Raw genomic sequence first — 141,879 nt, 5'->3', positions numbered from 1 at the left:
GCACACTGATGAGCACATTGGAGGCAAAAAGGGGGTTCAGTATTCTGCACATCCACACTAACAGTTGAACTGGGGCAGTCAGGAATCAACATTTTCTCCCGAGCAACAGGTGATATCCAACTTTTATTTGCAGCCTATACACTATTTTTACAAGAGTGGATAACATGTATTTTGGAATTCCTTGAGAAGAGTGCAAGTAAATTTGATTTCCTCATATAACTGAAGTTGCACTGCCGCTTAATTTTTCCTTTCTGTTATTTCAGTCCTTTTAGCCAATATCTTGTTTACATTAGTAGTGGCTCTGTTTAAAGTTCATATCACAGTGAGCCATCGCAATGTGGCAACTGGCTAGCTTGCACCAGACCGTAAACTTGAAACTAAAACAGCAAAATGAAATTCAGTCACCATTAATCTAATCAATTATGCCTGTGATTTTTTCCTTGAAGCATGTCTGGATGTCTACAGTCAAAAAGGGCTTGTATTGTGCCCGATCAAAATGGGAAAATATGTCCAGACAAGTGGTGTTGCAACAATAACAGAGATAGTTTTTTGTGTCACAAATACGTAAACTTGTTCTTTAAGTATATTATCAGCACAAAACAATCAGTTGAGTGAAACTGATGGAAACATATTCATTGTGTTTCCATTTCTGAAATGTATGCCTCACAGAACAAGTAAAAAGCAAAAGCTAATATTTGTTTGGTCCATAAATGCAGGAGTTCCAACGGAATTAAAAAAAGAAAAGGAAAAGAATAACACTGCACTGTGCTGTGTACAGCAATAGAGATGGACACAGTAAACCACACACACAAGAGCCAGAAGTGTTTTTCAGCTGACAGTCACTTCATCATCATTCACAGGGCGGGCCTTTGTCTCTTTTGTTTTAGTGACCATGTTAAATTAGCTCTAAACAGATGGGTGCTGTCTTGTTGCCAAGCTGTCTCTGTGTAAGCTATGTGCTTCTGCCAAGGTAAACCAGACAGGGTTTATTCATGTACTTATCTTCATCTGTGTTGTTTATGTGTGCGCCTAATTACAGCCGAGATGTATGCACAAATCTGCCTTTCCTCTTGGGCTGCTTCTTATGTGTACAGATGAATAAATGTGTGTGAGTGCTCTGGTATGCAGATAGTACAGTAGTTTTCTTTCCAGTTCTTTTCTTTTTTGGGGGTTCAAAGTAGATGGGTGGACAGCCAGAGGGTTGTCAAGGCCATGAAGTACAGTCCACTGGGAATCATTTTGTGTGTCCCAAGGTACTTGTGTTTTTTTCAGCAGGAAAAAGCGTTGCTGGCATGCTGTTTCCATAGTTTGAATTTCCACATTTAACATGCATGTGTGTATGTTCTTTGTCACATGCACAGTTTGTGTATGCATCCACCAAACCTGATCTTGGATGATGTCACACGCAGCTGCTGTGTGGATGACAGACAGTTTCCGCACCACAACATGGGGCCCTATGGTTCGCCTGTCAGGCAGACTGACAGGTGAATGACACCAATGAGAGCCAGCCGTCCCTCCCCCTAGGAGCCAGGCACTGAGTGACAGCCTGTAAACAGCCAAAAAGAGTGTCTCTGAACCTGAAAGTAATCTATTTAGCTAACTCTCTTTGGCTTTTTCTGCTCCGTGCTTCACTCTTTCTCCTTCCCCTTGGCCTCCCCATCCTCTCCCTTTCTCTTTGGCTCCTTTTCATCTTTTCACCCTCTTTTCAAGTCACTCTTTTTCTTTCTGTCTCCGTGGGTATTTTTCGTTTCCACTGAAGGCCTCTGTCTTTTTTTAACAGTCTCCCCTCCTCCCCCCCTTTCTCCCTTTCACTCTGTCTGTCATAGCTCTGTGCTGCTTTCTATCACTGTTTCACCAACTCTTAAGGAGCAGCTTGACTGCCTCTCAGTCAAAATTTGGATGAAAAGTGTTTTAAACTGACTCAAAATGGGCAAAGGGTTGTGTGAGAAGGACTTGTGTGTATGTAAGGAAGAAAGACAGCAGTACAAACAAGCCACAGAGGTGGTATTGCTCATGTCACACTGTTGAAGCTGGGCATAAATTTCTCTCCTCTTCTCTTCTCTTCTCTTCTCTTCTCTTCTCTTCTCTTCTCTTCTCTTCTCTTCTCTTCTCTTCTCCAACGTGAAGCTGATCCAACCAAATTTGGACTTTCTGGCACATCACATCTGATGTTTTCATTTCTTAAAAACATTACATGGGTGAAATACTTTGATGCTCAATTGGCTTTAAGAAATACTCCAGTGTGCATCTCCACCCTTAGCCTCTGGACCTCCACCCTCGATTCCATGCCGCTCTCTCCCAGCAGATCCACGGTAAGCCCACCCAAGTGCCTTTCAGCCTGGCACTCTGCCCGAGGCCCACACTCCCATCTGACCCATGAGCACAGGACCCATTACCCTGGCCCCCTCTGACCCATCACTCTGACTTTCACTCTGTCTGTCATAGCTCTGTGCTGCTTTCTATCACTGTTTCACCAACTCTTAAGGAGCAGCTTGACTGCCTCTCAGTCAAAATTTGGATGAAAAGTGTTTTAAACTGACTCAAAATGGGCAAAGGGTTGTGTGAGAAGGACTTGTGTGTATGTAAGGAAGAAAGACAGCAGTACAAACAAGCCACAGAGGTGGTATTGCTCATGTCACACTGTTGAAGCTGGGCATAAATTTCTCTCCTCTTCTCTTCTCTTCTCTTCTCTTCTCTTCTCTTCTCTTCTCTTCTCTTCTCTTCTCTTCTCTTCTCTTCTCTTCTCTTCTCCAACGTGAAGCTGATCCAACCAAATTTGGACTTTCTGGCACATCACATCTGATGTTTTCATTTCTTAAAAACATTACATGGGTGAAATACTTTGATGCTCAATTGGCTTTAAGAAATACTCCAGTGTGCATCTCCACCCTTAGCCTCTGGACCTCCACCCTCGATTCCATGCCGCTCTCTCCCAGCAGATCCACGGTAAGCCCACCCAAGTGCCTTTCAGCCTGGCACTCTGCCCGAGGCCCACACTCCCATCTGACCCATGAGCACAGGACCCATTACCCTGGCCCCCTCTGACCCATCACCTCTTGACCCACTGTCCCACGCTCCCTCTGGCTTTTTTATTTGCCACCTCAGCGAAGCACCACCACCCCGACTGGCATTCAGCATTGCAAGTGTATGAAAAATCTTATGTTTTGTACATGTATGTATCAAATTTTGGGTATGAGTGCATTAGTACAGAAGGGGGTTCAGGCTGTACGTAACAACACTTGAAAACCTGCTTCCTGCTTTCACCTAACTTCTATCTTCTTGTTGCCTACTGTTCTTCAATTCCCCTCCCAACCTCTTTATCGTAATATGTTTCTGTCTCATTTGTCCATCACATCCATTCAATCCATCTTCATCTGTGTGGCATCGCACTCGCTTAGTCAGTCAATCTCTTTGCCTTGCGAGTGTTGATGTTGTCTCCAAGTAAATCTCTCGCTGTCTGTTTCTGTCTCCTTCTTTGTTGTTTGTCTCTGTGTGTCTTCCTTTTGCCTTGTGAGAAACTCTTAAGGGTCTTTGTTGTGAGCTCAAATCACCTCCATGGTGACCAGCACTGACTGACAGCTCTTAAAGAGGTCTCCTCATTGCAGGGGCCAGGAGAGACATGGAGGAATGTATGCGTGTGTGTGTGTGTGTGTGTGAGAGAGAGAGAGAAATAGAGAGGGTCTATTAGTTTGTGGGTGCATTTTACATCTGAGCATGTACAAATCTACATGTGTGAGTGGTTTCCGCTCACCAGTGTCCATCCTCTTGTGGGTTCATTTTTCTTGTCGAAGGGTTTGTGTGATGTTTATCTCAGTGACATACACAAATAAACCGGGGCAGAGTCAATCTAAGCCCTGCAATCAGTGCTAAGCTGACTATGGTTCTGTTACTCTGTTTGTTTATCCTCCATGTTTCCTTTGAACCCCCCACCCCAAACACACTCAGATTTTCAGTATGGGAACTTATATAGCCCAGGAAAAAGAAGGAACCACATGGGAGAGTGAAAAGAGACAGAAAAAAGCTGATTAATGTTAAGGGGAAAAAATGTATCAAAACACCCCAAATTTCATCTGATAACCAGTGATAGGGTTCATCCAAATTTATGTCACCATATAGCTTTAGTGACTGAGGTTATTTCAGTCCTGCTCAGCTCCAAGAGAAAACCCTGCAGGCACTATCTGATGGAGTCAAACAGAGGGAAGCTTTTATGTGAGCATTTTGTTGCAATTATTTCAGTCCTCGAAATACTCAAAATGGCAAAAGACTATGCACCGCACTTCATGCACTTTATCTTGGCAGGGCTTTTTCTGCAAAGGGCCTCATTACTCTCTGTCAGCCATTAAAGGCGAATATCTTAGCAGCGATTTTAATCAAAACGATAACATCAACTGCTTTGTGGAATGGAAAACAGAATTGTTGAAATGAAAGGCTAAGCTAAAACTACCTTAGTGATAACAAGAGGCGGAACAAGACATGGTCAAAAAGGCTGACCTTTAGATTGACAGGAGCCCTGTGGTTTGACAGACAAACGTATTGGATCTGTGGGAGCCTAAAGAATGTCAATTTTAGTTTAAACGTCATTTTCCACGTCTTCATGTTTTGGTAATATCCTTAAAGATAGAAATATGTGTCCATAAATCCCTTATTAACCCAAGCCAAACACCAGCACCCTTGCAGTCCGAAACTCAAAGCCGTACAATAACACAGCCTGTAGACATTCCTTAGCACCCAGTGAGAAGGGTTGAATTATTGCGAAAACACTCACCATACAAGGAAACTCCAGAAAATACCAGTTTATGGCACTGATATTTTTAAGTACAAGACTTTGTAAATAATCTGGAATTGGGGATAAAAGCAGCTCTTTGCCTCCTCTTAGCTGAGGCTTGCAAACCACATTACCAAAATACCTAAGTGCCGAAAGAGAAGATTGTTCTGTGGTAACAGGCTGACAATCAAAGTGGTCATATGCCTTAGAAAAGCAGCAGGGAAAACCATCTGAAGCTCGTGGTGGTTTCAGAACACAGTAGATTGGTGGTCATTCCTTTGCAGCGAGAACCTCCAGAATTTAGAAGTAATGAAGGAGAGAACGCAGATGGGTTAGCACAAGACAGATGGAGTCCTATGTTATTTATACTCCAAGACTCCGTTGTTATTGTGAATTTTTTTTCAAGTCAGCAGGCATTCTTTGAAAAGATCCAGCACTGTGATTTGGACGGAGATGGAGTGAGAGGCCAGTGACAGTTTTTGAAAGTGACACCGTACTGCGCCATCTTACCCCATCTCTGAGCTATCAATCTCTGAGGCATTCCAATTATCCGTAATTGGTCATAATTGTATTTAATTGCCTTTGATTGGCTGTAATTGGGCCGATGGGCTAATCTGATTGAAGATCAGAGGACTGGGGATCCTGTGTGGTTTGAGAGTGAGTACTCCCTCGCCACTCCACTGACCCAAGATGTGCACTTCAAACGTATCTGTCTGTAACACAGCTGATTGCTACCGGTCATTGCTGTGTGATTTGGGAATCGAACTACGAAACAAGCGTGTGTTGTGCAACTTTCCTGGAAATGCAGCAAGTTGATAGGATTGCAAATCTCCTCTTGGATATAGATAAGTTCTTGCTTTCTCTGCGCGTATCCATCATACATGTAAACACACTGCCAAACACTCGCACATACACACACAAGATGGCCTCAAAGAGAAACTGAGAGGGTGTGAGATGGCAGGAGAGATCATAAGCAAACAGTAATGTAATACAGCACTAATTTGAATCACATTTTCTTGCCTGGAGCTGCTGAATTCCTAATTGTGCGTGAAGCTGTCCAGAAGTCATGCTAAATTATAATATACTGGACAGAAAGGGAAAAGTGACTCTGCAGCATTTTGATTTGTTCTGACGAGGGACTTTGAGAGGAGGAGAGCTGAGGGAGGAGACGTGTTTGTGTTGGAGAGAAAAATCCCTCCTGCCCTTCTTTTCGCTCTTGCTCTCACTGTCTTTTGTTCCCAATCTTGCTCTGCCCAGTGGCTTGACAGGCAGATGGAAGCGATTATACTGTAATAATAAACCATGGGAGGAAACCATGGGAGAGACGGAGAGATGACAGAGAAGGAGAAGGAGGAGAAAGGCAGAGACTGCAGCTCACTCACGGGCCAGCACATGTGTCGATCGGGCACGCGGATCAGCGCCTCTGCTCATTTCCATCACCTTGACAGCTCAGACCTACATCGAACCACAAGGAAAGAAATCAAGAATATGTCTTCTTCACCCAAGACATGCTGTTCCCATCCCACAGACGTGAGAGCTTTGATCACAGTTTGATTAGAACTGATTCAGTTCAACTAGTTCATACTTTGAGGTTTTATCTTAAAAAGATGACATATGTTCTCTTTAAAACAACAAAATCATCTCTCTTCTCCCCACCATGTTACTCCTCAACACTATAGGTTTTCTTTTTGGTTTTACGCAGCAGACGGGCTCTGACAGTAGTCTTGCACTTCGTCTGCCCTCAGTCACAGTGTGTTTAACATCTGCCCCACAGGCACGTACCTCTTACAACCTTTCAGCACCCATTGCATCTCCATGATGCCCTGCCAGCACAGAAAACAGCCAACATCAGCTCCAGCGCAAGAGTCATACCTGTTCAGTGTGGCATCTCCATCACACACAGACCAGTGCTTATTTAATACAACATGTCGGCCATCGCAGTGAGCCTTGTGCAATGGTTAAATGTCAAACTGTGGGCGCAGGACAGATCTGGAAAAAAAAAAACATGAAGCACCTGCATGAAAAATGGGTGAATAATGCTGGCATCAAACGGCGAGAAAGTCTTTGTTGAAAATAGAGAGAAGTGGTTGGAGATGGGAAGGTGGAGGGGTTGAGTGGGTTAATGTGAAGAGTGTGCTTATGCATGAATGTCAGCATGTGTGTGAATGCATCACAGGCAGCTGGTGTGCGGGTGAGGGTAAGAGCCGTCATCCAGAGGCAAGCCACCCTTCCTCCCCTGTAGCCCTCCCCCTCGCCTGTGACCTCTCACCCTGACAGCAGCATAATACGTCTGTTGAGGGGCCGGGGTAGGCAAGGTTGCTTTCTGCTCACATCAGCATCCTCTCTGTCCTCCAAATTGCCTTTGGAAGCAGAGTGCCATGAGTGGGTGGTTAGTATAACCCATTTTGTCTGTTTTCCATGGCTACAGCATTTCCATGGCCAGTTGACAACTGCAACATTTACATGTATTGTGGAATTTTGTAATTGAGTACTTTGGGCTGTGATTTTGGTGTGTTGCAAAAGTGTTGTTTGATGTAGCTGGTGTAAATGATAGAATCAAAAGCAATTAGTAAAAGGAAAAGTATGTTGACACTACAAACATGTAGAAAAGATGTTACTAGCTTGTTAAAGACAATTACAATTGGCACATTGGCTGTATGTAAAAAATGTACACAGACTGCATTACTGATCAAGTTGCAATGACTGAGAAGCATTTTGTCATATGTAGAAACTCCAGAAACCAATGTGATTCACCAACAAACAGTCTTGGATAACTAAAGATTCTTAAATTCTGGGGCCAAAACTGATAATAACCATTTTGTACCTTCACACTCACATACATGGTGAAAAGCCTGTTGTATAAGAGAAGGAGCAAATGCAATAACTGGTAAAGATTTGAGGGTAAAAGCCAGTTTGCACCGGACGCCAGAATTGATTGTGGCCTCTCTATTCAGTACTGGCATTCCCACCAGATGTGCTGCACTTGGAGATCTGCTCTATTAAACATACGGGACTGGATATTATTGACAGATGCCGCATCAGCCAGCACAGACTCGATGAGTCAGACATGAAGAATCCAATCAATTTTCATTATGAATCACCAGACTTCCGATCATAAACTACATTACTACTTCCGGTGGTGAATGGAGAAGTGGTGAAAACTCTTAATTTCTGGATTAACAGGATTCTGGATTTCAGGATTAACACTGTACTATACACAGTGACACTTATTTAGCTAATACAAAATAATTCAGTGAAATTTATGCATTGTCACCTATCCTCTGCTAACAGATTAGTATCTTAAATCACATGCCTCAACCTTTCCAACCCATCCAATAAAGGCACCCGGTGCAAGCCAATGAGAGGAAGAGACAAGCAGATCATGACATTGTCTTCTTAGGAAAACACATTGGCTTGCAGCAAACTGGTGGATGTGATGCACAGCAGAGGAGACCTTGAAGTTAGATTACTCCATTATCACTGAATATTAACTGGGTATACTCTATAAACCCAAAGATACACTTTATTAATAATACACTGACTATATTGAAATGACTGGCTGCATAAGGCCAGAAATCAGACTGTCGGTTTGGCATGTAGTTTGGCAGTGATAAGGTCTTATACGATATCAGATTTTTTTTTTATTAGTGAGAACATGAAAGAAGACACGGAGTGAAAATTAACTGCAGGAATTTCAGGAGCAGATGATGAGTTATCAGGGTATTAGAGGAGAAATTATAAGAGAAATACACGGTTCTGCGTAAGTGAATGTAATCTGTACAGTCAGGGAAGAGGATACACTCCACTTCTGCAATATTCCCAGGGTGAAATAAAGCTGCATGAGGAACAAAACTGAATTGCAGAATGAACCTGGTGCAATTACATCTTGTGAGAACAAGGGGTAAGTATAGTAGTTCTAACAATAATTGCTTTTGTAATCAGATAGCAAAAGCTTTTGTTGAATTTAAAAACTTATATGTGCTTTGATCTGTTTTCAGGCTTACCTCTGCTGATGCTGCACACAGTGTACTCGAATGGGTGGCGAAATTTCCTTTTTATCCCAAGTGTCAGAGCTGAATCGTGCAATAAGTAAAGAATCACACTTCTTTTAGAAAAGCTCTTCTCCTTAACCCCTGACTGGGAGACAGTCGTATGTAGTGATACATGGATGGAAGACTTCTTTGAAGAATCACTGACAATCATAAAGGCTGACAGTCATGCTTATGCTTCGACTCCCAGGCTCAGGGAGTCATCACAGTAAAACAACCATGATTTCACTCAATAGCCCTGTCATGTTTCAACAGGCTGTTTATTAAAATCTCTCAGCCAGCCAGCAACCACACGCCACACTCTTAGCTATGGCGCCCAGAAAACCCTCTCTCACATCTCAGCTGTCGCACCCAATCTCTGTCTTTTCCTCTGTTTTAGTGCTACAGCTCTTATTTTCCCTCTTGCTGTCCCAGTGGTGGTTTCCTAAGTATGACATCATCACTCAGCGCCTGATTGAGGGCTCAGTGACCCATGATGCACTTCAGCATTGTGGCTTCACCCGAGTTTGACTTGTTTAAGAAAAAAGGAAAAAGGGAACTTTCTGAGAAAATTTTATGCAGGGGTGTTGAGTCTTGGACTGTAACCTGTATGTATTTCTGTCACATCTTTCAACAAATTGTCCATTTTTGGTCTCAAAACAAACAAATGGAAGGCCAAACCTCCCACTTGGGACAGTATTCTATGGTCTCCGGATTTAAAAACGGCAAAAGACGGTGAGTTCCCTTTCCTCCGTTAAATGGATGTCCGATTGGCACAAAATCCACAACAAGGCCTGCAACACAGCCTCTGACAGGCACTTCCTGGAACAGGGTTTCCTTCCGTGTATGGCAGGGGCCTCGACCCTGATTAGAGCACAAGAGGACAAGGGACACCTGAAAGAAACAGCAGCTAATCAGATGGGAGATGTGCACACACACAAACACGAGCAAGTTCACACAGAGAAAAAGTTATCATGTCTACACACGCTGACAGCACTGGCAATGAAACATGTCATCAGCAGAAATATACATCAAGCATACAGCCTCTAATCAAGACGGGTACTTCTCTTGCCAAATGTTTATCAAATAATAGTGTGTGTGTGTGTGAATGGCTGTTCAGCTGAAGTTGATTTCCCAAAGCCTGCTGCTCCGGATACCACAGAAACATAGCACTGCTTCTATTGTCCGCCTCCCAAGGAAATCCCAACCTCTCCCATCGCTTGATTAGCGGCTCACCCGATCGCGTGATCCTTCCTTGACCGTCAGATTTTCCTCTTGTCAAGAAAAAGAAAAAAGAAAGACAGAAAAAAACATGTTGTAATGATATACAAGCTGGATTACAGAAACGTTAAACACCACAACCTCTCATTTTTCTTCCATAACAGAACAGAAACTTGTCAGAGTAGAAATTAATGCAGAATGGGTTTACATTTTCACACTTGTAGTAATCATGAGCTGAAACACTACATGTCAATATACGGGCATAGACAGTACCCCAATTTATGTCACTGTGTACTGAATACAAAATAAGTGTGTGAACCTATTTTGGCATTAGCACTTGTATCTCAGCAGGACTCTACTGGATAAAAGCCATGGAAAAGCTAAGCTTTGGATCATGTCTGTGCAGAGTTCTCCAGTTTCTTCAAATTCCTTCATTCTGTCGGCTTTTTTTTTTCGTCTCTAATTGCGATTTACACCTCTCCCTTTCAACTCTCAATCGTTCCATTCCAACCATCTGGTACCCCTTTCCCACAGGGCTGAGTTCACAGCTAACAACCCACAGCTGGACTAATACATTCACTTCCATACACATTCATTTATGCAAAAGTTAGTAGAAATTGCCAGCAGCAAGTGATCCCCACGTCTATCTTTCAAGTGTTTAGCTCAGGAGACAGGATGGCCTGAGGGTTGGAGTGGCACCGGGTTACGTGGTCCCACCATGACTTAGGGCTTGTCGAGGGGTTGATCGCTGGCAGATGCAGTTTGTGTACTGGCAGCAGGTCACAGTGGGGTAAACCAGAGGTGACAGGATCATTGCAGATCTGTAAAATGTAGAGGCTTTATTACTGTAGCCAAGTTCAGAATGAATGAAGAACATAGAGCAGGTCTCTTCAGACATGAGCTGAGATCCGAACCCTGGTTCCCCCTCCTGTCAGGACACGAGGCCTGGACACTGTCAGCCACCAGACAAACACACACACATACACAGAAAGTGTATCTCAGCTTGATTGAGTCCTTGCTTGAGCACTCCCGGACCTCTTCGAGGCATTTCCCCAGATGCAAATCTAACATGTCATAAGGCCAGAGGATTAATTGTTAATCTTAACAGCCGTCATTATCTGGGATAATTCTAAATTCTTTCATTCTCACCTTGCTAGCACATGTGGCCCGTCTGTTTGACTGCTGAGGAGAACCAGAACACTTTCTTCCACCCTTTTTCTTCCACTCCCATTTTTTTCCTTTTTTTAGCCTTTCTTTTAGGACTCTGTCTCCCTCCTCTTGCTTCCTGGAGCTAATTTTCAGAATGATTTCATGACCGCAGAATGTCCTAATTACGGTGAGCTGTTCTCCTTTGCTGCAGGGCTACTTTTTAGGCCTGGTAATTCAGTGTGTGTATGTTTCTGTGGGTTTGTGTGTCCACTAAAAGGAGGGAAACTAGTTTTTTGGGGTGGGTCACAGAGTTTTAAGGCAGGGGTACCTGTCATTTTGATGGACGTCTGAGGGACCTGGCTGCCCTTGCGCCCCTGACCTCCTTCTACAGCCCTCCACCACGCCAACATCTCACTCTGTCAGACAGTTAAACCCAGGTGGGGGGACAAGATGTGTGTGTGAGTGTGTGTTTGTGCCAAAGAGACATAGAACAGGGGTTCCTTCATAGAAACCCCAAAAAGGATGGAATAACATACTTAAAGTCTGCTTATAATGTCTCATTCAGTGCCAGGAAGACACACAGGGCTCTTTTTGCATGTTTTGCTGAATTTTATACACTTGATGAAATCAAATAGGAAGTTCAACTATCATCTGCTGTTTGTAATTATGTTATTTAGAGGCAAGTCTAAGTCTTTAGATCACTTTTTCCAGTCACTCAGTTTGAAGGTAATGAGTTTTGTCTTTTAGCTTATGCAATACTGTGTACGTGTGTTTGTCCATGTGTGTGTTTCCCGTGTTACACGCCATTATTTACAGACGCGCTTTCTAATTTCACACTTCACACGCTTTCTGTCATCAGCTGGAAATAGAAAAATGAAAAAACAGGCGGCGGCAGCTGATGAGAGTGAAATTGAAAAATGAAAAGAAGTCAAGTCGTGGGGAAAGAGAGAGCGCTGTCGATGGTTTAGCCGTCGGACGCGTGATGGAAACCAATCACCGTGGAAACAGCACGAATCAGCAGACCGCGTCGTAACCCCTCACAAGTGCACACATACAGTATGTGTAGCATACATGCCTGCGCACACACGGTAACCTCAGTATTGCTTTTTCAGAGATCTGTACTGTTAAATGAACACGATGGGTTTCCCCAGCAGCTCAGAGGTTCCATTAAACACCCACAGTCAATCTGACACAGAGGCACGCACAAACATGAAACCAGCACACTGCATCAACCGTTCCACTGTACACAGGCCTTACATGTATCTCCCTATGAGCTATTCTTTGGTTGCCTTTTGTCTTTTTCAACTTCAAATCTGCCTGAATTCATCTTCAATTATTTTCTGAACTTTTCCTCTTCTCTCTCTGCTTCCCTTCCTTCTTTATACCAAACATTTGCCTGTCAGATGGTGGTAGCAGGGTCTAACAGGCTAGCAATTGGGGTCCTGCGGTGAAGAGGGAAGGGGGGTTGGCTGTCCATGTCTTTTCCCTGACAGGAGTGGGGTTGCTTTTACACTGTCCAAACGGGTCGAGCCGTCACTCCTGATTAGCTCTCGTGCTGCACAGAGCCATGCAGTCGGGGATCTCTGGAAGCCATTACTCTGCCTGTGAGTGAGTACCCTGTCCCCTCCTTTCACCCTTCAACCCCCCCACAACCACCGCTTTCCCTTCAACTTAATCACTCACAGCTGAGGAGCCAGAAAAGGAGGAGGCAGAGGTAAGACGGTGGAGTCAGGTCTTAATCAGCAACAAGTGCGATTGATTCCACTTTGTGTGCATAAGCTTTCATTCCCATTTGTACGGGAACACACACACACTCTGGCACGCTCTCATTCACAACAGGCCCATTTGGCCCCCAATGGTGAGCTGCCATGTTCTGCGAGAGGAAAGTCTGCCTCACAGGAACAGGAAATGAAGAAGTAGACACACATACAGGCTGCCTTGTGTCACTGCGGGTGCCAGCCTAAACACACACTCAGACTCCCAATGTCCACCCTCAGCTGGAGCTTATTAAAACTGAGACTGCTGGGCCAGCTTGTTTTTGTCAGAACTCTGATGTCACATTCAAAATGATGGCTTGGACATTTTCTTATGTGTGGGGGTGTGGGCATCTGTGCGTGGACTGGCAACAAGGCTGAAGAACACTGAGCAAGGGTGACACACAGGCCCCAGGCCCCCATGTTTCCCCTCTACCCCTCTCTTCCGCCAGCAGCTACCCCATGATGTCTGCTGGGTGGGCAATGGGTCATAGAGAGAAACTTAAACCTTCATGAAACATGCACTAATCAGCTATACGGTCACAAACAAATCTCACTTAATACACATCAACACCAAAAGCTTACATCTACTTGCAGGAGAATTGCAGGAGAAACTGTTCTTAGCTTTATTATGAGCTTCAAAATTCACCGCAATTAACAAAGATACTCCTTGAGCTGCTGGTAGAGGTGATGAGAGAAATTTGGTGGTGTGACAGGACAACATTACGGGTTAAAAAGTTACTTCAACATGCTAACTGAGGCCTGTAGAGTCTGAGATGTAGCTCTAGGTTTTTTAGCAGTTTGTCTGAGAATTGCACAATAGGTTCTGGGGGTAACTTGTTGGGACGTGCACATCAGGGAGGATTGTCAACTGTCTTAAATGTTTTCCATTAGTAAATTATCTTTCTCTGACACCAAATTGTTTGTAAATTGCCTTATAACCCTTCCCATATTGGTGAGCAGCAAGAGCTGCTTCTCTAAGAAGTGGCATTGTTTGAACACACACCTGAATGCTACAAACCAACACTGATGATGATAATACATACTACTGTTGACAAAAGTCAGCATTTCTCTGCATTAAATAATTATAGATCTTTTACATGTAGCACATATACAATGTGGTATTAATACTTGCATTTAAGAAAAAAGTTTATGATGCAGAAAACTAAAAACAGAACACGTGGATAGAGACATTGTACAACATACAACAAAGATCTCTTCCAGGAACCCAACAGAGGATGTTGCAGGTACGCAGGTAACCAAACCTGAACCATAACACTGTCAAATCATTAAACTGATTGATTTCTCCCAGTTATGTAAAGGTTTTAGAAGGCACAGACAAATGATGGCCTGTTGATAGTGGTGTGAAATGAGGAAAGGCTTACATGTGTCGTTTCTTTCAGGAACACCCCACAGGAACAAAAGGGGGATGTTGCTTAGCAGTTGAAAGGAAGAGACCCATCTGATGAGGGATCATATTTCCTGCTCTTCCGAACCTCACATTTTCTGTCCTCGACTATCCTTTTGCTTTCATCTTTAAAGTGCCTAGCCCAGGTGCAGAGAAGGAGATGTGTTTAAATGTGTATGTGTGGTAGGGGCAGACACTCACAGAGAGGCAGAGAGGTGAATGAAAACATTTCTCACCTGTTGGTGGCGGAGCACGCTTCAGCTGACGGCTTATAAAGTGTGACCATGGATCGGTTTGTTGCTTTTTGGGGTGATGGTTCAGCAGTTAAAGAACAGAGAGCCATAAACTTCAGAAAGGGAGGCAACAAAGGGAATAAGAAAGATTGAAGGAGAGGAAAGAGAAGGGAGGAGGTTATGGAGACAGAAGAGTAGATGTGGGTAGACTTTTTATTCTCTATTTCCAATTACTGAAAAACCATGGTTGCATCACCCAGTTTTATGTGTTACACTTCATTATCTTTAGTACCTGGTCATGAAATTACCCATCATCCACTATTGTGAACATGAAATACAGGCAAACATTTAGCCTCTGAGTCAGTGAGTTTTTTTTTTTTATTCCTTCAGCTCAATACTTTCTTTCACTCTTGAACTATAATAAGAGCTGTGTTATAATTTGTCTTTCAGAGCTACATTTCACATGATTCATACTTTTGTAGAAGCATGAAAAATCAACTTAAAGGTTATATATTGTTACAAACTGGAAATGATAAAAGCCCTCTTTCTGTTTCTCTCCAGGGGGTTTCTGGGCAGACAAGGTCCCTGGTTGACATGGGACTTGCAGGCCAATTAGTGCAGAACTCGAGCGTTGTAACGAGCCTGGGGGGAATAAGGGGAGTTTGATTACAACACCTAAACCTTCCTGTCACCCCCAGCCCGTGGACCAAATGTCTCACTGACAGCCAAGTCACAGCCGGGGGACGCTGGAGGAAAATACCCACATTTCCCTCTCTGTTTAGGATAATTCTTGAAAGAACTGGCCCTGATGTGAGAACAGGAGGAAATATTTAAGCATTGTTTTGTTTTCTGACAATTCAAAGATGAAGAAATTTAACTAATCTTTCAGAACAAGATTTTTTGAGGGAGCTACAAACAGAAAGTGGGAGCGATAAATATACAAGGCAGAAGTGTCTGGTTTTCAGTGCATGCCTGTTCGTGCTCAGGCCTTCATTTGGAATTCATGGCGTAAAAACCATAATAAACGGTGGGATTGAATCATTCAACAACACTGATTTGCTTGGCAAAATGCTGGCTTGAAGTTTATTTGTCTCTGTTGCAGAGAATCACAGACTAGGAGAGGACTGGATTCAGTCACTCTTGTTAGAAACAAAGTTCAAACAAACACAAGACTCCCCCTACTTGGACATATTTGAAAACATCATAAAAAGTTTGAGTGGATTGGTACTTTCTTTAGTGCCCACATCAGAGGCTTCATGATTCTCTGGAAGCTTCATGATTTGGAAACTTTACACGTACCACACCAAAGACACAATATGAAAATTAATCAAGTTGGACTTCTTGTCCAACATTGCTTTGGGAATAAAAGCTAAATGTAGACTGTCCCATATACTCAAAGTTTATCTACTAATAGCTCACACAGATCACATGATTTTGTCTCCAGAATGAGGCCCAAACCCTAAAAAAAATCCTGAAAAAGATCCATGAGATCATTGGGGAACGCTGTGCCCTGGAAACAACTCGACCTGGCCGCCTCAGGTGTCATCATGTTCCTCTATAATCTTGATGTGATGCCAGCACCAAAGGCTTCTGTTGATGCCAATATTATCCTCAATGTCAGCTCAGATCTGCCGTCAGCCCGCTCGTAATGCACAGTGACAGGAGCCCCACAGTGAGGACCCCACTCTGTCTTCTGAACGGGCAACCAGATGGACAGCTCAGCAGCAGGAGGGGACCTGATATCAGTGTCAGCAATCAGATCTCACCCACTGAGAACTTGCTTTTGTATGTGTGTGTGTTTGCGTGTGTGGGAAAGCGAGTGCACAGTGCCAAGTGATTGTTGGGAGCATATGTGCTGACGGCAGCTGGAGTGTGTGTTGAAATGAAGATTAATGAATAAGGGACCTGAATAAGTGTATGCGGACAAAACTGAAGGGTCAGTGGACGTGCGTCAAACAGTGCACAAACTTGAGCTTGTGTATACCTACATTAAGTGTACATACTGGTTTGTAAGTGTGTGTGCCAAGTTATATTGCATCTTTGAACGTTTCACCACCTTCTTTCCCACAGCTGCGAAGTGCAGACAGATATGAGAGAAGCATGCAAAGCTTGACTATGACAGCATGATTCAACAAGTCCAAAGAGTTTCTCTTCTGATTGTGGTATGTGTGTTTGTTTTGTGTGTGAACGTGAAAAGAATATGATAATTATATAATTAAACTCACTGGTTTGTAAGTGAATTGTACAGGCCGCTCCACTTCTATCACAAGGGAGAGGAAAGAGCAGAAAATGTAAGTGTGCAGTAAAACTTGATCTATTTGACAAAAGTTTTATTGTATGGGACTGCCATTTAATTTGGAGTAAGAAGCACCACTGGTGCTTTTCTATTTGTGTGTTTTATTTGTATTTCTATGCAAATCTATAGGTAGAGGGAACCAAACATAAAATAAATTGAGCAGAAACGTTGTACTCACCATTCATCTATTGATGACAATGACCCAATATTACTGCCAGTGATGTATGTTCACCTGTTGGATTAGCAGTTAATGCACAGTTAAAGATTAAGTTATTGCATAGTCAGAGAGATTCTGTGCAAATGGAGGAATTTCAAGAATTGGAACCTACCCCAGGAGTGGTCTCTCTCACATTGGCCTATGTTAATGGTGTCTACAGACAGTGCTGTACAGAGAAAACAAAATAAAAGAAAATGTACTTTTCTACAATTTGGCAAAAAATACGGTGAATGAGCCAAATGGAGTTTTGTAGAAAAATTAGACCAAAACTTGGTTGAAATGCGAGGTGAAAGGAAAATACTGTACTCCAGAATAAGAATCCCATCATATGGTGAGTGGATTATCCTATCCATGGTGGTGGTGGTATCATGGTTTGGGGCTTTTTTTCCAGCATTTGGGCCAGGACTTTGTGGCATAACTTATGCAAATATAGCGGTAAATTCTAAAGAAAATGTCTGGGCATGAGCTGAATCGTGATAAAAAATTTTATATCAAGACAATGATCCAAAGCACACAAGTTTTTTTAAAGAAGGATTAAAGAAGGGCATACCAGGTAGTTACTTCTGTCCAACACAATGTTTCAAACTTAACCATTCCTCCCCTTCATGTCAGCAGGAGGAAAGGCAATTTGAAGTGATACTGCTTTTATTGTCCTCAAACCTATGTGCTGTGATTGACTAAAGGCTACCTCTGTCTAAAAAGTTGCCCCCAAAATCCAAAATCCAGCAAAAATATGAAGAAATATGGAAAACATTAGCAGAGGACTGTCTCTCAGTAGAGAAACACGCCATCACACATTTTAGTGGGGTTTAAGACATGACAGAGAGGGATTACTTTAGTATTTTTTTGCTGCTTCTTTAGGGGGGATTTAGTTTAGAATTCCTTTGATCAAAACATGTGGAAGAAGCTGAGGTGAGCCATAGATCTAATGAAACCCACAATTGTCATAGAATTAAAGCTGCTCTGTACAAAGAAATAGGATAAGATTCCACCAAGCTGATAAGCAGGACTGATTAACCTTAACTGTGAATGTTTAGCTGCAGTTAGTGCTGTAGATATTCATACTTACCAATCACAATATATTGAATATGCTGTATTGGATTACTTTTCCTAAGAAATCAATGGCTCAGTGAAGTGTAAATCTTATTTGATGATAAATTCTATGCCCACAGAAAAGGGTAAACAAGCTTTCTACCACCAGTGCAGGGACAGCTTTTTGACTTGGAGAATAACAAGTCCTCCAACTTAAATAATCAAATCAGTCACTTTTTCAAGCCATTTGATAGAAAGCATTTTACTATGTATGATATATACCACAGATAATGCCATTAGAAGTCTCTGCTGACGAATGGAAGTATGTAATGTTGTTATATCACTTTAGAAATGGCCAATACAGCATTTAAAAACACAGTAACTACACAGAAAGGATGTATTTACAGAAACACCTTAATAACAAAACAGAAAATACATTCAAGAACGTTTAGAACATTTCAGAAGACACAGTTATAATGCAAAAAAATACAATATTTCTCAATGAAACAATACTTTTAGAAAGCAAAATAAAAACAACTGCATTTCTGAAAAGCCTTTAAAAAAGGAAACACAGCACATTCCACAAATCACAAAACAGAAAACACAGTGGCATCTAAAGGACACCATACCTGGAAACAGAATTGAATTGAAATTACGTGTTTGCTGGAAATGTGTTGCGTTTCGTTGTTGTTGGTGCCTTTTTATACAGATTAGATTGCATCATATATGACAAATTAAACAGTCTATTTGGTATTTATCACAGAAATGATTTTATCTGTTGAAAACATTTCACTGTGACTGTCAAAAACTGACATGACTCCTATTAATCTTCCATTATAGATCCGTACTACAGCTAGATGCACTTATTAAGCATCATCTTTGTATCAAGTTGAGGTTTAACAACTGTATGTGCTGCTGTCGTGTTATAAATTTGTAGCAAGTGTACTCTTTGCTATAGAATTTATTCCCCCAACCTGCTTCTCCTCCTCCTGAATAGTCAGATTTTTGTGTAGAAGAAAACATTCTATTTGAGTGACGCTGTTATGATAACCACTGTCCTGAGTGGAGTTTTAACGGCTGAGGACCATTCTGAAATTTTGTTGCGATTTTTGCATTTTCTTTGTATTTCCTGGAAATCAACCTTATGCTTTTGTGTTAATGTCAAGTTTTATTTGAATTTTACTCGTCTACCCATGCTGACACCCCCCCATTTGTGCCTCTTAAACAAATATCGATTGTTTCAAGTACAGTGAAACTGAAAAAAAAGAAGCAAAAATAATCTAACCAGGCAAAAGGGACAACACCCAGCAAGTAATTTAAGAGGGACATCTGTGCATCTGCTTGTTTATACAATTATCCAGTCAAACAATTATGAGGCAGTAGAGTGATGCTTACAATCACACAGATACAGGTCACTGCAGGTCGCACTCCTGTCAGTAAGTATAGGCCCTAACACTGCACAGTTAAGAAAAACATGGAAATAATATGCTGTGCTCTGATGAATCATGATTTTGAGTCATGTACATAGTGCAGTCAACATTTTGCATGAATTCCATTAAGCCATGGACCTAGCCCACCTTGGGTCAACAATCCAGGATGGTAATGGTGATGGTGTAACAGTGTGAGGAATGATTTCTTGAGTCCCTCAAAACGTGATCATCACTATTCAACTGCCTTTTCAAGTAGTTTCAAAGCTGACCATGTACTTCCTTATCATTTTAAAAATGTGTCATCCTCTGAGGGAAGCTGGTAGCATGTTACAAAGCAAACTGTTTCAAACACCTTGCAGAATACCAGCACAACTATGCAGGCTGTCATAAGAGCAAAGAGGGGCCCTATACAGTATTAGCAGGTGTTTCAGGTGAAGTGTCTTGATTAAGTGTTTTCTCAGCGTGTTTTTGTGTGGAAACACAATGTCAAGTCATACTGAAGTTTCAGTTGGTGTGCTAATTATATTTCTAAATGTTTTTTGTGAATGTAACATTAAAAATATCACAACAGATTCAAGACAAAATGGAAAAATGCTGCTCTATGTTTATTATGAGTGCTGAATCATCAATAATTATTCATTATATGCCTCAGCCTCTACAGAACTGCTTGTTTCAAATTAAAAAAAAGGGAGTAGACCAAGACAACATCTTATGAAGACATGCACATCATTATGAAGCACCGATATATAAGGACACTCACCCAACCAACTCCTCAATCCCTTGCATGTGTTTTTAATGGGATGCCCTATGTTTGCTCTCTCGTCCCACCTTTCAGGTGGAGCACTGCACCCCCTGCTCCTTCTTTCTCCATCACGTCCATCCAGTCAAGCAGAACAAATCGGAAGTACTCTCAAACAAAAAGCCTGGATCAGATGCTGTTTCTCTGTTACTTTAGAAGCTGTCAAACCATCCCTCTGAGCCAAAAGACCTGTAAAGACAAATCTCGTTTTTCCATGACTGAACATAATATTGTATTTTTCCTGATGCATACATTTTTCTTTCTCTGGTTTTTGTCACTTTACATCCATATGGATCTGTCTGCCTCTCCATCTATCTGACAATCATTCCATTTATCCATTGTCATTTGTCATTTCTCTTGTCATTTAAATCATCCATCCATCAGATCATCAGTCTTTCAAGCTACACACTCAGTACATCCCTCTCAGTTATCTTTCCGTCCCGTCTTTTGTGCTTTGGGACATTGTGTGACTGCCGCTGTGATCTTGACTTCTTTCTGCTGAAAGATGGTGACAGATTTGTAGTAGAAAACCAGCCAGCCAGTAGTGCGCTCACATGCTTTCACACAGACAAGGCCAAACACACCTGTATGCCCCACAACACACAAGAGAACACACAGAATGATGCTTTTTCCCATGACCCTGTGTACCTGCTGTTTTCACCTTGTATGCCAGGTGCTGCTCGCATGGACAGTGGGGAGTTTCAGCTCAGCCGTTGACATGTTGTGTGACTTCTGTGAAATTAATCTCAAGCTGTCTAAGCTAAATAAAGAAGGAAAATGAGTTTGCTATGGTTGTGTGAGAGAGTTTGTGTGTGATGGTGTATACATGGATATGACAGAGGGTCCGAAGCCAGGGGCCTCTCCATCCCTCTTTTTAGCGAGTGAGTGAAATGCAGAGCTGGTAGTCAAGGTGACAAGTCCTGACAGCACACTCCAACTAAACCATCAACAGTTTCTCACCAAGGAAATACACACACAGAAGTTCTCTCTCATGTGTTTTCCCTCCACACTGTTTGACATTTTCCTGAATGCTCACTCTGTGCTTTTCCCAACATTTCCAAATACTCCTCCCGCATCTGACACTTGTTTCTGTGTATCCTTTGAATACAAGTTCAAACTAGTGGTTCTTTGCAAACACAGATCAACTTCTCTCAAGCTCAGGCACGTTTTGACACTCAGAGTACTTGAGGTGTGTTTAGATTTGCTTGTGTGAAGCAAGCATTTGGTGCAGTTTTACCACTTGTCCAGGTGAGGGCCAGGTATTGAGAGATGAGGGAGCTAAGTGAGAAAAGGGGTGTAAAAAGGCGTATGCAGTGTGAATGATAATTCATTATTTTGTCTTTCAGTCATTTGTACATACCCATCCCAGTTGTCACACAGCTATCAGTCAATCATCGTTCTTTTGTGGTTGCTGTTTGTCTCTTGTTTGATTGGTTTGTCTGTTTGTTTGACAGCTGGGAGGTCTGCCACCATGCCATACCTGTCAAAGCCTGTCACAAACCTCTTTCTGCCCTGTATGTACACATACACTCACACCTACAAGATAGACAGAGGAAGAGGCAGAGAGGGAAGAGCAGACTTGCTCTGAATGACTGTGCATGTGCGGTTTACAAGCTGCTTGGAAATACATCTGAATAATTTAAAAGTCACGACTGAAATTGTTGAGACAGTGAGCCATTGATGATTTTCAGTCTGTCCCCAGAGCATCCTTACTCTCTACAAATTGAATATGTTCTGCAAATTCAATCATTTTAGCTGGCAGATTGAATATGTACCAATAAGTGTCATCACAGGGGCTGTTTACAGCTGCCTGTTGAATCCAGCTCTTACATGCAGTATGTTCCCCAAAATGGCTTTATTGTAGATACGCAGGTGGATTTCCTGATGTTATTTTGAAAATAATGTCTGTGTGAATTCTTCAGTGTTGACTCATCGTCACTTTTGTGGGCAGAAATAAGATTCCAAATTCCAGATGCATTAGCAAAAGGACATATATTGGCAGAAACAAATCACATGCACATGATCTGAGACACAGAAATGCCTCTTTGAATAAGACTTCAGGTCATGGTCAAATAAAAAAGGTTCAAATATAGCATGAATGAATTAATCTATTGGGAGGGTAAATGTGATCAAACATTTATACCAAGAGCTTCTTGGAGAACTTGAATCCTCCTTAAATCTATGGAAAAGTGGAAAATACTTCTTTATTTATATATACATATATAAATACACACACACACATATATATATATATATTTATGGACAGTATGTGCTGCTGTAGTCTGTGCTATGCTATGTAGTGACATACATATCGGGTGGCTTTTTAGCTGAAGAACCTGTTAAGTCAAGGAAAATCTGGGTGTTATCCGGCTCCCAATCCAGACTGCATGGAAATGGGTGCAAGTTAACAAATAACAAAATAACAAATAATACCTGATTTGCAGCTGTTATTTATTCAAAATTCACACGTAAAAAAAAAAGAAATGTCACAAAAAAATGACTGTGGTGTAAGTAATTCATAGGTTTCGTTGTGATATTCATTAAGCTGAAAAATGTCCCCTCATTCTTCTTCAGTATCCTCTCCTCAGTTGCCTCAGAAGTCTCAGGAAGCACTTTGAACTCCAGTTTTACAGATGTTCACTGGGGAAATATGAGAAAATTTTATTAAAACATATGAGACACACATATCTTCCTTTCTCTTACCTCCTCTGTGCTGTACTCTTCTTCATAACCATGAAGCCAATTCAGACAGACAGAACACCATCCTTCTGATTTACTGAACAGCATCAGATCGTTCTTTAGTAATTTAATGAACATATACAGATTAAGTTACATCAGCTGTAATTGACAAATCTGTATTATTTGTAGCTCTGGATCTGGGTGGACTTTAAAAATAACAAATTATGCTGTCAGATACACGTATTAGTTTGCAGATTATGTGAACAAGCAACCTCAGACCACCTAAAGGCCACCGAAGCCTCATGGGTGAGATGAGCGAGTTGTGTAGGCCTAAGGGACTCGACTGACTGAGAGATACCTTCATTAATCTGAGACTTCTGACAACTGTCTGTCAGCAGTTGAGGGGGATTTCCACACTTTCCGTCTCTGGTCCTGTTTGAAAACAAAGCAGCTCATTATCGCAAAAGCATAAATTTTGACATGCGATCTTTCATCAGTGCCTGCTTCGATGTCTAGTCTGAGAGCTAACTCAGGTGTTTCCCTGTCTGACCGGTATGCTCAGAAACTGAAGGCAGACGGATACACGGTGATATGCATTCACACACACACCCCCCCCCCAAGTAGGAACACAATCCTCTCTACATTGCTTTAAACTCAGGCCTAAAAAAACTGCTAACCTGTCTGCACAATCTAGGCTGTGTAAACAGTGTGCGTCAGTGAAGAGTGGATACACAAAAGCTTTTAGCTGACAGTGTTGACACTGAAATAATAGAATCTGCAAATACTAACCGCTGACAGCTTGTCATTGTGTCTGATAAAGTTCAACAATAGCTGCTGATGACAAGTGTTGGTGGTGCTCGACGGGTTTAACTAGGGATGGATTGTTGCGTCCTCAGAATTTGACATTAAACTCCAGACTGAACATGACAAAAATCTGTCAAACAGCCAATTTTCTTTTTTTTTTTTTTCTTTTCATGCCAGACCTGATATACAATTTTGATTTTGCCCTTTTCATTCTTTTTTGGCTGGGGGACTTGAGTGTAGCTCAATGAGCTGTAAACACAACGATTTATAATCACAAATGCTCTTTTCACTTAGCAGATTAGGAGCGGTATTAACTTTCATTTGGCAGTGGAGCTTAAATATTTATGCAGTTTACTGCTCTGTTTTAGTCTCCATCACTCTTTGAGGGTAACATGTCTCTTCAGCTGCTGAAAGTTTTAGTTCATGGTTAAACACTGTCTGTCATTGGGGTTCTGGGGAATCAACTTACAGTCAGAACTTCAGAAAAGATTTGTGAGATGAAAGATGCAAAAGAGCTCCATGAACAACAGGTTATTATCTATTAGATAGATAGGGTGGTGGTACACAGTAATTACCACAAAATGTTGACCAGTAGTTTTATTTGAAGTTATAGGAGTAGCAGTATAACCAAAGGTTTGCCTGTAGTCATCTTCTTGCCAGAGCTCTAATCAACCCAGATCAAACCCACAGAAATAAAGTAAATGAGCATAACTTCTGAACAATGCATAATGTGTTAGAGGCACTCAGCGTGTTAAAATTGCCAACACATCACCAACATGCCAAAACCTTTTATTTTCCCAGAATTTTTCAAGTATTTTTGTGCCTATTACTTACTACGCCCTCTCAGATCTAATAAAATAGACTGGAATAAAACCTAAAAGATAAGGCAGTGCAACAGCTTCTTTCTTGGTTAAAAGTTTTTCATTCATGCATTTCCACCAACATCCTATATTGTTCCCAAAAGAGTACTTTTATAGGTCTTTATACTAACTACATTAAGCCAGGCGATCCATGTGGCCAAAAAAAACCCTTTGTGTATTACCACAAAACAGCTGATGGCCTCTCTAATGGTTTGTGTGGTGCCAGCTTGTGCGGTAATTTCAGCACAAATACTCGCCACCATTGCCTATTGGGTTGTTAAAGAGGTCATGCTGATTTGATGCATTTGTGTGTGATCAGGTCGAGCCAAACATGAATGTGTGTATGATGAATTGCAACAATGTGTGGTGGTCACAAAATAGATTAAGACATCTTGGAGAGATTCCATCTGACATTGCTACAGAAATAAAAAAAATAATGTATTGGTACTCAAACAATAGTAATAAACTGGAGATCATATGCATACCTCTTGCTCTTTAGAACTGAGGCCATCCATTCACCAGCTTAAAAATATTTATCTGCAAACAACTGTATGGCCAAAGTGGGCCAGTCCATGGGCTGATACTGTACATCTGTGTTCAAATATTCTTTCAGTCTTTCAAAAAAATCTTGTTAAGTAATAAAAGGAAGAGGAGATATTTGAATGGGAAATTCCCTGGCGTGATGCAATAAACTGAACAGTACTTGAGTTCATAGTGTCATGAATGCATGCGTGACATGTGCTGTTTATATGTGCTATATGTGCATGTGTGTGTCAGTGCGGGTTTTCAGCTTCAGCTGCACATCCCAAACCAAGCTTTGTGAACTGTTCTGCTGTCATGCCATAGCGTGACATGACCTTATTTCTTGAATATTCCTTCAGCGCTACAGAATAGACTGATCATAGCTGCAGAGATCTGTTTCTCCATTACTCTATCACACTTATGAGCTCCAACACTAGATAAAGTTTACAAAGCTGTTACACACTAGATGAAACAAACAAAACCCAAAGACTTTTGCTTTCAGCCTGTTTATTTTTCTCTCACATCTCTCTTTGTTCATTTTCCTCTGCACGATGAACGATTGCTGTTATGTTGCAGACAGTGTGTGTATGTGTAAATCTGTGCTTGCATGTTGAATCTGTACATATTTGTATGCATCCAGACTCCCTTTCTACCATTCTCCCCCCCGCTGTTGAAACAGTTGCTCTCCTTTCACCATTGTTGTGCAGAAAAACATCACACATGTTCTCATTCCCAATGTAGGAGGCTTACATAGCCTTTAAGTCTCGGATTAGTCACAACCTTCATTGTATTGGCTCATGTTGTGAAGCAGCTCATCTCCATCCATATTTTCATACTTTGATTCTAATTTGCTGATTTCAGACAGCCGTTCTGGTATATGTTGGAGTTCTCGGGGTTCTGGAGCTGCCGGGTGTCCCTTCGCCCACTCACTGTCACCAACAGCAGATGGCCCTGGCTGGGCTGGACTGTGTGAATGATCCCCTATTGTCTCTGGATGTAGCGTAGCCGCCTAGCCCAGATGGCTTTTGTACCTTTTGTGTCTAAGATGACTTTCTGCAGAGTGAGACAGGGTGCGCTGTCTGCTCCAGTGGGTGGTAGCCCTCCACTTGCTTTCATTAGATTCACTCTCTCTCTGTGTCTTTGTCGTCCAACCTCTTATTTTTCAGTGTCAGTTCAATTCATGTCAAATGTGCTATATATTGGCATGACAGAAGCATAACACCACTGACAAAGCAAAAAACCCATATAAATATATGATATTTTACAACAAAAGAAAAGTCAAATTTCTTTTTGCCATATTCCGCACCTATACCTCTCTTTGCTATAGTAACCTTTCCTGTGCTGGAAAGGCTTTTCCCAAGCTTTTAAAATGGCAAGATTTGCTCTCCTTCATCTTTAAAAGCCCCTTTCAGACCTAAACTGGTTCCAACAATCTATGAAAGTGATTGCACACTGTCCTTCAGACATAGATCACTTCTGAGTCTGCACTATGATTTACATCGTTTTTAGATTAAGAGGGGCTTGTCACTCTGATAACCTTAAAAAATTGGCTTTCCAACTTATGTTGGAGGTTGTGAAATGGTGTATTTCAACCCAGGCCTAGCACCAAAGTAGAATGAATTCAAATTAAAATTAAAGTAAAGGTCACATCAAACTGCAAGGTAGTGTTCCATTTCATAACATTTAGGCCGATCATTCAGCATGAATTCAAAAATAGAATGTTCATAGCTGCATTTTAATTACTGTGAAATCTGTGTTCTTTACATAGAATTTATACCTATGTAGTACATGGGCCCTCTTCCTTGCAGTCTTCCATGCTTCATTGTCATGTTTCTAAGGTTGCCCAGAACAGATCACCACATAAAGTAAACTGTATAAAGCTAGAAAATGGACACAAAATGCATCTGAATCTTGAATCATCATGAAAAAAGGGTAACATGTTATTGCTATATGTTGGTATGGGATTCATCTCAGCTCTTGCTCTGTGCACTTGCTGGTTTTCAAGTACATGTCATGGTCTTCAGCCGTGGATGTAGATTTCTCAGTTGACCTGGTGACAGATTTGCTGGCATGAGCTAAGTTCATTCTCATTATGACATGACAGTGTGAGAAAAGTTTCACTCATCTGGTTAACAAGTTGCTCGCTTTGCTTGTGAAAGCCACAGCATGTGTCCAGTCCCACACGATGCAGCCTGAACATGTTGTTTTGTTTAAGGCCAATTGTGGTATTCTGCATTTGTGGTAGCAGTCGCTTATTTTGCAGTATAAAACAGCACTTTTTCCCACGACCAGACTTGTTGTATGAAGACACACATGTCTATGCACACACAAAGATCTTAGTTAGCCTGTTGGGCTGTGCGATCTTGTGTGCTGGGAAGGTTTAGATAAAAGTGGTGATCATGTCGGTATCTTCGCTGAGCTAGAGATACAGATCAGATTGAAGTTATAAAAAATGTCTGTATTTATGTATATGGGTGTATGATGTAAGATGTGTGTGTGTGTGTGTGCATGTGTGCGTGTGCTCCCTCTTCTGTCATCTTCACCAATCTGCAAAAAGTCACATCAGCACACCACCTCTCTGCTCTGCTCATTTCCATGTAACAGCTAATTTACAGCTCAAATCAAGTCTGATGTCTAATGAATCTACACATCCATGCTAACACAGACCTCGCATGACCCCTCTCTCTCTATAAGACACATCAACACGTATATACACACACTCACACACACTTGTACACACTACCGTTAGCACACACTGATCTCATCGCAGTAAGGCATCATGTGTTCTTCTGTGCCCTCGGGGCCCAAAGCACGATGGTGGGCTTTGCAATGTTTGCCAAATCCCTGCCAGAGACAGTCAGCCTGTCTGCCTGGCAGGCCAGCACTTCAGCCGACTGTATTTACGGCAACCTCTGGAAGAAAAGGATCTGATTACCACGCGGAATATATACAACTCATCAATCAGCAGGGAGGCTGGCAGGCAGGGAGACAACAAGACGCAGACAGAGAGAAGAATGAGGTGCATGGTTCAGCGTTGTGGTTTTATTGGTGTTCTCTACCTTAAACACACACATACACTCGCGCTGATGTGCTTAAAAGTACGCACAAGTAGACATTCACACAGTTTTTCTGGCAGAGGATGTGGGTCCAGAGAGAAGTCTGGTGCTTCAGTTTCAATCTTCCTTTCTGGCCAGATCAAATACACGAGGCTGCAACTAAAGATGATGTCACTATTCCACAGCTGTCCCTACCACTCAGCGCTACATTCGCACACTGTATATGTGTGATACTGTATGCGAAAAGCTCCACTGAGGTCAAATCTCTTTCTGTCTCCCTCCCTTTAATTCTGTCTTCTCTCAAAACTCTGGGGATTATGCACGCCACACTGAAAGCAATGGTCTGGATCATGTTCCCTCTGAGTGTATGTGAATTGCACACAAACACACACACATGCGCTCTATACTTCCATTCTAGCTGCCGGGAATGGCATGGGGTAAGAGTGGGAAAGGGAGGGGAAATAAGGGAAAAGTGGAGATGCTTTTACAGCAGCACCATCACAAACAGTCTGAGGATAACAATATTTTCTTCACGCAAAACAGGCCACACACATATTCTGAGCATGTGGAGGGGAAATAGAGAAAAACTTAATGCAAGTAGAATTGTATGTGAGTGGCGTAACTGTTTTGTCAGACTCAGTCTTTTCTCCTTTTAGTCCAAAGCAGTTTTCTTGCCGTTCCGTTTAAAAGTAGAAATTTTTTAATTATCAAAAAAAAAAAAAAGCATTGCAACAGAATTATGGGATGCAATTGATCCCAATAGATGTTGACTTTTTGGTTTTCAGTAGTGAATAAAAGCAGGATCATGCCCTCCAAAAAATCTGTAAAGACTGTAAATTAAAATTTCGGTTTAACTGCTGGTTCTAATGCTGTATCTGCAAACTAAACGAGTCCTTCAGCTCATCTTAATTTTTCTTTGAAAATTATATTTTGTTTCACATCAACGACAAGACGTGGCCGTGATGCGTTTCATGTCTGTGAGCCAGGGCGAAAAAAAGTTTGCCTCTTTAATCAACTTGATTAGCTCTTTCAGTACAGGCACTTCCCTTTTTCCCCCTTCGAGCCAATGTCGCAAAGTTCCTTTTAAACCTGCAGCCCGAGGTGATCCTCAGAAACATATTGCAGCATTTATTTTTATGTATTTTCACCACATGAACGAGTGAGACAGATGGTAGACATAGTCTGTGAAATGCCTCAAAATTACACGAAAAGGTTAAAGCTACCCGAGCAGCTTCATTATGTCCTGCGACAGCTGTAAGGATCATGGATAAGCACCACCACCGTGGAGCCTTGTCAGGTGACTTCACTAATCTTTAAAGAGATTGTTTTAAAGTTGTGTTGACACATTTCTTTGACAGTGGTTCTGTTCACTACAGTCACTAAATGCATTCATTTTCTACTGTAGCTTGCAACTCTAACTTCTAACTGGTGTATCATCATACAAAGTTAATTATATTAAATATCTAAATATGCATATTTTAAAAGGCACCGTAATGTTATTCCCAGAGAAAGAGATCACTTGCATGACGGCAAAGCTGAGCGCTTAATATAGCACAAACTACTCTAGATTCCAAATTTAAGAAGTTCAATGTTTGAAAGCTTAAAAGCTTCCTGGAAGTGAAAGATAAGTATGCATACTGTAACTGCACGCAGCTGCAGTAAGTGCATGCACTTTAACACTAGTGTTTAAGCTTTTTTTTTTTTTTGGAATGGGAGAGTTGTTAAATTTTATTTGTATCGATTTTAGTCGAGGGTTATGTGCGTTTCTCCCATCATCACTGACACGCATCACACATGTCAACTTTAATTCTGGTAAGACACAATATGCAAAGGTAAAAGATGTCTCATATTTGAGTTTTTTCCCTTTTTCCTCATTTGCTGTACCAAAAAAAGAAACCTTTGCTCGAGAGCTGAAGTTAGAAGTGTGTTATGTACAAATCTGATAAAGAATACAGGGGATTTTTACTAAATACTGGTTTTCACCGAATGTTTCAGGCTCTTGTTTGGTTTTAGTTGATTTTCTATATTTGAACTGACAAATGAGACTTTTTTAGTTTCAGCAGCTGAACAGAAGGCAAACTTTTTAATTTGAGTTTTGGTTTCTTTTCCCTCCGTTTTGGCATCTCACCCCACCGCTACACCTACAACATAAAAAAATAAGAGCAACATGTGCTTTCTGTCCCATGTATTCAATTACTGATAATACTCAACAGTCCCATCGACATTATTATATTCAGAGTGGGAACTACCTTCTGGGAAATTTTGACGCACAGAAAACACATTTGTTTTTCCACAAAGCAAATTAAAATAGACTTTTCCAAGGCAATAAAAAGGCAGTAATCTAATCAGATTTTGTGTTGATAAAAATGTAGCAATCACGCCTGCCTTGCTTTAGGCACTGCATGTGCAGTGTTCAGCTGCATCTGGGGGAACGGGTTGGAGGTCACAGTGTAGCTTTCTGTGTGGGTGTCTTCGGACCTTTTGACCCCCTCTAACCCCCTGAACAGCAGCCAAACTGGCCATCCAACTGGGAGCAGCGAGGAGGCTCGGAGGTCAGGAGAAACAATCAAGGAAAGAGCTTTCCCTCAGCAATGTTTTCTACCTACAATTTTAGTTTAATGTTCTTTTTCTCTCTTGTTCTGATCCTCACTCCATCCTCCCAACACTGTAACTCCACATATAATTTGCACAAAATAGAGGCCATTCATTTAGCAGCAAAGGTGGGGTAAAAATGCTTATTTTCTTATAGACAGCAGTGTTTTTGGAATTTATGTGCCGGGCTTTTAAGAGGTTTCCAGGGCCCAAGGATCATGAAAGTCACTCAACAGATAAATGGCCATGTAAACATTCAAATCAAGTGAGAGTAAGGAAAGCAATAAAATGACTTGTTGTTTTTCCCACCCAAAACAGCAGGCATTTCTAAACCTCGTTGAGCGTTAATCTCTCATCGTCAGAATCATTTGTGATTTTGTTCATTGATGTTTTTCTTTTCTTTGCCAATAACACGTCCTCCAAGTCTCACCTCTCTAATTCTTTCATCAAATGTTGTTGCTTCTCTCTGAACTGTGTTACTGAAACTCAGTTGTTCATCTTGTCCAGTAGCAAGATGTTATTTATTCCTGTGCACTTAAATGGACAAAAAGCATTTGTTGCTGGGGAAATCAATACATCTATTTAACATATTAAATGAATAAAACAGACAAAAGATATATTTTTTAACCAAGCCAACAATTTTTTACACACACACACACACAGGCACACACACGTCGCTCTCCCAGGGCCCCTTTTCCTCCCCTCATCCTTCCCATCCTCCACCTCCCCTCTCTCATCAAGGGTCATTTGCTCAGTTTCCTGCCTGCCTGTCCTCGCTCTTTGTTTGCTTCTCTTATTGGTGAGTATATACTAGACTCTGATTGGCCAATGCTTTCTGCACTGCCTCTCTATGATAATCATCGAAACACCTCCCTCTTTTCTGGACACTCCCTCTTTCAATGAAGCCTCCCTCTTTCCTCCTCTTTTTTGGCTCGCCTCCTCCGCAGTCTGAGATTAAAGTGTGTTAGAGCGCCACCTGCAGGGATAAGCCTCTCATTGGTCACTATACTGCATAGAGACTCATTTTTTACTAGTTTAATTCAGCACAAGACACGTTTCTTTTAAAAATGCCTTTACCTTAGCTTGTCAGTGTCTTTGCGACAGACAAAATCCAATCTAGAAATGAAAAAGACAGCGAGTCCTTCCAAAGAAATCTATACACTTAGTGATTGATTGTCCCATTATTTAGCGCCATCTAGTGGTTTCATGTGTGAACTCCTACAGAAACACAAGCTTGAATTTTTAAAGATTTTTTACAATTGCTCAAACACAAAAATCTAAAGTATTAAATCATGCATCATGCATTCAAGAGCAACGTATCAGCCCAGATTTGTACAATGCTTATAACATTGTCAGCCCCACACATTTTACAAAACACAAGACACAATTTTATGTTAGACACAAATATGTGTGTTGAGAATATAGAGGGAAATATGATACATAATTGTTTTCGCCAGTCTATAGAATTGGTCTTGTGTGGCATTGTTGTACTTTCTCTCTGTAATGTAATCGTCAAGATTGTAGAAATGTTAAAAGTGTTTTTGGTTCAGTGCAGTAGTGTGGAACTCATCATATGACTCGTGTGTGCAATGTGAAAACGAAAATGTGATTTTAAAGAATTGCACAGTTTGATTGAAGTGTTTAATTTTGCAAAACATCTGAGGTGTTCTGCCACTGAGGTGCTCCGATTGTGCTAATTGTGTGTAGTGCTTTGACAAAATGGGTCCTGTTTATCAAAATGATCCTAAAAATGATCCTAAAATAAATAAATGGAAAAAGTGACATTGATTATTCATGTTAGTATTCGTCAATGATCAAACTATGCTCTATTTTTTCTTAAATTGTGAGCGGATCAAGTTCACATGATATTATATTACAGAGGGACCATTGGGAAACTGACTGAAATGTGTCACTGGCCAGAAGATAGAGTGTCATTTTCTGTATTCTCTGTACCTGACAGACAACCAATCTGAGCTTAAAACACTGCGCTACCAGTAATGTGACAAGACAGAAATTTTAAAGAGAGTAATCAGCAGGTCCCTGGGAGCCATATATGAACAAATTACCTATAACACCATTTAATTTGAGAGCTTGTTGACCTATGAGATCCATGTGTTTCACACATCATAGGTTAAAATATAAATCAGATGGTCAAATTGGATACAACCTATGTGATCAGGCCCCACAGGTTCCCATTTTCAAGTTACCAGCTTTATAGTAATGGACGTATTGTTCCAGAAGCTACATTTAAGGGTTCCTCAGTCTGATGGGTTCAATTTTAAACAATTACAGGTGTGAGAATGCTCAGGAGAGACTATATCTTTAGGCCAACTCATGGTTCCCAGTCTATGTCAGTAATGGCCTACATAGTATGAGGTACATTATGTGTCCAAGCTTGCAAGCATGTATGCCAATACATGCTTGAAAAAACAAAAAAAGCCTCTTTTGATGAGTCTGTGTGGGGAGACCTGCTGGAACAGGCCTCTCGATGATTAAAGAACACAAGGAGTCACAGATGGTGTAAAACTCCTGAGGAGAAATGTATTTCTTTTATCGTCCAGTAATCCTGTGCTTCGGACAGGGAACAAACACCTCCATATCCAGAACGCGCCATATTGCCTGGCACATCCTAAAGAATAATGGTATGCAGCTAAAGCCCAATCTGTTGGACAGGTTGCTGCCTTTTATACAATAATTTGCACAAAAGTCACAGCCGGCCTTTAACAAACGTCCATTGATCCTGTGTGTGTTTTTCTGTGTCAGATGTGGGGACAGTGACGCAATAAAACACCCAACTACATAACAGACTGCTGCATACTGTTTGCAGTATGACTGAAACTGTTATCCACATTAAGAGTTGGCATCAGTCATCACACACTGACGCAGAAGTCAGGAAGGGGTCTTTAACCTGGTCATGATCTATATGTATTCTATTAATCCCAGCAAATCCCATTAAACAAGCAAAGCCAACTGGTCCTTGTAAAAAGTATGTTTTTTCTGTCTCGTCAAAACCTGACTCCTTGTGCTACTGAAGAGGAAAAGCTCCTTTTTCTTCTGACGAACGTGAACATTTCAACTTTTTGATTTTATCTTATCGAAGCTCTTGCCGTTTATGTTTTTAATCAGTTAGTTAGTTTCACATCAAATGCCCAAATTAATCAGCTTTCTTTGCGGTTTTATTCATCACTTCATTCTGATTATTGCTTTTCTTTATCCAGTGTTATTGTGCTTTTTTCCTCGTTGGTATAATGATGATAGAGCTCGCTGTGGTAGAAAATCCACAGCTGAAAAAGCTGTTAGAGTTTTGTTTGCTTAAAAGTACAGCTGTTTAATCAAGTAAGTTACATTTCTGATTATTTTTCAAGTTTACGTCTTTGGTGGTTTGTGGGAAAGTTTTGAGAATCACTGAAAAACACATTGTTGTTTTTGGACTTTTTCTTGAGACCTGCTGATACTGACAAAATGTAGATTATTACCTTCTGTCTTATCCTGTTTTTGTACAATTTTACTACCTCTCATAAGAAGGAAACAAACTAGGATAATTTATTGTCATTTCCTGAGATGATCACAGTAGGGGACAGGGCTGTCAGATTCCACTTATGGCCCCAGAAATACTCAGGCCTCTGCAAAAGGTTAAATGCTTTAACATAAAGCTCTTTTTGTTTTTCTGTGGAAAGAAATGAATGTTCTGCTTCCTTTCTGTTTCTGCGTCAATGTCCTGGACTTTTTATACATATAACATTTTTCTTTGCTTACTTTGTTCTCAAATGTGGTTGTGTGATGGATCATAAATCCACCACAATCAAGGCTATAGAATTACCCAGACCACACAGAGTTGTACCATACATAATAATGTGTGATCCAACAGAAATGTATTTGATCATTGATAAAACCACAAGCAGTCGTGCTGGGCTGATGAATGAGTCTCCCTGCAGAATGTGCCGGCATATGAAGTGTTGTGAGGATGACCTGGCTGATGTCTGAGTGAGGGGGGAGATAAAACTCCACATAAATCAGCTCAGCAGGGGGGTAACAGCAAGCTCCCACAAATCATATCAGGAATCTTAGGTTGTCCTGATCCTGGTGAGGAATTCTGGGATGGCTGCCAGATTTCAGAGCGTCAGAGGGACACATAAGCAGTGGTCTCGCTGTTGCCCTTTTTACACCGCTTCCAGTTTCTATACCTATTAGTGTCGGACTTCATAACAGAATTGAATTAAAGAACTGAAATTAAAAATCGAGGGAGACTCTCTTGAATGCACCGTTAGGTTTGTTAATCAGGTAATAACGCAAATGTTGTAAATTTCTCTCACTACACCATTGCAGGGGATTTAAAATAAATCCGACCGAGGTGCAAACTTGAAGATTGAATATGAAAAAAGTGACTGGAGGACTGATAGTAGTTTTATGGCCGTTCGTGGTTTCCTCCCTGTTTCTTTGCCAAAGAAGATGAAAAAGGTCTGGAGTTTTTTCCAGTTGTTGCATTTACTAGCTGTTTAGTGGGATACTTAATAACTGCTCCACAGATGTGTTGCAAAACTCTTCACTTTCTACAAGAATTCAGTCAGTCATTGACTGCAAATTATTTACAAGCAAGTTTAAAAAATAATCTCATGATCTGTTTAGAGCTTGTAAAAAGATAATGCAAAAAATAAAGAAAAATCACTGTAATGTCCAACAATTTATGTAATATATTTCTTAGCTTCCAGTTAGTCACTTTTAAGGCGATCTATTGACAGATTTGTGATACCCTAATCATAACTATGTTTTCATTAGTGCAGAATCGCTTCCAAAAGTGGATTGTTTTCATTAGCCTTTATTGAATTTGCTCACACAGACAGCACGCGCTCCTCGTCTCTTTGCCATGTTGCACTGCCAGGATACAGCAGTAGACCAGAGGGAACAAACCAAAACTCCAAACCGAACTTGTTTTTCCACGGCCGCAATAATTTGGAGGGATCGGTGCAGGATGTGATCCTTCCAGTACTGGTGCACTCTGAAACACATCTCAATGGCTTACACCATGTAGTCATGTTGTTTTTACTGTGGTACGCAAAGTGTACGGTGCACACTTGATGAACTTACAAAAGGCCACATTTTGAATACCCGTGGACCAGTAGAAGTAGGGTATTCACCCCAGAACAGAATGCAAAATGAGAACAAATATTGTGTGAACTTGGGAGGAAAGCCACCACTGAGCTGGTTGCAATCTGCAACTTGTGCCTCCAGATGCCACTTAATCCAACACACTGGACTTTTAATTAAAGCTGAACGTCTGTTCTTCTTATCTTACCTGCTTTATTTCAAATCCCTTCTAGTGAAGACATGTCACTGTCCAAATACTTATATACTTGACTGTACAAGTGATAAGGAACATGGATGCAAGAAAATCATCATAAACAGATGTTATTTGTACAAGGCTGAGGGGTTGTAAATCAAACATGGGCTATATTTCTATCAAGAAGGTAGCGTCTGTTTTCAAGCAAGTAGAAGCAAAGGGGAGGAGAAGGAGGCTCAAGAGCATGTAAGTGGAAAGATGAAAAGGCTGCCGGGGTGGCGAAGGATGAACATTAAAAACATTAAAAAGAGAGAATTACAGTGGCAGAGAACAAGGTCTTCTAGGGAGTGCTCAGAGAGCTCGGGGAAAGAACAAAGGGAGAGCTTGAGGTTTATTGAAGCTCTCTGCAGATAGGACTCTGGATGAGTGTACGACACATGATCGTAAATCCCAAACCCCATATTCCGTAAGCTGGGGCCAGGGTCAGAGAGGGAGAGCACAAAGGGAAGGTCTGAGGAGAGGTGGGAGGTAAATGATGATACAGAAAAGTAGTCTGAAACAAAAGCCATCTTAAGGTTGGTTCTGAATCACTGAAACCAGATGTGAGTCAGATGCTTTTCCTCTGAGGTACTTTAAGCACTGTATTAAGTGCTCTCTGTGCACAGAGGTGGGACTGAACATGGCATCATAGCAAATGGCAACAAGGTCAGAGTCATGACGCATCGATCAAATTAACGTTCTCTGCCGGTTGTTATGATCACTCTGTGTCTCTCAATAGACATTCCTTACATTCAGTCCTCTGTTGATGCACATACAGCTCCAATGAGTCATTAGAGCTTTTAAAAACTCAACTGATCCTCAGAAACAGGAATGATTACAGGCGTCGTTTCCGCTCCTGTGGGGCGAAGACATGCCACGACTTAATTATGCGACAGGTGCCAAACAGGAGTAGAATTTTTCATGTTTTCTTCTTAAAAAGATAAAATAAGATAATCATTCATTCGTGTGATTAGCAGTTGTACATTTACGAGTAGATTTCTTCAGATGAGACAGAAATGTCACAGATGAGATATAAGATTGTTTCTGAAACCAGAACTCCCAACATGAAATGCAGGCTCTGTTGCTAAACCACAGAAAACAGGATACTTAGTAGTTTATAAAAGATATTCAAAAGCTTCTTTCCATTTGAAATTATCTCTGACGCCCTATATGTAGTGTTTGGGACTATTATCCAAATAGTTGGTAATTGCATACATCATCTTAAACAGCAAACCAAAATGTGAAAATGATGAATTGGGCTGCAGGGTGGTGTGGTGGTTATGCCTGTCGCCTCACAGCAAGTTTCCTGGTTTGAATCTCAGTTGAGTCCTTGCTATGTGAAGTTTGCATGTTCTCACCATAAGCTATAAACTACATTGGAAGTTAAGTTGAGCTGGGATTATTCTCGTGTATCGCATATTGTGACATCAACACAATCAACCGACCTCAGGTACGCTGGACTCGCTGCAGTTTTCTTCATAACCACTAGATGTCCCTGTAGAGAACACAGTACTGCAAGACTGCAGGAGGAGTTCTAGAGGAACTTATACATGAAGTATTATACATGTATATATAAATAAAAATATACAATATTTATATATATACATTAATCTAACTACACAATTTCAATGTCAGGTTTCACAGTTGAAGGTCCATTTTCTAAATCTCTATGTTTATAATCAATATGCTTTCTTAATTATATCTATCTTTTATTATTCTTTTGCAGTGTTTGTGTGCATACTTGACTAAGAGATCAACCTAGTTCAAGAGGGAAGTCTCAGATTTGTTTAAAATATTTGCAGCAAATATAGTTTTCCAATAATAATGTACACAATTTTACAATCCATGCCTTTAAAGACTTTTTCTAAAATTCTCAAGAACTTGTAATGCAAAAACTAATTGTTTTATGTGAGTGATCAGATGGAGAAGTGTCATAGTGATGTCCATTGCGTTCTATTCACCTGTTTTCTTCAGTGGCAACCAGGTTGTTATTCCTTTGCCAGTCAATTTAATTCTCAGTAGTTTTGCAAGATCACAATCACGAGAATGTTTCTAACAAACCTTCTGGCATGTCAAAAGTGATTATATCACACAGTATCATGGTAATGATTCAGAACATGTTCAAGATTACATTTTTGATTTCTCAGCAATAAATGTGGTAGGAGCAAGGACTGGCAGAATTAGTATAATGTTGAGAAAATGACACTAGAGTTGCCTGCTAGAGTTTGAATTTGACTGAATATCAAAAAAGCCTTTCATTCTCCAACTAACATTTAATTTATTAGGAATGTAAAACTGTCAAAATATTATCTTGTGCTGCTTCTGGGGCTTCAGTGCACTTGTTAGATTTGTTACTACCTAAAATTACCAATGCAATCAGTGAAGCTGAGGAGAAGAATTCTAAAATACAAGAATCACATTTGTTGAATATTAATGATGACATTCAGTATTTCCATTGATCACGTTTTTTTCTTACTTTAGTTTTCCTTATATCTCCTCCTCCACTAAACAAAAGGCGGCTGGTTTGTTCAGCAGCCCAATTAGCACATACATACCTTTTTAAATAAATCCCTCCGAGCCAGATGATTAGTGGAAAAGTCAGGAATTTGCTCTGTTCAAATGAGGCTCGAGATGTATGTGCATGTGTCACTTTGTGTGTGTGAAAGTGTCACTCATCATACAACACTGGTGACGTACGTTCCCTGGAGATTTAAATGATGGTACACAGTACTGTAAATATGAAATAATTCATATCCCGATGCAGTCCTGATGCAGTCCTGAGAGAAGTTGTCAAACACAACTGTTAACATGTTGACAACAGTGGTCCTGTCAGCGCTCCTGATGCTGGGGGGTCTTGGAGGGGCAGCAGCCTCTGACCTCCATGCCTTTGGAAAATCCATGCACAGTGATAACGCTTTGCAGAGCAGCAAAGACGGCAGACACACAGTGAGGAAACAGACGCACCAACAGGTAAGAATCGCTTAAACTCATCTTCCTCTTCCACTTACAGCTCCATCAATAGGCTAATATTAGAGGAGATATAATATTTTCAAAATTGATGAAACATTTGAGACATTGTTCAAGAAATAAAAACAAATGTCCAAAAAGCATTTCATGCTTTTAATTGCTTTTAAAAGTCAAGCAGCTATCCTCTCATCATGGGCAGACATCATTCTAAGCTCTGTGAGCTAACAATGGACAGCTATTTTGAACATTTTCTGAGCTTTTAAAGACGAGCCAAATAATTACTAGAAGAAATATTGCTAAGTTGCTGCCCTGTTGCCCTTGTGTTCTTGTATTTCAGCTGCAGACATCACAAAGAAATGTGCTACCGTAGCACGTTTTTATAGGTGTACCAGAAAGTTGCTGAAAAGGTCCACTCATGTTCACGTCTAGTGGTCCCTGTTTGTGTTAAAAACTGCCCTTATGATATCAAATCTGTACTCACTCACCATGCAGACACATTTATACCAGTTTTTGAGAACATATCATTGGCTTTTATATCAACTTTGACTAACTGAATAGAGGAAATGGCAGCCCAGTTGAGTCATTAGCACAAAAAATGATATACAACTAATTATTTTTTCAATCAATTTTCTCGATGTAAAATAAAAATTGTGAAAATTACAAAATGTTTGTGAAACCATGTCCACAAATGACTTGTTTTATGCAATAATCAGTATAAAAAGCTAAAAAAAAAAAGAAGAATAAATTCAATTTAAAATCATATAGTAGCAAAAAAACAACAGTTGTTCTAATTTTAGAGGATTTAACAAGAAAGTGGCATTTTGAGTGATTAATAATAAGTCAACTAACAACAACACAAAACTGATTTAATCCTACTTTCCAGGCAAAAAGTGGAATCCGCAGGAGTTTAGATCTGGAAAACTTCAACATCCATGTGACCCCCACCACTAGCAAGATCAGCCTGCCGACAATTATCAAGCTCTACCCGCCCACTGCCAAACCTCTCCACATGCACGCCAACATGCCCATGCGCTTCGGGAGGGAGAGCAGTCCCAGCGATGAGAGGGTGCCGAACTCATCCCCGAACATGCCGCAGAGGTTTGGAAGGTCCTGGAAGGTGATCCGAATGTGTGCAGAGTGCCGTGAAGTCCGAGAAGCACCGAGCCCCGTGCTGCCTCAGAGATTCGGGAGAAATGCTCCTTTCTGGAGCCTTCTCAGGACTCTGGCCAGTGAGCAGTTATTGAACGCTGGTTTGCACTGGTAAACAACTTATTCACTAGATAGTATAAAGTCTCACATCAGTCTTGTTCTTTGGTAAAAGAGCAGGAACTCACAGACACGTGTTTGAATTTTTCTCATTTTAAAAACTGTGTATTTATTCATCCTACAGGACTGAAGATGTTGACAATCCATCCAGCTCTGAAGAAGAAGAGGAGATGGAGGAAAAAACACTTTAAGGGATGAGCATCTCTTTTAGGCCTACTTTGAGGTCTACCCGAATAAATCTCAACATTTTGTGTTTTTATTGTCAAGGTAATTGTTAAAGCAAAGGTTAGAGTCCACCTTTTTGGATTTAGATGTAGTCTCTTTGAACATAGTCCTGTTATGACGGAAAACACTTCTTGAATAGATACTAATAATAAAGCTTGAAAACAAAGTTTCAGAAAAATAAAAATACAGCTTCAAGCACTGAATCCCACAAAATGGTGTCATCTTGTTTTCTGAAGTCCATCTTGATCCTAAGATCATTCTTTTTCACACGGAGATCACACAGACGTGTGACACGAATACACAAACAATAATCAAAACAAAGTGCATTGTTCAGTAACTGTAACTGTTGTAGTAATTCTTCAGAGAAAAACAACAACTTTTCATTCTTAAGCAAGCGATGAGAAATAAAAACCTTGCAACCCAGCAAACTCGGAAAAAAAAAATGCAACTCTCTCTTTTTTGTGTGATGAATTGGGCTGTATATCTTCAGAGGTTATGGAATGATTTTGAACTCAGCACTGATCATCAAAATCTCAGCATGCCTTATATCTGGCGAAAAACACTTTCAATTGACCAGAAAATGAGACTATTCAGTCTACACAGCAACTAACCACTGGAGGGAGACAATTACTGATTCTCATCAGTGTGGTTATGCAAAAGCAACATGTCACTACTTGAAACTCCAAGTACCAGGACAGAATTATGAAATGTACCCTGCGATGGACTGGAAACCCATCCAGGACGTACCATTTCTCTTTCCCATTGGCAGATGGGATAGGCCTCAGCTTCCCCAGCGATCCTGAATTTGATTAGGTGTGTAAGAAGAAACGACAGATGGCTTGAAGTATAAAATGTTTGTGGGGTAGAAAATACACTGTCCTCTATTTTAGATTAGACTGTTTATATCTTTCATTCAATTTAAGATAGACAAACAAGCAAAAAAAAAAAGTTGTAAGTCTATAAGGAGTCTGGGGTCCTGTACAAGGGCTCAAACTTGATAACACATTGTAAAAAACACAAATCATGTGAATCCCATTAGCTGTCTGTAAAAACAAAAAATAATTAGCCCCCCAAAAAATACAGTAATTGTGTGGTACCTGACGTGCCAGCATACGATGAACATGAATATTTTCTAAATTTGAAAAGTGATGTGCCAAAAGATGACACTACCCTTCCCCGACATGTACATGTTTAAAACAAGGGACTCTCAAGAAGAGGAGGTATCAGAATGCCAAAGTATTGACTTTCTACAGGTTTCAGCAATAAAAAGCAGAAATTCCACGACAGAATTGATGGCTTTCTTCACTCATAAATTGTCTTTTAACAAATAAAAAAAAGCATCTTCTGAACAAGTTATCAATGTTAAAATCTTGAATTATCTTCATGATAGTCATGATAGTTCTGATGGTCATGATGGTTCTTATAGTGATCAGGCCCATGATTTCCATAACAGCATGAATAGGCTGCAGGTTAACTGGCATCTTTATAGCTCAAGCACCTGATTTCATCTAGCTATGAAGTGACAGGTGGAAACAGGTCTTATTTTTTTAAAAAGCCATTGGCTGAAACTGTGGGAGCTGATCAATCTTTCAAATTAGCTCAGCATATCAAGATATCATCAGATCTAATAGCTGCATCAAATAAGACTTTCGTGTCAATATAAAAATTAATCAGAGACCTAATTCATTACTGATTCATATGTTTTTTTTTTGTTTGTTTTTTTTCTAGAGCAACCAGCCTACAGCTCAGCACACATTACAGACATACCTCACCTGTCTTTGGAGAGGGGTGTGACCTACATTTAACAGCTTATTCAACCCGACTCAGCCACTCCCCTTTGAAATATAAATCTTTGGGATGAAATTCAGCTAGAAGCAGCTGGAAACCTGACAAACAAACAAACAAAACTCGAAGGAGCTGGACTTTGAAACTTCTGCCCGGAGGTACCTGAACTGAACAATCCCGTCTGACGGTGCGTTTCGCCTCTTGCGCGGTCGTTGCTGCCTATTGGTTAACTTCATAGGTGACAGCGATCTTTTTCTTCCTCCGTTTGGAAACAATAAACGAGCCGGTTTTAGTGCTTCATCACAAACCGACTTATTTAAGGGCGTTTTTAGTTTTAGAACTTGTCAAGTTCGGTGACATTAACGTGATATTCAACATGTCAATCCATGTTTCATAACTTCTGTAACCGGAAGTTTGACAGTGCTCAGCATTTTGTGTAACTGATGTGTTTTTTTTCACTCAGCTCAAACATTTCTCAGCTGTGATGTGACTGGTTGTGTGTCCACTGTCATTTCCTCCAGCCGCTGACCATGGGGGACATTAAGAAGGGGAAGAAGGTGTTTGTCCAGAAATGCTCCCAGTGTCACTCTGTGGAGGAAGGGGGCCGCCACAAGGTGGGGCCCAACCTGTGGGGGCTGTTTGGAAGGAAGACGGGGCAGGCACCTGGCTATTCCTACACACAAGCCAACATCGAAAAAGGTACGACTTACTGCAGAAAGGCAGAATTCAAACGAGCGTTAGAGAGCAGAAGCAGTGAGTGACAAATGGAACGTATAAGCTGGCAATCAGGGGTAATTAGACACATCAGCCTGAATGTATTTGCTCTTTTATGCTGGATTAGAATGAAGGGATATAAAGTGATGTAAAGATGCTTTTATAGACCTTACACTGTACTCAGTAATTTAGCATGTAACCATTTTATCGCCTTCTTGTTTGGTGGGATCGCCTTCTTTTCTGTGGGAGAAAGTCAGCGGAAGACCACAGATGGACAATGCCTTGTATTCAGTTTTGGTCGTGTTTTAGAACAGAACTGTGTTTCTCCTCTGTATTGATCTCAATTGAGAATTTTGAATGAATATGTTATCATTATAGAGTGCTGATGTGGGAGCATGAGTGTCAGTGTTTCTGTTGTAGGGTTGAGAGGAAGCTTATGTTTTCTATACCTGACCGTGAGGCAGCAGGTCTGAACAAGTAGTAGTAGTTTTCCTCTTCGACTCAGCGCCTCCGACACAAAGCAATAAAAGCAGAACACAGACATTGCATGTGCGAGAAGGCATTGGAGAAAACAATATAAAAAAAATGCTGCATACCATACTATGTGTTTGTTTCTGCCTCTTATTCAGGTATCATATGGGACCAAGAAACTCTGAACGTCTACCTTGAAAACCCAAAGAAGTACATTCCGGGTACCAAGATGATCTTCAGCGGGATCAGAAAGAAGAAGGAAAGAGCTGATATTATAGCATATCTAAAGGACGCCACCTCCTAAAATACTGATGATGCAGACTGCACACAGACAGCTGTGGATAGGTGCATTACACTGTACTTTGAAAGAAAAAAAATGCCATTTTAAAGCGTTTTTATTTTCATTTGGAGTTTATATTTCAGAATGGGTTTTAAGATTTCTATTGCTGCTTCCTTTTCTAACTGCATCATAGTTGCCACGGCGTGTTGTGTGCAGAGGGCTGTTTTTAATCACAGTGTGAGTCAGCCTTCCTGCATCTTGTAGATTTTCCAGAGAGTTCAAATTTTACTGCGTTGCGCACACCAACTACACCCTCACTACCCTGTTGTGTTTACATTTATCTTCATTCTTCATTCCAACATAAAGTGTTCCCTGTACACTCTTCTGTTTGCATGTTTCAAAACGGGTAGGCTGTTTTTGCTCATCTATTGGAAACCATTGGGTGTTTTTAATAGACTTTTATAATCGTGAGATTGCATTTTAAATGGGAGGATACGTTCTTATTCATACCGTTCTTTACATTTATTTTTGTTTTATCTTGTATGAGGGAACTTAGGTCAAATAGAATTGTTTACATAAAAATGGGCACTAATTTGGGTGAAAGTTAACAGTTTAAACAGGATCTAATCATGACCTTTTGAATATGAGACAAGACATTTATATTATATGCTTTGTACTAACTGTTTTATACCTTGTTGTCATATAATTTTTCAAAACAGCCTTGAGTTTCTTCATGACCAAATGAGTATGGTAATAAATAAACAAACTTTTGTCAAAGGTTTCAGGTTGCACTAGAGAGAATTTTGGAGTGAATGTTGACAGCTCTTTTAAGACAAATGGATAAAAAACTGTCACCTCTTGACTCAGCTACTGTATGTGTGTCAAGATCAGTCTTTTGTGCCATTTGCAAATAGTTGAAAACACGGCAGCATCTAAATGACTTGAAAAAGTGTGCATACATAACTCCAGGTCTTGGCATCCCTTTATGGAGTTTAGATCTGTTTCCTGATTGTTTTTTTTTAGATTTAATGTTCACTTTTGAAGCTTTAAATGCACAGGCACGATTTTATTTAACCCATCTTCCCAACCACACCGACTGCAGTCAACCAGCCAGTTTCTTTTAGATGTTTAATCCAGATTAAATCACAAAGGGGAGCTTTTGTATTGGCTGCCCAGAACTTGTTTAACATTTTACCTTTCCTTATAAACACTTCTCAGACTGTACATATATTCAGTACTTTAGACTCACTTCTTTACCTTGGCTTTCAACTTGAGTATAAAGTATGAAACTTAAAAAAAATTGTTCTGCGTTATGTTTTTTTCTATTTTTCAGACTTTTTCCCTATTTTATCTTCAAATGTTTGTTTTTTTCATATCCTATTGCTGTTTTTGAATTTGACTGGACTGCAAACCATTTTGGTAAACATCTGTTGAACTTTATACATTCATTTACGTTTGTGAGATTTAGCTGTTTTTGTTGAAATGTATTGATTGTTTTAAGAAACGAGGACTTTTATGTTTCGGTGGGTGATAATTTTCTATTTTTGGTTTTATTATATGTTGTATTTGTGGTTTTGCCATTGTGTATTTTCCAGTGTTTTTTTTTGCACCTTAGGGACACCGACAGTCATCTTGATAATAATAAATGGGTTTATGTTACCAGTTATCACCACACGTCTAAATATATAACATGCTCGTAAACTATCAGAATAGCAGTTTAAGTTATGTAGGGTAATGATTTTGTTGTCGGTAATATCCAGCAGAGGGCGCCATTCTTCTGCTAAAGAGACCTTCTGGACCCTTATGGACACGAATTGTGCCAGAGCAGTGTACATTTAAAGTGACTGAACCTTCCAGCCAGCTTTTCAGAAGTCGATCCCAAGGACACAACAGTTTATGCTTCTCTGATCCAGCCGGGACTCAGCCACCACCGCTGCGTTGGCTCCGCTCAGTTGGGGAATCAGCACCGAAAGACTCAACAAAAAGGTCCCTCCGTCCACAATTGTGTTGGCATTGATCGTCGTAGGGAAAGAGGCGGGTCGATAAGTGTCTCCGATTTATTATCCTCCCAGACTGTACGCCAAATGTCAGCAGAGCCACAGTCTCTGGGACTGCACGCTGCGTATTTAATTTAGATGTGAGGAGCGCCAGACAGCGCGCCTGCACGTGCGACAGAGATCAAGAGCAAGGTAAGGGAAAGCCTGTTGATGTTACTTTAGTTTGGATGTGGTTAATCACAAGGAGATGGTAGGCTACAGATAAAAGAAGAAGAAAGCATGGGAGCTAATGAAAGATCGTGGATTAATAGAGGCCGGTTCAGCATCTCTTTTGCACATCAGTCCATGTTTCCATAATCACTGTCCTGCATTCACCAAATGAAATGTGTGTGCATGTGTGAATGCACCTGTGACAGCTTTACTCCTGTTTACATGACTTGTGTCAGTAAGTGGCCTCCTCTCGGTCTAATTCTGGCTCAGAAAGGGGTGTGTTGCACGGCTGGAATTACAGCGGTGGCTGCATCTGCTGCATAGTGGAGCCTCAACAAGTTCATCATGCTAAAAGGAGAGATAGATGGAGGAGTGCTGGACTGAGGTTATGAAATAGTGACACCTTCATGTGGGAGTAAGGAAAAGTGACAGCCGGTGTCTGCATTAAGCTCCGGAGACAGAAATACTATGAGTGCATGTGTGTGACAGGTTGTGTCGGGTGTTTCAGGGGGAGTAAGCCAGCAGCATGGACCTGGCAAAAATTGCAGTGTCCTTTCACATTCTCCTGTGTCCTGTATGGACCTTATCCCGTCATTCTTACACGGACCGCATCCTCTCAGCTCACTCAGGTGAGACATCCAGTGTGAGTCTACGTTGCAGAGTGGTTGCAGTTTTGTTATTTTATGTAAGGAACACAAGTTGCGTGGCTGTGTCGCTGCAGTGAGTGACGGACTGCTGCCCTCTCCTTTTTGCCCTCAGCCCTCAGGTTGCTGAATGAGCCGCTGAGGTTCGACCCCTGTTGTCTGATGTCACCTCCTCCGCCACCGCTCTACCCCCCTCCGCCTCAGCTCTGGAAGCGGGGCAGCCCTGTAGGTCTGCATAACACACCCTGTCTTACCTGTAATTGTTTGCCCACTTTAAGCCACTGAATGAAAGCCCATTCTCTTGTTTTTTGGGTTTGATTGAATGAAGGAGGGTATCGGCATATTAGAACCGAGTGTCCGAGCAGGAGAGGTACAAGAAAAACAAAAGCCTGTGACACCAGGGTGTTCACCTGGACCTCCGGGACCACCAGGACCACGTGGCTCAGAGGTGAGGCCTCGCTTCAGCATAAATTGCCACTAAATGTTATTACTTTACATTAGTTTTTCAGTCTGATTGAATCATACTGCACTGGGTCGCTGTAGACATTTTAAAGCTGCAGATGGAAATAAAACCCAATAACCTTTTTAGTATTGATCTCTCAATGCTGAATATAGGACATGTAAGCTGCACATAAATTTGGTGTCATCTTTCAGGGTCAGAGTGGATTACCTGGCATAAGAGGGCCAAAAGGGGAGAAGGTATGTGCTTAGGTGAATTATGTCTCTAATTAAGTTTTCCATTGAGGGATTTGTCCTTGTGTTCACCTCTGCTCTAACAACATCTCCTCTCCCTCCAATTGTCCTCCTCCAGGGAGAAATTGGACGTCCAGGGTCAAAGGTGAGCAGCCCATCCTCTTCTCTATGTCATGTGTCCTTGGAATAATGGGATCTGGATTCCCCCCCCCCCCTCTCTGACTCTCTTGTCCCCTCCTTGCATTATCAATCTCTGTGATGTGATTTGTCCATTGATGTGCTCAGAATATCCTCGGCTGCCTCTAAATGGGTCATGCTCCATCAGTCTCGGAGGGTGCCGTAATCACACAGAAAAGCTTGATCGTCATCCCTAAATGTCTCCTGTCTTCCTCATCCTCAACAACTCTCTATCAGCGCTCTTTCTTCTCTCCTCTTTTGCTCTTTTTGCCTCTCTCTTCTGCTCCCCTTGGCCCGATTCCACTAGCCTCTCGTACTGGACCTAAGCCCAGCTGATCCAGCATCCCCAGCACTCTACTTGTGCATTGTAATTTTCCTAAGTGCTTTAGCTCTCTGTGATAAATCACTCCACACACATGCAGCAGGCCCATACAGACCGCAGTTTTAATGTCAGGCATCTAAACGAGAGCACACCACTAGCATGGCCGCAGCTCTTCAATAGTAGTTCAGGTGCTGCCGGGATGCGATGCAGCTCCTTGGCTGTTCAGCTTGAAAGGACCAGGCAACACAGTCTTACTGTCTTGTAATTCGAAACACGTAAGTGGCACTGGTGCAGCTTTGCTCCCAGAATTTTTCCTCTCATATCTGAGTCGGAAAATCTTAAGAGGTCAGTTCGACCTTACTTACTTTGGATATTTATTTAGCCAATAAAGTTCAGTAAAGCAGTGGTAGAAAATGCAAATGTTTGTGTTTCTGCAGGGTCGCACTGGAGCTCCAGGCCTTCCAGGGAAACAAGGACTTCAAGGATGGCCTGGTCCAGAGGGATCCAAAGTAAGTGTCCTGGCCTCTTCTTTATTTAAAGACACGTTTCTGTATACAGTGGTGTCCTGGCATAGCATGCTGCTTTAATGTAACCATTGTTTTACACAAAATAACTATTGTATGTCAAACTAAAAATGCAGTATTTTACATACAGTCACAGAGCTGCATTTTTTTATAAGGGTGAAAAGGGAGACCCGGGACTCATGGGTTTACCAGGACTGCGGGGCCCGCCAGGATCAAGGGTCAGTCACATCTCTACAATATGAACACAATCATGCATGTTCCATCTGGGGTAATAACATCCCTTGTCTTTCTTTTTAGGGTTTACCTGGTTACAAAGGTGAGAGGGTGAGTTCAGAATCATAATTGTATAGTTTCAGTTTTTTACTGCTAAACTGTAACCTTGTTTCCAAAGGAGGTGGGATGCTACAGGATGTAAAGAAAAACAGAGTAACGTGCAAATCACGGCAAAATATGATCCAAAGAAAACATTTTCAATTTTGGAAATGGGAAATGTTTTCTGTGTTGAACAGTATATACATGCTCATTTTGTATTTAATGGCACCATTTAGGTTAATTTTCGATGGGTCAGTACGATGAATAAGTGTAAAAAGAGTCTTTCAGAAGTAAAGATGAGAAAAACTAGTTGAACGTTTGCAGTTTCTCAAAGTAAATTTGCAAAGAATTGAAGGATTTCATCGTCATTGCAAATCTCTACATGCAAGGGAAATGCTAAAAGCAATACTAGGTGCATCAAAAACAGACATGAGTCTAGAGCATTTCTGAAAATGATGCTCAGTTTTATTCACCAAGCACCAATTCATAATAAAGAAACTTGAGGTTACTTCACATTAAGAAAAACTGCTGGTTAAAGAAGAACGCTATGCTTAAAAGTCAGCGTGTAAGATAGTTCATCAGTACACGTAGCGTAGGTCATTTGATTACAGATCATGTGCACTGTGAAGGCATGATGAATGATGCATAAAGCTTTTGGAGAGACATGCTGTCGTCCTAACACTGTGTTTTTCAGGAAAGGTCTGGTTTGTTTCAACAGCATAAACATTCCAAATTAATATATTTTCAAATCTCAGTTGCAGCATTTGATATGTTGTTTTTTTACTATTTGAAAAAAGTAAAAAAAATCACTACCCTAATATTATGCCCAAATCATTAACATAATTATATTATTTTGGGATCAATAGAAATCTTGAAAGAAAATGCATTTCTATCAGACGAATTTGATCCCATTATCATATGTGAATTATCATCACAATATCAATAGTTCAGTCTTTAATATCAAGATTATCATCAGTTCTGGTCTATCACAACAGCCCTTGTTTAAATGATTTGGAATGAATTGAATTCTGTTTTTAATGAATACTTTTTACTCTGACTTAACTTCATTGGTAATATACTGCAACTTTTTGCTTTTCTACAAGGGGGACCGTGGTGACCCTGGCTCAGCTGGACTAAAGGGCGACAAGGTTTGTCAGAAATGTTTATTCTGTTTGACTTTTTTTTTCTTTATTATTATTAGTGTAGGCCCTGAAACCATTTAAAAAGTGCTGTGTAATTGCATTTTACCTATTTATGCTTGGCTGCGACAATAAACACCTCAACTTATTATGTGTTCTTGTGTGCCCAATAATATTGGTTAAAATCTAAAAATGACTCATAAGGCACCCTATTTCAGGTCTTTACATCTGAAATGCTTTGATAAGTTTATTTCAGATGCAGTCCTACATAGAAGCTGATCACTTTTCTCACATGACGCTCAGATTTTGTCTCTGTGTAGGGTTCCATTGGTTTGCCAGGGATGCTTGGGCAGAAGGTAGGAAAGAAAATCAAATAATGGGAACACGTAAAGATTCCATCAATTCTGACCATTCTTTTACTTCTCTAAGGGTGAGCTGGGACCAAAGGGAGAACCAGGTCTTTCAGGGAGGAGAGGACCTACTGGACGCCCAGGAAAAAGAGGCAAACAGGTGCAGAAAAAAATAATGAGATCGGTGCACAAGTACATTGATTTTCCGATAATGTTATATGTGTATTTGATGCTAATTCGGCCAGAACATAATTCATAGGATGCATTGGGTTATTTGTCAGGAGATACTGTGATTTTTGAGTTCTTCCTCCTCTCGATCTAATAATTTACATGTGTCTCACATGTGTCTTACACTCACACAAACACATTGAAACCATTTTCGCATGAACTAGATCAACCCGATTACACAAACTATGCATGCAAGTTGCATTTACCCGTTAGCCACATTCTATCTGCCTGTGCATATTTTCTGATACTGGGATGTTGCCTGTTTTGCACAGGGCATAAAGGGGCATAATGGGACCCCAGGACCCATGGGCCCTCCAGGACCCTCAGGTCCTAATGGCCTCCCTGGCCCACCCGGTCCTCCTGCCTCAGGTACTGTATGTCACACACACATAAACAATCTAACACTGTAATGCATTGGCCATGTGTGTGTTATCTACGCACTTTCTTGCAGGTCTGTATCTAGTGGGGGAAAAGGGAGACAAGGGTCTTCCAGGTCCACCGGGTCACTGTGATTGTGATGCCATTGCTGGGGCAAATAACGCCCCTTTTGGAAGCTACACACAGCGGCGCAGCAACAATAAAATCGCTTCAGTAAGCTCTTAGACCGTCACAATACAAAGTGCATTAGTGTTATTAGAAAGTTCATAATTATTCATCTGTTCTCTGTCTAGATATTTGTGGTGAACAGTGAGGAGGAGATGGACCGTCTACATGTAGACAATGCAATAGCATTCAGGAAGGATCAGAGGATGCTGTACTTTAATGATAAAAACGGATGGAATCCCATCCAGGTAATGACATTCAGGGTATATACTTACACTAGTGAGCTGTACTTTGTAAAAAAATCTATCACTACTAGTCGACAGATTATGATTTGAAGCTGAAATGAAAAAAAAAGGCTTCATTTTAGATTATTTTGTCTATTCTGGACATTTAAACACCTAGATATCTTCTCTGCGAACCACCACGAATAAATTTGCTGTCACAATTCATCTAGCCCTTCCAGCCGTTCCAGTCCACGGAGACCGTCCCAGACAGAGTCGGTGTCTGCGGAGACGGAAAGGTGCAGGCCCAGCATGGAGAGGAGTGCGATGATGGAAACCAGATTGTTACTGATGCATGTCTCAGTGAGTTACATGCGTCTGCTGCTCACCTGCACACATGCGACCCAATAATGTGGAGCTGCATGAAGATAGATATGAATGAGTAACAAATGATGTACAAGTGCAGGCGCTTATAGGTTGCTTTTTAAAAAAAGCCTATTATCTGTTTTTTTGTTAGTCTAAATACACAGAACCAACCTCAAACTACCAAGTTGAGCCCGATGAGATACCCTTCAGAGTGTAACTATGGCACACCATAGAGTTTGTGCTCATGTGGCAGAAGAAAAAAGCAGTAAACACTGTGAAACCTTGATCTTTCATCAACCTCCCTTTCTCTTTTCCTGCCAACCTTTCACTACTCTCTGCTTCTGTTCAATTAAATTAGCAGGAAAATGCTGTATTGACATCACTGAAAACAGACTGCTGTGCCAAACACATTAGTAACATCTTCTTCTCTCCTCCCTCCCTTGCTTTCTCCTGCCACTGCCGGTACACACTCCTCTTCTCCTTCCCCCGGGCCCTGCAGACTGTAAGTGGGCCTACTGTGGAGATGGCTACCGACATGAGGGCATAGAGGAGTGTGATGGAAAGGACTTTGGTTATCAGACCTGTAAATCCTATCTTCCTGGGTATGTTCATTCAGTTAGGCACTACTTGCCAGTTACACACTTATCCAAGATGTCAAGTTAGCTCAGATCAATATACAGATCTAGCTCTAGGGTATAAAAAAACTCACCTGACCATTAAACTAGTGCTCAGTCCTTTTGAGGTCTCAGAAATTGGCTTTACAAAATCAGACAGACGTTTCCAGGGGGACTAATGAAGTTAGATTCATCTATGCTCTCCACACAGCCACCATTTTCCATTGTTAAAACCAAAGATATAACCTCCCAGAACATGGGTGTTGCTGGTCTGTTGCAAATTTGATTGGTTTGTGTTTTCTATGGTGAGAATTTGGTGCTGTAGCCTTTGGTTTCAGTGTGTAAACGTACCTTTTAAAACACAAAATTGTGACAGCAACAAGCAGCTCCCATGTTCATCATCTCGCAATCTGTACAAACAATCTGCTTTTGTTAACACTGCAGTGGAGCTCAGAGATGTTGATTTAAAAAGAAAAGAGAAAAGGCTGCTAATCTATTACTTTGCACATCAAAACTGCACAGCCTACCATGTGTGCTTATGAGGGATTTAAGTGTAGGGAAAAAGATGGGTCTTTTGCATTTCTTACAACGTGGCACGCAACAGTGGTGTCAGATCGTGGGTGACGGTGCTGAACCAAATGCTCGCAGGGTGCTATTGAGAAGAACAATCATAGTCCGAAGGCAGATGCCAAGATAAAATTCTGGCAGTTTGGGGCGAGGCCTCTGTACATACTAGAGCTTCAGTGAAGGTGGATATTAGGGACTGCTTTATGTAAAAAAAATTCAAGTCCACACACAGTTGGCAATACATACACTTTTACAAATGTATCTATGAGAGTATCTATGTAGCTGTAGACCAATAAACAAAGTGCATCCTCAATTCTTAGGTACTATGCATCAGGCTTAAACAGAAATCTTCTGGTCTGCATTTTAAGACCCAAAGACTTGGTCAATAGATGTATTTCTTAATCAAATAGAAATTTGTTTTAAGCCATTTTCCCATGTCTTCTACAGATCGTTTGGGCAGCTCAGATGCACCTACTCTTGCCTCATTGATTCTACTGGCTGCAAGTACTTCACCTGAGTTCAAAAGCTTAAAGATTGTGGATCTTTACGCTTCCTCTCTCTGAAGACGGGAATGTACTTCAGATTTCCGCTGAAGACTCAACCTCTTTGTAAAGACTGACAGACTGAAAGAGTGTACTGAAGGGAAGCTCTTGTGTCTGCTTTGATTCATAAAGGTCATAGAAGTCAGTTTTGAACCCACTGTTCCCCTTGAGGCTTGATTTTGAACTTGCCTCAGAGAACAGCTCCTTGCTCTTGTCACATCATCGGCTACAGCACTGTTATGGACTCTTGAGAAGGGGAAAACATTTTAATGACTTAATGATTGTATCGTATGAAATAGTTGCAATGTTAATGACTTTTTGACTGTTAAATACAGAAATAAGCTATATCCTCCTTAATATGGGAGTAAAAAAAAGCCTTGTGTAAAGAGGCAGTTATAGATACTATATGTACTGTATTATGCAAATCAGGGGCATGTGAATGTGTTCATTCCTGTGCAATGGAATAGCTGACATATATTTATTAAGTGCAATGTTGTGGTATTGCATGTGAATGTGTTTTTGCGCACAACAGATTTCTTTAACCAGTGCTGCAACAGCACAAGTCAAAACTTGGCTCACTAGAGGGTAATATGCAAATAATCCAACAGTGGGAAAATGAATGTATTATAGCAAAAAAAAGGAGTACCTGTCATAACTGAAGCAGCATGGAGTTACATCAAAATGACTAAATCAATCGAAAAAGATAATGTGATCATTTGATTTGTTTCCTGCATGGCTGTATATTGAATAAAATACAGTACATCAATAAAAACCAGACCTTCACTTCAGAGTCAGCCAATATCAAAGGGGAGTGGTTGTGGGTTGGGCTGGGGAGGAGAGCAGCCAATCAGAAGAGAGTATCTTGGACAACTTGAGTGATGTTACTGCCACGTCGTGGACCTGCTGCTTAACCTGAGAAAGTTCGTAGTTGTCTGCTTGTCCTGCACTTTCTTTCTTTCTTTTTTTTTCTTTTTCTTCTGAACCTGTCAACATGCTGCTGCCCGCGCTGAGCTGGTTCTGCTCCTCGCTGCTGGCGACTGTCAGCGGGGGGAAGCTGCCCGAGGCGGAGGTGACGACCGAAGTTCTGCACAGACCTTTCATCTGTCACCGAAAGACCAAGTACGGAGACATGCTGATGGTGCATCATGACGGGTACTTTGAGAATGGGACCATGTTTCACTCTAGGTACAGTATTTTTTCAGATACCGCAGCGAGCTCTGCCTCTTCGGGCGGGGAGGAGCATTGTTCCCTGTTCCCTGTTCTGTGGTACTACTTTTTATAGCGGGGGCCATGTTGGTGTTACTCCCCCTGCTGGAACTTCATAAACCAGCGTAGAAACAGTAGCTCAGGGGTGTCCTGCAGGTTTTAGATGTTCCCCTGCTTCAACACACCAAGTATATTGTTAGGTTCTGCACAAGCCTGCGAGTGATGCATTGATCTGAATCAGGTGACCTGAAGCAGGGAAACATCTAAAACCTGCAGGACAGCGGCCCTCCAGGACCAGATGTGGACTTCCCTGCAGTAGCTAATTGGTCAGGCGCTTTTTTCTTTTAGTGTCATGCGATGCAAGTTAAAGAATGAGTTCCCCCAAATAACAAAAATACTATTTTCTTTTAGGTAATATTTCCCAACGGTTACCCTTATCCTAACCATTTTCTCATTTCACAGTCAACATTTGATATGTCGTATGCGTTGTCTATTCATTTGACAAAAAAAGTCAAAGAAATAGATAAGAATAAACATCTAAAATAAAAGGTGGTAATAATGATTATCATCATAATAAGGAATTCATATCCATGAGGGTATATAAATAACACTCAATCGATCCTGTTACCTAACAAAACATATTTATTCATAGTCATTTACAAATTCTGTCATTTAGTAACTCAAATTATGATATTTCCCATGTAAAACCGAGTCTATTTCAACATATAGTTGTAGTTGAAGTCTTCCAGTCTTCCCTTTGTACTAATTTCAGTTAAATATTTTAAGTATTTACGCACATTGTAATGGATTTAAAATTTGACATTAGCCACTTAAATGTCAGTTTTATGGGGAAAAAGTTGCACTGAGAGTATTAGCAGTATTAGGTGTGTCTGCATTACCGCTGTTCTTTTACTCATCATTGTCTCCAGCAGAGGGACCTAAAGTTCCTTTCTTCCTCAGAGCGTTTCACTCTCTCTGTTTGCCCTTCAGTCGAAGTTCTGGCGACAAGCAGCCAATGTGGTTCACGCTAGGTATCAGACAAGTGCTCAAAGGCTGGGACATGGGCCTGCAGAACATGTGCGCTGGAGAGAAGAGGAAACTGGTATTACCTCCAGCCCTGGCCTATGGCAAAGAGGGAAAAGGTACTGCAGCCTCACCCATATGTATCAAGCACCGCTGCATGCTGCTGAACACATTAGTCACATTTAATGAGCACTTACAAGTTCTTAAAATGTGTTGAATTGTTTAAAAGAAATGTGCATGTTTTGAATCAACAATGCCAACATACCTGTTTGTCTTGTTTTGAATGGCTTCCTAGGACTCCCTCACTGAATAAAGGGCTCATTCAGTGACATTAGTCCACTTTTTCTCAGCATGGAGCATGTGAACAATTCTGTGCTTGTGTTCTGGTAAGCTCAAACTACCCTAACAAAAAAAAAAAAAAATTGGTTTCCTCTGTGCCGACTAACCTTCACCATGACAACAAAGACCTCGATGGCTTGACAGAAGTGAAAATGTGGCTTGAGTTTGCGGTTAACACTGTTTAACGTGCACTATTGCTCTGTTATCCGTGGTCAGGTAAGATCCCACCTGAGAGCACTCTGACCTTCATCGTTGAGTTGCTTGAAATCAGAAATGGGCCGAGGTCACATGAATCTTTCCAGGAGATGGACCTCAACGACGACTGGAGACTCTCCAGACATGAGGTAAAGACAAGGACTGCACGGTGATTGTTGTCAGCAAGATTTCAAGGGAAAAAAATCCCACTGATCCACGTGTGTTGTCTCATTGTTTGGCAAATAACAATTAGAGAATCTTATTTTAAATATTTTTTTTATATATATATAACAAGTTTTTGTTATATTTTACAGTATCTGTATTTCCATTTGTTCAGTCTCCATTCATCCCGTCCTTTTTGTGTCTTCCAGGTGAAAGAATATCTGAGGAAGGAATTTGAGCGTCATGGCTACCCTCCCAATGACACCTTTCATGAGAACATGGTGGAGGATATCTTTGCCAAAGAGGATGAGAACAAAGACGGCTTTATATCCTCCAGGGAGTTCACATACAAACACGATGAACTGTGAAGTCATTGCTGGGAATACTTTGATTTAGAGAGCTTAGTGAAAAGATTCTCTCAGCTAATCTGAAGCAGCATGTTCGTGTGGCTGATGAGTCTGTGTGACTGCATTTTTCCGAGTGAAGGGCTTTTTGGGACCAATGTAAGCTTAATTTTTCAAAATAAAATCCTCATTGACACCGAACAAAATTGGGTTAACTCACTCCATTTTCTCTTGAATATGAGTTTTAAAGACTGTTTACTGTGTAGTATGAGTGCATCCTTTGGATCGGTTGCTTCATAGGATATCTGCTATTAAATCTCCCTGGAAACCCCCCTCACAAATCGTGTTACTCTTTACCCAGTATAGATATTCTCCAAACAAGTAACTGTCACATCACAAAATCAATTATCTTGATGTTCTTTTTATATAAAAAAAAAAGTTAACTTAGAACTAAGTTTGCTATTTCTTTCAATCAAACATGGTGCTTTGATTTATAGCAAGTTATCCTTTTATTATCTTGAATTAGAAAAGATGGAAACGAACAGAAAGCCCTGTTCTGCAGTTGTTTTCTAAACTTTCAAACATCATCTATTTTTGATTAACACTGCACAAGGCTGCTGTGGTTTCCCTCAGCTGGCATAGCCAGAAAAACAGAAGTTGAGTGAAAAGGCTGGCAGTAGATCAGACTTCCGTGCTAAATGAGATTAAGGCCCAATCCCAATTATTTCCCAAATGCAGGGGATCAAGGAGCAGTGGTCAACTGGCCTTTCAGCTGAGGTGTTTGCCGCATGGCTAGATTAACTCTACTCCTCGATTCCCATAAGACATACTTACCTTTGCTGAGGCACCTTAACCTTAAGGATTAGGCCTAAGTGCGAGGCTGATACTGCGAGTACAAGCCTTCAACCCGATAATGAGAGAACGAGGATCTGAACTGATTCTGCGCCTTTCATACTGATCAAGTAAACAAATCCAGGCTAAACTAAAGAAGAAAACAACAGTAATGTTTAAGCCATCATTTAAAACCAATGTACTCCATTAAGTGACTGTGTCAGCTTTGTTTGTATTTATCTTTTTTTAAAAGAAAGATACTTTGGTTTATTTGGTGATCTCACATTGAAACACTTTACACATGGAACCAGTAGGTGGCAGTGTCATGTCAGGTATTAGTATTGCTTAGAACTGAAGAGAGGGAAAACAGCATACCTCTTTTTATTATTTGGTAATCAAAGCTACCACTAAACTGATATGTTCAAATACAATGACGCCGTAAAACAAATAAAATCACGATAAAAGAAGTTAGCACCACTGTACTGTATATGCAAAGAGTCACGAAGACCCAAAGTTAGTGTTCCCTGCAATTCCAGAGAGAAGTAGCCGAGAATTCACATTACCTTGTTTACTCATTCAACTTTAAACTGAATCGAGATCAGTTCCTTGCACACTTGCCAACACGATCTCCTGCTATTGTTCACATGGTAGAATTTAGAAATAAAGTATTAAAATAAAGAAATAAAGTATTTCCGGAAGCAATCGTTGTGCTTGAGCATTTAAGTGTTCATTTCAAAGATAAACTGTTGTAACACACTAACAAAGCACAGCTTGCATTTGTCTTTAAAAAAAATTCTATAACTTCATATTTTAAACAGACTTTAGAAGCACTAAAGAGACAAATTTGAACTTAAGTCTTAACTTAGTATGACATGTACAGTAGCTGATAAAGTATTTTTAAGTGTGCCGCACAAATACAAGCAGTGGAAGACACTGTCTTAGGAGATAATGCATGATTGCATAGCGTCTGCATGTAGCTTATGAGTCTGCGTGCGGCGAGCCCTCCTCCTCACACACATTCAAAACATTCCACACTGGGAAAGGTCAGAGGTCACGCAGTCAGAATAAGGCGGGACCCTGTTTGACACATGCATTCGCACGTACAGTACACACATAAATACACTGAGCCCAAACAACACAGATGCACAAAGTCTTTTTGGTGGCCATGTTACAATGAGGAGTTGTTATAAAAGTGCAGAGAAATAATAGAGAAAGATATTTTTCAGACGTGTTTTAAGGATTAAGAGGAGGGTTGAGTCCATGACTCATCTGAGGTGTGTCCTGATCCCAGGGGGTTTGGGATTCACTGCAAGAGGAAGCATGAAGGAGATATAAAAAAAAAAAAAGATTAATTTAAAAGAAAACAGAACACATAAGAGAAAGCCTGGTAGATATTGAGGATAAAAGTACTGTGTGACTACCTCTGTTTTCTTTGCTTGGATAGGTGCGAGGGAAAGGTTTGAATTCTTCGGGTGGGGGTAAGTCTTCTACAGGGTGGAACTGGAACTTGGATTCAAAGTCATCTGCTTGAGTGAAGGAAAGATGCAATTAGGATCTTTGATTTCACGTATTAAAGTTAGTTTTACCTTAAAAAAAACGGAGCTTAAAAATGATCAATTTAGCCATGTCGCAATCATTCTTAAAGTTCAAATGTCTCAAATATATCATCTTTGTATCATCTTATGTTGTCATCATCAATTCAGAGGTCCATTCTGGCCACATGCAGCGGATGTCTTTCTCTCTTTAAGGGGACCTTAATTCATGTGCATTTTACCACAGTTTTACCTAAGCTGTGTAGGTGTCCATTCCTGAGGCTGAATGGTGGCAGAGGAGGAGGTGGTGGTGGGGGAGGAATGCGGGTGGACAACTCTGTGGAGGGGGAACGTGCCGGAGGAGCTGGGGGAGGAGCCGGCCTACCCACACCTGTAGGTGGAGGACGTATTCTTTTATACATTAAAGCTGGGATTTATATAGATCCCACATACATGCACAAACAGAAAAACCACAGGGTTACACAACACATAATGTAGGATTTGATAAGTTCTAGAAACAATTTCTCCAGATTTTTTCAAATATTTCTGGGGATGTTTTTTTGTTCTAAACATTCAAATAAATGATAAAGATCTCGAAATAAACAGAGACAGTGGTTAAGGGGAAAAATTCATGGTACAAGGCTTTATGTGTGGACAACCCCAATTTAAAAAAAAAAACGTGAGTGGCTTTGTAAAATGGAAATGAAAACAGAATGCAACGATGAGCAAGTCTCATAAAACCTATTTTATTCATATTAGAACTTAGAAAAGATATAAAATGTTGAAAGTGAGCTTAGCTTAATTTGAGTTTTATGGCTGCAGCACATCTATATCAGTTAGGACAGGTGCAGCAAGGGGCTTGAAAAGTAAGTGGTCCTAAAAAGGAAGCAGAGGTGTGTGTTGTTACTAATAAGGTAAACTGGAAACCGGTCCTACCATGTTTAGGCACAAAAAGCTCACTCTCTAATGTCTCTAAGAGTCTCTCAGAAGTAAAGATGGGCAGAGGTTCAGCAGTCTGTTCAGCCTGAATCTGGTCAGCAGTCTCAAAAAAATGGTGTCTACAATTTGTGGAGCATTGTCAGAACAATGTTCCTCGATGTAAAATGGTAAAGACTTTGATGCTGGACTGGCCTGCCTGTAGCAGCATTCCTCCCCCAAACGTCCAGCAACTGGTCCATTCAGTTCCCTGACATTTATGGGCTGAAGACAGGATGCTACACAGCAGTAAACACGGACCTGTCGAAACTTTTTTTGAGACATGAAGTTGCCATCAAACTCAAGATGAGTTACATTTTTTTTAATGAAATACAAAAATGTCTTGCTCTGAATACTTAGACACTTTGTCTTTTTATGATCTATTTTGATTCAAATATCAGTTAATGAGATTTGCAAATCGTTGCACTCGGTTCCTATTCATTTATATTTAAATTTTACACCGTGTCCCAATGGCTGTTGCATTTTCAGAATATTTTGGAGACACCTCTCTCTCGCAAAGGTGATGAGAGGCCATGCAGCAAGCAGCATTATGCATTTGCGTAACTCCAAAAAATCGCAGGTATTAAAGCAAGAGATGAAAACACAACCCTCAACATAAAAATGACTTACCTGCACTTCTGGGCACAGCTGGTGGCCGTCGAGTGGGAGCGTTGCAGGGGTATGAGGGAGGCAGTGAGCGCATGGTAGGTGAGGGCACTGGGGCCGTTTTGGGTGGTGGTGGAGGAAGGGTGGGTTGGCAGTTTGGGGTAAGAGATGGAGGTAGAGGAGGAGGTGGTGGGGGAGGAGGCCCCAGGGGACTGTCACGGAGTATGGGGAACCGAGAAGGTTCAGAGTAGGGTGGTGGAGAGTAGAAGCAACCTGAGGAACGATCCCCTGGTACGGACGAAGGAGGCTGGTAAGTTAGAGGTGGAGGTGGCGGAGGTGGAGTAGATGGCTGGGACACAGATGTGTGATGCGAATGCTGGATAGGGAGCCAAGTTGGTTTGGTAACCTGGAATGGAGGGGGAGGGGGAGGACAGGAGGGGAGAGGCGGAGGCTTGTTGGCTGGCCGGTCCTGGAAAGCATGAGGTGGGGGTGGTGGGGGTGGAGCAGAGGGAGGGGCGGGCGGAGGTGTAGTAGGAGAAGAAGCAGGAAAAGAAGGTGGATGTCTGGTGCTGTGAGAAGGGGAGGGAGGAGCAGAGGAAGAGGAAGAGGAAGCAAGCAGACGGTGAAATGAGCTCTGCACATCTGCCGTCCTGTGAGGTTCAGATTCGCTGTCAGCTGATATGGGAGGATTCCACAGAGGCCTCAGGGAGGCTGATGAACTTGATCGAGACACTTAAACAGAGAAACATACACAAGTGGAGTCACTTTGACGGTCAGAAAAGCTACAGATGGCCAATGAAAATGCATCAATCTGGCTTTTGCACCAACCTGGGGTCTTGCCTGCTACGTCTCTTTGCCCTATAGGCCTGAGAGTAGGAAACCCTGCAGCAAACAGCCCACTCAAAGAGGGTCCCGTGGAAGCCATCCCACCTGTAGAGCTTGGAGGGGTACCAACATTTCCAGATACATCTCCAGTGTTTGCCTTGGTCTCTGGGGAACACCATATGCACAGATTCTTTACAAGTTATTCACACAGTTATTCACATTATTTTCAGTTCAGTTGTAACGATTGACCCTCGAACACCAACATATATTTTGGACCATCACTAACATTTGATGTATTTCACCCGATCTAAAAATGCCTGAAAAGTTAGGGAATCATTAACAAGATTCATAAAATAAATAAAACATAATGCATCTGGGAATGTGTTCTTCGGTACACCCAAGCAAGGAACACATGCATCGCATGGGTGAAAGTCACCTGACGTTAGTGTTCTTGGGTGAAAGCAGGTCAACAGATCAATAAAGGGTTTTACAACAAAATAGCTCCTCATTCGTTACATATTCAATAACTTATTAATATATTCATAAAACTGTCCATTTGAATTTGCTGCGTGGTTTAATGATACTTTACAACATTATCTAACTCCATTAATCAATGTATAATTTACTGGTTTTTGTGTATTACAAAAAATATGTTTTTAATTTCGTATTCTTCATTCATATTTCTTAATTAAAAATCTGACATCACACACCTGTAGTGTCTCTCTTAAACTATATAGTTTAGCTTATAGGGTTTCTGATACAATAACTCTTGCAGTACCTTGCAAAAGTATCCCCTTTGGGATTTTTTCAAATTATTTCTTGCTTTACAGCCTAGAATTGAAATCAATTTTTGGTTTGTGTCACCTGTGAACATAACAGTCCACCATGATGCTGCCACCACCGTGCTCCACTCTGTGGAGCACGGTGGTGGCAGCATCAGGAGCTTTTCCTGATGGCCAAAACTCATCTTAGCAGAGTCTAAAAACTACTTACAGATTTATTTGTTAATTGACTTCTTTAATTAAGGAGTGGCTTCTTTCTGTTCACTGATCCATAAAGCCCTTTGGACACTCCAACCCTGCTGATGAGCCCTCAGAGCTCTCTGATTAATGCTCTTCTCGCCTGGTCCTTGAGTTTTGCTGGTCTGCCTTTTCTTAGGAGTTTGTTGGGTTGTAGTATTCTTCACTTGTTTCTTAAGTTTTCTCATAATAAATGCACCATTTGATGTTTATTGGTGATCTTTTTTTATAATTAATATTATAATAATTACCAAAGCCAAATCTATGCTTCTCCAGACCTTTGCTTCTGACTTGCGTGAAAAGCTCCTTGGTCTTCATTGTTCGGCTTCTTTGACTATGCCTCTTGCTTTGCCCCTGGCCTAATGATACTGCAGGCTATGGGGCCTTCTACAACAGATGTATATATACTAAGATCATGTGACACTTAGGTTGCACACAGGTGGACTTAATTAGACTAATTGCGTGACCCCCGAAGGTAAAGTTACTGGCAGTAATAGATCTCTTCTTTAAAAGTGTTTGGGCACGTGTGGCCTTTATTTGATAGTGAGTAAGACAGGAATGAGGGCAGAGAGTGGGGGAAGACATGCAGCAAAGGGCCCCAGGACGGGAGCCGAAACCAGGCCAGCCGGATTGAGTACCTCCAAACTCTGAACAGAAGACGCATACTCAACCAGCTGAGCTATATGGCGCCCTAACAGCCGCAGCAGATCTTAATCAAACAATCATTAAAGGCTTATGGGGGTAAAAACAAAAATGCATCAGATACTATTCAATTTAAGTTTTACAAATTCTTTTTTTTTTTTTATCATTTTGGTCTACTTTGTCTTAGTCCGCTACATTACAAATCTCAAAAGTATATTCATACACAATCCTGGCTAAAATACAGCAAAAATAGGAAGGAACACCAAGGGATGTGAAAATGTATTTCTTAAAGCTTAGGCCAACGTTTCATACTTTATTGAAGCCTGAATGCAGTCCCTAATGTAACTAAAGCTTTAGGCTTTAGCTGAAAATGTATGCTAACATGCTTAATATACTGTAGATATAATTCTTCTGGAAGGCTTTTCATCTGGTTGCTTTCAAGGTGACGTATTTACATGGATTCCAGCCTTTAACAAAGAAGTGTTATCAGGCACAAAAAATTAAACAATTTACGGAAAACGGAGACGTTTTTTCCAGAAATTTTTTTTTTAATTTATATTTAGGAGCCGTCGTGCACATCTAAGCCACCCTGTAACTTGACAAGTGATTCCTGATTGGCTCTATACTATGTGAGATTTCTTTGTCAAATAGATTCACCTTTCACAAGAAAATAAAAAAGAAATAATGATAAAAGAATTAAGGTGGAAGAAAATATGAAATTGGTCAAATCATCTTGCATACTGTGTTTTCTGCCTATTATAATAGTTTTCTGCTCTGTCAGCATCATTATCTGCCATAGGCATGGAGTGCACACTCGCCCGTCTGTGTGTATTTGTTTAAATATAGCCTATGGAAACTCAACATCCTCCCACTGACCTATATAATCTCCTCCCTTGTCCCTCACTTTCATCTCTTTTTTTTCACTATGATACACAGTAGTACATTTCAAAATATAAAAACAAACCCCTTTACTCTCTGACGACGGCTTTATTACTGATACCACAGCAGCATGAGCGTACCCTATAGTGCGCGTGCTTGTGAATGGATAGGCTGCAGGACTTACTATCGACAACAGGAGCACTGCGGTCGTTGACCTGTGTGACTTTTTTGAGCTTGGCTCCTTTCTGGATGTCGGCCAACAGGGCATTCCTTCCGCCTCCTCCTGCACTAGACTGCAGCTTAGGAGGCTCCGAGGGGCACTGTCACACGGATGAAAAAAGGAGCTTAATTAAGCTTTTAGCATGTTTTATAGTTTGGCATTTCATTTCAATGGCCCCAAGAGCACAATCATGAAAAAAATTGTTCAAAAGCAAATTACCCACCGCTTTTACCGTTAGTAAATAGTTTCATTCAACAAGACACAAACAGCAGAAACCTTTTCGGCTTGCCAAATATGAATATTTCTAAATTTTTCAAGCCGTTGGTGAAAATTTCAGATTGATTTTTTAATAGGTGTAAGACACGAAACACAGTAACAAAACTCAAATCACAAAGCATTTCCTAAAACACATTTTACAACATGTTCTTATTTTTTGTGGCCCATTGCATCACCTTTAAGTATGGTCTGCTGTTTTGTCATTCTGTTATTGCGTTATGTGAAATGTTGTTTTCTTTTTTTTTCTTTTTGTTGGGTTTGCTCTGAGAAGCTTTGTTGTTGTTTTGCTTGTTATTTCTAATGCTGTGTTTGCTGTTTGTCTGTTCTGGATGCAGAATGTTCTGTGTTCCGGTGTGTTTTTTGAGATGCGGTTGCGTTTTCTCTTTGGTTGTTGTGTTTTTGGGAAATCTGACCAGGCTTACAGTTTCATTGTTTTGTTTTGAGAAATGTTGTTTTATGTTTTGGTCTTGTTGTTGTTGTTGTTGTTGTTGTTGTACTAATGTTGAGAATATCCAATCTACTGTACACCATCTTCCTCTCAATTTCATCTCAGCTACCAAACAAACTAAAAAAAATAAATAAAACCTTCTGATGTGGAAGAAGATGTCAAAAGGAAAGAACAAGAAACATAAAAGGGGAGAGGGTCATTTCTGTTGTGTTGCTACATTCATAAATAGCTTATTGTGACGCTCCACTGAGAAGCAATGGGACTTGAGATTATCTTTATATTCAGAATTGAATCGAGCTATGTCTCCTGATGCTGTCTGCAGCAGCTCATTTAACATGAGAACACCATGAGCCCGCTGTGGAAACATAACACCCCTCTGCTACTGAGTCTGCTCTCTGTCCTATATTGTGTGCTGGGGTGTGTGTGTGTGTGTGTGTTTTTAGCTCAATCAATAATTCAAAATAACCTCCAGGTGTTTGGTTGATGGTCAGCAAGAAGGACACGAGTGACTGTTTACAAATGCATGAGAAAGTGTAAGAGACACACACACTCACCTGTGGCAGGGTGGTGCTGGGTGGAGGAGGTGGAGGGGGGACTGGAGGTGGGGGAGGGGGAGGAGGTGGGGCAGGCATGCCGAAGCTTCAGATACCTGCAAAAGACAATGTACACTTTATTATCACCGGCCTACCCAGTCAGTGCAGCTTCTAGTTGTTTTTTTCCTTTTCTTTTTTCCCCGCCTCGTTACAGGCTGCTACTGTGTAAAGGGGCACATTCGATGACCTCCTACCCTTTTTCCCGGACAGGAAGAGCCTTCACCATCATACAGCACAAAACAGGAAACAGCAAGCGCTCCATCCTCCACAGAAATCTAACACAACCCCCCACCCTTGCTGCTCGTCTTCCCACAATGCCCTGTGGCAGGACTTGGGGCCAAACAATGGTGAGTGTTGTGTGAAAAGTAATAGACCCCAACTCTTTAGTCACTCAATGACCAAAGGCCTTCTGCGCAGTTACTGAATGGCAAACACATTAAGGGAAGTCCAGAGGAAAAGACTACAGCCTGGAAACACATTGTTCTGCTTTTTACACAACTTTTACACTGAGCATATTGTGTCATATACAGGATGTCTTCTTATCAAAACACTACAACAGCTTTCCAGGAACAGCTCGTGCCCAGGATTGTGTCTCCCTGTTCCAAACTCCGCATGCTTGTGGGCAAATCACAGTCCAGTGACAATCACTAAGACCTCCACCCACCATTATCATTTTTTCACAAGCTGTCTTCCATGACGGAAGGCCAGAAGGGAGCCCAATGTTTGTGCACATTCAGCGCTCTGAGGAATTTGCACATGTTCCTCCTTAGCAATTTAATAAAACCAGAACAGGACTTGTTTTTGTTGAATCTCTATGAATATCTCTTGTCCTGTGTGTGTGTGCACAGTTCATGCTTCCCCTGTTTGTGATTGCCAGGGTGCCGTTTGTGCTATTTCGATCTTCATATCTGTGTCAAGCTGCTTGTGTGACACTGCCAGTTCAGATCTTTAAAGGGCCAAAGCTGGACACTGGTTAGCTGAGCTTTTGCAAAACAGGTGGGACGGTGAGTGGAAGTGCACTCCTCAGATCAGCTGTTATGTGACCCTTTACATTGGCTTGTTCTTCTTGAGGTAAAGAAAATTGAATGTGACACAGAAAAGCAACTGCAACTGGCAGCTGATCGTGCCTAAACAGGAGGCAGCTGCGTGTTCAGTGTGATAGATATCACTGAATATCCAATATTAATTCATATTTCTATTATTCATAAATGCAAAAGTCTAACTAGCTGTAGTTAGAAAAACAAACTACATGGAAATATACACCATAACAGTTGATCGTGTGATCATTATTATTTTTGTCAGTTAGTAAAAGGACTGTCAGGCAGACAATCAACAATCAAATCACATAAATTTAGGAAATACAGGTAGTCAGCTGAATCTGGGCACAAGATTAGGCTTTGGGTGTGTAGATTTAGCCAGATTCGAAGTCAGATTTTGCCACATGTCATTCAGATTGACAGTGGGATGATAAAAACCTGGTCCAGTTTTGAAAACCCGGACATGGGCCAGAGTTTGTGGGACAATTTCATGCCAATCATCCAGGTTTGGTTTGAGTTATTGCTACTGTTACACTGGACGTTGGCAATTATCGGGCAAAACCATTTTTATGGGAATCATCCACATAATGTATCATTTTGACTTTAAAAAAAAAAAGAAAATCATTGGACAGCACAATTGGTTTTTGTCTGCCCTTGGTCCACCTGTGACGATTTAACAAGTAAATCAAGCTGATTTATGCTTTCTTCTGCCTTTGACAGTATTAAATGGACACAGTTGTGCTTAAAAAACCTTGCCATAACAGAAGTGAAGCTATCGTAGAAAAGAACCAGGTGAAAGCAATGCCCCATGAACACTTAATGCTGCTCTCAGGCGCACATCTCAGCTGCTATGCAAACAATTGTTGAAACCTCATTTTCTGCAGCTCTGGAACCAAATCCAATTGTTACACACAAATGTGCCACGATTTACAAAATGGACTTACCTCCAAAAGATAGCCGAAATTCACCTGTTTGCGGAGACAGATTCAATGCGATGGAGCGCAGTTCACTGTCTGCATAGCGCGCTCTTCGTAGTGGAACTGTGACAAAGTTATTTTTGGTCCAACAAATACGCCACTTATCACACGTCAAGTCTGTCAGTTGAATCCTATGGAGCGAACGTAAACATCTAATAAAAATAAAAGTTTTCAAAGCTTGGTGTCTTGTTCAAGTTTATTTCTGTGTCCACGCTGGAGACGCTGAAGAATTGGTCCAGTTCAGCGGCTGCTTGCGGTTTATTTCCCTGAGCGCATTGCAGGAGGCGCACCGTGCCAAGCCACACCTTGACGCCCCTCAGTAAACACAGGACCAACAAGGACCAATGGTGAGAGGATACTCGGTTCGGTGTCCTCAGTTCAAGCTGATTGTGCCATATAACTTTCCCGCACTTTTAATTACATCTGCAGCATAAAATAAGCACTCTAACTGACGCGTAAAGACTCCCGCACCATGGACTAGTCTTCCACTTTGCTGTCCATCTACTCAGCTCAACTTTCCAGTCGTATGGATGTGGCACTTTTTGCCCTCTTCTGTTGAAAGCCGGCACTACAGCTAATCTTCATTTATTTATTTATGATCATTAAACTTCAAACAAACCAGCGCCCATTTTTCACCTTAATTACCACCGTGAGATAGCTGCAGGGAATTTAGAAAAAAAGGTTTTAGCAGTCTTAACCTTTACACAAGCTTGCTCGCACACACCTTAAGATTTAATTGTGACAAAGGAATGCAGTGACACTGGCGAGTTTCTCCCTTTTACTGCCAGGATTATTTGGACACGGGCTTGACTTTTTCCATAAACTGTATGTATAAACACGTATTTATTCAGTACATTGAGATGAGGGTCTGTATTACAGTTTAGCCAGGTTCTGATACTTATTGTGTTGTTACATTTTCTATCAGGGTATCAACACAAAAACCTAAATGAAGGTTTATCATGTATGATGTGGAGATCTGCATTCATTTAGTTCCTCTGGGGCTTTTTGGATTATCTGAACTGTGGAGCATCAAGTGGTTGTTCTCCCAAAAGGGACCTTCAAGCTTGGACTGTCCTGCTTAACACACTGACAGGGTAATGAAGCACAAACACCCATTCAGATGTAGTAGATAGCAGATTTATTTCTCATATTTTGCCTTCATGTAAGTATTCACAGGGGATAAAAAGTACTACAGTCCTGAAAAGCAAACCTACATCACTACCGTAGCAGCCCTTTCATATCTTATTCACTTAGCTTTTAAAACATCATATTTCAGTGTTGGTAGCTTCACTAAGGTTATCATAAAATATTCCCAATTCAATCCTTCATTCAAATGTTTTCTGCTTTTTGCTGCCAAGAGTTGTGCATCGGACTAAAAGTTGCTTTTCCTCCCCCCACACACACACAATAATATCATTCACATCATCATAAACATATCCTTCGAACCCTTGAGAATTAACATGTATGTAAAAGCATTGCAAAAGGAGAATTATCCTTCATCTCTATACCTATATTAACCTTAAAACATGAGTAATTGTAAACATCTTTAAAGCAGTAATCCCTAAAGCGTATCAAACATATTGGGAGAAAATAGCTTTTGACAATTGTGCTTTTGTTTTTTTAAATGGAGTTTGGCAATTCTTTTAACTATTAAATCACTAATGCTGCAGGATAAACTACACTGGGCTCAAAGTGCTCACTGCTTTCATCTAACTCTTCCTTTGAGTTGTGATTGGGTCATACTGGTCGCAAAATGGTGCAGTAACAACATAAAAACATTTACAAGTCACTTGACATTATTTCTGTGACTCTCACGCACAAGTCCATCAAATGTAAAAAACATCCAAAGCATTTCTTGTCCCATATGATAATTTTTCTACATTATTGGGATGCTCATTATCTTCATTATCACCATCATTAGCAACATTCTGTACAGTAGACTGGCCAGCCTTTTCTTCTATTTAAATCCCTCTGGTTCTTTTAAGGATCTTTGTAAAGTGGCCTCTTTTCCTCCTCGCTGTCACCGCACATCCTCTTTACCAGACACTGCATTCTCTGTCTCTTTCTGCTCTAAAGGAAGGGTCGAGCGCGCCCTCCTCTTCTCTTTGAATCGACCTGAGCGCGACACCTTCATGTTCCTGCGACACGTTTGCTCGTTGAAGACCGACTCCAACTTGGAGTCATCAAAGGTGTCATCACTGAGGAGGCTGGAGCTCTTGCTGGGCTCTTGTCGAGACAGGGACTGGTCATTAGAGGTCTTTGAGGCTGCAGCAGTGAGGTCTTTCTGCTTCTCTGACTGTTGTGCAAAAGGGTTAAAGTCTGGGCCAAAGGTGTGGGGTGTACCTGTGTCCTTTGCACCTGCACTCTTTTTCTTTGGCAGGAAAGATTTCCACCATGGGGACCTTTCTGTCATCTTGGACTGGTGGAGGGGGGTGGGGGTGACCTGTAACAAGGAACACATGCAATTTCTCTGTTAATCTGTTGCTAAGATGTTCTCATCCTTTACATTTAATTTCTACTGAGAGGTGGTTTTACCATCAGTTTATATCCAATAAACATTGTTAAATTATTCTATCAAAAACACCATCGTAATAAAATTTAGTTGAACACTACTCTGAAAAATCATTGACTTTGTCTTGCTTTACTTATTTATTCTCACCCACTTAAACATGACAAATCTTGTCTAAACTTGAATAGACTTGATTTCACCTCTAATTTCCTACAACTGTGACAAAGTCTTAGACAGTAATCCCATGAATCACCAGTGCAAGCATATTTAGATTATCTGTAAAACTGGTTTAATGAGTCGTGAGAAGAGAAGTGCAAATCACAGCAGGAATCCCATGTGAAAAATACGCAAAAAGGGTCCCAGGAACACTTACCTGAGCTGCGAAAGAAGGAGAGGACGGTTAAAGCGACCCAAATCAAAGTGTAAATGTTACGCCTATTATTGAGCTGATAATGACATAGATGTCTATGTCACAGCGCTTAGCATTCAGTGTCTTCCTCTTCATTAGCACTTGGATCAGCAGTGACAACAACCCCTCAAAGGGTCGCAGGAGTATCCATTTTACGCATGACACACGTCTCTCCTCTTGTCACATCTCACGCCGACAAAACGTCTGTATCGTTTTCAGTGTTGACCCTCTCAAATATTTCCACTTTTGCTCATCTGTTCTTGAGAAAAGTACAGTTTGAAGTGACACATTTATAAGGAGCGGCTTACCTCTGGTGAACCAGCAGGTTTCCGCCTCCGAAACTCTCATCTCGAAACACCTGTCCTCGCTCCCCATTGGATGAACGCTTTGCCTGAGTCACGTGAACACCGTTCAGGTAAAGCCACTGCAATGGTAGGTGGGATTTATGGTTGCGTGGCAACATACCCCATGGGAGCGTCTGGCTCTTCCGTAACAGATAAAGGATAGTCCTTTGTATCAGCTGAAACCAAAGCAACATAGAGTGCCAAATCAAATCATGTTTAAGCTATCGGTTGCCAAAAAAAGGGGGGGGGGGGTGAATCTATTATACATTATCGGAAAAAGTAGCAGCGTGCATTTCAGCAACATGGGTTTTAAATGAAGCCTTGAGTTCAAATCATTACGAGCGTGTGCGACAGGAATGCCATTACTGCGCCGAAAGGTGCAATTTTTGTTGCTGTAAGTTCACATCAAGTAAGGGGAAATAGTTTGTCCTGGCGCCAGTGTCATATGCTTTGGAGCTGACCTCATGTGTTCCCTCTGGGTGCTTTTTCTTGTCCTGCCACTGTAAATTCCCTCTCTGGAGTCAGTTGTTACTGTGTTTTTTTTATTTGGAGTCTGGAGTTTTGCACGGCAAGGATGAGGAGTGATCCGCGTCCCTCATCATCTGCAGCTATCCTTTGAAAGATTTTAAAAGACACTAAATGAAAAATAAAAGCATGTAATCCCAGATTTCACCGCATGCTGACATGATAAAGTCCAAGAAATGTAAGAAAGTATGTATTGATGCTCAGTGATCAGATTTTGGGTTGCTGCTGAGCAAACAAAATTAAATCAAAATTGTTCTTTTTATGTGTGTGTTTTGTATTTTGCATTTCACAATGTGTGAAATATTTTTAGGAGGTGGCAGATCTGGACTGCAGGCAGACCAGTCCAACACCCAGACTCTTCTATTGATGAGCCATGCTGTTGTAATAGCTGTAGTATGCGGTTTGGCATTGTCTTGGTGACATATGCAAGGCCTTCCCTGAAAAACACGTCACCTGGATGGGAGTATAAGCTGCTCTACACCCTGTAACACATTGCTATATTAATGGCGCTTTTCCGGAGGTACAAGTTGCCAGTTCCAGAGACATGTATTCATCTCCTTACCTTCAGAGATGCAGACCTTTTAATTAAGCACCGACTGCAAGCCGGACAGTTCCATATCTGTAGTCCAGAAGCCATGGCTTCCATGATATCCATTACCACTCAAGCATTAACATGCCTCTTTAATGGTTGAGTATGTATATATTGTATGAATCAGAAATAATCACAATTTCGATTATCTTTTATTCTTAAACCAAATTCTGGGTGAAAGGAAGGTTTCAGAGTGTCATTAGATCTCTTTAAACAAATAATTTTCACCTCCAAGATTTGACTTCATGCTGTCAGAAGCTGATTCTCAGACTTTGGAGTTTCCTGAATGGATTCTATCTGGGCTGTTGCCAACAGGAAAGACCCAGAGACAAAGAGAGGAGGCAGGAATAAGGGAATACTTTCGTCTCACCCACCTCTAAAGTGAGAGTGAAAGTTGTCGCTATGCCACGGGGAATGTGTGCCATATCTCTCCCTGTCGCTCTCCTCCAGCAGGCGGTGGCCTGCATACCTGGGGGATTCCTTCTCCTCCCATCCGCCATCCCAGTCGAAACTCTGCAGCTATTCTCTGTTTGTGCTGCAGACCGAAAGTTGCTCTTCATTTTGTGTTGTACTTTCTTCGTACTCACACAGGTAAGCATGAATGCACCTCAGTGGCTCACACATTTGTAACTGTTGCGAATAAACAAATATTTATTTGACGACGAAGCTGCAGACTAACATTTCAGGACATTGCAGAATGGAAATTAACTTTCTAATCAATTACTAAAAAAACACGTTTTGCAAGATGATTTTGCCATGCAGTTGCTATTTTTGTCAAGCAAACTGGTAATTAACTCAAATTATTTCTAAAAAGCAAATGCTTGTGTTTAAAAAGCTAGAACTATTTGAATTTAGGCATTTTACCTAGTTGACTAACAGTTGAAATAACAGTCACAGCTGTGTCAGTCCTATTTCGTACCCACAACCCTCGTGTAATAGCTTCTTCTCTTCTAAACAACAGCAGTATTATGTGACGTTATCATATATCATCTCTCTGTTCTGCTCTGCTGCTCCACCTCTCGTTCCTTATCTCCTAATCTGCTGTTTCCACAACACAATACTTACAGGTAGTCTCACTTCAAATTGATCATTAACTGTAACCAAACCAGATACAGCAAAGGAAACATCCATGCATGCAGGCAGAGAAAGAAATCTGCACAATGAATGTTAGCCTCTTCACCCTGGTACCACGTCTTTAACTACACTGAGTTCTGCAGGATAAAAGTCACGAGACTGAGAGTGTAACTGTCCACTGAAACAGAAAAGTATCTGAAGAATGTATGAAGGAAACCCAGCAATCCTGTCGAGAGATATTAGAGCAATGTCTGGAATTGCGAAAAGCAATTTTCTCTGTTTCTGTTTTTGTATCTGGCAACAGTTGACTCTCTCACATAACATACTACACAAATCAACCCTTTTTCCTCAGTGACTGGAGCACACAAGCAGGAAGGCATAAAGGTCGCAGAAGTGGATGGAAAAAGATATCTTAGCTGCTTTACAAGTTGGTGGTCTGAAATCCAGCTCAATAATATTCGTTATCTAAATGTTTGAAATGGTTTCCATGGCTTTAATAGTTATTGCAAATACATTAAGTGACTGTAATTGTAAAACTGCTAATTGAAATTCACTTATTCAATTATTGATAGCATGTTTTAATAATGAACTGTCCAGGGTGTATCATCTCTCTCCCCCTCGACCCTGAGTTGGATTAAACGGGTTTAGAAAAAGGATGAATCGACATTTTTGATGATAGCATTCCAAAAAAGTTGGGACACAAACACTATTTTTGGATTTGCAAATCTTTTGAACCTTATAATTTTTTATTTAATGCTGGCAACAAGATTAAGGAAAGTGTAGATGAGGGCAAATTTACCACAGTTGTTGAATCACCTCTTCTTCGAACAAGTGTTTTTTTTAAATAAGTGTTTCCTTCAGTAGGATTTTCTCTGCTTATAATACACCAAATCTTTTAAATGGGTGGCAGGAATCGACAAGTGCCATGAGTGCTATTACATCCCTTTCCGACTTTTGAACTGTGAGCTGAAACCAAGCCATAGTTTTCATTCTCCATTTCAGCAAGGAGGATAAAGTTATTTTTTCGATAAAGAATTCAAATTTTGATTCATCAGCCCACAGCTGACAGTTGTATACCTACAGGAACCACATGGTAGAGATTTAACTTCTACTTGTGGTTGCAGCAACAAACTGTGTTGTCTAAAAGGGATTTTGGAGTGTGTTCTAGAGGCCCTACAGTGACTCCTACAGAATCAGATCTGCCCAAACATCACAGCCCTTCACTATTGGTTTTCAGCCGTGTGTTTTGGAATAGAGATTTTTCCTGATTTTTCAATCTTCTGGTCATATAATATCATATTTTATTTTGAAATGCTTTACAACTGTGTTTTGAGAAATGTTATTCTCATGATATTTATCTATTTGCCCTCTCAGTAGTATACACCTCTTGTTAGCTGCTTGTACTTCTTGAAAATCAATGAAAATATGAACATTTTCATCATTTATTTTTTTTGGTTTGTTTGTAGTATGTAATGTCTATGTAATCTCTGCAGACTTTAGATGTGCAGCCAACAGTGGGTTCTGGCATTTGCTTTTAAACACAGACATATCATCGGATTCCCTGAGCCTTTTCACAATGCAATGCACTGTAGACGTTGAAAGATCTTTGTAATAATGCACTGAGATTTTTTCTTTTCTTTTTTTTAACTATGTTTCTCTGATGGAGTTTGGCACAGAGTGAGGAGCCACAACTCATCCTTGCTTCGAAAGACAAAGAGTTTGCTGGATACTCCTTTTATACCCAATCCTGGCACCCTCACCTGTCACCGGTTCATCTGCACATTGTAGAATCCTCCAAAAAAGGTGTTACTTGTAATTCTATTTTTGCATCTCTCCCAACTTTTTTGTAAGTGTGTTGCTGGCATCTAATTTCTGGATTTGTTTATATTTTCTAAATGCAATAAATATTGTCTTAATATTTTTCTCTGTAGATGTACCTGTTAAATATTGTAACCAAGGCCATAGGTCGTAACAAACTGAAACACACCGAACAAAGTGACGTTACTCATTCAAGCATGCATAAATATTTATTAGAACTCATAGAGTTCACAGTACGTGTGCCTGTGTTTGCTGATGTGATGTGATGACGGAAATGTGTTCATGCATCATGCGCCAAGTGTATATGAGTGGAGTAAGTTGTTGTGAAAAGATAAACCTGAAAATCCGTTTTTGTCATTGTGCAGTATTGGCCAACAGGTTAAACAAAGGTGTGCTAATCATGGGAAAGAAAGCAGGAAGGCAGCCAGTTGGACTGGTAGAGTCAGCTTGGAAAAGAACAAACTCAGTGAAGGAAGTGAGTGTGTACTGTATCTAAGGATGGTTACGACACAAACAAAAATCTGGTTTACTCGTCCTCTTCTGTGTTACACAAACCTTTATGGGCCTTATAAACAAAAGTTACTTTGCAGCATTGTTTTGGGTCAGAACTGAAGGTTACCTGATTCCAACTGCTCAGGAATTGTTCTAACAAAACAAATAAATGGTTGTCTTATCCAAAGGTTTTGGGTGGAGCCGACCAAGTTCTATCTGAATGGAATGAGTTTCGATCTATTTCATCTATGTTTATTTTGAGGATTGCATTGTTAGGCTGTTGTGCCGCTGCGCTTTTTGGAAATATGAAACAGTGAGTAAAGTGCAGCTGAGCGTCACCTGTGATTAGTGCAGGTAGCAAAGGTGAAAAAAAACCCACAGGAATGTTGAAAGGAATCTAACAGTTACACGCCATGTTCTATGTTTCTGGTGTGTCTTTGTTCAGTGCTATTCTTGTAACAGGCATACAGACAATGAAACACAATTAGACGTGCAGACACACAGATATAAACTCACAGAGATTTGCAAAATCCTTATGGCGACCAAACTCTCAAAATTGTGTTTTACTTCTTATTTCAACAGCTGAATGTTTTAGCTTGGTTGTGTCACAGTGAACTGATCTTAGTAGTGGCCAAGATAAGAGCTGTTTGAATTCTGTAAATGCTAAGAAGAGGAGCTCCAATTCTTCCTTAATTATCTCATTTAGCATTGAATACACTAAACCATTCTTTTTGAGACAAAGGAGATCTTTGACGTTCACTATTTGACCGGACCGAATGTGTGCGTGAAGCTAGAGAAACAAATTTACCAGTCTGGGCCTTTTATTGACAACCTTTCAGTGTGTAAGCTGTTCTTGTGAATGCATTTCTCAATTATCCTATATTTGTAAGGCTACAGTAGCTACTGTTTTAGTTTATAAACCATGAAGACAGTGCAACCCTTAATTTCAAAGTGGTACCGCACACAGAAACAGGTCTCATTTCTTTATCCAAAATGTGTAGTATTCAGAAAAGTAGCCTGTCAAGTACAGATATGGTTCTTAAGGTGATTACTCTGGAACTTTGTTTATAATTGTACCTTGGAAAACCTTAAGGGATAGGCAAATAGTAAAAGTGAATTATAATGTTAATTCTAACTATTAAACTCATTGGCAGATAATAGGTTTTGTTGTTTAGTAAGTTTGTTTAATCAGTCACAGTTTAATTCCTCAACCTTCCATAGTAGCTATTACTAATCTTACAATTTTACCATTTTCTTAACAAGCATTTTAACAGTTTCATGTGTGTCTGTTTTGGCACAATTCATGTTGCCTCATGATAAAATTTTGATCAAGATGTTTATTTCCTGAGCCTGCACAGTAGCGTAGCCATTACCGTGGCTGTCTTATCAGGACAATCCTGGTTCAAATCTTTGCTTGGACTTTTCTGTGTGGAGCTAAAATGCACTTCTTGTACTCTGGCTTCCTCCCACTGTCTAAAAACACGCATATTAAAGGTCAAGTGCTTATTCTAAATTGGTGATAGTTCTGAGACGGACAGGCGACCTGTCCAGGGTGTACCTCACCTCTAACTGAATGACTGCAGGAATAAGCCTCAGCTTGCCTGTGATCCTGAGAAGGAGAGAATATAGAAAATGGATGATAGAAGAAAGGTTTTCCTTTCTTCTTTTAAAAAAAAATGTATCCAAGAAAACAAACTTTTCTGCTTTTGTACCAGCAAAGTGTAGAGTTCAGTTTTATCATCGTATCTAAGTCAGAGAATTAGTGAATAATCTCATTTCTACACTTTTCTCAAAACACATTATTCTGAAGGTGCACAAGTAGTTGGACGTTGACCATATCGACTACATGACACTGAATATCTGAGGAAATAGTACAAAATTGTTGCAATCTTCTCTCCATGGTCAGGATTTTGATTTATGGTGGAGGTCCTGTTTCATTCTTATCATCACAGGTTTGAGATTAGTCAAAAGTTGAATGATCTCGATGAAAGTGTCTTTGCATTATTCGTAACTCGTTCAAATGACGTCTCCTGGATGTGACGTTTTGCTGTCATAAGCTGTTTCTCTGTCTTTGGAATCTATGAATGGTTTGTCTGGGTTGTTGCCAACAGAGGAAGACCTAAAGAAACCAAGAGGATTCTTTGAATCTCATTTTTCCAAAGAGAGAATGAAAGCTGACGTCGCATACCAGAGGGACTTCCTCAACTCCCATCTGCATTCCATTTGAAACTCTGTGGAGATATTATCTCACTCTGATGCACAGAGAGTTTCATGTCACTGTGTTTTAGCCTTCCTGTGCAGACACACAGCTAAGCATGGATGCACCAGAGTAAAAGCTTAAACATTGTTGGTGACACTTGATATTACAGGGTTAGAATCTCATTTTGTCTGTAGAGTAACACTAAAAGTACATAGTTTTCAAAATGTGTAATGATCCAAAAACTTAATAAAGTTTGTTGAAAGTGAGACAGCAATGATGGCGACACTCAACATAGCTTCAATGCACAGTACAGATCATTTTCATGTTTGATCAAATGACTGCTGAATGCTTCCTGACTGCTGGTTGGATCTGCAAACCCTGCAAACCCTTAATCATTCTCACAAAATAATATTAAAGCTGTGAACTTTTGTAAAAAAAAAAAAAAAAAAGATTGAATAACATTGAACAGAGGGCTTTACTGGAAGCCATTGTATGTAACCTGATGTAAACCCAGTGCGCATACAGAACAATCATTCAAAACAACTGCCCAATGCTCATAGTTAATTAACCACAAGATGGAGCCAAAAAGATGATTACTGAGCTGGAAATGTTACATTTTTTTTTATTAGATGGAGGCAGCAAAGAAACCTCACAAACCCTCTTTAGAGTGGGTTTTCACTTCTAAACTTCACCAGAACAGACAAGTAACAGTAACACTTTGCTGCAAACTGCTCAACGACACTGGATGATTTAATACATTTACCAGTAAAAAGCTTATAATCTAACATTTACGGTGATTGAAACAAAAAGCATAAAGACCAACAAGGAGGCATTTTTTAAGAATCCTTTATCAAGGCAGAATAAAAATCAATTTAATAGAAATCTATCAAACCCACTGCTGTGAACGTGAACAAGGTAACATAAACATGTTCATGTGTTGAACCTCAATGTGTAATGAACTTGTTGCTTCCGTATTTTCGGGAAAAAATTAACGCTAAATTATTTTCTAGTTATTTTTTCTAATGTATTATTCTTTAAGGTACTCGATGTAAAGTTCAAATGCCAATTGTCAAGAAGAGGGCGCTAATGCAACAAATGGAATACCCGGCGTCTCACCGAAGAAGTCACCAGCTGCAGTAAAACTTCGACGAGGAAGAAGACATTATTTGTGTCATGTAATCATAACAGGACAAAGGTTATCACGAACATATTGGAGAACACTATGACCAGCATTTGACAGGAATTCGGTGTCGTCTTAATAGGTAAGAAAAATAGTAAGTGTTAGGTCTGAGCTCAAGAACAAACCGGGCTGAGCCTAACGTTTAGTGGTGTGCGGTTTTAGCTAGTTAGCTAACTTCAGATGAGGTCACACCAAACTCTGTCTAAAATAATCACAGTTATACATCATGTCGCTTTTTGGACAACCTACAGCGTTTGAAATGGGTCTTCGTCCAGAGTCTATCGTCGTCGTATTTCAATAGGAAACTCGGCGGGTAGCAGAGTTGATTATCAACGATGCTAAGATCAGGGGAACAGTTCATGATGCCAGCAGGTGGTACTTGCCTGGTATGAACATCAAATCGTGTAGATTTGAGGCTCATCGGATGGATAAGCAGCTGTAGGGAAAATGTTAACGTAAGCACTGCCAGCTCGTGACAGCAAGCGTTTGTGACGGTTTTCAGTTTTTACAGTTGTCACGTGTTCTCTGTTCTGACAGTAGACCCAGGTCGCGATGAGCGTCCCCTGTTTCATCATCGCCGCTTCACGGAGCTTCAGCCTTCCGAGTGCTGCCGCCGGTCTGCTGCGCAGGCGGCTTCAGGACCCGAGCTCTGCCACGAGGTGAGTTTTGTCTGGTCTTCCAGTCAGCTCTACTTTTGTGGTAAATTACATAATGACAACATGGGGACGTACATTTGGACTTTATTAGAGGGTTAACGGTAATGTGTTTCACGCTAATGAGTCACAGTAACTGGCCCTTTAAGATTCTTTCCCTCTGTCACTCAGCACAATATAATTGACTTTTCCCATAGCTCCTCACTCGTTACATATCAGAGCATTTGACACATCGAGCAAGTGACCTTACTGTCTCCTCCTTAGCAGGAAAATGTCATCCAAAAGACAAATGGACCACCTAGAGAGAACAGCCAGCAACTACAGACAAAATGTAAGTTTGCAATTTGTAGCTTAAGTTGACCGCATTTGTTAAGTTTTCAACTTCTTAAAGACACTGCCTTCAAATTCTGCTGCTTTTCTTAAGAGTATGAACCCAATTCTAAAGTCTTCTGTGTTGCTGTGTCTTTGATAATGTAGGCTCTGTACCCAGCTCAAGTGTGTGGAATCATGAATGAGTCTGAGACGGTTAAAAGATTGAGAATAGCTGTACATCCAGACTTCATCTTCAAAGCAGGACAGTGGTGAGTAGACACTCTTCAAGTTTTCACTCGGTCTTTAAACATTCTTGTCAGTGTAGCTAATTAATTACCTCTACTTTGCTGTCAAATAATCAGTTTTGTGCCTCCATCCCATTCATATTCCCAAGATACAACATTTTTTACCAATGAAACAAATAGCCACCAGAGCTGAGGAGTTTGGGGAATTTCTACCCATCAGAAACCACAAAAGCTAACTACATTAGCAGCTACATTAAGATATAACACTCTGGTTTGCAGTTGTGCTTGGCCTCATCCTCTGGAAAGCAATCCAGGTGATTCTACTGACATCTGGTTCATTTTATTGCTTGAAGTGCTCAAAGCCACCACATGATGGCAGTATTGTGTCAGATTCATCTGCCTGAGCATGAACTTATTGTTAACATGACTTTTACAGTAAACGTGATTCCTCGCAGTTGGTACAATGTTTTTTTCTGCTAAAGGAAGTATCAGAGCTTTTTGATAAGGTGAAATATTGTAATAAAATTGCATCAAAGGGATGTAATTGCTACACAAACGGCTTAGTAAGCTTAGGATCACTTGTATACTGGCGACTGGCTGGATAGAGAGATAGAGAGACTTATTGTTTGACTGATGCATAACATTGTAAGATAAATTACCCTTTCAGACTAACTTCAGCCGATTCTTAAAGTAAGTATAGCAGGTTAAGTATGTTTTGGATGAAGGCAGAGTTTTATTTTTTCCCCGAGCCCGAGGTTTGTGAGATGTGCTTGCCAGTTTTAATCAGCGTACACATGCAGTGTGCACATGAGGCCATATTGTTGGTGGGCGGCAGTGAAGCAGCCAGTCGCCCTGCTCCGACTGCTAATGAATGCAAATGGATGGAAATTCACAAGTTTGTGTTTTTCCGAAAAAGAACGGCCCAGTCCTTCATCTCTAGGTGTTGGAGGAAGAAAAGTAGGTGGAGGTGGAAGGAACATATGTGCGCTTTCACTGCAGAGCCGTGTTTATGATGCCTCAGAGGCTTGTGGAGTCGGTGTCTCTTTAGTCGAACAGTGGCTCACTGTGCTTGTGAAACAGAAGTCCAGCTGGTTTTCATTGCAGCTCCGTTATGTGGAAGACTGGATGCTGCGGTTTGAATGAACTAACTTATAAGTAGCTCCTCATTGAGTTTGGTTTTGTTTTTTTTGGTTTCTGGAACTAGCCTCAAGTCTCACTGAGGTCAGAAGGTAATACTCTACCCTCATTCAGCCAGTTCAGTTTGAACAGCTGAGGCACATGTGGTATCAGAAACGATGTTTGGCCGGGTCTATGACAAGATGACATGAGTTGCTATATTTAACGGTAGCATCAGACACAATAACTAAATGCTAAACATACTCAGTTTATAGTGAAGAGGTTTTCAAGCAGTGTACCAACTCGTGTGATGAATCAGCTGGCCGATTCATTAAATGTCCTATTTCGTGGTTTGGTTGGTTTCAGGGTGGATTTCTTCATCCCAGGAGTGGATAAGGTGGGAGGTTTCTCCATGTGCTCCGGCCCGGGTTTGCTGCAGCAGGAAGGGGTCATTGAACTGGCCGTTAAATACACCAAACACCCCCCAGCACACTGGGTCCACACTATGGTGAGTGGGGTTGATATCATGATATACAGACGCTGTTTCTCAGGTAAAATGTGTTCATCGATTTCAGAGAAGTGTGTTTACATATGAGACGTTGGAAAAAAGAACAAGTGGAGCAGACGGTGTAGTGCTGCGACCACATTAAAGCCACACTCTGCCTTGCTGTTCGAGAAGTATTCGGATTAATTTTAAAGCCAAAAGTTGTCTTTTTAAAAAAAAAAAAAAGAAATGAAATAAAATGAAATAAAATAAAAAAAGATTAACTTTTCGATCACGCTCCAAATCCATTTCTCAGAATCTCCAGTGGGAGGGAGTTCAGAAATGAAGGTCGCACCGAATAGTTCATTTGGGTGTGTGCGAATGTGCGAGTGCCAGAAACTCTCAGCCCACAGTAGAGTTGAGCTGCAATTACAGATGAACTAAGCTGAACAAAATCAATTACAGTTTAACAAAAACTGATTTGTTTTTGTTTCTCTTGTGACGTGTAAATGGGCTTACTAACGCTTTACATACCCATACCCATACCCATACCCACGCACGCACATGAAAAGCCATCTCAGAGACATTATTGGCACTCCTTTCCAGAACAATCAGTCACACTTCGTGTAAAACAAACAGCCACCTTAAGCTTGCATATGCCGTACCTCTGTTCCAGCCTTTTGTTAGCAGAATGACAAAGTCTCACGCAGGTACGTTGTGCTGAATGGGATGACAAACTCAAACTATGTGCAACAGTGTGTCATTCAATAATCCAAAGATTTTTGTATGCGTGTTCCACAGAGAAGAAAAGAAAACCGAATCGGTTTGTTCACAGCAAGCTAATCTTCACAGCTGAGGCATTCCGAATGCTGCAGGCTGGAAAACTAGATACCCAACACTCATATTCCCTTTTAATATAAGTCCACATCATCATCATCGGTGAAACTAGACTCGATTTATCTCCCAAATCAAGGTGATATGCTGTAGTAGTGTCTTCACACCTCATGCTGTTTTATTCAGGACTCTGCCTCCACTTCATGGGCTCATTGTAGCAGTTGAAAGTATCCTCGAGGTATGGCGTTTTATTTGGAAAAACCTGTTAGTCAGCTGTCTATATAGAGCTTTATTTGCTCCTACAATAATTAATTTCACTTTCTGCAGCTCCGTAAGACACAAACTCCCGTGTCAACGCTCCTCTGTGTGTAAGCGGAGCGTTTCGTGTGTCTCATCTTCGAACAGACTCTTGATAATCGAGGAGATGTGTTTAAGGTTTCGCATTCTGTGCACATGCAGTTAAAAAGTGTGAAAATCCATGTGCAGCGACCGATCTTCAGTCCACACGTGTAACTGTTGCCCGGGGTTAGGGATTAAGATGATGGTTTGCGTGGTAAGAGCAACATCGGCGCCCTGCAGTCTACACAAAGTAAGGGTTAAAATCTCTCAGCATAGCAGAGCAGACGGATTTTTGTGCGTTTTTATCTGCTGTTCAGATGTCACTCTTTTAAGAGACTCTTCCGCTGTTGCACGTGGCTGTATGAATATGAATGATGTTTTGTTTCAGCTCACCTTTGCCTCGCCGCAGTCTGCATGTTTGTTTGCAGCCTCTGTGTTTGATGACGGCCAATAGCTAACAACGCTGAGCTATTAGCTGTGTTTAGACAAGAAAGAAAAGAAAAAAAAACCCGCACTGTGCATTTGGGTGTTCTGAGACTTGAAGCTCTCTGCTCTGGGATCATTGGTTAAGCCTTTTGTTTCATATTTCAGTCCAGGAATAGAGTCGGGATCATTTTAGCGGATTAAGAAGTATAAGCAGCATCAAGTGGATGTGAGCAGATGAAGGCACATGACTGCGTTTGATGTTTTGACTATAAACTACCTTTTGAAGGTTGTAATACTGCGCAGTGGCATTGGTTTGTGTTTCTGATCTGAAACAGTCTTTTACAGTTTCCTGACGGTTACACAGTTGGGACCAGTGGGTTGTGGACTCCTTCTAAATGACTCTCGGCTGTTCTTATCTCCCTTCCAGTGTACAGTAGGCTCCCGCGTGGCCATGCGTGTCGGTGGGAACTTCTTCTTTGACCCATCTCCTTCTGATCCCTCTGTGGATTTGCTGTTGGTTGCCGGTGGTGTAGGGATCAACCCCCTCTACTCTATTCTGTTGCACGCGACAGATCTGCTGCGTCTAAACCAAGCCCCCGGTGGTCGGACCTACAACATAGGCTCAGCCCACCTCTGTTACAGCGCCAAGAACACAGAGGAGCTGCTCTTCAAGGTGGGTTGTTACTTTGTTTTTCACTGATTGTTTTTTTTTTTTTTTTTTTTTATATTCCTTGAATAACGATGCCTTGTCTGCAACAGTATCCATGTGTCTGTAGTTTATTAACTTGTGTTTTTACAGAACTCCATCATTGAGACGTGCAGGGAGTTTCCCGACAAGTTCTCCTGCAACTTCCACATCACGCAGCAGAGTGCAGATGTCGAGCCACACCTCCAGCCATTTGTCAAAAGTAAATAGCACACACACTTTTCTGCACAAATTTGGAAAGATGTAGTTTTTATTCCACCAAAGTCTGCCTTTGTGGATTCAGCCATGTCATCTCGTAGAACAGGCACTATCAAACCCACGTGTTGGAGAGGCTGGAGCAATAGGTGCCCCAGCGCTGAGTCTTGATTCATGGATTTTATTTCCCCTGTGTCTCCTCAGGTGGAAGAATCACAGCAGAGGAGTTGCAGGCTCATGTAGACCCACAGAGGACTTTATGTTACTTGTGTGGACCTCCACCAATGATAGAAGCTCTTTCAAAAAACCTCATGGACTTCGGCCTCCCAAAAGATAGGATCATCTTTGAGAAGTGGTGGTAGGACCCCAGGTGATTCCCACTAACCCATGGGAGTTGTCTTCCTCGCTTGTGCTCTTTTTTTTTTGCAGTTATCAGAGGGAGGATGTATGGACTGTGGACGAAATGGAAAATAACTTGAATTTCACAGAGATCTGGATAATGAGAGCTCAAGCAGATGAGGAAATTCACTGTTGGAGCCTTGCTGCTGCAACCTTTTATTAGACTATAATAGAATGCTGGACCTACCCATTCCTCAGCTAACAACGGACTCCGATTTTATTTCCTCTCCCGCAACCAAGAGGACATCTGCGACTTCAGTGCCGCGTTCTTGTGTACACATACCAAGCAAATACTTACCTGACTTGAGAGAAAGTCATATTTGGTTTGCATTAAAATGTGTAAATTGGTCCTAAAGTCATTACATTTTGAAAATGTACTTTTTTGAACATTGATTACGCTTCCTTTTTTAAATATACATATAAAATAAAATGGCACCGTGAGGCTTCATGATGGGTTATGTGCCATTAAGTTGTTGCACCTGGATGAAAAGTAGCCCGGCACATAGCACTCAGACTTTCATGGTGTTTTTCTGCTCCTCTAATTCCAGAGAAGAGAGCATGGGCTCGCCAAAATGAAAAGCTACAGCTTGAAAGTTTTTATTTAAAATTTTTCAGACAACACAAAAAAATATACAGCGTCCCTGGAAGTGTTATACTCTGTGTGTATATATACTAAATTAAATGATTGTTAACTGCAGAAATAAAAATGTTAGAATGCTGACTGACGAGCTCAACAACTTAGCTTATGGCCGTTGTTTTTAACATCCAGCTCTTGAACGTCACAGCATTGAGGGGGACACTGACTTGTATATAGAGTGCTTATCTTCAGTCGCACATATCCACATACCAACAAACAGTTTTCTCATCCTGGGGTGGTGTAAGTATCCCATGGTGCCCTGTAATGGAACCTCTGGGCGGTCTCCGATTGGCTTGGATCACTGATCATCCCTTCGAAGATGGTTGCAAGCCTCTTGCTAACATCTCCCGGTGGGGGTTGTGTCATAGAGACCCATTTCGAAGTCGTCTCATCATTTCTTCTTCCAATGAGGGAAAACAGTTTGTGATGGTAGCGTGAAATTTAAATGAAATAAAAAAAACAAAAAAACGTCAGGCAATCTGTTCTTAAACACTTTATTGACCTACATGTTACTCTACTTTTACACTTCACAGGTGGTCCAGGAAATGAATAATAAATAGCTGATATGTAAATTACAATTTTTTTTTTTTTTTTTTTCGTGGTTCACTGAAATTGAAAGAAGAAGGGAAAAAAAAAATCTCATAAATTATTACTACTGCCACATCAAAACGCAGATCCAAACACTTAATTTGTAAACGAGAGAGCCTCGTCTTACTGTGGTGAAGACAACAAACCAAAGTTAACTTCTTAAATACTGCAGTTTTGACGCCGATGAGAACAAAAATAAAATGCAAGCGACCGGATAAATATTTACCGAGCAAACGCCTCCTGGTTGACATTTTCTAAATACCTGAAATACGTTTGACATCAGCGAAGTGCTTCTCTTTTAGAGCCGTTATTAAGCTATTAAAATGCATCTGTAATTGTTCTCCATTTCCATTTATTGCATGATTATATTAACTCATGACATCATGTTGTAATTGTAGCCGTCTACTGAAGCACAAAAAGTTCCATAATGAGTAACAAGCTTAATTTAGCTAATTTCCCATCGGGGTTGATGGATGGGCTTTGGAATCACAGCTCTTTAACATTGGGCTACTCTTTGTCAGTGGCTCAAATTAGACATGAAAGTGAATGTTTTATTTAGGGTAACTACTTTATCAAATAGGAACTGATTGCCTGAAGTCTGGACGACACCAGGTTGTTGTCCACTTGTGCGATGAAGTGCTGTTCAATCTACTTCCACATCACTGGGAACCATGCATGCCATCACACTGCGTCCAGGTGTTTTTTGTGTTGTTTTTAGCCTTCTTCATACTGTCGATACTTTCTTCTGCCAACCTACTTTTTTTCTTCCTAGTTTTGAGGCACCTGAACGGTTGCACCTTGTGGCGAAGCCTCTGTATTTGCTCTTTGGATGTATTCTCCTCACGGTAGACCTATATAATGACAGGTCTGCCTCCTGGAGAGTGTTTCTCACTTGGCTGGATGTCATGATGGTTTTTTCAGGAGAGAGCGGCTCACGTGATCAACCACCATCCCTGTCTTCCTTACACTTCCAGGCCTTTCCTATGTCGCACAGTTCACCATTACTCCCACCCTCCCCATGCACCAAACAGCTGATTTGGCCACTCCTAATGTTGCTCTCTCTGATTGATTTGTTTAGTTGCTGCAGCCTGACGACATCTTGTTTTCATATTGAAAGCTTTACACGCTGCAGATCCACAGCAGCAACATGAAATCCTTGCTTGGAATCACTTCCAACCCTTTAATCTTAACAGACGAAGAAATGCTGAGGAAAAAGACCCAAACTTATCCATAAAACAACGTTAAAAAGTAAACTGTCCGATTACAGTCGGGTTCTATAGTACAGTTGTGATTCTTAAAGCCCGTAACAGCTAATATAACAAAGACTTAGTGTCCAATGATTTACCAAACTGTATGGATTGATGCAGGCTTCAATGTCTTCTACTACACACTGTTCTAGATTGTTTTGTTTTTTTTATCTTAATATATATCCTTTGTGTATAAAAAATAAAGTGAGCCCAGTGAAATAAAAACTCCTAGTCCAATCACAAGAGAGTAGCAAAATACAACAGAGTAAAAGAAAGTAGCATTTAAGGCTTGGACTGGAGACTAGCTCTAGCTTATGCTGCACAGCCTTATACAGCATTTTTAATTTCATAAACACACATCAAATGGCAGACCCAAAGCAGAGAACTGCACAACACTTCATTTACTGCCCGAATCAGAGCAGATGAAAGCCTTTCAAAAGAGCGCAAAATAGATTCAGTATGTGTCTGACTAGATCTAGGTTCTCCTCTGAGGAATTAAGTATGCAAGTCAAAATGTTGAGAAGCTTCTTTTTCTTCATCGGCTAACCAGGTTTCAGCTTCTACAGCCCGTTTTGTGCCAAATACGTCAACAAACTCCAGAAAACAGCTGCTGTCTGATCCGCTCCTCCATCCTCACCTCCTCCTTCACCCCTCCATCATCTCTCTGGCAGAAATCTGTCCATCTCACAGACTTCTGCTCAGACAGTAGGGTCTTGTCTATGTCAGTTTCCACTTCCTGGTCTTCAACAGAAGCTCTGCGCTCCAGCAGCAACGAGAAGCTCTTTTGATGTAGTGCATCCTCTCCACGTCTCTGAAGGCTCGCTCTCTTGCTCCTTCCGCTGTCCCCGCTCCTCCTCTCCTCTGCGTCTTCCTCCTCTTCTGTGTTATTTCCCAACCTGTCCATCTCAGCCTCTATCACGAGGGACCTGTTCTCTTGCTCGTCGAGCGCCTCTCCAGCAGAGTTTTTCTTTGCCTTGCTGCGACCCCTGAGGTTCAGCATCTGAAATCAAACAGACGCGTTTGAGACAGTTTTGCGCTTTGTGTCAAGCCTTTGTCTTTCCGTCTCTCCAGACACATGACAAATCACAACAAAGTCTTGTACACTGATGCCTCTTTCCTGTACAGTTTGAGGCCAACTACTTGTCTATTATTAGACTTTTCCTGAGTGAGTGGGTTTATATTCGCTGTACATCCCATATTTAGCAACACAGCTTTTTAACGGGACCTTGTTTGACATCAAGTCATATGCCCTAAAGGCACAACAGAGACAAGTGACAGATTTGTTGCAAAGATGGAAGAGGAAGAAAGACAAACCTTGAAGTCTTTTCTCTTGCGCTGCAAAATGGGTCTCTGAAGAAAAAGGATTTGCTTAGTTGACAAACTCCCATCACTGTACAAAGGGAAAAAAAGCAGCAGTTTAATGACTTTTACTCACAATGTTATCATTTGAGAAGCTTGCACACTGAAATCTAGTATTGACTCTCTGTGGTTTGTCAAGTGACAGGTTACAAGACAACAGCAGTTCAGTAATGGTGTTCTGGTTGCCAGTGGTGACAACTTTCAAAAGCAATTTCATGTCAGGAGGAGCATATAATTATGATTAGTCTGATCTCGACTCGTCTGTCCTGCATGCTGTCGCTCCTAATCCCGAAAAGAATAAGACAGGCGACATCTTAAACAGCATAGTAATGACTTTAGATTTAACAATCGGCAAAGCAGCAATTAGTCCTTGCTTAGCTCAGATGAAAATACTCAACAAGATTAAATACAAAGCGTAAGAGGCTTGTTAAAGTGTTTTCCTGGGGCTGTAGTTCAGTACCTGTTTGTCTTGACGATTGGCGTGGGCAACACACACATCAGCCTCCATCCATATGGAGCTAGTGACTGCAGCAGTGGGATGTAGTCCGTCTTTACCACAACACCCTGGAGGGAGAGGGTATTGAACCCAAGTGCAAAGGAAAATTTGAGATCTTGAACGATTGCACTCGGACAATTTTTCAGTCATTCTTAAGTCCGCATCTAATCCAGCAATCAAAACTCACGTCAACAACAGTCCACTGTTCAACCACGATCGCATCATAGCATGCGCTTGTGTTCTCCTCTGCCGAGCTCTGGAAGATGAACACGCTGTCCACGGATGAAACTCCATTGTCTGGAGAGAAGCAGAACAAATTAGAGACGGAGTCAGACAAACACAGGAGGATGTATGTATTTCGAACAGGAGCTAAAAACCAATCTCTCTTCTCACTGTTGGTCCAAGTTCTGTCTGGATTAAGCCTGCCTCGTCCACGGGTGGCTGAGCAGTGACTTACGACATAAGCCGTGGACTTTCAGCTCACGACGCCATGCATATCATCCATTACGCAGCAGTGAAGCAGGGATTTGCAGCTTTTGAGAAGCTTTTCAAAAACCCTGGTGCCATTCAACCAGTGAAATATCACAAGTTAAAACCAGAAGGTGTGAAATATGAATTTCAAAGCTGCAATAATCAATAAACACCCATCGGCCACAACGCCAGATTTACCGACAGGTGAAGTTGATAACACTGATGATCTCATCACAATGCACACTGACCGTTGTCCGATCTTTGGCACTTTCAGTGAGTCCTGCATAGATTAAAACTTGTGGGTTTACCTGTTTCTGACTTTGGATGCTCTAACTTTTCCCCTTGCATTTGAGCAGAGGAAAAGTTTCTCCAAGAAATAAAATTAGAATCAGCGATACGACACTGCTATATCCACATAACAAACCATTATCATCTGTGAGGTGGAAAAACCCATCAATGAGGCGTGCGCCGCTGGTAAAATGCTGAGTCATGTGGTCAAGCCAGTTTGCATCGACTCCTGTGATCAGCCCTGCCTCCTTTCGCACTTGAAGTGGCACCCTGAGTGAGTAGAACCTCAGAGAGGTGTTCAGCTCCTCTGTGTGGTTGTACAGTGCAAACAGCTGCATCCCTGCAGAAACACAAATGAGTAGGACCATCAGCAAGTGTAAAGAAAGCCCTGCTTATGACTGGTTAAACTAGGAAAACAAATGCTACTTACTAGCCTGCGCCGGCGGCGAGGTTGCACCCTTGTTTTTCTCCAAACTCTTTAGCCTGATATGGTTGTTGTTGTGCGTTTTCATTCTCCTTTGCCCATCTGCACGAGTAGAGTCAGATTCTCTGTCATGGTGACAATCCAGCTCTGGCGAGCTGAGCCAGCTGTCCGAGCTTGAAACTCTTCTTTCTCTCTGATTGGAGAGATAAAAATGTTTCTCTGTGGAGTCAGTGAAGTGTTGTTTAACCTCTGGAAGTTTGCGCTCCTGTAGCCTTATTCTACCTGCTGTTTCTGTAGGGCTATGACTTAACTGATCGTCCTGGGCATCTGATGCGTTTTGAACTGTGTCTGCATCAGGTTTTAGGTGACTCTTAGGTTCATTTGTACATCCTTTGAAGCCATTCTGTGAGGTTAGGATTTGGTCATTAGACTTCTCTGGGCTGCGTTTCCCACGGCTGAAGTCTGGCTCTCTGGTAACCGAGGTGATGTGGTCCTGTTTGTTACATTCCACAGCACCGTGATCTAGCTCTTGAGATTCACAGCTGCAACGATCAGCTTGTACGTCTTTGGGAAGTGGATCTGCTGGATCTGTTGGGCTGATATTGGCGCTGAAAGGGTGTCGATGTATGGGCGAAGGGCTTGAATGTAAGGACGACAGCTCCTCAGGATCCCAGTGCCCCAAGAAGTATGGTCCTCCACCTGGCTGCTGGAGAAAGCCCACAAACATCACCCCTTGTTCTGCCACATCCTGGATCTGTAATATACAAAACACACAGTGTTATCATCCATCCACACCCATAAACTCATAGAATAAATTTCAGAGGCAAATATCAAGGACATCTTTCATTGCGCCACAAATAAATTTGCTCAGTCTCTTCTATTAAAGTCAGACAAACAAAGCCCAATTTAGAGACAAACAAAGCCTGACAGACGCAGGATGGATATTCTGCAAAATAACAACCTACCTAATCATCTGCAAAGATCAAATATTCAAATGACAAAAGGACCTCATTATCTCAACATATTCATGTGTGTGGTGGTGTGTGTGTGTGTGTGTGTGCTGCTCCCTCCCATGGAGCTCCGGTGGTTAATTGTCAGTTGATATTTGGGCTGACAGTTTTAGACAGGCTCGACGGGAGTGAAATCAGACTGCAAACCACCATCGAACAATAATGAGACACATCTTTCCCCATTACCGACTATTTTTGACATTTCACTCATCCATGCATACAATTTTAAAGCAGTCTTTTCTATTACCAACAAACATAAGTTGCAGACGCTCACAGTGTTTTAGCTTATCAGTTTGTCTGGAGAGGGATTGAGAGTGGGTAGGCTGGTGAGTAGTGGAAAGGCAGAAGTATAGAATTTAAAAACTGAACACACACACACACACACACACGCACGCACACACACGCACCATCCTGTCACTCTGTCTGTTCTTATCTCGAACTCTCTCTGGCAGCTTGTGATCTGATTGGTTATTCATGTCACGCTGCCGGAGCCTATCGCATTATGCTCAGTGATGTGCATTTCCATCCAATCAGGTTTTCCTTTGTGCTCTCTTGGTGTTCAGATGCAAATCTATTCAATAGAGCACATTTTCATTTCCCGATGTCGGACTGTCTGCGAATTCATGAGCGGAGACACTGAAAGTGAGATTAACAGCAGATAAATGCCAACGATGACGCTCTGGTTGGCTTGGAATCTTGGTGTTAACTCTCACTGTGGTTTACTGTAACTACTGTAACCTTGCATTCCTTTGACTTTGACTCTTCCTCTGCTTTCCCAGTTACAGCACAGTGAGCTGGGATACAAGACAAGGAACTGGTGAAAATCAAGAATGCTGGTTCCTGCTCAGCTCCCATCACCATGAACTGTTCAAATCATAGCAATTGTTGGGTTTACCATATGGCACAGAGAGACAATTACAGCCAGTTGCCTGTAGCCTTTTGAGCACAGTTATGTGTACTACGCCATCACTGCTGAACTGTGCCAACATGAAACTCACAAAGAAACTCCCAGTGCAGCAAGTATGGAGACATTGAAGGAAAAAAGATGGATTCAAAATCAACAACTTATGTAAATTCCACTTAAATTCCAGAGAGAAAAAGTCACTAAAATGAACATTCATGGAAAAATGATTAATTAATTGTAAGCATTCAGTTTCTTGTGGCAGCACATGACAAAGATGATAGTTTTTATTCAGAAATAAATCCATGGACTGAGCAGTATAGCAAGGAATCTAATCAACTTTGGAGGGTTTTGAACTCACCTTCTTGACATAGCTCTGGATCACTTCTGGGTCAGCAGCCTGTTGACCTGCCACACAGACATCTGTCTCCAGACGACTTCTGGCCCATCTCAGCTGGCTTTTCTCTGAACTGTGAGGTGAAAAAATTTCAAATCTGAAAGATACTCAACATAAAGCTTTCGTCATGGCTCATTAAGACCAGGTCAGTTATGGTCAGACGATGCCAAACAATTCCTTTCCGTTTCTTTTAGGTTTATTTCCTGTTCATTATAACTATGGCAGTTTCAGCTCATCAGCTGATGACATTACAGTCTATAGAAGTCTTGCTTTAAAGATTCTGGCAGTCATGCTCGTGTTCATGAGCACTTGTTGACCCAGAACGATCACAGCAGAAACATAATATGAAATCTGATGGAGGGTGAATTTTCCATTTAAGAAGAGAACACATTCACCACAACCACAAAAGACTTATTAGACAGAAAAAGGGACTGAATTTCCTTTTGCTCCCACTGCAAGGCACCATCATAAAAGGCACATTCAGATACAGCTCTTCAGATTTGGATTGAGGTCAGCGGGAAAGCCGCAGTAATATCTTGTGCTCTGAGGCGTGAGTGACATTCTCAGGGAGATTTGAAACAGTAGATCTGTCATATTTTTTTCCCCTTCATTTTTACGGTTTTTGATGAGAAGGATGGTGTTGATGGGGAGATAAAAGGCAGAGTAAAGGGACAAAGAGGGGTGATGAGGACAAAAGAAAAAACAGAAAGAAGTGGGAGGTGGTCATCACTGAAGAAAGCAGATGAAAGGATGGAGAGATTGTTACTCTCTTTCAGTGTGCCGTTCCCCTCTGGCGAGCACTGATGATGCAATCAGCCGTCTCCACGGTGACAGGTGCCAGGAAGCAGCAGGACCACTTGGAAGGAGGGGCATCAAAGGAGCAGTCTGGCACCTGCTTGTGTGGGATTTTGTGTGATAGCATTTGCGTGTGTATACGCAATCAACTGAATTCACATTAAAGGAACAGAGAATGTCCAAAAACTGTAAACTAAGCAAAATGATTCCTTTGGTTGTAAAGTGACAACTAACTGAAGGTTGCACAAACAGTGAGAAACATGCACAAACATGTCTGCCACACTAAAATAAACTTTTCTTGCTGAGACACCGACTTTGTTTGAAGTACGATATTGTTTTAGAAGTGACAGAACATGACTTTTTAGAAAATACGGCACACAAGGCACATTTACATTTAATGATCTTATTGAAAATACAACAGCATTTAGCAAATCAGAGCAAATGATCTGATTATTATGATTATTATGATGAAGGTAATGGTAAATAATATTATTTCACAATTACAAAATCAATTAATTCCGTTTTGGTGAGCGCATGCAGGGCATTCAATATGTAACATTTTCAGTAAGATGTAACTGAACCTTTTGAGCTGACTAAACAAATAAAATCACATGGATTTTGAGAAAAAAAAAATTACGCTTGCATGTGGATTAAATTCATCCTTCAAACAGTATTTACTGCAGGATTACTGAAGAATCATTTTGCCCACTGGCTCATTGTAAATTTTAATAATGCATTCTGGGATTGAAGATCCCTTTGAACTAAATGGGTGCCTTTTATTTGTAATTTTTCTGGGGATATATATATATTTTTTTTTTACCAGAAAGCAATACACATAAGTTTCAATACTATTAATTAGTATACAGGTGCTTAATTGGCTCTGTATGGCTGCATTTTGGCTCAACATTGCTCTGAGACAAGGACTATGTCATCATTCAACTCTGTAAACCTTAGTACAACTCTGTTGTACTTAGGCACTAAAGTGGATTTAGAAATGTTTTAACAAAATAATAAAACATTTGATATACTTCTGGTACTTAACTTTTAATGCTGTTATCTTAGGATTTCCAAATCTCTGCACTTAACAGTAATCCCTTCAAAACGCAACATTGAACTGAGGTAGAAGTGAATCCACTAGCAGGATTGTGTAAACTATGTTTTAGGAGGTGACTTCCTGTTCCTGTATACTGTATTTCCGGTTACATTTGCACACGTTTAAATAAATTACTGCACTGATTGCCTGTTTTTATGGCAGTACATGAAGAAATAAGAGTTGGTCCAAGACTTTTGCACAGTACTGTATGTTTATGGATTCAATAGGATTATCATTAACTTCTACGATGAGATGCTGACAGTACATTGAGGTTGCATCCATACAGAGTGGTGAGATGTGAAAACTATGCTCTGCTAATGAGGTGGGAAAGTATTGCAGATGAGACAACCACAATGTGGTTACAGTGTAGTGTATTATGCAAGGCAAAGACTGAAAGAATTGGGATAGTGAGCTAAACTTAGCCATTTTGAGGCAGGTCCATCAACAATTAATTTTACATTAAGAAAAAGGAGGTGAGGAGTCATAATGAGTCTCTGCTGGCCTCCATGTCAAAACAGTGAAGTTGCATAAGCAGGTACCCTAAAACTGTTGGCTAAATCCGGCCTCAAGTCATAATAATCTCATTTATCTTATTCAGCCTGGAATGAAAATATGTGTGGTGGCTCTGTTGAAGACAAGGGTGCGTTTAATCCGTGTACCTTTGTGACTCACGGACCAACACAGCCCGGTGAAGCTGGCGCTGGATGTGTGCATGGCGAGGGCCGCAGGGGTGTACGAAGGGGTGGACGGCAACCAGGACGAAACCCTGCGCGTAGAGATCCCTGACCTGAATCGGCAGCTCTCTCACTGACGAGAGGCAAAGCACTGATGACACCGACACCTCTGGAGAGGGGAGGAAAAACAAGAAAACAATGAAAAATATTGTCAGAATGAGGATGGAGCGCCTTATAAAAACAAGGACGGGGAATGGAGGGGGATTAAACAAAGAGTAGGAGGAGGGAAGAAAAAGAGGGGAATGAGGAAAGGGGACAAAGGGCGCAAAGGAACAAAGAGGGAGCACGTTTCATTATGATAATTCCCACTGAACAACAACATATGGCATCTTCACACTAAATCTGAAACTAATTACACCAGAACTATTACCCTCTGTCCTCACTGGCACCAGCACAGTCTGGCTTTGGAAAACACGCACTTACACATCTTTGTAAGCATGCAGAGGCTGTGCAGGGACACCGGTTTGGCTGAAAATGCTCATGTGAACATACGCCCATCCATTTGAACAGACAAAGAGTTTAACACCAACACAAATAGACACGACCGAGTAAAATGCTCGCACACTTACATCAAAAAGGGAAACAATGCTATCACATTGCTTGTTTGGGTGTGTGGTATTAGCAGCAATCACAAACCGGTTCCCTCATTACCAAACACAATGGAAAGAAAACCTGCTCGGGAATGGTGAGCAGAGATTATCGTATGGGAGCAAACTGTTATGGCAAATCCACTACCTGAGAGCGAGCGCAAAGCGGGTGAGAGCGACTCTCTTGAGGTCTCTTGCATTGTACTGTGGCAAGGTTTTTTTTTTTTTTTGTTTTTTTTTTTTTTAATCTAGTCCCAGTCTTTAAAGGGGAGCATGCACGTAAAGTAAGGCTGCATATTTCTGAGTGAAAACAGGTGTGTCCAACGATAGGGGAAAAAAACCAAAACATGAAGTGTGTGTGTGTGTGTGTGTGTGTGTGTGTGTGTGTGTGTGTGGAAGGGGGGCAGAAAGAGCAAGGCAGTTAGTAGGGAAAAGCAGAGATGAGGCTGTCTGTTTGCGCCTGAATGCTTGTCATCCTTTCCCATTCAATCTCATTTGCATGGGTCTGGAGAAGAGAAAATAACCTGAATAAATTAACTAGACACACACACACACACACACACACACACACACACACACAAAAGACTTGGACACACATCCACATATGGAGGGGGTTGAGGGGGAATGCGCAAGCCATCTCATTTTCAATTTGTTCTCCATCATCTGGCATGTTCACTCATACACACAGAAGCACATGAACACACACCCTCCTAACTCCCATCTCAGTTAAACAAAGGCGAGGGGGGGCAGAGAAAGATAATTTTGGCAACTTCTTGGAACCAGGAAAGCCTTTCGTCAAGCAAACATTTAAACGAGTGTCTGTGGAGACTTATCAAAAGGAGTACAGTGGTAATAATACTAACAGCTGGAGACAAGGGTGGGGTGGCAGGGGGATAACAACGATCCTGTCAGCGTAAACAGCCATTAGCTGTCATTAGCTCTGCTCGGCTGGCACTCGCCCACCGACAAGACACAGGCAAGGCACTGCAGCGGATTCAGGCGAGGCATACAGAGTTATTAGGGTGTTACGCAGCGCTTTAGGCTGAGAAGCAACTTCATTTATACTGTCTGCCACTGTAGGATTTAAAAGGGAGGCTGCAATTCTGCTCCAGAATGGGAACATGGGAATGGCTCAGGGCAGAAAAAGCTGGATTGGAGTTTTATATGCCAGCTGGGGAGGGCAGGGAGGTTTAGGCAAAGTTGGAGGCATGTGGTGACATGGGGGGTTTTGTACTTTTGCATGAGGGTTTATTGCAAAGAGGGGGGAGGAGGGGGGGTTGCATATGCGGGTGGGAACACTCGCATCCACAAGTGCTTGAAAGATAGATGAAGACAAATTCAAGGGTACATTGTTTGACGGACACAAGAAGTGCCTCAGCGGCTGTTCAGCTGTTGAGCCTCGCTCTTCTATTTCTGTCTCAACCAGCAGCTTTGACCACATCACAGCCGCTGTGTGTTGCGAGCGATGCCTCCCTTTTTGACCCTGGACTTCACAAGATGTTTGAGGAGTGTGAGAATCATCCTTCTTCTGTTGCTGCTTCAAAGGGCTTATTAATTCCTTGTACTGTACAAATCCCAGAGTTTCTGCATGTGACTGCAAGGCATATTTTGCTGTGCGTGTGCAGCATGGCATCTACGCGTGTGTATGTGAGCCATCTCTTTGCCTGTGTTGTCTGTGTGTGCGCTCATGAGAAAGTAAGAGTTACCACTAAGCCTGCCAGGTGATGCATGGGGATTACTACTCACAGCCACCCTCAAGGCTTATCCCTGTGCTTGCTGGAGGTTCACGTTTATTCAAATGGCCTTCTAATGACTTGCAGAGGTTCTGCGCAAGATATGTGCCAAAAGAGTGACTGTAAAATAATCAACTTCAGGGAGCTCCTTGCTGTTTAGTGAACATAGTGAGCGACAAGTGATGACAGTTGTCGGTTCCTATCTGATCTCCTCAGAGCACCCACTGTATAAGAAAAGTCTCAGAAAGAGCGGTGCCCATCCAAATAGAAGCATGGGGGAAAAAATGGTTTGCTATGGCGAGAACACAGAGAGGCGCTTAAGGCACATACAGTACTGATGTACTTGTGAGGCTGTGAATTCCAGCCTGGCTCACTTTTGACACACAGCAACACTGCCATCATTGCTGGCATCTTCTTGTGGCTTTTTGCCAATAAGACTAAAGCGACATGAGGAATTATCCACAAACATAACTTATATGATGTCAAGTCAACAATTTCCCAGAAAAATGCAGTGTTTGCCATGAAAAGTGTGACGGGAAATGCAGTTGTCACAGCCTGATGGATCTGGGCAATGCATGCACTCTGAGACAAATACATCACACACATATTCAAACATGAAGAAAAAAAAAACATGGTAAGTAGGAGCAATATGTCACACAATGTTGACAGAGGAAATATATGCCGTTATATTGCAGTGTAGCACACATACACACAGATATGCTTCCAGTAGGCTATGCAAGTGCAAACACTGCATGAATCAGTACACACACACACACACACACGCACTGATATAAATAAAGTTGCTCACAGGCATAAAAAATTGTTGCAACCAGACACACGAAACACACAGAACAGAGCATTAGACACTTGTTATAAGTTTTAATGAGCTGAGTGGGTCTCCATCTCTGCAGGGTGGCAGAAAGTCATCAGCTGAGTTCAGCTGCTCACTGCTTCAGAGACCAGCGTTAGTCACACTGCATCGCACCTAAAATTCTTCCTCACACATCCGGAGTCCTGACTCCCACTCACTCATCCTCACACCTCTTTTTCTGCACTTCTGCTTCCATTGCTCTCGAGGCGCTCGTTTCCCTTCCCCTCCCCAAACCGTACTTTATTGCAACTCTGGCGTTCATGTGCTGTTCCTTCTCTTGTGCTCTGTTCTCCGTTACACCTCCCTGACTTTATATTCAGCCTCCCATTTACTTAGATATATTTTTCCTTTAGCTCTCCTCATTTCTTTCGTGTTCATGTTTTCCAATCCCTCCATCTCTTCTGCTCATTATCAGAGCACAGCCGTTATACACAGGAGGGCTTGGTTAGACGTTACACCTGGCTGTTGGATTTCATACTCAACACTCATGCTGACATGTCACGGTAACCAATCAGCGTTACAACTGGGATGATGACAATCATGCTGTCTTGCGTGAAGGTGGATGATGCGTGAAGTATACCGACGTCCTACAGAGCAAAAACATTACATTTCACATAACAAAAAAGAAAACAACATTTCACGAAAGCGCAGCAAATTTTCCTGGACAAAAAGAAAAAAAAAAAGAGGCCATTTTGTTGCAATTTCTATATGTAGTTTTTTTTTTGTTTCTGTTTTAATTGTGGTTTTCGTTTTGCGTATTGTGTTCTATTACCTGTTTTTATGCTTTTCATACCTGTGTTTTCTGAAATGTTTTCTGATTTACAAATTAGGTTTTGAATCTCTACTTTGTGAAAAGTGTTCCAGTTAGTTCCTGCTTTTTAAAGGGTAGTTACGTTTTTATCAAATATCGTCATACTGCCAACTGTTGGCGTGTTTTGTGAAAGTTTGTCCTGTGAAATCTTTTGAAACGTGCTTTCTGAAACGCTGTAGTGTTCTTGGTTTCGTTGGTGTGTTTTGTCCAGTCTTAATGGTACTTGAGTTTCAGAGCCACCACAGTAATGGTACAGCAGACTGGTGATTACAGAGTAATAAGAGTTGAGGAGAATGAGACATTGGTGTCAGGTCATATGATGAGACGGGCTCTGACAAATCAAAGAAGTTGTCAGAGAGTGAACTGTGGGGCAAATGCCTGAAACATTGAACATAATTCTCCTCATCCTCCCTGGATTCACCATTGGGTCACTGTGACCCATTGACATTGACTGTGGCTTAGTTGCAAAGAAATATTTTTCAGCTCAAGCACTGTTGGAGTTAGAGCTCATAAAACGAAGGCAGACACAATATCATCGCCCGCATTGTTTATTCTCAGTTTAATCACACGCCGGTCAGAGGTCAAGCTTGAAAATACACTGTGCTCCTCTCCATTCTGAGCCCAAAGCTCCTCTTCCTGGGAACACAACTTAGTTTAATAAACAGCCATCTTGTCTCACATATTTCATGGGGGCTCCTGCAAAGATATTTGTTTTTCATTATGGAGTAGGAGTCATCAAGTCACGCTGGCAGGGAAATAATATCATTAATGAAAGCTAAATTGAATTAAAGCATGGATTTGACCGTGGGTTTCCTCAATGTCATGGACTGACATACAGATTCCTCTATCTGCTTCCTACATACACACACACACACACGCACACACACAAATACAAATAAATCCCTTTGCTGGGAATGAGGTCTCTCAATCTCCACAAACAATCAGATAATCCTGCAGGAATCCTTTACTTCTCTTGGTCTCTCTATCACACAGAGGAAAAGAGGGAAAGAAGCAGACATATACCCACTCACAATCTCACACACACACACACACAATCAATTCATAGTAGCTGCATTTATCCTAAAATGGAGTCTACCAATCTTAAGCAGCTGAGGTGGCGTCAGTGAGTTTACCATATAAATGACCTGCCTGTCTGCTGAAAGATAACACTAACTCTGTTGAGTAAGTGCTATAAAGTGTTTTGTGTGTGTGTGTGTGTGTGTGTGTGTGTGAATGAGACGCTATGGCTGCTTGCATGAACCCTGTGAGAGTGTGTGCGGTCTCTCTGTGTCTATACGCATGTGTTGCCACGATCAGACAATTTATCTGCCACAGCCTTTAGCAACAAGAAAGACAAGCCACCCTCATGTCGACTGTCTGTTTTGGTCACCACCGCCATTCTGGGCGGCCAGAAATCTCTCTGCAAACACTACAGCCACTCATTTGCCAAACATAACCGAGCTGGCTGACAATGAAGCCGACTGGCAACCGAACCACTGACACTTGGCTGTGACGTGGTGCCTGCTGTCTGTTACAGTGTTGCATCTGAACCTCCAGCGAGCAACCTGCACCTGCTTCATGTCAGGTGACAGAGAGCACAGCGTGGGCTCCTTTCATTCAGCCATAATGAAATACAGCTGGGTTGTTTTTTTTGTTTTTTTTTAAGAAATACCTCTTTCGAGACATTCCATTTCTCCTCCTTGCTACTCTTTACCTTTACTCCCTTCCATCTCCTCACAGACCCCGCCAACACAATGGCATAATCAGTATTTTTAGAAACAGGACTCAAGAGGATTCTCATCAAACACTCTCAAGACGCAGAGAGCCTACAAGCACACACCCAAGTTATTGAGCAATTTCTCATTTTCAAAAACAGATGCAAACAAAGGAGCTAATCCAGTCCCAAATACGGCACCTTGCAAAATGTACATTAGCTTTAGTTGTCATTGTGCAAGGGAGCAGCGGGGGGGAGGTTTAGAGTATTGCTAGTGTGCACAATATAGCTGAATCTGCGAATTAAAGTCTTTGAACTTTCTGCTACAAGAGCTGCATACAGACACAAGTTCAGCTTTTAAGCCACTCTCTGCCCTGAAGATACTTTCAGTAATGGGGGGGGGGGGGGGGGGGGGTGACAGAGCTCTGCAGTGTTGCTGACCCAAACATTTTATTTGACTAACTCAAGTTGGAACAGCAACCGTGGCTATTTTCAAAAAAGAAAACACAACACATGCCACTAAATAAAGAACAGTTCAACTGAAAAATAGCAAGCACACTTAGAATCTGAAAGATGCTCGATAAAAAAAATAAAATTTCCCTGAATTACTTTGGAATGACCAAATGTGAAGACACGTCCCTTGGAGCCTCCTACAGACTGGAACTGGGACAAATGTGAGACAGATCTGAATGAAACTTGCCAAGCGACCAAGATTTGTTCTTTTCATTTAAGCTTTGCCTCCTCCCCCACCCATTTACTCATTAATCATCACCAATTAATCATGTCAACAGGAATGAAGACAAAAAGACCCAGTGTTGTGCCAGAAGAAACAAGGCATTGAGGGGCAGTTGGAACAAGAAAGCTAACTGACAACTCCTTTTATTTTTTCTTTCATTTTTCTGTTTGTAAAGGCCCCTTTAGTCTCAGACATGAAATCAGTTATGAAGGAAGTAAATGCAGAAGGTTCCCTGTTAAAGCCAATAAGCTGAAACTTTATTGTCATTGTAGAGGGATACATGAAATTATTGCTCCGCATTTAACCCATCCAGGTTGGCACCTGTTTAAGATGCACGTGCACAGGGTCACACACTCATGGAGACAGATGCCATATTCACTGAAGCGGTGGGCAGCCATTCACAACGCACAGGGAGCAGATGTTGGGAGGTACGGTGCCGTGCTCAAGGGCCGTGGCAAGGAGGTGGACTGCCACCCCACCAGCTGTCAGTTCATCAATCTTTGAGCAGTGAGAGTGGGATTCGAACCGCTAACCTTCAGGTTATTGGACAACCCACACTTATCACTGTGCCTGGTAACTTTCTTAATATAATAGTTTAATAAAAGCATAATTAATACAATAAAAGGATCTAAAATAACATGCAACTAACTGCGAACATATCATCTCATAAGTTTGTAGACATATCACAGTTTCACAAGACTGTTTCATCTGAGGGATAAGTAACTATTGCCTTCGTATTTCTTTTAACTTTTGTCTCTTGGCAGCCAACAAATCTAAGCAGCTGGAAGCTAGAAATGAGAAACCAAATCCAAGCAGCTGAGTAGAGGTCCATTAGGTTTTGGAAATTATCATCAAACTAACTGTTTAGAGATACGCTCAGAGAAAAGTCAAGTTTTTAAACATGCAAATTTCTTTTTTTGTTTGTTTTTTGCTAAAAGACCCATATTTAGCTAAATAAGCAGCTAAAAAAAGCTCTGAGCATTTCAACCTTAGAACTGCAGCATTACAGTCACAGATTTAAAAACAGGAATTCAGACAGCCAAAATTTTATGAATAACAAAATCAAGAAAAACACACTAAACTAAAACAATCCTGTTAAAACAACCATTGAGCTGCCAATCAGGAATAAGGTATATCAAACAGTCAAAAAACACATTTTCAGCCATTTGGAAAACAGCGTTTGTTTAGCAGGATTGAGAGTGACTAAAGGTCACTAAAGGCAGCGGAACACCAGAGAAACAGGTGTGGTTCATTTGCATACTGACAGATCAGGACATATTCAATTAGATGTGTACATCTGTTAATGGTGGAGACTTACACAGAAGGCATTTTAGGGCTGAGGTTTCTTTGAAAAAAAGTCCTGAATCTGATTTTGACAATAGTTTAAGTTGCTAAAACATCTTTATTTTTTGTATCTCTTTAATAGGGAGATGACATGTAAAAAAAAAGAAAAGAAAAGTAACACATGGCTATTTCAAGTATGCATGCGTGGGAGTCAACTTGTGTCAAATCACATGATGTCTCACAAGGTTTTTGCAGGCCAAGCTCCAAAGAAGAAATGGGAAAACAGCACATAAACAGGGATCCGTGCCATATAAAGCACTCAGAAGAGTCATTTCTGTCAAACAGAGATGACTGCCAGTACATGGGACTTCATACCTTCTTTCCCCAGCAGGAAATCCAGGAAGTGGTAGGTGTAGGCCACTCCAACTTTAGTCTCCACCTGAGGCCGTCGGAGGGTGGAGTAGATATTGCCAGGGCTACGCTTTTCTTCTGCTTTCTTCAACTTTGGAAGCCTACACCCCATTTCTCTGAGAAAGGAGAGGAGAGGAAGCATTTTGAGAACAAAGTAGGTGGCACAAAATTAATAAGGTTTCTAAATATAAGTAATGCTTTTGCACATTGGATAGAGTGTGACAGCTACACAAACCTAAATGCTACTCTTCTGGTGCCACCTTTAGCTTCAGGAAACAATGTGTAACTCCAACGCTGACACGTTGAAACCACACACACACACAGAGACACACGCTGCAATAACACTGAAATATGAGAGCCATTACCTGCTTGGTGGGCTGTGATACGGGCATCTCCTAATCAAATAGGGCTGATTGAGAGCGACATGTTTGATCAGAACGAATTAAAGCAGAAATGAAACCGATTTCCTGCCCTGTCAAGCAGAGCGGCATGAGGCTAGATAGACAGAAAGAGGAGTGGAGTGCCAAAATATTGGGCCTGTTGTACTGCCAAACAATTTATATGCTGATCTGACGCTTGCCTTGAAGCACAAAGAAATCTCTGTTGTTATAAGCCTTTTTATATTGTGTAAGGACCAGCAGATACCTCTGAGAATAGGCTATTGGAAAAAAACAATTTGGATAGAGCTTCTTTTTGAAATCCCCTTCTTCTAAAATTCAACAGGCAATTTAAATCCAAAGATCTGGGTTTGCATGATTTATAGAATATGAAAAACAAAAGAAATGAGATGAGGAGGTGGAAAGTACAGGAATTACAAACGACAGGAAAGAGAGAGGGGTGAATAACAAGAGAAAAAGGGTGTGGCCAATAATCATCAGACTAATCTGATGTGACAGCACCGGTACCCTCAAACCATCACCACAGACACGCTTAATATTCCCGTCTGCCACGGCTTGTAAGGGGCCACAGTGAGGAGCACATCTGCATGTCCATATGTGTGAGTGTGTATTCTTCTGCGTGTATGTCTTCCCTGGGGGCAGGTCTGTATCTGTATCTCTGTATCTGTATCCCTGCATCTGTTTGGGGAGCATGGAGAATGACATAGTAACTCCCATTGGGCCAAGTGCACGGACATTAACTCGGCTAATGATCCTAACAGACTACATTATGCCTGGTGTGTGTGTGTGTGTGTGTGTGATGCGTGTTTGGTGACTTACAGCTTTGAATAGCACGATGTGCGCAGTTCGAAAAGGTTAGAAAGTTCAAGAAATGCTGCATCTTTGTAACATTTTTGTGGCTTCATCTGTCTTGAGATGGTGCACTAATCTACATTTTGCTCAGCACAAACAATTAATAGTCATTATTCATTCAATACAACATGCTCTTCCATAATGAGAACAAATGAGGAGAGATGAAGGGATGACGCTCCGGTAAAGGGAAGAATAAGACACTAAGTATCTCTAAGTATGTTATCTGTCTCGACTCTCGTCTTCCGCCCACCATCCCTCTCTTTCCTCTTGACCCGTCCATTTCCATCTTAAATTCTTCTTCCATTTGCTCTTCAGCTGGTCTTGTTGGGATTTTCTAAACTCTGCTCGCCTGTCCCTCATCTTAATCACCCTTTTTCTTTTCTTGCTCTTTACTGCTTCTGTCCACCGTCTTTGATTACGGCCAATCCCCACATTCTGTTGGTACAATGGCCTTGATTAGTCTTACAGTGACCTCTTATGTCCATCTGATTGCAAGAGTTCCAAACTGTCCCCTACACATTACCAACATGCTATTCTAACCTCCAATACACACTTTTAGTTTCAGAACTTCCTTCCCGGTTTGCCTCAGTAATCTTTTACCCAAAAACTCTCTTTTCCTCTAAAACTTCCTATCCATCAATTTATCTATTTGCTACAAGTTACGTAGATTCAGAATGTAGGGGCAGAAGAGGGATTTCAAGGTGTTTCCTAGCCAGATGAGAGACATAATCTCTCCAGCATGTCCAGGGTCTGTCTCATGGTCACCAGCTGGCTCAACATGCCCAAAACACCTTGCTTGGGGGAGGCAACCAAACCACCTCAACTGGCTCCTTTCAATGTAAAGGAGCAGTGGTGCTATTCTGACTTCTACAGGTGAGTCTACATAACCAATTTATGGGAAGAAAATTTCCCCTGACTGTACCTTTCAGCGACTGTCACCAGATGAGAAGACAGACTCACACATCGACAAGTAAATCTCCAGCTGTACCTTTTGGCTTAGCTGTCCACCTCCTGCTCTGTTCTTCATACTTTAACTACTCCACTGAAGGCAACAATCACATACACAACCCAAGGAGCTAATCCATCGTTTTCTAGCCAAGGAACCAGGGCCTCATTTGAGGTGCCTTTTTGTCTTTTTATATTATTGTTACATTATTACCCCTCCGACCATTGCCATCCTCCATTCCTTCCACTAAGCCCTTCTGTCTGTTGGCTCAATGAGTTTCCACAGAAAGTGCTCCCCTGCTGAGCCTGTTTAGACCCATAAAACTATTACAATGTATCCAGACAGACGGCCGGCCAGCCAGCCAGCCAGCCAGCCAAGCCAGCCCCAGGTTATGACTTAGAGCATGTAGATCCACTCCCAACATTTCTTCTCAAGGACAATACTCTAATATACTTCATTGGCAAAAGGGACAAAGGTGAAATGTGGGGATGTTCAGCAGGCATCATCTCTGGCTGGTTGGGGGAAAGAATTTAAGTAGTGGAGGAAGGGTCAAGCACAAGCAGGAGGAGGAAAATGAATTGCACAATAATGTAGACAGCCTTCTGTCACTGAGTCTCGACTTGGATCCACTTCCTAACTTTCCTGCTGTTGTATTTTAATCCAATTTCAAGCCCATTCCAGAACAGGGTATTAAAACTTTCAAATAAACTGAATTAATTTATTGCCCTACTCAATTCTGTTATGCAAAATGCACCGCTAAAAAATCACAACCATTTCGATTTATACACTTTCTAGTTGCCAGTGGCACGTGGTTTTGTTGCTCTTAAATTAGGTGTGATTAGTTCTACTCTTGGTCCTGATAGGCCAACTGCTCTACTGTTTGATCCATCCGCTCACTTTTAAGTTCCACAGAATGCTGACAGCTCAGTTTCAAAACAAAAGTCTGTGTTAAACAGATGAACTCTGTCAGTGCGGTTTAGAAACAGACATCTGTAATTGGAGACAACGCTGAAATGAAAACCTAAGGTGGCAGTGCCAGAGAAAACTCAACCAAGCTGAAGACTTGAGGCCTTTTTGCTACATATGAGGCCTTTTTCGCTACAAGTCGACTTCAAACAGAATCTTACACTTGCTGTCGCACAAACACACAGGCAGAAAAAGGCCCTGACAGCTATAAAAAAAAAAAACCTCACTGAACGGAGAGAGACAGATAAAAGGAATGTAAAAGGAAGAATGAAGTGACAGACATGGAGTAGCAGAAGGCTTCTCATTAGAGAATCTCTTGTAAGTGAGAGTTTTTGAAATGACAGCAGATTTACGTGAGGGCATAATCTGCCTGCTGTATGCCACTGCTCCGCTACCTTTACTGCCACTCGAGGGATGTCTGCTTTACAAGAAGCAGCATTCGTCTGCAGCTGAGGGAGAGTGGCTGACGGACTCTGGCTGGGGGAAATTCACTATGAATGTGGACAGAATCCCTACAATCACTCGCATGCGGGTACGGATAGATTGCAACAGTGAAAAGTAAAAAAAAAAAATCACACATTTCTTCTTCTGCTGAAAATTTAGCGATATCTGTTATGATGAAAAAAAAAAGCAGCACAGTGAGGTGTGCAGAAGAGAAACAGTTTGACACAATGGTGTGAACATTTACTTTTACACAAGAAAGGCTGTAGCAGTTACATCTAGTCAATTATACACTGAACGCCGATAAACAGTGATGAAAATACTTTAGTTCAACCACTTTTCTCAACTTAAAAACACAACAAACGTACAGTTTTGATAAAGACTCCTTAATTCAACTGCATACAATATGTACTGAGAGGGAACGTGTTGGCATGAGGACCCGTCTCTTCGGCAGCAAGAAGAACAAGAAACCCTGCAACAGATGGTTTGACAACACACAGAGCTCTGATCGGCGGTTCACAGACAAAAACGCAGTCAGCACTGAAAGATGCACGAGTGGATGATGGTCAAACCAACGCAGGTAAGTTCTTTATGTTCGCAGACATTGCGTGTGGTCAAAGAAAGTCACATGACGTTCAGGCAAACTATTCATGAGCTGGGGAGTGTAGTTTCCTTGCCTGCAATTCTTACGCCAATTGCACAAGTGTTCTAACTATAAGATAATGTCAGTTTTCTTTCCAAAACCACCAGCACTGCTACGTGGCCCTGAATTTTTAGCATCACCTCTCACTACAACTATTGTATGTAATCAGAGGCAAGAGAGAAGTTTTAAGCGTTGCATTTGCTGCATGAAATACAGCCATGTGTTATGTTTGAGTGGCTAATACACAAAACTGATTTAGAATCAATAATTAAAGCAATCATTGCTGGCTTCCGGTGACACTTAAGGGCTTATTTCAAAGCCCTAAAAGGTCTTTTAGGTCTGTTCACAGGATGGCCCTGAATTAAGTCACTTTAAAAAAAATAAAATAAATAAAAGTTTTGTAGTTCAGTAATAGAAATCAAGATATACTGTAGGAAGCTACTTATTTTAGGGTATTGTGTCTCCACTACATGTATGGGATTTCACTGAATTTTTAGAATTAGAGGTGACAGACTGATTCCTGTGGAGCAGGCTTCCCTCCCACTGAGTCCTACTGAGTTCTACTGAGTTTCGAATGGAGGATGCTGCCGATGATCAAAAAGGAAAAGGAGAGCAGGAATAGAATGAGGAGAAAGACAGAAGGAGGAGGAAATGGATAGAGACAGACCGAGAGCAGAGTGGGAGAGAGTCAAGTTGCCTGCTGGGAGGTGCGTTTCCTCCAGGCAACAAAGTAGTCACCTCAAACAGTGTTTTAATGAGGCTGCACAGGGAGGATAAAAACTAATTATGACATTGATGTATCAGTCTGTCACACAGCTTTGTGCACAGCCTGTTTTTTTCCACTAAAAAGAAGAGTTTATGAAGAAAGGAGGGGTGTTTGGACAGGAGCATCAGTTTCCTACACCCTGGGGTTGATTCTTAACATATCAGTCTCGATTGCAGGGGAATAAGAAAAAAGGTGATGATCTGATAAAGTGAATGCCACTCAGCACTAATGCCTGTTTTTTTTTTTTCTCCCCACAAGCAGATTTCAAACTATATGCCGAGTAGCCATCCAAAGCCATGTACCTAACGGATGCCCCACACACTTTGTGGGTGCAGCCTTGCTTGAAATTACATGTTTCTGGTTTTCCCTTTTTCCTCTTGTGTGCGTTCAACATCGACCATTGCTCGTGCACGCAGCCACTCTCTCCCACAACACGTGGCTGGTGCTGCCCGTTAACGGCGGCAGTTTAGTGAAGGGGAAATGACACATGACAGGTCGCTTGCGCGCCACATCTTTCTCGACCCTGGCACACACTGGCGCGCGCACACACACACACACAACTATGAGCTTCCATCTGCGCTCGGCACTTCGTCACGCATATCTCGAGTTCACTTCAACCTGTGACAGCGAGCAGAGGGCTTATTCATTCCGTTCCCCCACGAATACAAATGGCACACTACATCACACAAATCAAATGAGTGGATGCGTGTCAAACCCACCAGGATTTATCCCCGTCACCGGCTTGCTATTGTGCAAGAGTCCCACAGACTTCTGATGTTAAATCTTAGGAGGCATCTCTTGATGTACTTGGTTTATAAAAGTTGTTTTCAAACCTGTCAAATCAACGGACTGTTTCCACGGTGAGAAAATACGCATGCACCGCAGAAAGTGAGACAACAATGTTGGGTCGAAATATTTCATTTAAGTCCCCCCCAGAGAATCATCTAATGATCAAAACTCTACTGCAGACCTGATCATTTACCCTTTCCGTGAATCAATTAAAACCAACTCACCAATTAAGATGGTCCCGGTCTGTGTTTAGTCTGACTGGACTGGAAGCTTCCTCACTCTCGACGCGTCTCTCCTCTCCGTCTGATGTCCTCCCTGTCTGTCCTCGTCACGGCTGTTGCAAGAGAGACGCACATAGGCTCTGACAGACCCTGCGATCCAATGGGAGGAAAACATGAACCCCTCGTTTCGAAACTACAACTGGCTGGAACCTCATGATAAACACTCCATGAAGCCGTCTGTCAGCAGCGCGTGTTAAGGGGGAAGGAGAGGGCGGTTTATCGCCTCCTCTTGCCTTTCCGTTGTTCCTCGTTCGTTGCTCAACTTGGATCAAACACTCAAGGGGGATAAAAAACAAAAAACGGTATCTGTATCCTGTTTAGGTTTACAAATCATAAAAGTACACAAATTATTTTAAACAAAATGAAAAAGTAACAAGAACCCCCTAAGAATGAGTTTTAAGTGTGGAGAAATGTCTCCAGATGTTCTGCCTCAATGATTCTTAGTTACTCACCACAAAACATGATCCACTATCAAGGCTTGAAGTTGTGTTTTTCAAACGTTTCCTGGGGAAAATTCATATTTCATAAGCAGCTATCCAGACTTATTCATAATTCAGAAACGTCTGACAGGGGGGTAAGAGGGGTTTGGTCAAAGGCTGGAAAGGGCACTCTGGGGACCCTAGTCACACCATCAGACCGTGACAAAAACAAAAAGCCCTGTGACCAACAGATGATGGGCTTGTTGCCAGGCAAGATGGGCAACCCTGCCCTGACTGATGAGCAGCAGCCACTGACAGGCGTATGAAGCCTGGGAGCAGCAGTGCAGGCAAGGCTCGCTGCTTCTTCTTTACGCTCCTCCGTGCAGATCAAAGCTTCCCAACTCAAACTGTGACAAACTTTAAGTTTTAACATGCGCTTGCATAGAAATTGCATTTAAATGAAGATACAACCATGATAACAAATTCAACTTTTATTATTCAACAGAAATATCCAAACCCTCTTGAACATGAACATCAACAAATACCAAACAGTGCGGTGCTCAGGCTCTCTGAACGAAACGGTTCTCAACACAATCACGCCTGCGCACAGCAGACCTCCAGGTCAAAGCCCACACTACTGCAAGTGAGTCCAAGAAAAAGTGATGCATACGACACACAGTGGACGTTCTCAATCACCTCAAGCTGCTTCTAAAATTAAACTTAATACACATGAAGTGCACTCACTTGTGAAATATCTATAAAATCCTGTGTGTAGGATTCCCTGCAAATAGATAAAAACCCAAAACACTTAACAAACCTGTAACAGTGAGCTCCAAACAGTGAGCAGTGAACAGATGGAAGTAATACAGCCCCCTACTACCGAACAAGTCCTTCATTTTCCACCTTCTTTGCTCCAAATATCAGTTGATTATTGAGTGGTGGCAAATACAATTGATACCGTGATTATCCTTGACTGTGAACTCCTGGAACAGTTGAAAAGCATCAGACCGAAACCTGAAATGACTACAACTGACAAGGTGCTCTACTTTTGGTGACGTCCAATGAAAACAAACAAAACAAAATGGAGCACAAAATAACCAAGGCTTGAAATTAATGGACGTGCCCGTATGCTGTGGTATGAAAGTTAATGAAGATCTTAATCAGAGGAGCATTAGACCTGAACTGGAGCTAAGGAACACTTCACGGCTGAAAACAACCAGATTGCAGTCAAGACATTGTTACAATATATACACATATCTCTTATGTAGAGAGAGCCCTTGCAGAGGCTAAAAACCCCAACCAAACATTTAAAATAATCCAAAAAAATAAATAAAACATAAATAAGCACAAAGACCAAGCTTAAAAGTCTTTCCATCTTTTTTTTTGGGACAATAAACAAAGAAAAACAAAGAAAAAAGACTGAAGAATGTGATCCCGTGTATCAGCTGGTGCATTCATGGTGCTATCCTCATTCTGTGCAACGGTCACTGTGATCCGTGTGAGTTAAAAGCAGCCGACCACGGGTCAGCCTTACCAATCTCGATTAAAGTGGCTGGGATGAGTTATAGTGGAAAGCTCAGGCAGTCTGGTGTTAAAATGGCTCTCAAAAATTTGAGGCTAAAGACGAAAGGCGAGTGAATTCTGGCAACGCTGTGAAGAGTTGAGTCGCTTCCAAACATCCGGAACCATCAAGATGTCATCTTGTTTCCATTTGGACTTGATGAAGCCACTGCAGCCTGCATCTAAAGAATGAAAAAATAAATAAATCATATAACAAGCAAATACCACCCTTGTCTTATTCAAATGTTCACCCCATCAGACTACCGTTACATACCGGTCATTTAGAAACCAACTTAAATTATGCAGATAAAGTACTCTAAAAAGACACTAAGAGCAGCAATACACTCATGAGGGGGAAGCAGAACTGTTAAGAATAAACTGAAATTGGAAAAGGCAACAATTTGAAACTGAAGTTTAAAATAGGTTGTTACTATAAAATCTGGGATCTCACAGATTAACCTCTTTCTGTGTGAGAGGAAAAAAAAACAGTGTGTCAGCACCTTAAGGAAGTATTTTACCTATCGGGCAGCTCTGCAGCTGTGGACTACAATACAGTCAGCATAGTCTGGACTCCACAGTCCACAAAGCTCTGAAAACAGCAATTAACATCACAAAATCAGCAAGATAAGAATCAACAGGTGCTAAAAATAATAAGAAGAAAGATAAGCTTCCACAAAAAACAAACTGCATGTGTCATGAATTAGCAAAGTCAACTTCATGTAGTTGAGGTATGCCACAGTTCATTTGATTGATTCCAAGTCGGTTCTTCAGGAAGTCGACACTGGCCTGCCATCTAGTGGTGGTGCATGAATATTACAGTTTGAGGAAAAACTTGTGGTCAAAAGTAAAAAGGATTATTTTGGTTTAAGCACGAAAATTAATCATGAAAATATCAAATCATCAAAAATGACAAATCTCAAAAGACAAATGTTTTGTGCTGTTTAAATGTAACTTCACTAGACTACCCTTATTTTCATTAAATGCACAATCACCTGATTGACAGACCGCGTCCTCTGGTCCGCAGTCCATGCAGGAGGGGTGTACTGCATGTGGGGGGGGAATAAGAATCAACTATCAAACAGTGGAACAAAGAAAACCAGGCTTGCTTCTAAATAAGGGCTGTGGGGGTCTGGATTGTTGAGCAGGCAGCAAGAGGGGGGCCAACAGCAGACTGAAACCTCATCTCATATACAGGAGCAAATGTGCGATGCCAGGGAGACGCAAAGCAAGATACCGATCATAAATGTGTGCTTAGGTACCTGGTAGGTGTAGGCATTCTGTGCGTAGTTAATCGGCATCTGTGGAATCATGACCCCTCCGAAGTTGTTGTAGGAATATGGCTGTAAGAAAAGCCAATAAATACTAATATAATCTGAGGATGAAGATGATGAACATCTTCAAATACAATGAAAGGAATGACAATGTGTAGCTCTGTTTCGTCACACTAAGGTCCTAAAAATTATTGCACCGTAACTGCTAATAACTGTCATTGTCTGAACGATCCATCAGCTTTAATTTCATTATCAATGACATGAAGCCACCTTATTTTTTGTCTATGTTTTCTAGTAGCCTACATTGAAAAGCAAATTCCAAGATTATTCTCCACCTGATAAATTCAGTCTTGTCTCCGATGCTGAGAATTCCTCAACATCTCAAACCAATTTAGATTGACTTTAATTTCCCTTGCATTTGACAAAACCCCCGCCCCCTGGCTGCATGTGAAATACCTGATTATATGGACTGCCTCCACTGATGATTGGCGAGGGTTGTGTCACCCCTCCTGCCATGGGTGAGCAGCAACCACAGTAAAAGTACTGAGTGGGACTCATCCAAGGAGTCGGTCCAACCAGACGGGATGGCACAGAGCCTGAATACACACACACACACACATACACAACAGTATGAAACCAAGGACCTGGGCTCGCAGACATCCTTTGAGGACGCAATCAGACTCACATACTTTCCATATATAACACTCCTGTAAAGTGCAGTAAGTATAGCCGTGTATGCTCTCAGGACCCACTGAATGATAGTTCAGACCACGTTTGTAGGTCACATGGGCTGCTTATGACAATGGTCTTTTAGCAGTGTGAACGCAAATGCATCCTTGATCACAACAGGCCACCTACTCAACACGTATGCTTTCTCCCTGTGAGAAATCATTAGCTATTTTTTAGGCACGCGGCTGTTGGTCAACTGCACGTGTAAAAATAAAGCATATCAACGTACGTGATGGGGATACCATGTGCTTTAGTAAGGGCTTGATGGAGCTGTGTACATATGAACTCATACCTAACGGTACCCATATCAGTAGCTTGCGCTCACATTAAGAAAAAGTGTTTAATTTCAACAAGCCAAAACGTCCAGGCATCAAAATTCTTTGCAGTGATAGAACAAGCAAGTCCTGATTGACAAAAGGAACAAAGACAAATTAAGACAAAACTTTGAACACCATATGAGTTTACAACGTGCATTTTAAGTGTGACATGAAGTCCCTTGTTCAATCTCCCATCAGCACATCTAAGGCAGTGTAGACATGTGGTGGATGCCTGAGGAGGAGATAGAGGACAGATGGTGTGGCAGGAAAGTCGCTTAAAAAGTCAAAGCGCTCAGAAAAAGTTGTGCCAAGGCACAGTGGAGGTGCAGCTGTTTGCAAGAAGAGCAGGGAATTAGGCTTACAAGGGGTCTCCTGACAGACATGGACGGGCTCTTAAATGGCAGATGTGAACGGATGTAGACAGGTGTGCACTTGTAATCAGATCACCCAAAATTCTCGTGTTAATTTTCTAACTCGTGTTAATGCAGGTGTAAACAGTGCCGTATTTTACTGCCAATGCTCTCTGGCTCAACTACAAAACAAACAGATGGAAGTTTATAAGACAGACAGATGCAAAGACGAACAAAGACAAAAAGATCAAATAAAACACATACGTGAGCTCCTCTCTTTCATGATGGCAGGGCCCAGCTTGAGCTTCCGGCCCTTGAAACTAATCTGTTGCTTTAGCGAGAAAAAAAGAAAAGAGAGAATATTATTCTTGTTGTTTACATAACAGAAAAATAATTACAAAAGGCAAACACCACTCACCTCAATGATTGACTGAATGTTGACATCTTCATTAAAGTACACAAATCCATAACTGAGAACAGACACAATAACTCAGAATACAGAAACACAGTGATTCAATGCCAATAAACTATTAAAAAAAAACATTTGATTGTGTCGTTATACAGGGAATTTCCATATGAAAACACTTTCACATAAGTTAACTAACTTTACCTTTAATGACTAAAACCAACATCTATATTCATGTTTTACAATTCAAAACTTCAATACACTAACACACGAGTCCATATTGGTTTCTTTTCCAATATCCAAAGAAACAGACAAAAAAAAAGAAATATTTATTACTGTGTGTGTAAATACTCTAAACATCTGTCAATATCAAACACATCGCCACACAATTAACTCTAAAGGAATAGTCTTAAAAAAAGAACTTTATACTAAACATTCGACACCTGATCATCTCCCCACAACACAACTCACCCTTTGCAGATCCCTCCACGGTATGTGATGATTTTTACTTCTTTAACAGCACCATATCTTGCAAAGAAGTCACGGATTTCATTTTCATCCACCTTAAGGTAAAAAGTGGGGTTTTTTTTTGTTTAATTGAAAAATGCAATTTTAGCAGCTTTACTTGTCGACTGTCGAATATCCGCTGAAATACTCAAAAATACTTTGCCAATAAAAATGTGACGTGTTGATGGCAAATATTCATTAGATAGCGGGTAAACTTCTGCTTGATAATTCACAACATAATCCAGATTAAATGGTTCGTCTGACCATTCAATTGTACATTTGAGAAAGAAATTTCAGAATAAAACAATTTACATATCTGAGGCCTATTAAAATAATTGTATGCATAAATGTGCCTAGAACCAGATATGATTTTCTCCTTGTTTGATATTTGACATATGTGGGCAAAAGGATTATTATTAATTTCTAATTAAGTGCTGTGTGACTGTAATATTAACAGAACCAAAGTTACCTTCATATCAATCCCTCCAACAAAGAGTGCATTGGGAGTCAGTTTCCCCTCAGGTAGTATGTATCCATTTGATAACTTCAACGAGGGTACAGTCTGGTAGATGTTTCTGGGCTTGTTGATATCCTTACAATTAAGAACAAGACAAAAAATGGGAAAAATGAGGGCGGGAAAGCATCCAGTTGAATTTCCAATTTATAAAATGCGTAAATCCCACAATAAGATTGTGTATGGTCAAGCATGCTTCTCTGCAATATCAGGAGTCTGCATTTCTGCACGTTTCGAACTTGAACTAGCTAGCAACACTGCTCTACCACGTGACAGGCACGTGATTGACCAATTTAAAAAATATATCTTTTTTTTAAATTAAGTAAAATGTAAATGGAATTTTGGGACTTATCTGCAAGTTTAACATCAACACCATAATAATTTAATAATGAAGTCTTATTTAGAAACTTCTAGACTTTTGTTTACAATTAACTTTCTTTTTAGTCGACAAATCCCTCAAAAAGACACGTTAATCAATCCTTTCATACATCGACTCTATCCCCAGCAGTAATAGAAAAAGTAACTTAAGTTCACCGTACTTGTTACCAGGTAATGTTAAATGCAGCTTAGATGTGCGGTCAGACAAGCTAACGTTCGCTACATCCCACTAGTGCGCCATTTTCATTTTTCCTGGCTAAGTCAAGCTAACACTCGATTGCTAAAGCTAATCAAGTATCACCTGTGCACACAAAAGCTCACCACATGCATGAAACAATTATTGGCTACTGTAATTACAGTTCTGTGTTGCACGAACGAAAGTGACGCAAAAACTTACCATCTCTAAAATAGTTAAAACCAGCAATTTGGCCAAACACTCAAGCCATAGGCTAGTTCCGTCCACCCGATAGCAACTACGAGTAAGCCGCAAACCACGCCCCTTCAGGCCATGTGACTCTACGCAGCCCGGCGTGACCTCTGGATAGTCTTATGAAGATTATGAAATTTAATTTGTTGCTTTCAGTCTTGTCAACTTTGATAAAAGTAGTAGCAGTTGCAAAGGAATACTTGAATCAATAGTAAACAGGATATTACAACTGACCGACTAAAGTAGATATTTAAATTGACACCCTGAAAATTACTTTACTACTACTTTATTTTGTTAACAAACTTAAACTTAACAAACTTTGCAAGGCGTTGCTGTCATTAACCTCTATGATGAACTTAAACACTTTAATAATAATTTTCTCATAACAAAGCAGAAAATCTATGATTTCCTTTATGATGTATAAGATTCTGTGGACTTTATTTTTATAGGTAACTTTTTTTTCCCCTCGAGAAAATGTGTTGATGTCCCAGTCTTTTGAGTGTACGTTAACCCCAGACACGCACACACACACACGCACGCACGCGCACACACACATTAAGCACGTGACGGATAGCCAGCAATGCCAGTTAAAATATTTCACGCATGTGTTTTTTTTTATGGTGGAACTGCTGTCTCGAAATGATATGCGATGTTTTTAGCCTGTATTTATTGATTATTATTCCGCCAGAAGAACAAAACGGTAATTGGTGTCACCATGGAAACGTCCCTCGATGAGGTCAACAAGTGTTTCAGTTTACAGCAACGTGATAACTTTTCTTGAGTTGCGAGGCTTTGACAGGGAGTCTCAACTCGCATCAGCTTGACAGAATCGTGTTCAGCTGATAAGAGGCAGACTAATGGTTGGCTATAGATGTCGCTGACCGAGGTTTTTCATGTGGAACAGCCACAAAGCTGGTGCCAGTTAGATATCCTGCCTGTGTAACGTTGCAGCAAACGGAAGAAGGTAACCCACACGGTACAACCCTGTGTTCAGTGTTTCTTTTCTCTTCAGATCTTACAAAAATGCAAATGTTTGTGATGTTCATTCATATATTCTTTTTATTTTTATGTTTTCCTCCATTGCATCTGTTGTACAGATGGAACGGCTCAATCAGGTAACGTTACGCTTTTTGTTTGATTCCCTATCATACCTGTTTGCCAGATTTTTATTTTTCTAACAATATAATACAGTTAGGAGTTTAACTAATAAGTTATTGGGGACGGTTGGGACTCGGGCGTAAGCAGAGCACCTTCGTTGTCAGTTGGACAGGAAACGAATCTATCCTTGCAGTGTTGTTGTCATGGTTACAGAAACTTTATAACTGTTACTCATAACTAGACTGCATTACGTATTTTCCTTCTTTGCGTCAGACATGTACTTTTTTGTATTGGACATTTAATTACAATTTGCTTTTTATTAATGAAGCAGGCGAGAATAAATGTTCAGCTATTGAGTTACACATTTTAAGCAATGAGCAAAAAAAAAAGTGTAATTCACTGAATTAAAACTGAGTGTGTTTTCTCACTGTTTCTGTCTGTGCCACAGATGGAAGATGACTCCATCTACAATATGAGTCAGAGCACAGGATTTTCTTTTCCTCCGCCTTTGCCCTTGACATGTAACACTGAGCCCTCAGAACTATATCAAGTAAGAATATCAGCTCATGCAATACTTTTATCTGGCTTTTTTTTATTTTTGCTCATGCATTAGCCTCTAGCATAGCATATTGACCCTTGTTACACCATCTTATTTGTTATTTCATCAGACAGTGTTAAGGCACAGTCACTACCCACCCATCATCCAGACCAATTCATGGACTCTTGCGGTTCCGTTTAAAGAGCAGCACCACCACCAAACTCCAAGTGAGTCTATTGGAAACAACTACAGCCCTGGTGCCCAACACCTGAAGATTGATAAACTCCAGCACAGACGCAGTTTTCGACGGTCCTCAGCAAAAGCGTCAGGGCCTTGTATCCTTTCAAGTTCATCTTGTATCAAAGCTTTCTGACACTGTATGAGTATGTAATATTCTTGAATTTGTCTTCTTACAATTTATCATGTTCACATTAATTGACACCTTTCTGAAAACCTCTTGGAAGAGATTTTTTTTTAAAAATCTTAATGAGCCTGTAAGCAGCTACTCGATGTGGAAGGAGCCAAGCAGTTACACGAAGGAAATGGTAATGAGACTTTCAGCACATCTCAGCAATAGCTTAACTTTTATTATGTTCCTTGACCTGAAGCACTTGATGTGATTGACTCATACGTTCACAGGGAGACATTGTCGCATGCTTCAAACTCATCTCTGGGAAAGCTTAAGCCTAGAATCATAGAAACCCCCAGCAGCCGGCCTACGAGTCCCCAAGAGCAGCTCAACATCATTCACAGGCAAGAGGAGAAGATGAGGGCCATTCAGAATGAACCTACTGATAAAGACCTGGAGGCAAGTGCCAGCAAATTCACCCATGGACTGCTCAGTCACTGATGCAGAAATCTTGAGGCATTTCTTTTTAACACATCGGGAGTTTGCTCACACAGAGGTATGTGTACTACATCGACACCAGAGTCCCCGGCTCCGTGTTGGCCCCCCAGCCTCACCAGCAGATTTTCAACATCATGCAGCTGCTGCCTCCCGACACAGAGGACACGAGTAAACACCTCCAGATTCTGAGGGATAACATGGTAGAGGAGGTCAGGAGAGATTATATCATCAGTCTGAAGAAGAGCATAGGTAAAATAAATAAATAACATGCAGATTCTTTATTGATAATAATGCTTAGTTTAGACACCCTATTCACACACCTGTCCATTAACCTTGATTTAATAGACAAAATCATTTGTTATATGATTAATACAAATAAGCTTTCATGCATTCATAAATATATGATCATGTGGCCAGTGGATTACATTCTAATGGACCCATCTGAGTGCCAGCGACTGTCCATATCCAGCATCCCCAAGCCTTTTCCCAGAAGGGTGATCCGTGCACCGGTACCCTGGACCCTCACCTTCAAGGAAGCTTGCATATGGCAAAGCCAGCATCTGTTCGCTATCTGTCCCATTATGGTCCTACTGCAGGATGTCTGGATAGACAGGTGATATATTCCACAAAGCATGTGGCTTTTGAATTGTGCAATACTTGCCCGAGAAAAATAAAATGTATTTAATTCCATAGATCATAAAAGGTTTTAAAATTCAAATGTCTGAACATCGCAGTTGCAGTTTGTTAAAAGATTAATTTAATTTTGTTGAGAGGCCTATATTTGGTAAAGAAACTGACTTGTAAATTATTGAGTGCAAAGCAGCTAATCCTGCTCAGATTCCAAGATCGAAAACACAATATCAGAATTACCGAACAAGAAAACGCAGCACAAGCGTTTGGAAGCTCTGCACCACTTTTACTTACAAAACCTATTTAAGACCTACAAAACCAATTAAAGTCATCTTTTTTCTTGTTTCAGCTTTTCATCTTTGAGATTTGTGAAATTGGAAGACCTTTGCTCTGCCGCCCTCCCCCTCCTGCCATCTGAGTTTGAAGAGTTTGTTCAGAGACAGTGCCAAGCTACGAGAGAGGAACTGCTTCAAACGTGAGCATTGCCGGTTTGGACAGGCAGAGACTAAAAGCTGATGTCCGGACTTAGCTTGTGTAGTGTGTCTTTGCATTTACTCACGTCAGCTGTACTGTATGTACACAGCCACGCCAGTAAATCTCATTGTATGTTCAGGCTCAGGTTTCCATCTTGTCTACTTTGTCAGACACATGTCATGCCTTCCTGGGGATTGTTTACATTAACTTCCATAAGGATTCCATTGTTTCTTCGTTGTGCACCTGTTGTATTGTCTGTCAGAGCTTGTAGCAGCCGTGGATGTCTGTCTGTACAGTTGAAATATGAGCCAGTGTAATCTGTAGAAACTGGCTGCTGTATTCAATTTCCATCTTCTTGGAAGCCTTTTTTTCTGTTAGAATATCAGAATGAATCCATAAAACGTGCTTGGGTCAGCTAAATGTCGATAATGTCAGTGAGCACCAGGGATTAAGAAAATATATGTACTTGGCTTCTGTCCACTTCTTTTTCTTTATTAAAAGTACACTTTAGTTAAAATATATATATATATATATTTGGGGTGTTTTAACATCTCCTACGGCTGAGGGGAATTTTCCAGATTCTTTTGAATAAATAAGTGGCTGAAAAATTGAGTGAAAAAAACACATTTTTTGTATTAATTACCTTTATGACTTGTATCTCTGGGTTAGAGTTAATCTGTATGTTTTACAGTTAATCTCAACAAAATGGGCAGAAAAGAACTCATCAACTCCTTCTTGTTTAAGGTGGCTACCTCTCTGTGCATCGCTCTTTGTCACCTATGAGAACCTGTGGCTGCCCTTCCTACCCAAGAATGCACACATTTGCCCAGATGGTGTCCAGGAATTCTTCAACTGTGTGGCTGCACTCATGTCACTGCACCTCCGAAGCCTGGTCATAGAATCATTGCAGGACTTACTTCAGTTCTTCATGATATATGAGGTAGGGACTTTTGTCGTTCTTGTTGCTGTATTTGAAATCATGCAGCCTACTGCTGATAATGCTGTGCAATGTCATCAGCATCAGCCCTGTGTTCTATTTTCCTCAGGAGGGCAATGATTTTGGAGAGGTGTTTGACGAGTTGAGATACGTCCAGTGTCAGGTGCTGCTGGTTAAGCTGCGAGTGGATGAGCCTCACATTGAATTTGTTCCCAGCTTGCAGGAATGTTGGGAGGTCATTCACAGGGCCTTCATGGAGATCATCAAGTGTGCTGAGAAACTTCCAAGGGTGCAAACTTTAAAAGCCTCATATCCATCCATTTTTATTTCCATGCAGTGTTTATGTGTTGTGGTTTTATATAACGTGCGTAGGTCACATATGACTTGTTTGTTTGGCCAGGTGGAGTGTAACCTCTTTCCTGACATCAATAACTTGTATCTGCGCTCGATCAGGCCTGATGAATCCTTGGTCACAAACTTCGTCAACAGAGCCAAAGATGTTTTACACAAGAACACAGTGGGACCCAAAAAGTGATGACACTCGAATTGTTTTTAAAAGCATTTTTTTATGTACTATCCAGAGTAAACAAGATGTTAATACTGCATCTTGTCTTTCAGGTACCTGAATGTTTATCAAAAGTACAGCAATCTACTGGATAATACAGCAAAACAGGATATCTCGGCATTCCTCAAAGAGAAGCACTCATTGGAAGGATTAGCTGAAGTAATCAAACACCCACATTTAAATTCGACGTAATGTTCTGTTTTCACCTCCCTGCTCTACTTGCTTTGCCAAAGTCCTCTAACTCTGTTTGAATTCTCAGAAAATTGAGGACATTGATCACTTATGGAAGGAGATCGCCTTGTTGCGCATCACAGTGGACCTGTCCATGTTCTGTCTGTATGCCGGTGATCTGAACGAATACCTGTGTGACTGTGCCAAGAGACTGAAAGACATGGTCATCACGTTTGAAGTGGAGGAGAATCGCATGCTTAACAAAGGGTAGAAGGGGAAACTTGCATTTCGTGATCTTTTCTTAATGGAATTTCAAGACCCATAACCCATCAGTCATTCTGGGGTTGTTTTCAGGATCTGTCAAAAGTATGAGGACATAACAGACACCGTCAGAGGAACACCTGAGACTACAGAAGAGTTGGTGTCTCTCAACCAATATATTAAACAGAGCAGTGATGTGACCATTCACAAGCTGATAGATGAGATCGATGCAGCAGCCCATCGTCTCAGCTTCCTTCTGGACTATGCCACTCTGCCCTGTATGTCCTACATTGCAGTTATTTGTAATGACAGCAAAAGAAATAACACATATAACCATTTCAAAATGACACATTAACTGAATTTTTACGAAAATACCCATTTGGGACACTGTAGAAAATGAAAATAGGAACAGAATGCAATGATTTACATGTCTCATAAAACAATATTTTATTGTTAATAAAAAACATCTGGTGTCGACAATGAGACGTTTCAGTATTAATGAAAAAAAGTTGCTCATCTTGAATTTGAGGACAGCAGCACATCTCAAAATATTAGGACAAGCAAAAGACTGGAAAAGTAAGTGGTGCTAAGAAAAGACAGCTGGAGGAACACAATGCAACTAATTTGGTTTGTTTGGCAACCGGCCAGTAACATGATTTGGTACAAAAAGAGCACCTTAGTGAGGCAGAGTCTCTCAGAATGAATGATGGGCAGAGGTCAGCAATCTCCCAAAAACTGTGTCAACAAATTGTGGAGTAATTTCAGAATAATGTTCTTCATTGTAAAACTGGGAATACTTTGTATATTCTACCATCTGCAGTGCATAATATCATGAAAAGATAGAGAATATAGAGAATCTAAAGACATCATGCACAGTCTTCAGGGCCTTAAGCAGCACTGCATTAAAAACAGGCAAGATTCTCTCAGTGAAATTCTGCACAGGCTCAGGAAGATTTCTATAAATCATTGTCCGTAAACACAAAACTGGTGTCCTCAGTTCCCAAATGTTGATTAAAGAAGAGGGGACGCTATACGGTAGTAAACATGGCTCTTTCCAACTTTATTAGGAGGTCATTCTGCCATCAAATTCAATGTGAGCTTCAATTTTTCATGAAATAGTAAAATGTCTCACTTGTTTCACAATCTTTCCTTTGTTTACTATGTTCTATTGTGAATCTCTCCTCCTCCAGCTGATGACTTGAGGCTGAACTCCCGTGTTTTCCAGTGGCCCAGTCAGATCCTGACTGAGCTTGACAACAATAAGGCTCGTTTGGTCATCACGAGAAAACAGGCTGAGGCCTATCTCCAAACAAGGTTACAAGATAAATGCTTAGTCTTGGTTTCATACAAGTGGTAACCACCAAGAGTGTGGTTGTTTGTTCTACTTCCTTCCCTGTTTTCACCTAATTTCTTACAGAAAAGAGTGCAGTGCATCAAAATCCAGACTTCAGACGATGTGTTTTCTGTTGGTGTTCTATCCATATTGTTTTCCTGAATGTAAAAGTCAACAACTGAACATATCAAATCTTCCAAATGTCTTCTTGACTGACTCAGGATCTATGAGTTTGACCAGACACTGCAGGACTTGGACAAAGAGATACAGGCTTTTAGGAAGAAGGAAGTGATGAACATGGAGGAGATGAAGAACAATGTGCGAAAGCTCTCTCAAATCACATCCAGCTTGGAGGCTGCTGTCAATGAGCTCGAGGTAAGAGACACTACCCCCTAGACCCCTACAGTGTGAGAAGAGAATGCACATGGTTGTGAGAAGAGGAAGTGGAAAGGCAGAACAGATACTTTTCATATCCAAAGAACTCAGGTTTTCCTTTTTTTCTGAAAGTCACGTTTGCTGGAAAATAGAGATGCAACTCCTCTGTATTTGAACAGGACATCAACAAAGAGCAGACTTTGCTGGACAGGGAAATAAGCCAGTTCCCAATGCTCCAAACTCTGATTGCTGACAAACAGCCGTATGAACAGCTGTGGAACACTGCGCTGAACTTTGAGAGCATGTCAGAAGTGTGGTTGAATGGTAGGCAACATACACTCCGGACATTACGCCTCTTCCTTCTTTTTTTTTTTCACATTTGCTGTATTCTGAATACTCCAACAGGCATAAACGATCAGAAATGGTGCCGACACATTTTTTTTTCTTCAAACTGCTTTAATACTGTCCTGGTTTAACCTCAAGGTCCTTTCCTGCAATTGGATGCTGAGAAAATCTCTGATGAGTTGGACGGGATGTGGAGGACAACGCATAAACTGACAAAAACCTTCTCAAATCTTCTTGGGCCTTGTCGTGTGGCCAAAAGCTTTAAAAGTAAGATAGACCAGTTCAAGCACCACCTGCCCATTCTGATAACCATCTGCAACCCCGGCATCAAGGATCGCCACTGGGAGAAGGTCTGCTTAAATTTATTAGCTTCATTAGATCAGCTGACACTATAAGAGATGTCAGCGCAAGGACAGAGTGTCCTGCATCTCTCCGGCCGTGTGACACTGACGTGAATAATTCATTGCCGTTTGTGTTTGCTTGTAGATTAGCAGCATTGTGAACCTCGATGTCAAACCAGATGTGAACAGCTCACTGCAGACCATGTTGGACCTCGGGCTTTCCAAGTTCTCTCAGAGGTACATTCCACCAACAGCTTACCGGGTTTCACACCATACCCTAAAATTAGAGGATGGCTTTAATGAGAGAATGCATTTGCATTTGACCTAGTTTGGAAGAGATTGGAGCATCAGCCAGTAAGGAGTTCTCCCTAGAAAAATCAATGGAGAAGATGAGAAAAGAATGGGCCACCCTACAGTTCTCTTTCTCCGCCTACAGAGATACCGTATGACCAACACGTACAATCACTTACTTTCACAAGACACTTTTGCTGAGCTGTTCAAACATTGTCAGTAGCTATGTATCCTCCAAGGAATCACATCTCGAATGTGAAATTATTGCAAGAAATGCCTAAGAACATAATGCTTTCCGTACCCTTAACACAGACTTTTGATAACAACCTGTATTTCATTTTCTGACAGGATACCAAAATTGTGTCAGCTGTGGATGACATCCAAGTCCTTCTGGATGACCACATCATTAAGACACAAACCATGAGAGGCTCACCTTTTATTAAGCCAATAGAGGCTGAATGTAAGGTAAGATGTGACATAGGCAGTTATACTTGGGTCCCTAATTGGATGGTTAGGGTTAGGGAATTAAACCTTTGCAGACATTAGTGATTATACTAATCACAAGAAGGGACTTTAGCAGGTGAAAATATAAGCTTGATTTGATGCCAGAGCAACTGTCAAGATAACTTATGCATAAACAAAGTTTAATATACATAAGTTATTATACAGTAGTCCTATCAGTCTACATAGATATATTTTTATTGACATTCTTCTATATGATTTATGTTTCTAGTGATATTTAAAAAGACAATTTTATTCTTGTTTGACCTTTTTTCCATGCACCTTAATTAATTGTGTATAGTGTTTACTTTTTCTTGGATTGCTGTACCATACACCATAAATGCTATAACTGAGATACACTAACGCCTACCAATATCATTTTGTTACCACATAATGTATATTCTATTTGTCTGACATTCACCATTATTTTCCTACTCAGAAATGGGAGGACAAGCTGCTGAGCATGCAGGACATCCTAGATGCCATGTTGACGTGTCAGTCTACGTGGCTCTACCTCGAACCCATCTTCAGCTCAGAGGACATCATTGCCCAGATGCCAGAGGAGGGCCGCAAGTTTGGTATAGTTGACCGCTACTGGAAGGATATCATTGCCGAGGCTGTAAGATCCTTACAACATACGGTTTTTCTATTTAAATGTTTTTCTTCATTGGGTCTCATGTCCTTCGCTTTGACTTGTGTGTGATTACACTGGTCCAGGTTAAGGATACTCGTGTTCTGGTGGCTACAGACCAGCCCAACATGCTAGAACGGCTGCAAGAGTCCAATGAGTACCTGGATGACATTCAAAAAGGCCTCAATACCTACCTGGAAAAGAAGAGGCTCTATTTCCCAAGGTTTGACTACGTAAAGTTGCCCTAATAGCAATGCATTTGAAGATTGTTGATATTTTTTATTGAAAGAGTACTCCTTGAGGATCTTAGAAATATGTTTAGGGTAGCTTATATTGCAGTGAAACAGATTAACTGGATAAAATAGAATATAGAGAACTGCTGATGGAAAATATTATGTTAACAAAGAAATACCTATAGTGTGAAAGACTCACCTACATTCACTGGCGTTACAGAGCAAATGACACAGCTGTTTCACATCCATTAACATTTCAGCCTCTTATGTTGTTGTCATCTTCACCGTGTTTCCAGATTCTTCTTTCTTTCAAATGATGAACTACTGGAGATTCTGTCTCAGACCAAAGACCCCCTGTGTGTACAACCCCACCTGAAGAAGTGCTTTGAGGGCATCGCCAAACTCGAATTTACAGAGGACATGGAGATCACTGGCATGATCAGCTCTGAGAAGGAGAGTGTGCCTTATACTGAAAAGATTTATCCAGCCCAGGCAAAGGTATGGAAAGTTGTGTGTTCTTTTAATTCTTAATGTTTCACTGGACATATTACTGGGGACAGACTTCATCCATGTTGTAAATTCTTAGGGTATGGTAGAGAAGTGGCTGCTGCAGGTGGAGCAGCTGATGCTCAAGAGTGTTCGACATGTCATTCATCAAGGAGTGATTCAGTATGCAGAGGTACTTGGAAATTTGTCAGAATATATATATGTATATACTGTATATATTTGGATTGTTTGTTTAAATGCAGATGTGTGCAAATGTTGACGTATACAATGACACATTCATTACTGAAATGTTTTAACTGAAATCTGAAATCTATGGAGGACAAAAGTTCATGACCAAGTTTCTTTAAATTTACATTCTGATTACACGCATTCAGATTAACCCTTTGGATGGGTTTATGTTGTGTAAATGTTGCTTTTTATGTCATATTTGAACTTTTTTCTGTTTTTCCTGTAGCTACCCCGGAAGAAGTGGGTGTTGCAGTGGCCTGGTCAAGTTGTCATTTGTGCCTCCTCCATCTTTTGGACCACGGAAGTGTCTGAAGCCATCCAGACCAACTCTCTGCCTGTCAGTTTTAAGATCCATCTGCAATATATTTTCAGAAATAAAAAACAACTTCACAGAAAATGTTACTTCGTTATTATACATTTTTGTCTAAAGTGTAGTTTTATTCCAAAGGCTTATGTGGACAAGTGCAATGACCAGATTGCTGACATTGTGGAGCTGGTGCGTGGGAAGCTACCAGGGGGGGCCAGGATGACCCTTGGTGCTCTTACTGTGATAGATGTTCATGGTAATATTTAACTTCCAAGATTCATAGCCATTTGAAGGAGACTAAATGTGTTCTCTTTAATTTGATTTATTCGCCTTTTCCCTCTGCTAGCTCGAGATGTTGTGGTAAAACTGGCAGATGACCGGATCTCCTCCCTAAATGACTTTGCTTGGATTTCTCAACTGCGTTACTTCTGGGAGGATGGAGAGGTGATGCTGCGCATGATTACCACCTGCCTGAAATATGGCTACGAGTACCTGGGCAATTCTCCCCGCCTGGTCATCACCCCACTAACTGATCGCTGCTACAGGTAACTCATTTAATTTGGTCCGTGATTCTTTTTTTGAAGAGTTTGAAACCTATAAATGTTTGTGTTATGGAAAATGTGACTTCTAATTTTTATTGAAAGGCTGTCGTTTATCATGTCTTTTTTTTCACTGACTTTGTGATGTATCAGGACCCTAATGGGGGCTTTGAAGTTGAATTTAGGAGGAGCTCCCGAGGGTCCTGCAGGAACAGGCAAGACAGAGACCACAAAGGATCTGGCAAAAGCTTTGGCTAAACAGGTACACCAAAGCTGTTACAATAAATTACTAATATACAGTTTATGGATTTTTTTTTCTTAATACTGATGTCAAAACTATAAATTGTCTCTAGTGTGTGGTGTTCAACTGCTCTGATGGTCTGGACTACAAGGCCATGAGTAAGTTCTTCAAAGGTCTGGCTCAGTCTGGTGCTTGGGCCTGCTTTGACGAGTTCAATCGCATTGAGGTGAGCTCTGCCATTATTAGAACGATGAACTGTGTTTATCGGTCATCCTGAGTGACACAAACACGCTACCTATTAAGCAGATAACAACCAATTTAACAAAAGAATTCATTCAGAATTAATGTTTGAAACAATGTTCGTGACTAAACTCAGCTGTTGACTTTAGCCTCTCAGATAACTAATAAGGTTAAAACTCACAGCATGCTTATAGATTGTTTACTTGACATGCCATTGCACACGATTTGCTGCCTAGAAAGATATAAATTCATGTAAAACATTGCTATTAGTTTTCAAACTAACACAAGCTAAAAAAAAGGCTTATGTAACTGTAGCTATTTCTGCATTGCACCAATTCAATTTTCTTATATAACTGAGTATTTTTTGTTGTTATTGAACCTAATAGCTTTGCATTAATTTCCATGTTTTATATCTGTAAACATATCTTCTTTGATCTTCCTAAAAAAAAACGTGGCAGGTAATAAGCATGAATCTGAATTTTTAAATGATTTTCATCTTCTTTCTATTCTGTCTTTCTATTTTTATTCTCTGCAGAGCACATGGGATTGCTATTTGCATCTGAGCATTCATTAAGCAAACATCATTTTTCATAGCTGACACCAACAACTTGTGGAAGAATCTTTTGCCTGCTTAATGTAACATCTGACTGAAACAATGGAAATGATTTGATTGGGAAAGCATTTGTGTCACAGGTGGAGGTGCTCTCTGTGGTGGCTCAGCAAATACTCTGCATACAACAGGCTATTGCCAAGGATCTGAAGACGTTCATGTTTGAGGGCACAGAGCTTTCCCTCAACCCAACCTGCTCTGTCTTCATCACCATGAACCCTGGTTATGCTGGCAGGGCTGAGCTGCCTGACAATCTAAAGGTGCATGTCAAGTTAAATTATTGATGGTAAATCTAGAGTTTGCAACGGTAGACAATATAGTATCCTACTGTAAACAATAATGGACTGCTATTGAATGTCTGCCTTTCAATCCTATGTTGAAGGCGCTTTTCCGTACAGTTGCTATGATGGTACCAGACTATGGTCTCATTGGAGAGATCTCATTATATTCCATGGGGTTCATTGAATCTCGCAGGTATAAGACAAAATCATTTTAGTAAATATGTAATTTCATCAGCAAAAATTGTTTTTTTGGGATACCAGACTTCTTATTGAAATTTCAATGACAGTCTTGCTCAGAAGATTGTGGCCACCTATCGTTTGTGCTCTGAGCAACTATCCTCCCAGTACCACTATGACTACGGTATGCGTGCTGTGAAGTCTGTGCTGACTGCAGCAGGGAATCTGAAGCTCAAGTACCCCGAAGAGAACGAGAGTGTACTGTTGCTTAGGGCGCTGATGGATGTCAACATGGCAAAGTTTCTGGCACAGGATGTGCCACTGTTTCAGGTACCAGATTTTGTACTACCACCACGTTCAGTATAACCTAAGTTTGCTCATGCTAACTTATCTTTGTCTTGATGCTTCTCACAGGGTATCATCTCTGATTTATTTCCTGGAGTTGTTCTTCCAAAACCAGACTATGATCTACTTCTAAAAGCACTCAATGACAACATTGAAAAGCTTAACCTCCAGGCTGTTCCTTGGTTCATTGGGAAAATCATCCAGGTATTGAAGAAGATTGTTGTTCTCTGATGCTTAAGACTAATGATAGTTTTAACTAGACATAAACATGATCATGATTTAATTTCTATTTTGGTATATAGGTGTATGAGATGATGTTGGTACGTCACGGCTTTATGATTGTGGGAGACCCCCTTGGGGGAAAGACCTCTGCTTATAAAGTTCTTGCTGCTGCCCTCGGAGACCTTTATAAAGGTAGGTGTTTGTTATTGCATTTTGCTTGATCTGACCTCTTGTAATCCATTAGCAAATTGTTACTGAAAGTTACTTTTTGTTTTCTTTCTTTTATCATTTTTGTAACTTTTCATTCTCTCAAATGTTCCTCATTTAGCCAAGCTGATGGAGGAGTTTGCAGTGAATTATTGCATCATCAACCCCAAAGCCATCACCATGGGCCAACTCTATGGTTGCTTCGATCCAGTAAGCCACGAATGGTCTGATGGCGTCCTGGCCACCTCCTTCAGGGATCAGGCTATCTCCACCTCAGAAGATCGACAGTGGATCCTCTTTGACGGGCCGATCGATGCTGTCTGGATTGAGAACATGAATACTGTACTGGATGACAATAAGAAGGTACTAGACATCCTGATCTTTGTTTTGGTAGCTACTTGCTCCCTGGGACATTTATTGTTTTTGTGAGAAATTTATCTGCGATCAACATCCTTCAAACAAGTCATTTTTACTGTCTCCTCCAGCTTTGTCTGATGAGTGGTGAGATCATTCAGATGAGTTCCAAGATGAGTCTGATCTTTGAACCTGCTGACCTGGAGCAAGCCTCACCCGCTACTGTCAGTAGGTAGGTAACCAAGATAAAAGCTGCAAGGCTTTTACATGCAATAGAAAGCAAAAATATTGACATTTGTTGTGGATTTTGAATCGGAAGGTGTGGTATGATCTACATGGAACCTCACCAGCTAGGATGGTCTCCTCTAAGAGATTCCTACATGAACACATTGCCCAAATGCCTGGGTACAGAACATATGCAGCTGGTGAGGTTACAGATATGCATATCTTGTTGGATCATCCCAAAGCCAGTTACGCATGCTGCTACTTTCAGATCGCCTTGTATCTCCATGTTTATTTATTTGTTCTTTTTTCTCCTTAGATCATGGACCTATTTGATTGGTTAGTTCAGCCCTGTCTGAACTTTATAGATGGGAAGTGTCGCTTTGTGGTGCACACATCTCCCATTCACTTGGTCTATGGTCTAATGAAGCTGTATACCTGCCTGATGGGTTAGTAAGAAAAGTGCATTTAGTTAATAAGTGAAAAATTAGTTGGCCTTTGTATTAATCAGTGTGTATGTTTGTGCTAACACTGTCAATACCAGATGAAATTTCTTCATCTGAAACCAGCGGTACACAGAATATGTCCAGCCAGCAGGTAACAATGTGGCTTCAGGGGCTCTTTCTGTTTGCGGTTGTATGGTCTATTGGGGGTACCATCACTGGAGACAGTCGCAGGAAGTTTGATGTCTTTTATCGCACTCTGATCGCGGGCATGGATGATGAGCACCCTCGGCCCAAGAGCATCAAACTCAAAAAGAACAACCTCTTCCCCGAGAGAGGTGCCAACATGTCAACAATATTTCTGCACATAATTACCAACCAATTATCATCCTTTTTAATACCAGTGTATGATTGCTCAATCATTTGGTAGGCACTGTTTATGACTACTACTTCCTAAAGGACGGACAAGGACAGTGGAATGTCTGGACCGATTCAATCACAAAAGAAGAGAACGTCATACCACCTGGAGCCAATGTGAGTATGTCGATTTCAAACAAGTCACTGTTCCACCACAGATACCACTGTTCCCCTGAAACTGTTTTTTCCCACCCAGGTGTCAGACTTAATCATTCCCACTATGGATACGGCACGTCAGCTTTTTTTCCTGCACGCCTACCTGTCGCACGAAATACCCATGCTATTTGTGGGACCCACTGGCACTGGCAAATCTGTTATCAACAAAAGCTTCTTGGTAAAGCTGCCTAAGGAACGATACACCCCCAACTGCATCAACTTTTCAGCCCGCACTTCAGCTAATCAGACCCAAGATATCATCATGGCAAAGCTGGACCGAAGGAGAAAGGGTGTGTTTGGCCCTCCGGTGGGAAAGAAGTGCATCGTCTTTGTTGGTAAAGATGCTCACCCATACTGTACTTATTAGTCTAATTGAATCTAGATGTTACATTTTGAGACATTGGTAAGAGTTTTTTACTCCTCTCCATAGATGATCTGAACATGCCAAATAAAGAAAAATATGGTGCCCAGCCCCCAATTGAACTATTAAGACAGTGGATTGACCACCACCACTGGTATGACAAGAAAGACACGTCCAGGCTGAACATAGTGGATGTACTTTTTATGTCCGCAATGGGACCACCTGGTGGGGGAAAGAATGACATTACAGGTATGCTGAAAATAAAATGCTAATTTGTTTTGTATGGAAGTAAGTAGACTCACAGAAATTAACTAAATGTTTGAAATGCTAGGCCGCTTTACTCGTCACTTGAATATCATCTCCATTGATTCCTTTGATGATGAAACGCTAACCAAGATATTCAGCTCCATTGTTGACTGGCACTTCAGCAAGGGGTTTGAAGCTTCTTTCTACAGGTAACCTGGCAGTTATCGTTTGTCATTTGCAGTGTTTATAAATTAGAAGAAAATGTCAATTTTGCTTTGTCAAGAACACATACTGTCTTGTCCTAGGCTGGGCAAGATCATGGTCCAGGCCACCATGTCTGTTTACAAGGACACTATTGACAGCTTTCTGCCCACTCCGTCCAAGTCCCACTACATCTTCAATCTGCGAGACTTTGCTCGAGTGATACGTGGTGTGCTCCTGGCTCCCCACACACACATGCAAGTAAGAGAGGGAAGAAAAAAACAGAGAAATTGATCGAGTGTGCTCTAGAAACTCTCCATTATGCATGTTTTTGGTTGCATTATTTCAGGAAGGAGATAAACTGATCCGCCTGTGGATTCATGAAGTCTACCGTGTTTTCTATGACCGACTTATCGACAGTGAAGATAAAGATACTTTTTTTATGATTGTCAAAGAGAATACCTCGAACTTCTTTAAGATGAGTTTGGAAAAGGTAAATCCCACTGGCAAAGTTAGAAACTATCGTTTTCATCTCACAAATTATAAACAGATTTAAAACCACAGCATCTGTGTTTAATTGTAAACGTCTCCGGTCTTTTTCTAGCTCCTGAGCCACCTCAGCCCAGACGGCAAGGTAGAAGATGAAAGCATCCGTAGCTTGTTCTTTGGTGACTATGCCAAACCTGATTCTGACACTAAAGCTTATGATGAGATCACAGACTTGCATGCCTTGCAAGAAGCAATGGAGTTTTACCTCAGTGAGTACAACAGCTGCAGCAAGGCACCCATGTCCCTCGTGATGTTCAAATTTGCTATTGAGCACATTTCCCGCATCTGCCGTGTGCTGAAACAAGACAACGGCCACCTTCTGCTCGTCGGTATCGGTGGCTCAGGGCGCCAAAGTGCCACTAAACTGGGCACATTTATCAACGATTACGTCCTGTTCCAGATCGAGCTGACCAAGAACTACAGCATGTCAGACTGGCGTGACGACCTCAAACTAATTATGCTCAAAGCAGGCATTGAGGGAAAGAGTCTTGTGTTTCTCTTCAATGACAGTCAAATCAAGGACGAAGCCATGCTGGAAGACATTGACATGCTGCTTAATACTGGTGATGTGCCCAACATCTTTGCTGCTGATGAACGCGCTGACATCATTGAGAAAGCGCAGGGCATTGCACGGATGGAAGGGAAAAAGATAGACGCAACTCCACTTTCAGTGTATAACTTCTTCATTGACCGTGTGAAAGCCAACCTTCACATTGTACTAGGTAGGCTATTTTACCTATCCTTACTGACTTAGATTTGACCAAGTATTTGTAACCTTAGAATATGGTGTTCAACAGCCATGAGTCCCATCGGTGATGCATTTAGGAACCGTCTAAGGATGTTCCCTTCCCTGATCAACTGCTGCACTATTGACTGGTTTCATGCGTGGCCTAATGATGCTTTGGAAATGGTGGCCCACAAGTTCCTAGAAGATGTGGAAATGGAGAGTGACATCAGACTGGAGTAGGAGAATTGACTATTTTGCAAAAGCAGTTTTGTTCTCTGGAGTCAGCGTGGATTAGATTTTCATTGCACTGTGAAGTTGGCCGACATGTCTTTTCTGTGTCTCTCAGGGTGGTGGAGATGTGCAAGACCTTTCAGACAAGTGTCAGGGATATGTCTCAAAGATACTTCTCCACGTTAAGAAGGCACAACTATGTCACACCCACCTCCTACCTCGAACTCATCCTCACCTTCAAGACTCTGCTCACAGCTAAGCGGAATCAAGTGAATACTGCGAGGAACCGCTATATTGTTGGTCTCCAGAAACTGGATTTTGCTGCATCTCAGGTGACGGACCCTTTCAAGCCTTCCGGGTGAGATTCAGCAAAACATAGACTTTTCCACTGACTGTATATTATTGTTGTCTGTTTAAAGGTATCAGTGATGCAGCAGGAGCTAACTGCCTTGCAGCCAGAGCTAATACGGACTTCTGCTGATACAGACAAAATGATGGTCAAGATAGAAAAGGAAACGGTGGAGGTGGATGCTAAGAAGGAGCTTGTGTCTGCTGATGAGAAAGTGGCTAATGAAGCAGCGGCGGCAGCCAAAGCCATCAAGGTATATAGTGCACCTATGCCATTCCAGTTATTGTATGACTTAATTTTTTTTCTAAAGTTTGTAAGTAGTTTTTATGAAGTTAAAAACCACACAGAGCTGTAATTTGGTTTGGAGATGTTTATATATGTACACACTCATTTAGATACCAATTGGATTTCCTTTAGGATGAGTGTGAGGGAGACTTGGCTGAGGCAATGCCTGCATTGAACGCTGCCCTTTCAGCCCTGGACACTTTGAAACCTTCAGACATCACAGTAGTTAAGTCTATGAAAAATCCACCAGATCCAGTCAAACTGGTCATGGAGTCTATCTGTATCATGAAAGGCATCAAACCTGAGAGAAAACCTGATCCCAGTGGCTCAGGTAAGATCTCAACATTGACATAATCATCTTTATCGAGTATCATTCCTTAAAACATACAAATGTTCAGCTCAGTATTGAGGCTTACTGTTTAAATGAACCATTTTGCAGGTAAGATGATTGAGGACTTCTGGGCCCCATCGAAGAAGCTCCTTGGAGACCTGAAGTTTCTAGATCATCTCAAAGCCTATGACAAAGACAATATTCCTGCCCCATACATCAAGAAAATCCGAGAAAAGTTTGTTGACAATGCTGACTTCCAGCCCTCAGTTATCAAAAACGTGTCTTCGGCTTGTGAGGGTCTCTGTAAATGGGTACGGGCAATGGAGGTGTATGAGCGTGTGGCCAAGGTTGTAGCCCCCAAGAAGGAGAGGCTCAAGCTGGCTGAAGATGAACTGTCTGTGCAGATGGAAATGTTGACTGTGAAGAGAGCCGAGCTGAAAGAGGTTGAGGACAGACTGCAGAGCCTGAATGATGACTTGGCTGCAATGATTACTAAGAAGAAAGACTTGGAGGACAATATTGAACTGTGCTCCCAGAAACTTGTCAGGGCAGAGAAACTTATTGGAGGACTGGGTGGGGAGAAGGATAGGTGGATAGAGGCTGCAAGGCAACTGGGGGTTAGGTAAATCAAAATATAAATACGCTCTAGATTGCTTTACACTGTTAACAGACGTGTTCTCTGATGTGGTGAAGGTTTAATATTAATCACATTATATTTCCCATCTACAGATACATCAATCTGACAGGTGACATTCTCCTCTCGTCTGGAATTGTGTCTTACCTTGGAGCTTTCACTGTGGATTACCGTATAAACTGCCAAGAGCAGTGGCACATCCTGTGCCAGGAGAAGAAAATCCCTTGCTCTGAGGAGTTCACCCTCAGTAACACCTTGGGTAACCAGGTAGCCATCAGGGCATGGCAGATTGCTGGCCTACCAGTGGACTCCTTCTCCACAGACAATGGCATCATCGTGTTTAACTCTCGCCGATGGCCCCTGATGATTGATCCGCAAGGCCAAGCCAACAAGTGGATCAAAAACATGGAGAAAGCTAATAAGCTTGCTGTCATCAAACAGTCAGATGGAAACTATGTGAGAATCTTAGAAAACTGCATCCAATTTGGGACCCCAGTGCTTATGGAACAAGTTGGAGAGGAGCTAGATCCAGTACTTGAGCCTGTGTTGCTGAAGCAGACCTTCAAACAGCAGGGTGTGGAGTATATGAAAATAGGAGAGAATATTGTGGAATATTCTAAAGACTTTTTGTTCTACATGACCACTGGACTGAGGAATCCTCATTATCTCCCCGAAGTGGCAGTGAAAGTTTGTCTGCTGAACTTTATGATCACTCCACAAGGTTTGCAGGACCAGCTTTTAGGGCTGGTAGCAGCTAAAGAGAAACCGGAACTGGAGGAGAAGAAGAACCAGCTCATTCTGGAGAGTGCTGCAAACAGCAAACAGCTGAAGGAAATTGAGGATCAGATCTTAGAAATACTCTCCTCCTCTGAGGGGAACATCCTGGAGGATGAGACTGCTATCAAGATCTTGTCATCCTCCAAAATACTCTCTGAGGAGATATCAGAGAAGCAAAAAATTGCCAGTGTCACTGAGAAGGAGATTGACGACACTCGCATGGGCTATCGTCCAGTTGCTGAGCACTCCTCCATCTTGTTTTTCTGTATATCAGAAATGGCCAACATCGAGCCTATGTACCAGTACTCCCTGACGTGGTTCATTAACCTTTACCTCTGTTCCATCTCCGAAAGTCGTAAAAGTGACGATGTGGCTGAAAGAATCGACAACATAGTTGAGCACTTCACCCTCAGTATATACAATAATGTCTGCCGCTCACTTTTTGAGAAGGATAAGCTGCTCTTCTCCCTTCTGCTCACTGTTGGCATCATGCAGGGTAAGGGCCAACTAGATGATCAAGTCTGGCGTTTCCTTCTCACCGGTGGCATTGCTTTGGATAACCCGTATCCCAACCCTTCCCCGGAGTGGCTGACTGACAAATCTTGGTCAGAGATTGTCAGGGCCTCCAAACTTCCAAACCTGGATGGATTTTTCAAACATGTCAAAGACAATACCTCCAAATGGAAAAATCTTTATGATTCAGGGAAGCCTCATGAGGACCAGCTGCCTGACCAGTGGAGCAACTTGGTGGGTCTGGACCGAATGGTGGTGATCAGGTGCTTCAGGCCAGATAAACTAGTTCCCGCTGTGCAGGATTTCATTGTGGATAACATGGGACAAGCTTACATTGAACCACCCACATTTGACTTGGCAGGGAGTTACAAAGACTCAAACTGCTGCTCTCCTCTCATCTTTGTGTTGTCACCAGGATCTGATCCAACTGCAGGTGATCAATCAATCACACAGTGTATTAATACATTATCTCCAGTACAATTTACAGCAGTGTGGATAAAGTGATTTGACTGTTCTATTTTGGATGCTGAAATACTTCAATAAAGCTTGACATTGCTCCTTTAGGTCTGCTGAAGTTTGCAGATGACCTAGAAATGGGGGGCAGTAAGACCAAAACCATTTCCCTCGGTCAGGGACAGGGACCCATAGCAGCTCAGATGATTGACATGGCTATCAAGGACGGGACCTGGGTGGTACTGCAGAACTGCCACCTGGCAACCAGCTGGATGCATAGTTTGGAGATGATCTGTGAGGAAACCATCACCCCAGAGAACACACACCCAAACTTTAGGTAACAGACTCAATACGCCCATTTGAACTAGAACTTCCATTTTGCATCAATAACACGTCACAAAATAAATATGTTTATGCTCTGCTTCTCAGGTTGTGGTTAACGAGTTACCCATCTGACAAGTTTCCAGTTAGTATCCTGCAAAACGGGCTGAAGATGACTAATGAGCCTCCTAAAGGAATTAGAGCCAACCTGCTGCGCTCCTACATGAGTCATCCCATCTCTGACCCTGACTTCTTTGGCAGCTCAAATAAACAGGTCATTTGGCAGAAGTTCCTGTTTGGCCTCACTTTTTTCCATGCTCTGGTTCAGGAGAGGAGGAACTTTGGACCTCTGGGTGAGAAATACAGTAAACCATGCGTATGTACTTAGGCTGTGTGGTAAGCCTATCTTGGCAGTGTTTAAACATTTTTGTTTGATTTTGGGTCTGCTTACAGTAATTACACTAAATTCTGTAAAACTGTTCCCCATTTTGTTGCCGTTTTTTTTATTTAGGATGGAATATCCCCTATGAGTTTAACGAGTCTGACCAGCGCATCAGTATGAGGCAGATCCAGATGTTCCTGGATGAGTATGATGAGGTTCCACTGGAGGCGCTCGCATATCTTACAGGTGTGTTTCACAGCTGTTCACTCAGTGGGGCATCGATTCACAACAACAAAGTAGACAGAAAGGTGATATTCTGAGTATGTAGGTACCTTTGTACTTTAAACCTGAGGATGGGTATATTTTTGTGTGTTCTATCACAAATGACTTTTTCCTATATCTTTGCTCACATATAATTAGTGGGTAATAACATGGCTCAAACCTCTAAACAAGTGGGATTACATTTTTCTCAGGGGAGTGCAACTACGGTGGCAGGGTGACGGATGACAAAGACAGACGTCTGCTGATTTCACTCCTGTCCATCTTCTATAGTTGGGAATTGATTGAGCAGGAGGAGTACCATCTCTGTGAGGGAGATCTGTATTATGTTCCTGCTCATGGACCCTATCAGGTACTGTCAGAGCTCTGATCAATTACTAATTAACTCTTCACTATGATACTGACATAGCCATCATTATCAGTATTGATTTGACGTGGACTTGTTTCACAGGCAACAGTAAATACAGGTCTGCATTGAAAAAAATAAGTAAATAAAGACTTTATAAGTAAATGTTTCTTATTTTCTTGTGTGCACAAAGCAAGATATTTTGCTTTAACCTCAGAATGTAGAGATCATATTGGGCTTTGAAGACTAAGTGTTAAAGTAATGGTTATAACCCTATCTAATAAAGAAAGTGATCATGTATTTTCCTTATTTCAGACGTATGTTAACTACATTCGAAGCCTACCTATTTGTGCCGATCCTTGTGTATTTGGACTTCATAGCAATGCCGACATAACCAAGGATAATCAAGAGACCAATCAGCTCCTGGATGGAGTGCTGCTGACTCTTCCCAGGGAGTCTGGAGGCGGAGCTAAGTCTCCTCAGGTTTGTATTGACCTTTGTCAGATTTTCTCTTTACTTTTTTTGGCTTATGCTGATATGATTAGTGAAGGCACGTATGTGTCTATAGAAGGTCCCACAGACGGTAGGGTTTTGTCACCACTGAAAAACTCTGAGAAGCACTGAAAGTTTGCCAAACGAGCACCTGAAAAAGCACAAGAAGCAAAATATTCTGGTGTGAACCAACAAAGAATGAGCAACACTATTTGGCCATAATTCCCAACAACATGGAAGTAAGCCAGGCACACCATCCCTCCAAGTCAAGCATTGGTGATATTATCATTCTATGTGGGGGTACTAGTCGAAATATAGAGGAATCGGATGCAATACAGCGAATGAAAACCTTTTTCAGAGTTCTCAGGATCCGAAGCCAAGATACAGGAACGGCTTCTAAGAGTCTGGACCTGAACTCTGTAGATTATCTCTGGACAGACCTGAAACTGACTGGGTTAAAAACCTCAAGTTTTTATTAAAGTCTAAAGTCTAAAAACATGGTCATATTACACATAATAAAAAAAAATGTACTTGCATAAAAAAATTCAGAGTCACTGCACATATAAAAAGAAGCACCGTATGCATGCGTGCTGTCTTATCCTAAGCCTTGTGTTGTTGTCTCTCTACGTTGAAGGAAGTGGTGGAAGAGCTTGCAGAGGACATCTTGTCTAAGCTGCCAGCAGATTTTGACATACAAATGGTGATGGACAAATACCCAGTCATGTATGACGAGTCAATGAATACTGTTTTGAGGCAGGAAATCATTCGTTTTAATAGGTACTGTAATGACAGCTTGTGTGGACTGGGAAAAGACAATAAATAAACATAGACGTGAAATCCTTTTCCAATTAACTGCTGATCACTCTTTCCTCTCCTCGTGTCAGACTTACAGAAGTGGTGCGTTGCAGCTTGATAAACATCTGCAAAGCTTTGAAGGGCCAGATTGTCATGTCTTCGGAGCTTGAGAATGTCTTTAACAGCATGCTGGTGGGCAAGGTGCCCAATATGTGGGCAGCAAAGTCATATCCCTCCCTTAAACCACTGGGGAGCTACGTGACTGATCTATTAGCCAGACTGCAGTTCTTGCAAGTAAGACTTATGATTGCTTTGGGCCACATAGACCTTGAGAATATTAGGCATGTGACTGCTGTATGAAGTTATGATTTAGTAAAAACAAGTTTAACTCACATTCAGCATGCATTACCAAGAAAAAAGTTACAACGGATTTTAAGATACTAATATCTGTGCATATGTTGATCTGGACAGGACTGGATAGATATCGGTCCACCCCCAGTCTTCTGGCTCTCCGGCTTTTATTTCACCCAGTCGTTTCTTACCGGAGTGTCTCAGAACTTTGCCCGGAAGTACACTATCCCCATCGACTACATTGGTTTTGAATTTGAGGCATGTATTTGATTCCTAACCTTTTTACCATATTCACTCTTACCAGTCTGGGGACATATTGTGGGAGAAATTATTTTCGTTCTCTTGGTTGTGTTCCAGGTAACCAAAGAGGAGAACCACATGGATGAAAAAGCAGAAGATGGAGCGTATGTTACAGGTCTTTTCATGGAAGGGGCTCGCTGGGACAGACAGAACATGGTCATTGGGGAGTCTTTACCAAAGATTTTGTTTGACTCTTTACCCATCATTAAGCTCAAACCAGGGGAAATGGCAAAGTTTCTGCATGAGAATATTTATGTGTGTCCTGTTTACAAAACCAGCGCCCGTCGAGGGACCTTGTCTACAACTGGGCACTCTACCAACTATGTGCTTTCCATCGAGCTGCCCTCTGACAGGCCACAGAAACACTGGATTAACCGTGGAGTAGCTTGCCTCTGTCAGCTGGACGACTAAGAATTAGCCTTTGAGCTGTCTACTCAACTACTGTATAGGCCAAAGAAATACATGTTTTTGCACAAGATGAAGAAGTTATGTTTTTTTTTGTCAATTAAAGCCAAAAAATGTCTGCTTTCATATATGTAATTTATTTAACTGCAGACATATTGGATAAGTGCACCTAAATACAATTGACCGTGTCCTTCTAATGAAGCTGACTGTCTGGATTTGCATATATTGTAAAATTTACTGGGGATGAAAGTTGAAACAACATGTAATCCACATGGAATTAATTCATTTTCTCATATTCAATTCGATTATTCTTCATATTGGTGTTTGCTGACACAGAAAGTTTCTTAGGACAGGTTTTAGAACAAACATTTTCGACCTCTGCTCTACCAAGAGGAAAACTCGCTCTGTGGGTGTGTGGATTTTCTTCCTAGAGCAGAGAGGCTCTAAGAGGAAGTCTTCAGCCTGGATTATCTGCAAGTAACTGCTGACATTACATAAAGATAAGAGGCCATGCACATTTGCGGTTTCAATACAATTTAAATTTTTTGCAGGGTGGGTTAACATTTACTCCTTGATAGTAAAGTCAATATGAAATGACAACATTTGAATGGTGTTAGTGGTGTATACGTCAAACATTTGAAATTATGTCTGGTCTGAGGATTAAACAACCGAGTGCATATTGTTGCCATCGATTTCCTTTAATCGGGTGAAACACCAGATGGCAGCAAAGTCGGGGTCCAACTAGGTTCTCCTCTTTTGAGAAACCCACTGGGACCCACGAAGATGAATACTTGCACTGTACATGTATACTGAGATCGTTCCTGTGGAGTTACTAAGGAACAGACTCATTTACGCAGCTAACTGTTATATCAAAATGTGAAAGGCAACGCTAGTGTTTAAAGATCTGATTTTAAGGTCAGAAGTTGAGTGTAGAGCAGGGGTAATAAGTTCATATGAGTGTGGTAGCAGACCATCCATCTATACTTGGCTGCAGTTTCATGGCAAATGCATTCCTCACCATCTCCGATAGTCTTGCGAGGAGTGTAAAAAATGATTTTCTGTCCTGGCAGCCAGATTTATGGCTCAATTTCAATGTTTCAATGTTCTTGCCCCGGTTGGTCCATATTATAACGCAGGATGCCACAAATCAGCACTAAATGTTTACACGAATGGCCTAAATGCCGAGCAAATCTTTGTGAAAGGGGGTGTTCATCATCATGATCATGCATCACAAAGATCACATGAGTGGCATTGCCTGGTTGTTTTCATATGTCGCTTTTGCTAGATGTTCGCTGTAGTCAGCACTTGTGGGTTTGAACGTAAATTCACTTGACATCGAAATTCAGCAGCTGCACTGCCCACCTCAAATCGCGAGATATAAATAACTGAACGTTTAAATCTACGTGCTATAAAAATGACGTTGATTAAGGTTGCTGTGACAACTGCCCCGAACAGTCTGACTGTAGCCGCAAGGGAGTGGGACACGTTTTCACAGTGGCTGCATTACAGACATTCTTCCTTTTTTTTTTTTTTAGCAAAGATACCCCAGAGTATGTTTTACTGCAGTTATTTCATTATGTTAATGAAGTGGTGACAATGAAGTGGAAGAATTCCCTGTCTTTGTAGACATGGTTGCCTGA

At 41.3% G+C, this 141,879-nt stretch overlaps 9 protein-coding genes across 11 annotated transcripts; 6 read left to right on the top strand and 3 right to left on the bottom strand.

Annotated features, from left to right (window-relative positions):
* Positions 1-38,970: 38,970 nt before the first annotated feature.
* On the top strand, positions 38,971-40,586 carry npvf (neuropeptide VF precursor). The gene is made up of 3 exons (XM_072370112.1): positions 38,971-39,132; positions 40,013-40,389; positions 40,520-40,586. Exons 1-3 carry the CDS (start codon positions 38,971-38,973, stop codon positions 40,584-40,586), a joined length of 606 nt encoding a protein of 201 aa, XP_072226213.1.
* A 1,968-nt stretch (positions 40,587-42,554) lies between these two features.
* Positions 42,555-44,193, top strand: LOC140274867 (cytochrome c-a). Its single transcript, XM_072370246.1, has 3 exons — positions 42,555-42,643; positions 42,927-43,104; positions 43,749-44,193. Exons 2-3 carry the CDS (start codon positions 42,936-42,938, stop codon positions 43,892-43,894), a joined length of 315 nt encoding a protein of 104 aa, XP_072226347.1. The 5' UTR covers positions 42,555-42,643; positions 42,927-42,935; the 3' UTR covers positions 43,895-44,193.
* A 1,501-nt stretch (positions 44,194-45,694) lies between these two features.
* Positions 45,695-54,102, top strand: LOC140274939 (uncharacterized). Its single transcript, XM_072370326.1, has 18 exons — positions 45,695-46,059; positions 46,586-46,706; positions 46,837-46,946; positions 47,050-47,169; positions 47,376-47,420; positions 47,533-47,559; positions 48,351-48,422; positions 48,593-48,655; positions 48,735-48,761; positions 49,853-49,897; positions 50,209-50,244; positions 50,318-50,398; positions 50,739-50,835; positions 50,918-51,057; positions 51,138-51,257; positions 51,464-51,593; positions 52,096-52,198; positions 53,225-54,102. Exons 2-18 carry the CDS (start codon positions 46,604-46,606, stop codon positions 53,292-53,294), a joined length of 1,389 nt encoding a protein of 462 aa, XP_072226427.1. The 5' UTR covers positions 45,695-46,059; positions 46,586-46,603; the 3' UTR covers positions 53,295-54,102.
* A 160-nt stretch (positions 54,103-54,262) lies between these two features.
* LOC140274903 (peptidyl-prolyl cis-trans isomerase FKBP14-like) lies at positions 54,263-56,770 on the top strand. The gene is made up of 4 exons (XM_072370289.1): positions 54,263-54,504; positions 55,516-55,667; positions 56,104-56,231; positions 56,454-56,770. Exons 1-4 carry the CDS (start codon positions 54,311-54,313, stop codon positions 56,610-56,612), a joined length of 633 nt encoding a protein of 210 aa, XP_072226390.1. The 5' UTR covers positions 54,263-54,310; the 3' UTR covers positions 56,613-56,770.
* Positions 56,771-57,644: 874 nt separating this feature from the next.
* On the bottom strand, positions 57,645-67,756 carry wipf3 (WAS/WASL interacting protein family member 3). Its single transcript, XM_072370954.1, has 8 exons — positions 67,416-67,756; positions 65,396-65,490; positions 64,082-64,217; positions 61,361-61,522; positions 60,557-61,264; positions 59,205-59,342; positions 58,841-58,942; positions 57,645-58,725 (listed from the first exon to the last, which is right to left on the bottom strand). Exons 2-8 carry the CDS (start codon positions 65,471-65,473, stop codon positions 58,685-58,687), a joined length of 1,365 nt encoding a protein of 454 aa, XP_072227055.1. The 5' UTR covers positions 65,474-65,490; positions 67,416-67,756; the 3' UTR covers positions 57,645-58,684.
* A 10,770-nt stretch (positions 67,757-78,526) lies between these two features.
* oxnad1 (oxidoreductase NAD-binding domain containing 1) lies at positions 78,527-85,417 on the top strand. 3 transcript variants are annotated; one of them, XM_072370379.1, is made up of 8 exons: positions 78,527-78,670; positions 79,130-79,247; positions 79,506-79,572; positions 79,719-79,822; positions 81,281-81,422; positions 83,425-83,670; positions 83,797-83,905; positions 84,103-85,417. In XM_072370379.1, the coding sequence occupies exons 2-8, from the start codon at positions 79,141-79,143 to the stop codon at positions 84,258-84,260; spliced, it is 933 nt and encodes a 310-aa protein (XP_072226480.1). In that variant the 5' UTR covers positions 78,527-78,670; positions 79,130-79,140; the 3' UTR covers positions 84,261-85,417. The 3 variants fall into 3 exon arrangements, with proteins under 3 accessions (XP_072226480.1, XP_072226481.1, XP_072226479.1); XM_072370380.1 differs by having other exon boundaries at positions 79,126-79,247; positions 79,509-79,572; XM_072370378.1 differs by having other exon boundaries at positions 79,126-79,247.
* rftn1a (raftlin, lipid raft linker 1a) lies at positions 85,415-109,138 on the bottom strand. The gene is made up of 10 exons (XM_072370377.1): positions 108,910-109,138; positions 102,849-103,000; positions 94,663-94,846; positions 92,080-92,188; positions 89,814-90,561; positions 89,520-89,723; positions 88,812-88,921; positions 88,589-88,692; positions 88,084-88,159; positions 85,415-87,769 (listed from the first exon to the last, which is right to left on the bottom strand). The coding sequence occupies exons 2-10, from the start codon at positions 102,994-102,996 to the stop codon at positions 87,356-87,358; spliced, it is 2,097 nt and encodes a 698-aa protein (XP_072226478.1). The 5' UTR covers positions 102,997-103,000; positions 108,910-109,138; the 3' UTR covers positions 85,415-87,355.
* A 2,351-nt stretch (positions 109,139-111,489) lies between these two features.
* On the bottom strand, positions 111,490-115,747 carry dazl (deleted in azoospermia-like). The gene is made up of 9 exons (XM_072370111.1): positions 115,739-115,747; positions 114,995-115,117; positions 114,490-114,581; positions 114,031-114,082; positions 113,877-113,943; positions 112,673-112,812; positions 112,205-112,285; positions 111,938-111,988; positions 111,490-111,534 (listed from the first exon to the last, which is right to left on the bottom strand). The coding sequence occupies exons 1-9, from the start codon at positions 115,745-115,747 to the stop codon at positions 111,490-111,492; spliced, it is 660 nt and encodes a 219-aa protein (XP_072226212.1).
* A 1,194-nt stretch (positions 115,748-116,941) lies between these two features.
* On the top strand, positions 116,942-140,308 carry dnah3 (dynein axonemal heavy chain 3). The gene is made up of 62 exons (XM_072370273.1): positions 116,942-116,959; positions 117,391-117,492; positions 117,611-117,815; positions 117,980-118,025; positions 118,120-118,288; positions 118,384-118,576; positions 118,745-118,940; positions 119,307-119,432; positions 120,176-120,371; positions 120,478-120,657; positions 120,769-120,899; positions 120,987-121,092; positions 121,193-121,371; positions 121,459-121,643; positions 122,556-122,679; positions 122,920-123,073; positions 123,253-123,397; positions 123,557-123,768; positions 123,905-123,996; positions 124,088-124,202; positions 124,399-124,515; positions 124,991-125,170; positions 125,269-125,405; positions 125,712-125,913; positions 126,002-126,094; positions 126,377-126,487; positions 126,599-126,713; positions 126,804-127,002; positions 127,150-127,258; positions 127,350-127,463; positions 128,171-128,347; positions 128,470-128,561; positions 128,656-128,875; positions 128,960-129,094; positions 129,193-129,304; positions 129,441-129,682; positions 129,805-129,905; positions 129,993-130,098; positions 130,215-130,344; positions 130,440-130,676; positions 130,769-130,872; positions 130,952-131,246; positions 131,342-131,521; positions 131,604-131,727; positions 131,824-131,980; positions 132,069-132,212; positions 132,324-132,990; positions 133,066-133,231; positions 133,342-133,558; positions 133,646-133,828; positions 133,993-134,191; positions 134,300-134,813; positions 134,921-136,548; positions 136,680-136,905; positions 136,998-137,242; positions 137,401-137,517; positions 137,745-137,902; positions 138,212-138,379; positions 139,023-139,165; positions 139,273-139,477; positions 139,655-139,792; positions 139,892-140,308. The coding sequence occupies exons 1-62, from the start codon at positions 116,942-116,944 to the stop codon at positions 140,243-140,245; spliced, it is 12,135 nt and encodes a 4,044-aa protein (XP_072226374.1). The 3' UTR covers positions 140,246-140,308.
* The last annotated feature ends 1,571 nt before the right edge of the window (positions 140,309-141,879 follow it).

This window comes from Leuresthes tenuis, unplaced genomic scaffold, assembly GCF_036924035.1.
Source record: "Leuresthes tenuis unplaced genomic scaffold, fLeuTen1.0.hap1 SCAF_18, whole genome shotgun sequence".
In the NCBI taxonomy this organism is placed as follows: domain Eukaryota; kingdom Metazoa; phylum Chordata; class Actinopteri; order Atheriniformes; family Atherinopsidae; genus Leuresthes; species Leuresthes tenuis.
The sequence above is the reverse complement of the archived record's forward strand: the minus strand, read 5'-3'. Positions and strand labels throughout refer to the sequence as shown.

Excerpts from the sequence above, each read along its gene's own strand:
- npvf (XM_072370112.1), top strand. The coding sequence starts at position 38,971 with ATGTTGACAACAGTGGTCCTGTCAGCGCTCCTGATGCTGGGGGGTCTT. Across the intron at positions 39,133-40,012 it reads GGAAACAGACGCACCAACAG|GCAAAAAGTGGAATCCGCAG; the intron begins GTAAGAATCGCT and ends CCTACTTTCCAG. Across the intron at positions 40,390-40,519 it reads TTGAACGCTGGTTTGCACTG|GACTGAAGATGTTGACAATC; the intron begins GTAAACAACTTA and ends TTCATCCTACAG.
- wipf3 (XM_072370954.1), bottom strand. The coding sequence starts at position 65,473 with ATGCCTGCCCCACCTCCTCCCCCTCCCCCACCTCCAGTCCCCCCTCCA. Across the intron at positions 59,343-60,556 it reads AGCTGTGCCCAGAAGTGCAG|GTGTGGGTAGGCCGGCTCCT; the intron begins GTAAGTCATTTT and ends CTCCACCTACAG. Across the intron at positions 58,943-59,204 it reads TGGACACCTACACAGCTTAG|ATGACTTTGAATCCAAGTTC; the intron begins GTAAAACTGTGG and ends TCACTCAAGCAG.
- LOC140274903 (XM_072370289.1), top strand. The coding sequence starts at position 54,311 with ATGCTGCTGCCCGCGCTGAGCTGGTTCTGCTCCTCGCTGCTGGCGACT. Across the intron at positions 54,505-55,515 it reads GGGACCATGTTTCACTCTAG|TCGAAGTTCTGGCGACAAGC; the intron begins GTACAGTATTTT and ends TTTGCCCTTCAG. Across the intron at positions 56,232-56,453 it reads GGAGACTCTCCAGACATGAG|GTGAAAGAATATCTGAGGAA; the intron begins GTAAAGACAAGG and ends TGTGTCTTCCAG.
- dazl (XM_072370111.1), bottom strand. Across the intron at positions 112,286-112,672 it reads GAGGCAGTCCATATAATCAG|CCATATTCCTACAACAACTT; the intron begins GTATTTCACATG and ends CTTTTCTTACAG. Across the intron at positions 111,535-111,937 it reads GGACGCGGTCTGTCAATCAG|AGCTTTGTGGACTGTGGAGT; the intron begins GTGATTGTGCAT and ends TGCTGTTTTCAG.
- oxnad1 (XM_072370379.1), top strand. The coding sequence starts at position 79,141 with ATGAGCGTCCCCTGTTTCATCATCGCCGCTTCACGGAGCTTCAGCCTT. Across the intron at positions 79,248-79,505 it reads GACCCGAGCTCTGCCACGAG|CAGGAAAATGTCATCCAAAA; the intron begins GTGAGTTTTGTC and ends TCTCCTCCTTAG. Across the intron at positions 79,573-79,718 it reads CCAGCAACTACAGACAAAAT|GCTCTGTACCCAGCTCAAGT; the intron begins GTAAGTTTGCAA and ends TTGATAATGTAG.
- rftn1a (XM_072370377.1), bottom strand. The coding sequence starts at position 102,996 with ATGGGGTGTAGGCTTCCAAAGTTGAAGAAAGCAGAAGAAAAGCGTAGC. Across the intron at positions 90,562-92,079 it reads TCCAGAGCTATGTCAAGAAG|ATCCAGGATGTGGCAGAACA; the intron begins GTGAGTTCAAAA and ends TGTATATTACAG. Across the intron at positions 88,922-89,519 it reads CCACCTCACAGATGATAATG|ACAATGGAGTTTCATCCGTG; the intron begins GTTTGTTATGTG and ends GCTTCTCTCCAG.
- LOC140274867 (XM_072370246.1), top strand. The coding sequence starts at position 42,936 with ATGGGGGACATTAAGAAGGGGAAGAAGGTGTTTGTCCAGAAATGCTCC. Across the intron at positions 43,105-43,748 it reads ACAAGCCAACATCGAAAAAG|GTATCATATGGGACCAAGAA; the intron begins GTACGACTTACT and ends CCTCTTATTCAG.
- dnah3 (XM_072370273.1), top strand. Across the intron at positions 117,816-117,979 it reads AGCAAAAGCGTCAGGGCCTT|CAGCTACTCGATGTGGAAGG; the intron begins GTATCCTTTCAA and ends TGAGCCTGTAAG. Across the intron at positions 139,166-139,272 it reads GAAATCATTCGTTTTAATAG|ACTTACAGAAGTGGTGCGTT; the intron begins GTACTGTAATGA and ends TCCTCGTGTCAG.
- LOC140274939 (XM_072370326.1), top strand. The coding sequence starts at position 46,604 with ATGGACCTGGCAAAAATTGCAGTGTCCTTTCACATTCTCCTGTGTCCT. Across the intron at positions 50,245-50,317 it reads CAGGGATGCTTGGGCAGAAG|GGTGAGCTGGGACCAAAGGG; the intron begins GTAGGAAAGAAA and ends TACTTCTCTAAG. Across the intron at positions 51,594-52,095 it reads TGTTACTGATGCATGTCTCA|ACTGTAAGTGGGCCTACTGT; the intron begins GTGAGTTACATG and ends CGGGCCCTGCAG.